At 35.4% G+C, this 144,179-nt stretch overlaps 1 non-coding gene across 1 annotated transcript; it reads right to left on the reverse strand.

The window, feature by feature from the left end:
- Positions 1–2,491: 2,491 nt before the first annotated feature.
- Positions 2,492–2,598, reverse strand: LOC141715450 (small nucleolar RNA R71). The gene has a single exon (XR_012572213.1). It is a non-coding gene; the product is annotated as a small nucleolar RNA R71 (small nucleolar RNA).
- Between the last annotated feature and the right edge of the window lie 141,581 nt (positions 2,599–144,179).

Raw genomic sequence — 144,179 nt, forward strand, 5'->3', positions numbered from 1 at the left:
GGATAGGGTACATGTTATCACAAGAGTTTATAACTGGTGCAGTATATGAAGTAAAATAAAATAGGTGCCATAATATAAATGACAATGCTGGAAAAGAAAAGGTACTGATATATATATCAAAGTTTAGTAGTACAAGCGTGAAAACGCTTCAGCAAAAGCAAAAAGGGTACAACAAGCCTACACACTAATCAGCAAGTCTCGTCTATATATACAAGCCAAAAGTCTGCTGATACACACTACACACTAATGTACATATAACAGTTGTCACAGCCTCTCTATCATCTAGCTCTATGGAAACTTCTGTCCACCAAGCCTCGTAAGATCCTTTAACACCTCTCTGGCCCAGGCCATAAGAGCACCTGGGCCTGCATACTCACAAGTAGCTCCATGCTGTCTGATAAGTGGAATTTTATACCACTTAGAACATCTTAAAATGGCTTAAATTAGTGCCTTGAAATCAAGTATTTTGTGTATTTGATGCGTTTTCCTAGTGTTTATGCATTTCAGGGTATTAGTTGCATTTCGGATGAGTAATCATCAAGAATAAGCCTTGACATGTGTTCACCATTGAGAGAGGAAAGGAAGGGGCAGATTACGGTGAAGAAACGAAGCAAACTCAGGATTTTTCCAGTAGGGTCCTGAGCGCCCGCTCAGCAATGTTGAGCGGCCGCGCAGGAAGCTGAGTGCTGAGCGACCGCGCAGGGTCGGGAAAAAAGATAATTTATTTTAGGACTTCTACTTCTGTTTGGCTTCCACTTCTATGTAATCTGAGTTTTATGGACTATTATATAAGTAGATTTGGAGACGTTTTCAAGAGAGAGGATCGTGGTATTAAGCAAGGAGCGAAGGAGATAAGAAAGAAGACCGTTTTAGCACACAGCAGCGAAGAGAAGCATATTTTCTTGTGATTCTTGTTTCGTTGTAACGTTGGATGCTAGTTTTCTTACTTTGAACCTATTTACTCTTGTGACGTAATCTGATTTAATATAATTAGTTTAGTTATTATTTTCTTGTGTTTGTTTATCATGATTTCATATGAACCCATGATGACGATGAGTGCTATTATGGGCTAATCGTGATCATGGGGTCGCAACGGATTTACTATGGAATTCTTTAGTTAATTGTTTAATACTTTAGTGTGTGATGATTGTATGATATCTAGTATTGGTTGTGCGTATTCGTCTTATGTGCGTCACGAACATATATGATAGGGTGTTAATCTCTTGTGAAGCGACGGTGGATATTGAGATTTAGAACTTGCCATGCTAGCATAGGTTCATGTATGATGTGCATGATTAGTGGGTAACTCTAACAGTTTTATTCGCCCTATGTAATCAAAAGGAATAACTTGTGCTTAAATCGTTGTGTTGTTAATTTCTGTAGACATATAGGAACTCAGCATAATTGATGACTATTCAACTTCTATCTTAATGTTGGATGTTTGGTAAAATGGTATTAGTACAATGAAAGTTGGCTTTTATCAGTTTCGTGTTATTCGATTAATATCATCATTGTCACATGCTAAATGTAATAACAATAACTATTGAAGGAAGTAGTAATGAAGTTGTGATCTCATGAGTGTTGTAATATTGTTAATTTGAATTGTTAATTAAGTGATTAATTAAGTAATTAATTGTAGTTAATATTTAGTCAACAATTCTAAGTGTTAGTGTCTTAACATTGGGAAGTAATCATACATTGGTGCGTGAGTTTAACTAAACAATAATTAGTCTGAGTCTCTATGGGAACGAACTAGAAAGTATTCTATATTACTTGCGAACGCGTATACTTGCGTGAATATTAACGCGTGTTTTCGCCCTAACAAGTTTTTGGCGCCGCTTCCGGGGAACTCGGCGTATTTGTTTAGTTTATGTACTTACCATCATTGGTCATTAGGACTCAGTGATTAGGACGTAGTAGTTACTTATTGTTTTCGGTTGTGTTTCAGGTACTTTAGCGAGCGTTTATGCAAACTCGTTCTCGTACTCGCAAGAGGACTTTAGATACAGCTGAGGAGACAGATGAAGTTCTTGATATTCTGGAGAAGATAGATTTTGAAGATTCGGATTCAGGAACTGAGCAGAAAGAACCAGTAAACATGGGTGATCATATTGTTCAGGCTGATCCAGCTCTTATGTACTTTTCTCGGCCGAAAATTGATGACATTCAGTCAAGCATTCTTCATCCAGCTATTCAAGCTAATACCTTTGAAATCAAGCCGGGCACTATTCAGATGGTGCAGAATTCTGTTTCTTTTGGAGGGGCTGCGACTGAAGACCTCAACATGCACATAAGGAATTTTGTCGAGATCTGCAGCACTTTTAAGTATAATGGCGTAACTGATGAGGCTATCAAGCTGAGGCTTTTCCCATTCTCACTGAGGGACAAAGCTAAGGACTGGTTACATTCTGAACCAGCTGGGTCCATCACTACTTGGCAAGATCTTGCGCAAAAGTTTCTGGTGAAGTTTTATCCGATGGCAAAGACTGCTGCTATGAGGAGTGCTCTTACTCAGTTTGCGCAGCAACCTACAGAATCTATGTGTGAAGCGTGGGAACGCTACAAGGAAATGTTGAGGAAGTGTCCACATCATGGAATGCCCGATTGGATGTGATCACTGGTTTCTATAATGGTTTGGGGGCCCAATCTCGGCCCATGCTCGATGCAGCAGCTGGAGGCGCCTTATGGGCTAAAAACTATACTGAGGCTTATAATCTTATCGAGACTATGGATGCAAATGAGCATCAAAACCCAACTCAGAGGATGATACCTGGGAAGGTAGCAGGTATTCTGGAAGTCGATGCAGCCACCGTTATTGCAACGCAGCTCCAAGCGCTGTCAATGAAGGTTGATTCTCTGGCTACATATGGAGTTAATCAAATAGATATGATTTGTGAGCTTTGTGCAGGTTCTCATGCTACGGATCAGTGCTCTCTTGTCAACGAATCTATTCAGTATGTGAATAATTATCAGCGACAACAGCAGCCTGTGCCAGCTACTTATCATCCTAATAACATAAATCATCCAAATATCAGCTGGGGTAATAATCAGAATGCTATTCAGCCATCATATCAGCAAGGTGTGAGTAAACAGTTTAATCCACTTGGATTCCAGCAACCACAGCAGTATGCTCAAAGGCAATCATATCCTCAACAGGGAAGTGCAGCTACACCTACTAGTGCTGATTTTGAGGAACTTAAGCTGTTATGCAAAAGTCAGGCGGTTTCTATCAAGACCTTGGAAAACCAAATAGGTCAAATAGCCAATGCAGTGCTCAATCGTCAACCTAGCACTCTTCCCAGTGACACTGAAGTACCAGGCAGGAAGGAAGCTAAAGAGCAAGTCAAGGCTATTACCTTAAGGTCTGGGAAAGTGGCTGATGCTGAAAAGCCAAAAGAAGGAGAAGCTGAAATTAGAGATGAAGAAGCTAAGCAAAAGGAGAAAGCGGCGGAACCAAGGAAGACTACTGTTGAACACACTCTGCCTGAGGGTAATACAGGGGAGAAACAGCTCTATCCTCCACCACCTTTTCCTAAGAGATTGCAGCAACAAAAGCTGGATAGACAGTTCGGTAAGTTTCTGAAGGTGTTCAAGAAACTTCACATCAATATACCTTTCGCTGAGGCTCTGGAGCAAATGCCTAGTTATGCGAAGTTTATGAAGAATATTCTTTCAAGGAAGGTGAAACTGGATGACCTTGAGACTGTTGCTCTCACGGAAGAATGCAGCGCTGTTCTGCAGCAAAAGTTGCCTCCAAAGCTGAAAGATCCAGGTAGCTTCACCATTCCTTGCACCATTGGCAAGTTGACTTTTGACAAGTGCCTTTGTGATTTGGGAGCAAGCATCAATCTGATGTCGTTGTCGATCTTTAAAAAGTTGGATTTGCCTGATCCAAAACCCACATACATGTCTCTACAATTGGCTGATCCTTCTATTACTTACCCAAGGGGCATAGTGGAGGATGTGCTAGTCAAGGTGGATAAGTTCTTCTTTCCTGCAAATTTTGTTATTCTGGATTTTGAGGAAGATAAGAAGATTCCCATAATCTTGGGAAGACCTTTCTTGGCTACTGGCCGTACCTTGATAGGTGTGCAGAAAGGTGAACTTACTATGCGGGTACAAGATCAGGATGTGAGCTTCAACGTATTCAAGATAATGAAATTCCCTACAGAAGATGAGGAGTGCTTAAAAGTGGATGTGATTGATTCTGCGGTTACTTCGGAACTCAATCGCATGCTAATGTCTGATGCATTGGAAAAGGCCTTAGTGGGGGATTTTGACAGTGATGATGAAGATGGCAATGAGCAATTACAATATCTGAATGCTTCTCCCTGGAAGCGAAAGCTGGACATGCCGTTTGAATCTCTTGGTACTTCTGACCTCAAGAATGCTGAAGGAAAGCTCAAACCATCAATAGAGGAAGCACCTACCTTGGAGCTCAAGCCATTACCTAAACACTTGAGGTATGCTTTTTTAGGTGATGCATCTACTTTACCTGTTATTATTGCATCTGACCTTTCAGGTAATGAGGAAGACAAGCTCTTAAGGATTTTGAGAGAATTCAAATCGGCTATTGGATGGACTATAGCAGACATCAAGGGGATCAGCCCTTCATATTATATGCATAAAATTCTGCTAGAGGAAGGTAGTAAGCCGACTATTGAACAACAGCGCAGACTTAATCCTATCATGAAGGAGGTGGTGAAGAAAGAAATTCTGAAATGGCTAGATGCAGGCATTATTTATCCTATTTCTGACAGTTCGTGGGTGAGCCCCGTACAATGTGTACCTAAGAAAGGAGGTATCACTGTGGTAGCAAATGAGAAGAATGAGCTCATCCCCACTCGAACAGTTACAGGATGGAGAGTATGCATGGATTATCGAAAGTTGAACAAAGCCACGAGGAAGGATCACTTCCCTCTTCCATTCATTGATCAGATGCTTGACAGGTTGGCTGGTCATGAGTATTATTGTTTTCTGGATGGCTATTCAGGGTATAATCAGATTTGTATTGCACCAGAGGATCAGGAAAAGACTACCTTCACTTGTCCATTTGGCACATTTGCTTTTCGCAGAGTTTTGTTTGGGTTATGTGGCGCCCCGACCACTTTTCAGAGATGTATGATGGCTATATTCTCTGACATGATTGGAAATAATGTCGAGGTGTTCATGGACGACTTCTCCGTCTATGGACATTCGTTTGATGAATGTTTGAATAATCTTCGCGCCGTACTCAAAAGGTGCGTGGAAACTAATTTGGTGCTCAATTGGGAGAAATGTCATTTTATGGTGCGTGAAGGCATTATTCTTGGGCATAAGGTCTCTAGCAAGTGTCTGGAGGTGGACAAGGCCAAGGTGGGAGTCATTGAAAATCTTCCACCACCTATTTCTGTGAAAGGAATCCGTAGTTTTCTTGGTCATGCGGGTTTTTATCGGCGATTCATCAAGGACTTTTCGAAGATATCTAAGTCGTTGTGCAATTTGCTTGAGAAAGATGTGCCTTTCAAATTTGATGATGAATGTTTGGCGGCATTCGAGACTCTCAAGAAGAGTTTGATCACTGCACCAGTTATTACAGCACCAGATTGGACAGAGCCATTTGAGATGATGTGTGATGCGAGTGATTATACGATAGGTGCAGTTCTGGGACAGCGCAAGAATAATCTCTTTCATGTGGTCTACTATGCGAGTAAGACCTTAAATGGGGCCCAAATGAACTTCACCACTACGAAGAAGGAGCTCTTGGCTATAGTCTTTGGTTTCGAGAAATTTCGATCTTATCTGCTTGGGACTAAAGTAACAATATTCACTGATCATGCGGCCATTCGCTATTTGGTTTCCAAGAAGTATTCGAAGCCGAGACTCATTCGTTGGGTGCTCTTAGTTCAGGAATTTGAGTTAGAGATCAAGGATCGAAAAGGTACTGAGAATCAAGTAGCTGACCATCTCTCTAGGTTGGAGAATCCCGAGTCTACTTCACAAGATAGGACATTAATCAATGAATCTTTTCCGGATGAGCATTTGTTCGCAGTTCAGGAGGAAGAGCCATGGTTTGCAGATATTGTAAACTATCTTGTTAGCAATATAATGCCTCCTAATTTGACCTCCGCTCAAAAGAAGAAGTTTTTGCATGATGTGAAGTGGTATATATGGGATGAACCATATTTGTTTAGACAGGGAGCTGACCAGATCATCAGGAGATGTATCCCGTTCTGTGAGACGGAGGGGATATTACGAGACTGCCACTCCACAGTTTATGGTGGACACTATGGTGGTGAGAAGACGGCAGCTCGTATTCTGCAAGCAGGCTTTTTCTGGCCTACTTTCTTTAAGGATGCTCATCAGTTTATTTTAAGGTGTGATCGGTGCCAAAGAGTGGGAAATTTGACGAGAAAGGATGAGATGCCATTAAATATGATGCTTGAAGTCGAGGTCTTTGATGTTTGGGGAATCGATTTCATGGGGCCTTTTGTCTCATCCTGCAATAATCAGTACATCTTGCTGGCAGTCGATTATGTCTCAAAATGGGTAGAAGTCAAAGCTTTACCGACAAATGTTGCAAAGGCAGTGCTGAATTTTCTTCGTAAGCAGATTTTCACAAGGTTTGGAACAGCTCGTGTAATCATAAGTGATGAAGGGTCGCAATTCTGCAACCGTAAGTTCACTTCTATGATGCAGCGTTATAATGTGAATCATCGAGTTTCTACTGCCTATCATCCGCAAATAAATGGTCAAGCGGAAGTGTCTAACAGAGAGATCAAGCGCATTCTAGAGAAGGTTGTTTGTCCGTCAAGGAAGGATTGGTCTTTAAAGCTCGATGAAGCTGTTTGGGCTTACAGAACAACATATAAAACTCCACTTGGTATATCCCCGTTTCAGTTGGTGTACGGTAAGGGATGTCATTTACCTGCAGAGCTTGAGCATAAGGCCTACTGGGCAGTTGAAAAAGTTGAACCTGGATTTAGATGCAACTGGTAAGAAAAGAATGCTTCAGCTTAATGAACTTGATGAATTCCGACTTCAAGCGTACGAGAATAACAAAATGTACAAGGAAAAGGTGAAGAGGTGGCACGATAGGAAGCTACATCCTAAGTCATTCGTGTCGGGGCAACAAGTTCTCTTATTCAACTCTCGTCTCCGAGTTTTTCTTGGGAAGTTGAAATCAAGGTGGTCTGGACCTTTTATTGTCAAAACTGTGTTTCCACATGGAGCGGTGGAAATTTTTGAGAATGATCTGGACCAGGCATTCAAGGTTAATGGTCAGCGCTTGAAGCACTACTATGGGGACATGGCAAACCGAGAAGTGGTTAGTGCCATTTTATTCACTACTTGAGAAAGGTACGCAACGTCAAGCTAATGACGAAAAAGAAGCGCTGCGTGGGAGGCAACCCATGATTTGTTGTTACAGGAACCCTTAGAAGTTAATAACCTATCCAAAAACACAAAAAAAATCAGAAAAATGGGACTGAAAAAAAATTCCAGTGACCCCCTGAGCGCCCGCTCAGCTCTGCTGAGCGACCGTTCAGCAAGCTGAGCGCCCGCTCAGCTTTGCTGAGCGACCGCTCAGGGGTCGGCTGCCAGAATTTTTTTTACAGTTCATAAAAATACAAAAAAAAAAAAATTCAGAAAATTAAAAATACCCAACACAGCCCATAAACCCACAAACTTTTTTCCTATTACTCCATGATTTTTATCCCTCAACCCCACTCCTAATCTAATTTAACCTAATCCACACCCTATATATACATACACCTATCCTACATATCTCCCACAAACTTTCTACACTTAAACTCTCTCCCAAACACAAAATCTCAGTTCTTAAACACTTTTATTGAAGATTCAATGGCACCCAAGAGAGCACGAACTATTGATAGTAGCAGCATAGTCCCTACTGCTGATTCATCGAGGATGAGTACACTAGGCTTTTGGGGAAACCGATTCTGAAGGAGAGAGGGTTTTTACCATCGGGGAGGGATGGTGAGTTGCTACCCATGATTGCAGAGAAGGGGTGGATAGTTTTTTGTGAGTCGCCCGAAGCAGTGCCGATGAGCGTGGTTCACGAGTTCTATGCGAATGTGAAGGCCGAAAAGAATGGGTTTTCTGTGGTCCGAGGGATGACGGTTGATTATCACCCAGCGGCGATTCGCCGTGTGATTGGGCATCGAGAGAGGAAGCCCGAGGAGGAGAACTGGAATGAGAAGACTGCTGAGGATTTTGACTTGGATTTGATTTGTGCTACTCTCTGTAGGCCGGGCACAGTTTGGACCTTCAAGACCGGCACTAATGAGTATCGTCACTTCCCGGAGATCGCTATGAACAGGTATGCCCGTGTATGGAATGCATTTATTTGTGCTAATATTTTGCCTTCTTCGCATGCACACGAGGTCACAGTTGAGAGAGCACAGTTGTTGTGGGGAATTCTTAATGAGGAGTACTATATGGACCTTGGTGAGTTTATCTACCAAGGAATTCTGAAGTTTTTGAGGGGAGCTGAGCATATGAACATTCCTTATGCATCCACGGTTACGAAGCTTTGCCAAGCAGTGGGAGTGAACTGACCGGCTCATGAGCAGTTGCAATTGCCGGCCGCTCCGATTAATTCTGGGACTCTGAATGGGATGCAGGAGTGGACCGATGGTGAGCCCGAGGAGCATGGGCTGGGTTATCGTCTTCCAGGAGGGCGTCCAGCACGAGGTGCTACTATGGCTAGGCTTAGGCGTGATGAGGCTGGTTCTTCGAGAGCTCAGGAGGCTGCTGGGATGGCTGATACCCAGTATAGGAGGCTTTCACGGCGGATGGATGCCATGTACGAGACGCAGAGCAGGTTTGCTCAGGAGCTCACCCTTGCATTAGGGACTGCTTTTCGGGGCCTTGGAGCTGATATCCAGTGGCCAGTTTTTGGTGAGGACTCTGCATACCCGCCGCCTGATACTCCACCCACTGAGGGTGATGATGATGATGACTCCGAGTAGGTATACCCTGAGTTCCTTTCTACTACCTTCACTGGGGACAGTGAAGATTTTAAGTTTGGGGTGGTAGTTAAGGAATATTTTGTGTGTGTCATATAGCTGCATATTCATGATAGTTTAGTTCATATAGTTGCATAATTTTTGCCATATAGTTTTTTTGTTTTACAGCTTTATTTGTTTATCATGTCATGTAGCTCATGCATATACCATGATCCCTTTTGCGATGATTTATCGACTGAATTGTGATATTGATGCGAGTGTAGTGATAGCATTAAAGTGATATTGAGTCGTGTAGGTTGATATGCATGCCAGAAGCAATTGTAGTTTCACCAAGTCTCAGAGAATGCTTAAGGGCTAGATTGTTGTTATGATCTGATTATTTTCGAGGTTAATCTATTTATTATGCTTAGAATTCGATAATAGGTTCTTAGTGATAAAGGCATGAAAAAGAAAAAAAATGGAGTAAAAATGGAATTTGTTGCTAGTTGTGGCTAGCCGTCAAATGGCTAGTAGCCGGCTCGCATGTTATGCGAGTAGTCTAGGGTTGAGCAAGATGGAGTGAAACGCACTTGCTCAGAAATTTAAAAAAAAAAGAAGAAAAGAAAAAAAAATTCAGGTGTTTATGCATAATTGATCACGAGTGGGCTCTTTGGTATTCGAGTTATTAAGTTCTTAGGGGACTTTGTGCCTAGTGACCTAAGGCTTTTAGAGTCTGGGATCCGCTAACCTAACGCTCGTTACATGGATACCATTGTATAAGTCTTTTATGGACCTCACTCATTGCACGGTCAAATAAGCATTGTTGTCGTAAATAAAAAGCATGATTCCGTAATAAGCTCCAAAATTCTTGTAGTGTTATATGTCACTTTGTGCCTAGCATTTTTATTCTTTGTATAATCATGTGATTGCCTTGATCATAATTGAGTCATAATAATTGGTCTAGTTCCGAAGCATATCTGTTAAGCATCTGCACACACCACGTTTCTGGCTGTATGTTCGTTTGTATGAGTTTATTGATCTTTAGTCGCCTAACTGCATTTGTTGAGATGTTGCAATTTGGTTGGTTTGTTCGTAGTAAGGGGGATCGCTGCATTTTCATATATATTGCATTCATGCATGTTTTTATTTTTTTTTGAGTCTGTTATCATCCTACCGAGTGTGTTATCATCCTTTACTTTGGCATTATCAATTCTTTGCTCATCTTGCCATCTTTGAAAACATTTAAGACCTATCTGAGTCTTTTTGAATCTTTTGTTACAACCAATTTTCTCTTGAAGACCTTCTTAAGTATCTTGAATGCTTGACAGTCTTTTCCTTGCTCATAATCAGAGCTTCTTTGATCTTGTTGCAAAAGAGCATGCTTGTCATCACATAGTTTTTCCCTCTTTTTGGGAAGCATATCGGTGCATACAGGGGGATCTTCCTTGAATTGATCTTCATCCATCTGTATTTTCACAATCAACATCCTTAGATCTTCATCATCTAATTGCTTACCCAAACAGACTTTTATACGAGAAAAATGAAGATTCTTCTTGATTTTTTCCAATCTTCAAGTCACGAGACTGAATAGTCTTGGGTTTATCACCAATTGATTTATCTTAGGAGTGACATCTTTAAGGATGGTGTTCACTTTCTTCGCCAGTGCTCAGACCCAAGCTTTTCCTGAAGTGCTTTAAAGAGTTTTCTATCCGATGAAGCTTCTCCAATAAACCACAGTTGTTGAAGCATAATGGTGGATGTTCATCCTCATATTGCTTAAAGCATATGTCATCCTGCCGTTTGAGGCGTTCAACATCATATCCTTTGAATCGATCGTTAGTCTGCCGTTCAAGGCGTTCTTCATCATATCGCTTAAAGCGATCGTAAGTTTGTCATTCAATGCGTTCTTCATCATGTCGCTTAAAGAAATCATTATTTTTCCATTCAAAGCGTTCTTCATCCTGTCGTGTAAAGTGATCATTAGTTTTCCATTCAAGGAATTCTTCATCATGTCGCTTAAAGCGATCATTAGTCTGCCGTTCAAGGGATTCTTCATCATGTCGCTTAAAGCGATCATTAATTTTCTGTTCAAGGTGTTCTTTATCATGTCGCTTAAAACAATCGTTGCCATGTTTTTTGAAGAATTCATCTTCATGTTGGTTGAAGCGTCCATCTCCATGTTGCTTGAAGCGTCCATGTTTATGTTGCTTGAAGCGTCCATCTTCATGTTGCTTGAAGCATCCATGTTCATGTTGCTTGAAGCGTCCTTCTCCATGTTGCTTGAAGCGTCCATCTTCATGCTACATGAAACATTAATCTCCATGCTGCTCTTGCATGTAGCATCCATCTTCATATTTCTTGAAGCATCCATATCCCGAGTTGTCGCCATTGTTGCGAGAATTTCCACCATTGTTAGACATCTTTTCCTTCTAAGATTTAATTTGATTTAGGCTCCTCCATCTAGCGCCAATTTGTTAAAGAAGGAATTTGGTTAACAAAGAATTGAGGTTCGCGGCCAGAATCAAGATCTGCAGCGGTGGTCGGTGATCAGGGAAATCACCAGAGTGTGTTAATTTGTGCTTAAGAAACAGTTGAGATTACTAGGGTTTATGTCTACCTTCCCAGAGCTCTCAAACACGTGCCCTCACAATGTGCCTACGTACCTTCTTTTATAGAGGATCAAGCCGGACGTAGTTCTTGGGGAACAAGAAACCTAGATGGACTTGGTTTCTCATTCTGTGGCCCAATAGGAGTTGTCAAACCAACTTCTTATTATAACTTGATTATTGATTTACTTTAGGAGTGACCGACGATGCAGCCTAGTCATAAAAGACCAAGGCTTGGTTACGACTTCCGAACTTCGCGGACAAGGAAACTCCCCGGCCGAAGGATATCACCATCCGCTACCGCTACTTTCGTCGATCATAACCGCAGGTATATCCATGACTTACCGCAAATTCCAAAGCGCATCCTTTCCCCCAATGAGGATAACCCACTGTACTACAAGGGGCCTATTTGGCATCCTCTGATTAAGCTACTTATTAACTTATAAGCCCGTAAGTACTTATCGACGACTGTTTGTTGACCTAACTTATAAGTCAAATTTACAACTTATAAGCTGATAAGTTGAATGTTAGCAGTGACGTACTTTTTCTCAACTTATTTTCATTTTAAGCTTTTTTTTATTAACTTTAGCTTTAAAAATATATGTTTGTAAATATTATTCAAATTTAAAAATCATGAATTAATATAATTATATTTAAAATTTATTTATTTTAATTCATTTAAGTAAAAAAAATCTGACTTTTAAGTAAAATTATCCAAACACTTACCTAACTTATAAGTATTCATCTACTTATAACTTATAAATTACTTATTCATTTTAAGTCATAAGTTACTTATTTTAAGATTTCCCAAACGGGCACAAGATAAGTGATCCCAAGAATAGAAGTGCAAAGTGCAGATAACCCCAAAGTCTCCCGTCGAGGATATCCCGCTGAATACGGAGACAGGGCTCCCAAAGCACACCCTAGATATTTACGACTGTTCCCCTACGAGTATAACTCGTAAAACTTCTGAACAACGCCTTTGACATGTTTTTCAAGATGAATGGCTCTTAGAGGACCCATTTTCTTCACGGGGGCGTCTTATGAAGGATTGGAGTCCCGCGGAGTCCTTCCCCATGCCTAGGGCGCACCCTAAGCATGGAGAAGTCCTACGGGGGCTCCTCTTCCTATCTTATATGATTAGTATGCTTTGTTCACTTCCTAGTTCAGTTGTGAGAGCAACCTCCTTGCTAATTCTTCCTTTTCATCTCACTTGTATTACGGAGCTGCCACCCGGTGCGGCCATATAGCATGGGGCGCCCCTATGATGGTGCGGAGACATTTCCCCGGAGCCTGGGTAATTCTTCATTTCTTAACCGTTTCACTCTTTTTCCCTTGACTTAAGGCCATCCTTCGTAGAATCCTCATCAATAATTGTTCTTCATCATCGTCTTCTACTATAGAGATCGTCGTGATATCGTCGTCGTAGCGGTCGTCGCACACTTCCCCACTATGGTTATTTTAATCTTCCATCATAATGGTCATCGTAAACCTTCATACACAACTTCACCAATCGTCATAATAACTTCTTATTGTCAATTGTCGTCGTAAGAGACTCCCATATAGGGAGAGACCTATAAGGGGCGCCCTAGGCTCCAGAGACGATTTCTCTGGAGCTCGTCCGTCTTCTACCTCGGTGGTGATCCGACCCATATCCTTAAAGATACGGTAAAATACCTACTACGATTTTATGATATAACATTATCCAAAATTGAAAAGGTTAAATTTTAAAGCATGTATGTAAATTGTTTCTGACGGGTTGAAAATCAGTTTATATAAATTTTAGTTTTATTTAAACATCTATTGTACTTCTAACACAAGATATTAGAACATCTATTCTACTTCAAATAAAAGTTTTATAGAAATCCTATTCTGCATCAAATAAAATATTTATTTCTCTATAAACTCAAACACACTATATATATATATATATATGTATTTAGTATTAAAAACTCTAAAATTTTGGCAAAATTAGAAAAATAAAATGCAACAAACTGACTGAACAAAACTTTATTGCACATATGCACGATCGTGACAATTGATTCTCACGTGGTTATCACTTGTAAAGTGGGAAAAAATGCGGGTTAGTACTCTAATTATTCAATAAATACAAGAAACGTAATTTCAAATCAATATTTGAAATAATTGTTAGCAAATAGTGACAGAAATAATATTATAAAGAATCCATTATTGTACGGAACAAACAAAAGTTTATACATAAGATGAGGATCATATGAAGTTTAACATTGGGGATAATTTACGTGCACACTTTTTACAACTATTTAGCTTAAATCCTAATAAATCCTAAACAAATGATGAACTCCCGGTACAAATTGACAATAATTCAGAACATGACACAACATGGAAAACCGTGACTCATATTTCGTTCATATATATAGGCAGACAATGTTATGTTCCTTTGTAAATTCAAATGCTTCTTCTTCGTAAATTTGTATGCATAAGATTAATTTCATTTCTTACACATTTAAACTCTTTATAAATTTCAACTTCTTTTTTTTATAAATTTGAATACCACTTCCATATCTCTTTTAAATTAGAACTCTTTGTAAATTCGAACTCCACTTCCATATAAACGCAAACACAAATGATTTTTTTCTTGTATTTAAAACTCTAAAAAAATTAGAAAAATAGTGAGACGACATTGGAGCGCCACTTCACCATATTTTTCTCCATCTCCCACTCATCAGTTTGCATAGCATATTTGCTATATTTTGACGACAAATCAGTATTTAAACTTACCTGAATCACTAAGCTGAAATTAGTACTATTCCAGGAACCAGTACATATTAGTGATTCTCGTAGGCATAATAAGTGATTTATCGCCGAAATATATCAAATATAATATCCATACTGATTGTTGGAGGATGTAGAAAAATATAGTGAAGTTAGATTTTAAAAGAAGTTCACGAATTGACGGGAAAAAATTAATTAAAAATGGAGGGAATTATGTGGAGTTGTGTGTGGGAGGGTTTATTTAAATTATCTGTGGTACAGTTTGTAATTTGTATTTTAATTTAGTTTATATTGGAGTAAAACTCTCTATATATTATCAGGATCTTTAAATTCAAATATAAAAGAATATACTGCCCAAATTTTTAAGTTTGAATCCCGTCAACAAAAAAAATTTCTATTTTTTATTTATATATTTATATAAGTTTCCAAATTCGAATCCCGTCACCGATAAAAAATTATGTTATTATTCATATTTTTGAAGATATAAATATGTTTACAAGTTCGAATACAACTGACAACATGTATTTATATTATTACTTTCAAAAATACAAATAAGCGTACGGATCTCCTGATGGTAAAATAGCAGGGCTCATTGAAAGTTGATGAAGTCACTAGTAAATTCCCGCCGCTTAAATTTGCTAGAGTTCAAATAGAACTTGCTTATGCAGCTCGAAGACCATCATCATGTTTGGGTTCCTACTATTAATAGTCGTGGTATCGGAGATATATTGCATGTTAACATTAAATACTCTCAATTACCTTACTTTTGCTGCCTATGTAAAGCCTTTGGACACTGATAATCCGGAAAGAGAATTACCTAGGGCTAAACGATCAAGACCTCAACCAAAGAAGAAAAATAGTGGTTTTTATATGTCACGAACTAATGAGGCAAGCAATGAACAAGTGCAGGTCCTGGTCAAGATAATGTGCAGCAAAATTAACATGAAGATTACCTTGGTAATAGAGACCGTTCATCATATGTGGTTGGGAAATTTGTAAGTTATGATGTGGTCATGGACGATGATCATGTTGTTGAACAAGCTCGTAGACACTTGGAAGTAGATTATGGTTTGGGACTATGACATTGTAGGTGGCACTAACATAATACAAGTCATAGTGCTCATAAAAAAACACCAACTGCGGCATTGCCGGAGGTAGCCCCCGAGATGGATACAGAGCAAAACATTGTATACTACACAAATGAAATTACTGAAGAACAACCCTCAGTTACTCCCCAGTTGGACAAGGGCATATTTGAGATGCACACGGAAAATTCTTTTAGTACTTTGGCTATTATGGAAGAAAAATATGAGCCTTTATATCGGGTAGGAAAAGAAAGCATAATGCGAATACCTTTGCTCAGATTGGAAATTCACCAAAATGATTAACAAAAGCAAAGAATTTACATATTTCGAGGGTTTCACTAAAGTTTCCAGCAAAAAAAGTGCCTGGTTGGCAGGTTTACCTCCAACCATTCCTAAAACAATTTAAATGAATATTGCATGTTGAAATATGAGAGGCCTTAATAAAAGCCCTCATCAGAAGAAAGTATTAAAAATTAGTATGTCCAATAAAATTACTTCATTACCCTATTATAGTAACAAAGAAAATAATGAAAATTTGGTATTGGATTTACAATTTTGAGCATCATTATAATGGTAGGATTTTTTTTGGGATGAGACCCCTCCATTTGGCATGTTTCTATTCTCTGTAAATCACTACAAAAAAATAAGGTTAAATACAACTGATTTAAATTCGACCGGTGTTAAATTCGACCGCAAGCAGTCGAATCCTTTAGACACGGCTAAATTCGACCGGCCTCGGTCGAATTTAAATGGTCGTATTTAAATGGTCGTATTTACAACTAATTTTACCCGAAAATGGTCGAAATTAAAACAGTTGAAATTAAAACGGTCGAATTTAGCCCCTAAATTCAACCAAAAAAAAATTCGGTCGAATTTAGCCCCAATAAAAATTGGAGGGAAAATTCCCGCAAAGTAATTTATTTGGGGCTCCTAAATTCAACCGATTTCGGTCAAATTTTTTACTTAAAATTGGCGGGAAATTTTAAAATTTTTTAAAATAAAAGTGAGAGAAAGTTCCCGCCTTTTTCGAAGTTATATTTCAATGGAATTTGGTTGTATTTAGAATTTTTCAGAATTTTAATTTTTAATAAAAAAATTATTTAAATGTTAGTGAATATTTTGAAATTATGAATATGGGAGAAAATAAAAGTTATCCAAATAAAAAAATTTAGTTCTTGAAAAACTAAATTATGCTCATTAAGAATTTTCAAATTTCTTTATTTGTTAAAAAAATAAAATTGATGTTAGTTAGTTGCACTAGTCAAACTAATTCTTGACTTTTTAAATGGCAAACCAAATAAAATTATTTTGATCTGAAATTTTGGTTATATCACTAATATATATATATATTTATTGACATCCATACTGTTGGATCGCTAAAAATATTTTAAAAAAAATCGAAACACCAATTCACGACTAAACACTACGTAGTTGTACAAGTCAAACTGATGTTTGACTTTTAAAATGACAAACTAAATAAAATTATTTTGACCTGAAATATTGGTTATATCAATAATATATTTATTTATTGACATCCTCACGATTATTTTGACCTGAAATATTGGTTACATCTCCACACCCATTCACCTCCTCACGATTTCCATTTTTCTCCCATCCAAGATACGTCGGTGACAGGCTCCCCAAAATCTCAAGATACGCCACCAAACTCATCCTCTCTTCATCTTCACTCCCTTTAAGCCCAACCCAAAAAACACATTTAAAATCTTTTGAATCTAGTGCGGGTCTTAGTCGAAAAGCGTTTCGACTCGGTAAGTTCATTCAAGATGTCAACTCACTGCGTAACTCGGTAATTGACTCAGCCCAGACTTGATTTTGACAGTTCTTGTTTATGGAGGAGAAGGGGTTTATTATTTTATTGTACAGTATATTTGGTTAGTTAAATCAGGCCTATTTGATGGTAAATATTTGATCTTTATGCAAAAGATTAGTGCTTGGTTTGAGTTTCTTGGGTGTTTTGAGAGTGTTCGGTTGAAAATTAGGGAGCTGAAGAGGATTAATGTGGTTTCGAGTATTCGGGTTTCGGAAGTGAGGGGGATTAGGTGTGAGTAGGATAGGATGAGGTTGAGGAAGGTGAGGGAGAAGAAGATGTTGAACTGTTGTTCAAGATATGGCTGATGGGTTAATGGCATTGGGTTATATGAGGGATGAGAACAAAAACCCTGAACAAGCGTTGAAATTGTTTACAGACAAGAAATGGGTTGGCATCTCGCCTAATTCAGTAAATCTAGCCTCTGTGATTTCAGCTTGTAGACAAGCAGACAATTCTAAGTTTGGCAGGTTGGTGCATGGGTTTGGACTCAAGCTTTGTTTGGAAGATGTAAATGTGTCAATTGCTCTTGTGCGCATGTATGCAAAATGCGATATGGTGGAAGATGCTAATAATTCTATATTTGTGGCTTATTTGAAATAAGTTCTGACTTGAATTGTGTTATCGGAATATGCTCGGAATCTTGGCAAACTCACCGGATTTTGGAAATTTTCCAATTTCCGGTGAGATTTTTTTAAAAACTTGTTTTAATTAATTCAACCGAAGCTAGTTAAATTTAGAATCCTTATTTTTGACTGGATTAGGTCGAATTTAAGTTTTGGGCGGTTCTTTCAAAATTTTTCGGAAAATTCAAATTTTCGAGCGGGATTTTTAAATTTTAAGCGAAAATTTTAATTTGACCGTTTTAGGTCGAATTTGGGCGGTTGAATTTAAGCGGTTGTATTCATCCGGTCGTAATTAGCCGGTCGAATTTAGTTAAATACGAATGAACTCCTAAATTCGACTCCCTTTATTACAACCGATTCAAAATCGGTCGAATTTAGTTAAATTCGACCGTGCGCAGTCAAATTAAGCTAAATTCGGCCGATTTTTTTCGGTCGAATTTAGCCTTTTTTCTTGTAGTGAATCAGCTCAGCATGTTACTTGTCACATTACGTTTATAGAAAAGTAGTTGCATTTTTTGCCTATTTTGTTTATGCATATAACCAGCCCCATCAACGCTTATCTCTTTGGTCCGATCTTGAGCATCTTAGCACGATTGACAATCAGTGGCGGAGCCAGGGAAAAAAATAAGGCAGGGCCAAAATAAACTATAATTTTTTTCCAAACTACAAGTAGAAAAGTGTGAAAAAATATCATAAAGAACATAATTCATTACAATTACCTGTTTACAGTGATACTCTGCGAGATTTCATACTCTGCAATATTTGAAGTACATCTTCAGTTTTCATGCTTAAGATAATGTCTCTCTCAATATATACTACCAAAAGATCATTTAACCACTCATCCCCAATCCTATTACGAAGCCGAGTCTTGAACAATATTCATAGCAGAAAATGCTCTTTCTGCTCCATTTGTTGCAACCAGTAAAAACATAGCTAATTTGATAAGTAAATAAACCAAAGGATGAATCAAATGTTTTCTCGTCTCAACCAATTTTCTACCATGTTCATAATTCCATCAAGATCCAAAAATCTTTCATCATGTGTGATATCTTGAAAGTAGGTAGGAAGTGCCCATTCAAGTTCCATTTAATAACACCCAATTAACCAACTGACTACAATTTACTATTATTTGCTAATATGAATTAAAAGTAAATAATTTCCTAATTAAACATCATAATTCACAAATCAAAACAATTTAAATAAAAAATAAATAACTTTTTAAAATCTATTTACAAATTCACAAATATATGCTAATTTGAAATTACCTAAAAGTTTGAATGGCTCTCCGGAAATGGCTCTGTGGAACTGGAAAAAGGTTGAAGCCTGAAGGAGAAGAGGTGTGTGCCTGTGTCAATGGCTCCTCTTTGCGTGCCTGTGTCTATCACCACTCCGTTGCTCACTCACTGTCCCTCAGTCTCTCTTCACATAGTTAGGTTTTGTTTTTTCTTTTGATATTTTCTACTGATGCCTGTGAGTTGTACCAGGTTTGTGTGCAAACTTAAGTAAAAACAAAAGGATGGTTGTGCTGTGAGAGTGGGCATGTAAGTGATGGGTTGGGCTTGCATAATGATTTTTTTTGGACTTAATTCCAGGGAGGGCCTGGACCTATTCTGGACTTTAGCTCCCTTCTCCACTTTTGACAACGGACCTTGGTGTGTTATGGGTGATTTTAATTGCATGATTGATCCTATAGAGGTGTTGGGTGGTGGAGAATATTAGACCCATGCTATGGAGTTATTCAAGAACTGTATTCACAATGCTGGATTGGAGAACATCATACTTGTTGGCCCGTTGTTCACGTGGAATTATTAGAGACCTGAGAGTCTTATCCAGAAGCGTTTAGATTCGATTCGCGGTAATAACGATTGGTTTACTGTGTTTTCTCAAAGCACCGCTCTAGTAAAATCTCGAGGATTAATGGACCACTCTACATTAATTCTTTATATTCCAATGGAACATAAAAAATTTATTAAACCTTTTCATTACTATAATTATATGATTTAGGTTGATGGCTTTCTTCAATGTATCAAAGAGGCTTGGCGGAAAGAGACCTGGTATGGGGATCCTATGGGGATTCTTTGTCGTAAGCTTAAATTAGTGAAGGCTTAACTAGTGGTTCTCAACAAAAAATATGGTAATATGTACTCGAATGTGATTAATGCTTGTACTAACCTTAGTTTGATTCAAGAACAACTTGCTTTATCTTCTGACCTTTATCTTCTTAATCAATAAACAGTTGCTTCTCGACAACTCGATAAAGCTTTAGTGGAGAAGGAAAAGTTTCTTGTGCAAAAATCTAAGGTCAAGTGGTTATCTCTTGGGGACTATAACGATAACTTTTTCTTTAATCAAGTTCGAGATAATTGGAACCACAATAAAATTTTGGCTTTAGAGAATAGTGATGGTGATATGGTGTTTGGGCATAACAAAGTTGCTCAGGTTACATTTGACTATTTTACCAATTTCTTGGGCACCTCGGCCCCTTATAGTCCATGTGATTTTTCAAACTTGGAATATGGTTAGGTCACTGAAGCTCTGGCCTCTTCCTTGGTCAATCCTGTGACTCAATCTTTGATTCTGCATACGCTAAAAAACTTAAAAGAAACAAGGCTCTGAGGCCTGATGGGTTTACAGTTGAAAACTATCTTGTAACTTGGGATATTGTGGGTGAGCTTTTATGTCAAGCTATATTGTCTTTCTTTGAGAACTCGTGTATGCATCGAGGGGTTAATACTATTGAGATTTTTTTTAATCTAAACATATTTGTTTTGTTTTGTTTTTAGTTTATTTCAGAATAATCAACGTGTGTATGTAAACGTTGATAATAGGAAGTAGTCAGCTAGTTGTTGCATGTGTTTAGGAGTGTAGGTGAATAAGCTGGAGATAAACTAGGACCTGTTTCCCTAGTTTTTAGCCCGTTAGTTGTTTTTTTCTTTGCATATATCCCCTTCTGTAAGTCTTTTCTAAGTAATGCAACAACAGACATTCCATATCAGCAGATCTAATTTATTATATTTCTTTCACTACCCTGATTTATTTTCATCATCTGGTATCAGAGCTACAAATCACCAAACTTTTGTTTCTAGTTAACATACGATGGATAAAAACAAGACGAAAGAAGGGTCCATAGGCCTGAGTATTCCAATGCTCACGAAATCGAACTATACCACCTGGGCTATTAAGATGAGAGTGCTGATGCAGGCACAAGCAGTGTGGGAAGCAGTAGAGAAGGATCCGAAAATGGTAGCCGAGGAGAAAAATGACAAACATGCATTGGCCATGATTTATCAAGGCATTCCAGATGACATACTACTGGGCTATTAAGATGAGAGTGCTGATGCAGGCACAAGCAGTGTGGGAAGCAGTAGAGAAGGATCCGAAAATGGTAGCCGAGGAGAAAAATGACAAACGTGCATTGGCCATGATTTATCAAGGCATTCCAGATGACATACTATTGGCAGTGGCGGAGAATAAAACGTCGAAGGAGGTTTGGAAATCAATCGAGACGATGTGCTTGGGTGCAAATAGGGTGAAAAATGCAAAGGCTCAGACTTTAAAAGCGGAGTTCGAGTCACTGAAGATGAAAGACACAGAACCGTTAGATGACTTCTGCATGAGACTGAATGGTTTGGTTACAAACATCAGGACGCTAGGTGAAGCAATTGGAGAGGAATACGTTGTGAAAAAATTACTGAAGGCTGTTTCAACCAAGTTTTTACAAATAGCTTCTGCCATTGAGCAATTTGGAAACTTGGATACTATGTCTGTTGAGGAAGTGATTGGATCTCTTCGGGCTCATGAAGAGAGATTAAAAGGGCCTGAAGAAGGAAGCGAGGGACATCAACTGTTACTAACAGAAGAGGAATGGCAAAAGAGAGAAAATGGTGAAGGAAAACTCCTCCTCACTCGAGAGGAATGGCTGAAGAAGTCAGGAAAAAATGCAGCATTCGGTGGAAGAGACTACCGAGTGAAAGAAAACCGGATTATTTGTGACAGGAGTCAAGTAAAATGCTTCAACTGTGGGGGTTATGGACATTTTACAGCTGAGTGTCGCAAGGGAGGTCGAAATAAACAAAAGGCGGAAGCAAATTTGGCACAGCTGTTAGACAATGAACCTGCAATGTTGATGGCACTTTGTGAGAATAACACGACAGACATGGTGGCTTTCACTGAGGATAGAGAAACGAAGAATGAAAGGGAGATCGAAGAATACACCTGGTACCTTGATAATGGTGCCAGCAACCACATGACTGGACAGTGTGACAAGTTCGAAAAATTGGACAGGAGTACAAAGGGAGAGGTAAAATTCGGAGATGGCTCACTGGTGAAAATTCAGGGAAAAGGATCCATCAGAATTGCGTGTAAAAACGGTGACACGAGAGTGTTGGATGGCGTGTATTTCATTCCGAATTTGCGAAGCAATATCATTAGCTTGGGATTATTATCGGAAGAGGGCAATAGAGTAGTACTGGACGGTGAGTACCTTTGGGAATATGAGAGCTGTGGTCAACTACTTATGCAGGTCAAGAGATCTGGAAACAGACTTTACAAAATCTACATCGAAGAGAAGCCACAAACATGCTTGTTAATAAGGATCGAAGAAGAAGCTTGGCTTTGGCATCAACACCTTGGTCATGTAAACTTTAAGGCCTTACAACTGATGGGAAAAAACAAATGGTACATGGTCTTCCTTCTATTAATCAACCTGGTGAAATATGCAGCGGATGCCTCATGACAAAAAAAACTCGTAAGCCATTCCCACCTCAAACTTTTTTTTTCTGCTAAAACAAAATTAGAGTTGATACATTTGGACCTTTGTGGGCCTCTATCGCCTCCAACGCCAGCGGAAAATCGTTATTTTATATTGTTAGTTGACGATTATTCACGTATGATGTGGGTTTATATGTTTAAAAATAAAAATGAGGCACTAACGTATTTCAAAAGATTTAAACTACTTGTTGAGAATGGTAAAAAACAGGGCATTCAGGTGCTACGAACAGACCGTGGAGGTGAATTTTCCTCCAAGGAGTTTCAAAATTTTTGTGATGAGCATGGTATATTGAGGCATTTTACAGCGCCCTACACACCTCAACAAAACGGTGTTGTAGAGTAATCGTACAGTGGTTTCCATGGCAAGGAGCATGTTAAGTGAAAGGAAAATGCCAGCAAAATATTGGGGAGAAGCAGTGCGTAATGCGGTCTATGTGCTTAACAAATTGCCAACACGTCCGATGTCTGAAATCACACCCTTTGAGGCCTGGTTTGAAAGGAAACCGAGTGTGGCATATCTTAAAGTTTTTGGTTATGTCGCTTATATGAAAATACCTACTGTATATACAAAAAAGATGGATGAACGAAGCGAGAAAGTGGTTCACATTGGTCGAGAATTGGGAATAAAAGCTTATAGATTATTCAACCCAGACTCTGGTGCAGTGCACATCAGTCGGGATGTTACTTTTGTTGAACAACGATGTTGGGATTGGGAAACAGATGGCAGTGTCACAACAAATGCAGCAACACAGTTACACATCGATGGGTTTATGCCTGAAGAAGCAGATGACAATGACCAAAGTCACGAAGCAGACACGCCCCATACTCCTGTGAATTCGACTGTCTCAAACAATAGGAGTGATAATACAGACACCAGCAACAATAGCGAGTCCAGTGAACAACCGAGACGTTTTCGTTCACTTGACTCTATATATGCAGAGTCAACGGTGGTGGAACTTGAGGAAGAGCTGTACTTAATGGGAATCGATGAACCAGTTTGTTTTGAACAAGCAATCACAGATGATGTGTGAAAAGATGCGATGGAAAAAGCGATACACTCTATCGAAAAAAATAACACCTGGAAGTTCACCACACTACCAAAGGGCCATAAAGCGATTAATTTAAAATGGGTTTTCAAGGTGAAAAAGGATCAGAATGGAGAGGTCACTAAACACAAAGCTCGTCTTTTAGCAAAGGGATACGTGCAACGTCATGGGGTGGATTTTGATGAGGTTTGTGCACCTGTGACAAGGCTCGAAACAGTCTGTTTACTCTTGGCTTTGGCAGCAAAAAATCAATGGGAGGTCCATCACCTCGATGTGAAATCCACATTCCTCAATGGTATCTTACTTGAGGAAGTGTACGTGCAACAACCCAAAGGGTTTGTGAAGAAAGGACAAGAAGATAAAGTCTACAAACTCCTTAAAGCTCTTTACGGTCTTCGCCAAGCCCCTCGGGCTTGGTATTCTCATCTCAATCAGTACCTCTTGCAGCTAGGTTTCGTTAAATGTCCATACGAACACACTGTGTATGTCAAAAGATATGGTGCAGACTCTCTCATCATTGGTGTTTACGTTGACTACTTAATAATTACAAGTACAAGTCCATCACACATTGTCAAATTCAAGGGGGATATGAATAGAGAATTTGACATGTCTGATCTTGGGAAATTGTCCTACTACTTGGGACTAGAAGTTATTCAGGGGAATGATTTTATTGAAGTTAAGCAGTCCAACTATGCCAGGAAAGTACTCAAAAAAGCATGCCTTGGAGAGTGTAATGCTGTCAAATTTCCTATGGATCACAATCTGAAATTTCATGCGGACAAAACCGGCAAAGCTGTGAATTCGACTCAATATAAAAGCATAGTTGGTGGCCTTCGTTATCTTGTGCATACACGCCCAGATATTGCCTTTGCAGTGGGTATCGTTAGTCGATACATGGAGAGACCAGCTGAACTTCATATGAATGCTGTAAAGCGAATATGTTGTTACATTAAGGGTACAATTAACTACAGTTTAATGTACACAAAAGGCCAGGGAAATTATTTATTAACTGCGTTCTCAGACAGTAATATGGCAGGGAGCTTGGATGACAGGAAAAGCACGGGTGGAATGGTCTTCTATCTCGACGAAAACTTGGTCACCTGGGTTTCACAGAAACAGCGGTGCGTTGCTTTATCTTCTTGCAAGGCGGAGTTTATGGCTGCTACAGTGACATCATGTTAAGCTATCTGGCTTCAACGAGTTTTGAGTTGCATCACTGATATGAAACTTGGTCCAGTCACATTGTATATTGACAGTCGTTCTGCTGTTGATCTTGCTCGTAACCCCGTTTTCCATAGGAGGAGTAAGCATATCAACTTGAAGTACCACTTCATTCGTGATTGTGTGGAGAAAGGTCTGATCATCATAAAGCATACCGGTACTAATGATCAACGCGCTGATATCCTAACTAAAGCCATGGCAGTTGCAAAGTTCGAGAAGATGAGAGGGCTGCTCGGAGTTAAAAAGCTTAGTGATGTTTAGATTAAGGGGGAGTATGTTGGGATTATTTTTAATCTAAACATATTTGTTTTGTTTTGTTTTTAGTTTATTTCAGAATAATCAACGTGTGTATGTAAACGTTGATAATAGGAAGTAGTCAACTAGTTGTTGCATGTGTTTGGGAGTGTAGGTGAATAAGCTGGAGATAAACTAGGACCTATTTCCCTAGTTTTTAGCCCGTTAGTTGTTTTCTTCTTTGCATATATCCCCTTCTGTAAGTCTTTTCTAAGTAATGCAACAGCAGACATTCCATAGCCGCAGATCTAATTTATTATGTTTCTTTCACTACCCTGATTTATTTTCACCAAATACTATGTGCATTACTCTTATACCAAAAGTCCAAACTTTAATGACTGTGAAAGACTTTAGACATATATCCCTTTGTTCTATTGCCTACAAATGCATTGCTAAGATTTGTTCTTGTCGGTTGAAATCTATAATACCTTATGTTGTCAAACCCTTCATAATCTGAAATTATCTTCGGGAGACAAATTGAAGACAACATCCTTATGGCCCAAGAATTATTCTGACTCTTTACATTGGGACTTTATGATAGCTACTCTCTTTGCTATGAATTTCCCTACTCATTTTATAAATTGCATTTGGTCTTGTATCTCTTCTCTTCGATATTCGGTTAAAATGAATGGTTATATTCTTGGCTTCTTTAAAGGTGCTTGTGGTCTTCATCAAGGAGACCCTATATCTCCTTACTTGTTTGCCATTGCAATGAATATTTTATCTTATACACTGGATCACACACCTATAGACTTCAAATTTCACAAGAAATGTAAAGATCTCAAACTCAATCACTTTCTCTTTGTCGATGATGTACCTTTGTTTGCTGGAGCCTTTAGAGAATCTATTGTGTACATAATTAACACTGTTACTTAATTTTTAGAAATGAGTGGTTTGTCCCCCAACATTTAAAAAGTTCAGTCTTCTTCTAAAATGCTCTTATTAACTTCATGACGGGGTTTCATAGTATTTATGGTGTTCCTCATCGTAAAATCCTGGTTAGATTTTTGGGTGTGTCCTTGATATCTTCTAAGTGAAACTGTAATGATTGCGCTCTTCTTGTTGCTTGAATCACCAGTAGAATTTTTATCTGGACCAACCATTTATCAGCTCTTTCTGGTAGAGCCCAACTTATAAGGGCAGTATTCTTCTCGATTCAAGCCTTTTGGATTAATCATTTTATGTGTCCTAATTGAGTGCATAAACATGTCCAGTCTATTTTTACTTGTTTTTTTATGAAAAGGTGACATTAAGAAGAAAATGGTGCAAAAATTAGTTGGGATAGAATTTTTCTTCCACGTTGTGAAGGTTTAGGTTTAAACAATTCCCTTGAATGGAACCGAGTGCAGATTAAGCTTCATCTTTACATTATTGTACATAAATCACCTTCTTTTTTTGTTTTATTGGATCAATACCATTGTTCTCAAACATCAACATGTTAGGCCTTAATGTATATTGTACAGGATGGTGAATGCAGTATTTAACAATTAAATAGAATTTTGAACTCAAATGCAAAGAACAGTTTATATATATTGATATTAAAAACTGTTACAAAAACTCTCTCAAACGATGAACATATATCCTTGAGAGATGCTAGGTTATACGAATGATATATCAATAATCAATACCTATAGTATCAACATAATCGGTGCTTATATACTACACAGTTATATAATCAATCTAAGATATATCAAATAAGGAAATATAATGCATATATTTTTAGTTGATTGCTACAAATACTAAAGTCCTACACCGACATATCTCTGTAAATATTATTCTTCCGTGACAGTATCAATCATCTCTTGATTTCCATCTTGACAAATACTGATATGAATATGCTGATGACAAATGCTGATCATCAAATATTCATGATGACATCTTTTATCAAACTCTGATATCATTCGGTCACAGGCTCTGATGGAAAACTCTGATAACTAAACACTGATATCATCAATTATATCTAACAATCTCCCCCAACTTGTACATTATGTATATATGTATAAGTTCCTAATTGATGCTGTAAAAAATTATCTAAATGCAGAAATATTAAAAGAATACAAACATACAGTCAGTGCATTAGACTTTATCTTCAATCTTGAGTTCTTGAGTATAATGTAGCTTCAGAAAGAATTGTCTGAGCCAGTTCTCTTCAGCTACACTTAAGTACATTTCTATTATCTGCTTGATATCCTTCAGTTCTTGAGTGGACTCATCATTTTGGAATATAGCCGCTCTGAGATCATGAAGTTTAGATCTTCTTAGAGATATATCATCTAGTTCAATAAATCCAATCTTCTTACCATTGGGATTGAAAGTAAGAACTTTCACTCCAAGAGATTCAGTTATTTAGACTCTTCTTTTAGGCATATTAGCAGTTGAACCATCTTCAGTATTGTACTTTGGAAAATACTTGGATTTGATTAGCATTCCTATCTGCTTTCTGTATACTAAGTTCTTCAAGAATTCAGATCATCTAGTAGAGGTGAAGTTCTTTACTTTAAGAAAATAAATAACATACTTTATTCTTGCCATGGTTTCTCTTATATCTGCTCTTAAGAAATTCTCAACCTTTTTCCCATCTCAATAAAATAGATCATATTTTCTTTTGGCTTGTTTGTGTCAAACATATCAAGCACAATTTGAACATATATGATCTTCTTTAGATCTTCAAGCTTCACATTTTCTCCAATTTCTATTAGATTTTTATTTTCTCTGAGAATAAGAGTATCACCTTGATATGTATCAGCATTAGGAAGACCATACCGCCAATTCTTCCAACAATTCTAGCTTGAATATTTCCACTGAATATGTTATTGATTATTTATGAGGAATCTTCTTTGGTGTTGGTGTCTTACTGCTCCATAAGAGCTTCTTCTTATCAACTAGTGAAAGACTTGAAGTATCAGGATTTGATGAAGCTTTAGATAGATCTTTATCAGAGTTTGAATCTTTATCAGGAATTATTTTGTCAGCTTTTATTCCTCGAACAACAATTTCTTCAACATGAGTGATATCAATGGTTGAGACTGGTTGAATTTTAGTATTTATTTTGTCATCTTGAGCAAAGTCAGTGGTTGAAGTAATTTAAACTTTTCAGCCCAATCAGATCCATCAATGATTTTCCTTCTTTTATGAACCTGATTGGTTGCTTCTTCAAAAACTATGTCTTTATCAGCTTCATCATGAGATTGATTTATTGTATAGGCGGGATCTATCGGTGTTTGAGATTTTATAATTGCTAATTTTTCTCCAAATTTTTATTTCCCCTTATACCTCTTTTTAGCATTTAAAATAGCATGGGACCTAGTATTAGGTTTTTCAGCATTTACAGTTGAGCTAACATCCTTGATGATTATTCCCTTTTCCTTTGGTCTTTGACTTCTCTGTCTTCTAGGTATATCTTCATTTTGAGGAACAACATCAGTATTTACTGACTGATTTTAACAATGGAAATTCTTCCTCCATCTATCTAACTTGCTCAAGATCAACTCCGGGATTTTCTCTTTCAAATATTCTTCTACTCAATTTAGAATCAAAAGCTTGTATTTTCGGATCCTTGTGGTACATAGTTGTGTTCCTTCCCCTCATTTTCAGAGTTTGCATATATTGACTTGCTTCTGCACCAGCTTCCACTACCCTTTCAGCTTGATCATCATCAGCACATGTGACTATCAACATTTCCCTTTCAATAGTTGTCACAATTGTAGTAGTCAATTCTTTTGAATGCACAGTCTTAGAAACTTGCTATTTTTCCCCATTTTTACCAGATCTGCCACCTTTTCCTCTTCTTTAGATAGTGGACTTAGAAATACCGCTAGAGCCAATAATATCTCCACTCTTATTGATTCTAGGTGGTTTTTGTCCCTTATTCCCTCCACCTGGAGCCTCATCATCATCATCAAAAATTGTTACTTAAGGTGAACATTTAAATTTAATGGCCTTACCTTCTCTCCCTTTTTGACATCGTCATCAACAAAGAAAGATACAAGAAGATCAAGGTTGTTTGAAGACATCAAATTTCTGTTCTACCTTGTCTTGATGCTTCTCAATTTGATCTTATCTTGGAATACTAGGCTTCAGTTGCTTCTGTTCTATTAAATAGATAGCATCCTTCTATTTGGAATTCCATTCTTCTTCTTTACATTCCTTAGAGACTTGAATAACTCTTTAATTCAGTCTCTTCTTTTTCTCCTTTTCAGGTTTATCCTCTGAAACAAAAAATCCATCCATGTCCTCATTAGAATGCAAATCTACATTTATCATTAATGCATCAATTTCATCTTCAGACTCATCAAAATAAATTGAAGCTCCACCACTAGTAATTGGTTATTTTAACTTATGCGCTACTTCTTCTTTGGCATCAGAGTTTAATAAATGTTCATCAAGTGGTGCGGTATGAGAACCAATAACTTCGGAAACTTGAATATTAGTAGGAGGAACATATGGAGCACTATCTATGATGTGAAGCTCAATTCCATTAGGAATTGTAAGCATAGGGATGTGAGCATCAATATCTATCTATAAGACCTATGTTCTAGTAGAATGAGCAGGATACTCATGTTTTGGTTTAAACAATGGAATATCAACTTGTGGAGTGGACTTTTCTGATGCTTCATCTCCAGCAAGAACAGGGATTGTAGGAATGACTTAAGTGAAAATGGGAGTGGACTGTAAAGTACCAGTAGGTATACCTATAGGGAAAATATCAGCTTGAGCACTTAAGGAATGAAGGTTTAACTGAGGGACTACAGGATGTTCATCAACAACTATTTCTTTGATACTCTGAGCACCAGCAAGAAAAGAAAAGGAATTACTTAGATCTCTATATTCTTTTGAAGTAGTCTTACTACTTCTCATATCACACGTCTCATGACTTTTAAGAGTCAGAGTTTGCTCACAATGATTAACTAAATCATGTCCCTCAGCTATATCTCCTTTTCCCAGGTCAGGATCATGCCTCTTTATATTTCTATTTTTATCTAGATCCTTTCTCTCAATCTCACTAGAAAAGCTCAAATAATCATGTCTAACGGAAATAAGAGGTGGCTGAGAACATATAAATCTGGTCATATGAATAGGGGTACCCTAAAGAGAAGGACTATTCATGATCTTACCATCAGTATAAGAGTGAAAAGTAAATGCTCACAAAATAGTATCAGTATTTAAATTAAATATTGATAAAAAAGAGTCAATGTTTTACCTTGTGCACTAGAAATGTCATCTTCTTGTAAATGGAGTGCATTCAAAGAAGTGATGGAGACAGCTTCAGTATTTGCAACTCTAGAATGCACTCTTCCTTTCATGTCCAGTGTTAAGACTGTTGTATCGGAATATGAGCCTATATTACCATTTTGAGGTAATGGTTCTTGTGTGGCTGGAGGTGTTGGAGTTGCTGAATCCCTTTGAGATTCAGGTTCTTCTTTACTCTCCTCCTCTTGATCTGAATCATCTTCCTGAGCTTGGATGAGATGAACACTAGCTGAAATTTTATTATAGTAAGATTCAATGCTTTAACAGAAGCTTTTGACTTTTGACACTTCATTAGTCAACTTTGCATTTTTAGCTTCAGCTATTTCATAGATTCTTTGAGTGATGAGTGGATCAGGATTTAGGATGTCATTTACACCAATTTGAGGTGTAGGTTCTTATGGGACTAAGCCTATAGTAGTTGCTTCACCATGAGGAGATAAAGGTTCTTGTTTGCTAAGCTCTTCCTCTACAAACACTCTGAAGGCCAGGTCTCTCTCTACATCAGTTTCTTGAGCATGCCTTTGCTGAATATCAACCATAATCTTTTGCACTTGCTCCGAAGTAGCAAATATTTTTCTCACTTTTGTTCAAACTTTACTAGTGAGTCAAAGATTGAAACTTGAGTAGTTGTAGCATGTCCATACTTATGACTCCTTGAGCTTGTTTAAGTTGATGCAACTGTACTTTCCTCGGCAATTTCTTGCTTTAGTTTCAAATCCTGATTGGCAAAGTAAGTCTTGACCAACTTTCTTTTCTTTGTCCCAGGGCTTGCAGCATCAGCATTAGCATCATTAGTATTTGATGTGCCCTGTTCAGTTGATAAAACAACCGGTGCTTGAGTAGAATTAGCTTTCAATTTCTAAAATTTTGATGATAAGAGAGCATTATCCTCACCATCTGATTCTGACTCAGCAACAACCAGCCTTTTCTTTTGAGATTATGAAGGTTGTTTAAAAGTTTGAGAAGCTGTTATTTTGCTTCCATCATGTCCTTCAGTATCTGTTGGTGGTTTCCGAGAGACCCTAAATCCTTATGCCCGAGAGACATCAGACTTTACTAGTCTGTTTCTTCTTACAGCAAGTTCCTGTTGGGAGACACCTGAGGTGAACTGTGTTTGTGATTGTGTTTGGGTTGTAGAGATATGGTTAGCCACAGGAGGTTCCCATCAGTAATTTCCTGTAGCTTAGTTCTTTACACATTATGTTGTGCATAAGTCTCATGAAGCCTTGTAATTTGCAAGTTCCTGGTAGAAATCAGAAGTTTAAGAGCATGAAGACTATTCTTCTCTTTATCCTTAGAGATCAAGTCATAAAACTTTCTTTTTGTTATTTTAATCACTGATATGATTTGGTTATAAATAATATCACTATTTGGACAACAGTGATTAAAAATAAGCTGATAAAATCTAACATAATAGACAGTGTTTGGATCAGTTCTTAATCTATCTCTTATAAAGCACATTATTACTCTACAAATCATAATTATGATAGTGAATAGTAAAGAGTACCCAAATTGTTGTGACATCACAGGCAAGGAATCAAAATTGGTACTTTTGTTGTTGAATGCCTTTATGATGGAATCAAAGAAGAAATTCCATTCTCTTCGAAGACCATGCATTTTCAATTGTCCCGAGTTCTTCATTTCATTGTCAAACCCAATTTAGGTAAGAAAAATTCTCATTTCTCCATCAGCAACTGGAGTTGAAAAAAAAGTATGCGAAGGGATGTGGAGAATGTCTTGATAATCTGAGGAGTAACTACCTTAGCTTCTCCTCTGTACTGAAATATGATGGTTAGAGTGCCACTATTAGGAACACCATCATCAAAATTCTTGTTCTCCAGAAATCAAGAACATTATTACCAGAAATCACTATAGGATTAGTAAGTGCATATCCCACCTCACTTGAAGCCAATAAATCCTGAAAAATGTAAAAATCAAGATTAATTCTAGTCTTGTCAAGAAAAGCAACATAGTTGTAAAAGCCTTGGTTGCAACTGGAGAAGTCATTAGAGCTATTTTTCAAAAAAGCTCAAAATACTGATTAGGGTTTTGGAGTTTAACAGAGAATATAGACAATAAAAGAGAAGTGGTAGAGTTTAAAAGAGATAAAATGAAATGGACGGTCGAAGTTCGGTTTACTACGAAGTTTTACTATTCATACCGCTTTTACTAAAACGTTGATTTCTCTCAAACCGTTAACTCAATCGACGCACCATTTTCACGTGCACGATCTAGACAAAATGTAGAACATATTTTTAAAAATTGTTTTCTGGAAAGAGGGTTAAAAATCCTGAAGCATCAGTTTCTAACAGTGAGTTGTGTTTGGTGTTCTCACTTCGCATGACCTCGGCTCCGACATTTTTATAAAATTAAAAAATCAATATTTTCACTTGATTTATGGAAGTTTGTATACTCCATTCTTTACTTTCTGTAAAATTTTCATGGTGTTATAATAATTTTAAGTCGATCGTTTATACTTTCAAATATTGTAATAAATAGTAGTTTTTGCGCGTAAATCGTTTTCACTAAAGCAGACCTAACTTTTGAACCATAAATCGAAATCAAGTGATTCAAGCGCCTAAACGATCCTTTCAACAATATCTATAATTATCAAGTCTTTTTTCAAGAAAACACTGTTTATAAATTCTATAAATTTCATAGAAAAGTTAGTGACGTGATTCGGGCATTATAATGGCGTTACGTTAACAATCCGTGTTTCGTTTTAACTCTAAATTATTAATCATCAACCAACAACAATCAATACAACATATTAAATAACTAATCAACTCAATAATATCAATTTTTTGAGGTCACAACATCAATCTTAACATCCAATAAGCTGATACTCTTAAAATCAACAAATCAACCATCCAAACTATACTTATATCCAAGATCCATACTTTTCTTTAAATTTAAACTTAACCAAAGTGTGAAAGAAGGTTTATAACTTTACTGGTTGCTTGGGAGGTTTTTTTCTTGATGGATGTTGCTTGGTGTGTTCTTGATGTGCTTAAGAAGCCTAAATTTTTCCAAGAAATCAACGAAATACATTGAAATTACTATTTGCTACTATTCATCATCATTTTCACCAGTTTATTTACCCACAAAAACCTCAATCAAAGGATATGAAATATATGTATTACCTTATTTTGATAATGAGGAAGCTTGGGAATTAATTTGAGAAATTAACCATGGCTTCAAGTTGAAGATTTGAATTTAGTTTCTTTGTTTATGGTGAAGGCCAAATGGAAGCTTAGGAAATGGGGGAGAGAATGCTTCTTGTATTTTACTAGGTTGCTTGAAGTGTTGGTGATGTTTTGGTCTTTTGATATGCATAAAATCTCTGTATATATCTTTTATCAACCAATGTGTATTGATTTTTCAAGGCTACAAGCCAGCCAAGTACATGCACCACTATTCATCTCACAATTCATCACATCATCTTACTATTTCACTTACTATTTAGTTAACATTCCCTAATTGCATCTTATGCTAATTGATTTTCATGGCTTGTATGGGAAGTTGCATGGGTTTGGTACATTTATTTATTCGCTTACGTATTCACTTGGTTGCTTCCTCGTAATTGTGATAATTTCTCGTAAGCGATTCATGGGGCAATCCCTTCTTATAAATCCTTTATATTTTGTAACCTTGTACTTGGCTTTATTCGTAGGATTCTAAATCCTTGATTGTAATGTGATTCTCGTATTCCTTGATAGTTATTAAAATAATTTTATTTTACAAAATTGGTTTTCTTCGAAAACTAACAACTTTTACATACACTCATTTGGTACATATCGACTCAGAAACTTAATTTACCATTGATAATATAGTGTAGGCTAAAAAGGTTTTCTTTGATCATCAGGAACACTATTCATTCATCCTTATTCCAAGTACCAAAAATTCGGGTTATTACAGTGTTCCTCCTTAAAGGGATTCCAGTCCCGGAATCAATTTGAAAACAGGTGGGGATACTTTTATCCCATGACAACCTCGAGTCCTTATGCTGACTTTGCAGTATTTGATATCTTCACCAAATTTTCACTCGTCCATCAAATGGGTTTCGGAGTACTCGTTCTTGTGGATCCATTATCTCTACATGTTGTTCCACATATGCTATGTCTGGCTGTAAGTTTATTTTCTCATTTTCAATCATATTACTAGCGTTGACGGTTAAATTTCCTATTAGGATTATGTTGTAGGCTTGATGATATTTCACCAAAATACCTTAGTAGATTTAATTAAGTGTGTTTGTAACTTTCAACGGATAATCTGACTTTGTCATCCGTTGAAAGAGTAACTTATGTTTAAATAAGTTTTTGTAGCACATTCTGAATACTGTAATATCTTAGAGAATTAGATGTTGTAGGATATTCTAAGTCATGTTGACTAGTAGAATGATATGCAAAATAGGTAGGCTAATTATAAATATTAGATGCCTTGTAATTTTGTATAAATGAAATTGTGTCAACTGCTATGAAAATACTTTCAACGGATGATTCTACAAGGCCTCGACGGATGACTTAAGATACTCTCAATGGATGATCTAATAGAGACTCTACGGATAATCTTCAAAGTCTTGACGGATAACAAATTCAAATAGCAGTTGATAGTGACTTGACAGTCACATGAGTTGATTGTATACAAAAGGAATGTGGAAGCCTATTTGCAGGTTCATGGGAACAAAGAATCATTTCCATGCTTTCTTGAAGACATACAAAGATGCTGGATAGAGAGATGAAGAAATATGTGATTAGACTTAGACATTTTGTTTTATATGTTTGTCTTTTTTATATGTAACTTGGTGATATATAAACCAAGAGTAGCAAGTAGATTAATTATCGATTGAACTGAGAAATAGAAAAAGCTACATCTGTTAGAAATTTCTCATTTCTTTGTAATTTTACTTATAAGCAGCTGTGTGCATTCTTGCATCATAAAGTTCTCAATCAATATATATCTCTGATGGAAAAGATCAACTCATCAGAAAGTTTTTAAATCTTTGTGTCTAATTAATTTGTGTCTTGAATACATATATATTTCATTTCCGCACACTTGCATATTGAAACACAAATATATTTTGGTAAAGAGTTTTCTTAATCCAAAAGAAACCAAGAATTACATCCAACCGCCTTTTATAATTCTATTGTTAGATTTTTTGGGAATAAAAAATGGTATCAGTGCAAGCTCTTGACACACTAAGAGTTTATAGATCAAAATAACTAACAATATGAGCAGGAAGGATGTTGGAGTGAAGATCCCTTTTCTGGATAAAGATAACTATCACCATTGGAAGGTGAAAATGCACATGCATCTTCTCTCTCAAGATGAAAGGTATGTTGATTGCATTGAGAAAGGTCCTCATATTACTCGAAGAGCTGCTAAAGATGTTGAAGGAGCTGTAGGAAATTAGCAAAGCATTCTAAAGCCACAATCCATTTTTGGTCATATGAAGATATTGAGCAAGTGCACAAAGATAAAAAGGCTATGAACATTCTGTTCAATGGTCTTGATGGAGATATGTTTGACAATGTCATCAACTATAAATCTGCTAAGGACATTTGGGATACAATTCAAATCATATGTGATGAAACTGAACAAGTGAGAGAAAAATAAGATGCAACTTCTAATCCAGTAGTATGAGCACATTCATTGTAAAGACGATGAATCTTTAAGTGACATTTTTAGTAGGTTTCAAAAACAACTAGATGCACTGAAGCTGTATGGAAGAATCTACCATACAAAAGATTCAAACCTGAAATTCCTTAGATCTCTACCAAAACACTGGAAGTATATGACTGTCTCTCTTATAAACTCTCAAAATTATAAGGAGTTTACTTTGGAGAGACTGTATGGAATTCTAAAAACTTATGATCTTGAGTTGGAATAATATGAGCAGATAGAGAAAGGAAGGAAGAAGGGATGATCTATTGCATTGTTAGCTGAGCAAGAGAGAGTGAAAGATATGAAGGTTAAAGTTGTGGACTCTCACCAAACTCAAGGATTTGTGAAGGAAAAGGAAAAGTGCTAATGGATGAGCATGAAGATCATCTTAGTTAAGATAAAATGGAGGACATAGATGAACATCTAGTGTAACGCCCCCAAATCCGGGGTCAAGAATCTGGTTCGTCACGCAATCCTCCACTCATCTGTAACCTATATTGATTCAATAATCCAACATACCCCAATCTCACGAACACACACACACAAGTTATAGCCTTAGAAACGATGTACAAAATGTAATCTTCTTTTATTACACTTAAATGTACTTTATAGGATCTGAAACAATTATTCGTAACATGAAGTTACAATAATTACTAATAACATCTTATACCTATCTGGATACTCTGGTCCACCTGAGACAAAGCTATAAGGGCTTCTCCCCACGATTTCAAATGACTAAGTCCCATGCCAACATACTGGTAATCTATTGTGTTGTGACATTTAAAAGAAAGCAAGAGTGAGCAATAATGCTCAGCCATAATAATAAACAGTATGAAAAGACTGTTGAAAGAAATTATATTACTCTGTACAAGGATACGTATTTATTCAAAGTAGTTTTCTTGGTGATACACACCTCTTTTCAAAACAATTCTTTGATTGAATTATTAGTCTACAAATACCTTAATGGTAAGCCCAACACCTAGGCTTGGGTTACAGTATTACATCTCAATTCCAATTGGAAGAATATAGGACACTCACTGGAGCCGCCGCATACGATGATCAGTCATAGTACGGGAAATAGTAACTGTTAGGTCCCAATATGTTTGTAGAAGGGGGGTTGAATACAAACTATACCGTTTAATCGAATAAAATGTGGAATAAAAAAAGTGAAACAAAATTCAAGTTAAATAAAACTATTATTAAACTTGAAAGGTGTTACAACAACGGTATCGTTTACAAGGGATTAATCTCAAATAAATTATTCCAAATCTAGAATAAATTCGACATGAACTTTTTCTATTTTTGAAATAAAAAGATCAAATGCTAAAAGCAATTTGAGATTAAGTTCTATGGATTTTGATCCGCTAGATAGTTACACAAGAACAAGAGAAGGATTTCTAGTGGTTTAGATTTAACAATAAATCCTAGAAATTAATGTCTTGAGAAATTGAAATAAGTTCTCTGTTTTTTGTTCTGTGTTCTTCAGTTGGTTGAGATATTCAATTGTCTTCTGTTGAAAATCAGCTTCTGTACTTAAGTAATCAAACAACCACTTGATTTGTTGGCTAGACAATCCTTTTGAACTAGCAAGACAATCGGTGAGACTATTGATTGAACTGGCAAGACTATCGGCAAGACAATCCTTTAAGCTGGAAAGACTATCGGCAAGACAATCTAAAAAGACTTGGAAAGACTTTCGGTATGACAATCCAATTGTCATACCAGTTCAAATATTTGTCTTGCTGAGTTAATTTTGAATATTAATTCAAAATCATTTCTGAAAAATGGATAATATAAAATCAGAATTAATTAACCAATTAATTCAATTAATCAATAAATTAATCTTTGCAGATATAATTTATTTTCTTAATTAAATTATATGACTTAATTAATTAATAGAGAATTAATACTATTCTTGAACAACAACCACTCTTCTGACAATCTTCTAAAAATCATGAATCCATTTCACCACTTCAATGTTGACACTCGATGTACTGTCTGGTTCATGAATGACTAACTTCTGTGATGTTTCTTCATGTCTTGATTTTCTTCAGATTAAATCCCTGTAATTAATTGATACCCTGACGAGATCTCTGTCACTTGATTAAATCCACAATCTTGATTTATATCACTGAGGCTTGATCAATTTCTTGAGCTTCTTCCAGTGAATTAAGTCCTCAAGTCTGTAGATGAACAATGTTACTTAATCCTTTGACATATATTACTTAGTGAGATCTCTTTGACGATAGAACCACTATTTACTTGTTACATCCTTATTTGAGTTGAATTAAATCCTCAAATAAACAAATAGGCTATGACATATGCCTTTCAATCTCCCCCTATTTGTTTGTTAGACAATAACAACAAATACCTAGAGGATAACTCAACTAACAAATAAGAAAAAGATATAAACAGTAATGCAAAGTAAATAGCAGAAAAATTCTGGATTATATTTAACATTTTCCAGATTCCAAAAGAAATTTACAAGTGAATACAAGATAGATGTTCCTCTAGACTGAACATATGACTACATTTGTATATCTTGATTCATAAAGCTCTAAGCATATTACATTAAGTTTTGAGCTAATTGAATTCAGTTGTCTTCCCTTCCGAATTCACCTTCTTCCAAATCTTGAAGCAACTCCTTGTCAAAGACACGATCCTTTTATGAAGTGAAGCTGGCTGGTCTGACTGGTTGAACTCCAACTGACTTCAGCTTATTCTTAAACTGATTATACCTTTTAATGTTCTTTTCACAATAAGCTTGAATCAGATCAGCAGCTTTAGTTTTCAACTCAGATGAGTATCCAGCAGTTCTTAAGTGATGTTCCATCCAGACAAGATACTTAGCAGAGTAGTCTTTAAGGGATTGTGAATTGAGCTGGCAGATTTGAAGACAGTCTGACTTAATAAATCTTACTTGAAAAGGCAAGTTGACCACTTGAGGACTAGCCCTATTAGCAAACTCGTTTAGCCTTTCACGAAGGACTTCATTCAATTCTGAGCTTCTTTTTACTTTATTGAGAAGAACCCAAATCTCTGATAAAGAATGATTCTCAAACAGATGAAGTGATACCTTGAAAGATACTTCACTCTGACAATATAAAAATATGCTCATTTCATTTAGAGATCTGTCAAAAGCAAATGTGATCCTTGAGACTTCAGTCTTGATAGCACTCATGTACACGTCATTGTTTAGATTAGAAATTTCCAGCCTGTCAAGAAGATGAAGAAACTCCCTGTCATTGTTTGTACTCAGTTGAGGTATATCAATAACTCTTCTTACTTCATCCCATTTTTCACCAATCTTCAGTTTGACATCTCTTCTTCTTTCTTTAGCTTTAATGTTATGAAGACGTTACTTTTCAAGAGTTTCTGTTCGGTGGATGTCATTCCTCATGTCAATGATCTGAGATATCTTTTTAAGTTCAGATTCTTTTCTCTTCAACTCTGACTGCTGCTGCTGAAATTCCTTCTCAAAAATAGGATCCACTTGAGCTTCCTCCTCCCATTCTTCAAAATTACTTTCCTCCTCAGCTTCAAAGAAACCATATTTATCTTCCAAGACTGGTTCAGTGGGAATGTCAAAAATATCAAAGTCATCTTGTTCTCCACTATAGTAGACATCATCAGCTTTCCTTGTGTCTCCAGCAGAAGAATCTTTTTCTTTACCCTTTCCACTTCTCCCTTGCTTCCCCCCCTTAGTTGAGGAATCCTCTACAGATTTTCCTTTAGACCCTCCCTGACCTCCATTACCTCCAAGCCTGAGCCTCCACCAGACGGCCCTTCAAAGAAAGTCCTTTGTTCTTCATTAGGGCAGTAAGAATTTTTGATCATGAAATACAAGTGCTTCATCCCTTCATTGAGATATTCCATGCCCTTTTCTATCTTCACAAATCTGGAAGAGTCCAGTGAATGATTCATTTCAACTAGGTCTTCAAGAGAATTCATTCTAGTATGGAGAGAGCAGAAGTTTGCAATATCGTCGGCTGATAAAGTTGGAGATTCCTGAATGGAATTAAGCTTTGGTGTCACAGTGGTCTTGAAAGCTGAGATATCATTTCTAATGAATGCCAGCTGATTGTTGACAGAGGTGGAAGAAGAAGACCGTTCAACTACTTGTGCTTTGAATGTTTGAGCCTCAGCCTTATTTTTTGCAATTTGTTCTTTCAGAGCAGCAATTTGAGCTAACAAATTTTCAGTGTTTGTGTCTGTGTGTGCGCTCACCTAAATATCTCTCGTGTTTGGTTCACTCAACGCACGTGCTTGTGTATCTCTCAATATAATTGCTCGTGAGGAGCCATCCTGTTGCTGATCTTCTATACCTGCAATTGAAATCACCCTAGCCTCTTCAAGAGAGGTCAGTGGTGGTGCAATGGGAATTCGCGAGTCCCGATCCTCAATCAAATCTATCTTTTCATGTAAAATAGATGTCTGAATTGCTTCAGGGATAGATTGACCGAGTTGCCCTCCACTTTCTCCAGCTAAATCTACGAGTGGAGAATCCCGTGAGGGAGCCAGAGGTGTTGGATCTAGGAGGGGAGAAAATGACTCTATTAAAGGTGGCTGAGAGTCAGATTTTCCCTCTGAAGCATGTGACTACTCTTCTGCCGTAACTATGGCAAGCACTGTAACCGACTCAATGTGCACTCCTCTCTTTGTGTCATGAGTATCATCTATTGGTCTGTATGATTCCATTGTGAGTAATGGAATTGTGCTTGACTCTGTACAAGATATCATGGCCCTATGGCGAATTTCAATAGATTCATCATGTTGAGAGAATGTCTCTAGTAACTGTTCATTGGCCATATCAAAGTCCATGTCCTGTTGGGAGGACAAGGATGGGTTTTCAGATGCCTCAGTAAATGTTCTTCTTTTCTTGGGAGGAGGCAGAGCTGAGGGTTCATTCACATTCAGAAACACACTACTTCCTACTAACCTTCTCGGTAACATTTTAGACAGTGGGGGAGAGTTCGAGACAGGTTGTGACTCTGTGTTTGGCTCTATGACCTGGGATTGAAGCTGCGGTTCTACAACTTCATGGTCAGCCCTATCAACCACTGGGGGTCTTTCAACAGAAGTAGGAATGGTGTGAGAGTGAGGAATTATTACCTGCAGTGGAAGAGCATCTGATGTTTGAGCCTGGGTGGCTTGAACCACTGGAGGTTGAGCTTGCTGTTCATGACCGGGAAGATTGAAAATTGGTAAAGGAATGAAGGTAGCCATGAAAGCATATACAAGTACTGGAACTTGCATGAATTTGAAGGAAGTGTCTTGGCGTGTGTAGATCTTTTTGCTTACGGGAGGGGGTTCAGCTACTGATGAGTTAGCAAAAAGAGCCTTATGCTCAGGTGTGAGAAGATGTTCTGCTATAAGCATGAGAAAGCGAGCGTAATAGCAAGAAACCCTACGATTTGTGGAATGATCACGCTTAGCTGAAATGAGACGTCTCAGAAGAATGGGTAAAAGTAATTTGCCAACATTGATCCTTTGATTGAAAACAACCGCAAGACCAATATACTGCAGAGTAGAAGTGATGTTGTGAAAATTTGATTTAGTGCAGTTGGAAAACACTTTGCAAAGTGTATCAAAGAAAATGTCCCATTCAGAAACCAAATTGGATTTAAACAGCTTGGTTAAATTAATCACCCCCTGATAGTGAATGGCATGGAAAAAGTTTGAAATCTCATTTTCAGAGGGTAAATTACAGAAATTGTCCGTTGGAAAATTTAACGCTCGATTGAGGACTGTTTCATCAACTACATACTGTGTGTTTGCCACGGTGAATGAAAAATATTTAGAATCATCGGCCACATTAGAGGTTGTGCAAATCAGTCTAAGCAGATCGACATTTAATAGCACATTTGATTTAATAGCAGAGCTAACAATCGAATGGTCATTTAAAAATCTAATCCATGGCTTAAATTTTTCCACATCACACTTTTCTGGATTAAAATAACCAATATGATTATGCGAGACAATTTGGAAATTGAGAGCCATTAAAAATATAATAAAAAACACACTTTCAGAATTTTAAGAATAATATTAAGAAAATTCGAATAATAAAAAAAATTAATAATTCGAATTAAATCAATTATATCCGAAAAATTTAGAAAGAAATGTGTCTCGTTAATGTTCTTAACTCACAATATTAGATCTGCAAACTCACAAGACACAAAACCAAATTGAAATACCCAAAAACAAACAAAAACTGATTTAAGAAGGAGAAAAAAAACACGAACTGAAATAAAAAAAAATTTGGCAGCACTCCTGTATGTATATACGTGTGTATATATTTCAGAAGTGAAGTTTGGATTACTGAGTAAAAACTCGAGCAGGAAGATAGAACAATGGCGGTTTTGAAAGGAAAAACGAGGAGTCTGTTGAATGAATTGAAAACTGATGTAAATGAATACATACAACGGGTAAGTATAAGTACCACAACTGGTATGACAATCCGGGATTGTCATACCGATTGTCATACCAGTATAAAATAATATGAATTTAAACAGAATATACTAGAAATACAATCGATAGTCATACTGATTGTCATTCTAGTACAAAAATAAAAAGAAATATATATATAATATAAGTTTTATAACTGGCAAGACTATTGATAGTCATACCGATTGTCTTGCCAGTATAAAATTAAATTGAAAATAAAATTAAACACATATACACATATACACTGGAATGACTTTCTGCAAGACAATTTCAATTATCTTGTCGATTGTCATTGCAGTAATAAACCAAATATAAACAGAATTTATACTTACACAAAATATTTACAAAATTAAAATACTTAGAAATAATTATATTTTATTCCAAAAACAGATTTCTGTTGAATTTTAGCAAATAAAATTCATAGAAAAATTATTTTAGAGAAAATAAATTATTCTGAGATATTAAAATTAACAATTAGAATAAATAAAGAACATAAGATAATAACAATTACATAGAATTAAGCAAGAAATATGGTAAATATGATAAAATAAATTAGCAAATGAATTTTTCATTCATGAAAAATTCATTTGTAAATTCATTCAAGAACAGATCTCAGATATTAACTAGTTTAATCACTAAATCTATTCAACATACCCAATTTATCAACTAATCTAGTAAATGTGGATTCATCAAGTGGTTTAGTGAAAATATCTGCTATTTGTTCTTCTGTCGGAACAAAAAATAGTTCAACAGTACCATTCATGACGTGCTCTCTAATAAAATGATACCTGATGTCAATGTGCTTGGTCCTTGTATGCTGCATAGGGTTGTTGGTGATGGCTATTGCACTTTTATTGTCACATAGAATGGCAATTTTGTTTAATACAGAGCCATAGTCCCGTAGCTGATTCCTAATCCACAAGATCTGAGCACAGCAGCTTCCAACAGCAATATATTCAGCCTCGGCCGTTGAATTGGAAACTGTTTGCTGTTTCTTGCTGTACCATGAGACTAATCTGCTACCTAGGAATTGACAACTCCCTGAGGTGCTTTTCCTATCAACAACACTTCCTGCGTAATCTGAATCTGTATATCCAACAAGATTAAAACCAGATTCTTTAGGGTACCAAGTACCTAGATTTGGTGTTCCCTTAAGATATCTCAAGATTCGTTTAACAGCAACGAGATGAATATCTCTAGGATCCGCTTGGAACCTTGCACATAAGCATTTAGCATACATAATATATGGTCTACTTGCAGTAAGTTAGAGTAACGAGCCAATCATATCTCTGTAGCTTGTGACATCTACCTTAATGGAGTTTTCACATGGTCCAAGCTTGACAGCTGTAGTTGACGGAGTCCTTGCTGATGCAGAATCCTCTAGATTGTACTTTTTGAGGAGTTCCTTGAGATACTTGGATTGACAAATAAAAGTTCCATCTAACCTTTGATTTACTTGTAATCCAAGAAAGAACTTCAGCTCTCCCATCATGCTCATTTCAAATTTGTTATGCATTAACTTAGCAAATCTCTTACAGAGATTATCATTAGTAGACCCAAATATTATATCATCCACATAGACTTGGACTAATATAGTATCATTCTTACACTTTTTAGAAAAGAGAGTTTTGTCTATGACACCTCTAATAAATCTATTTTCAATAAAAAATTCAGAGAGAGTGTCATACCATTTTCTCGGAGACTGTTTGAGACCATAAATAACCTTGGAAAGAAAGTAGAAAAAATCCAAATGATCTGGATCTTCAAAACCAGGAGGTTGCTCTACATACACCTCTTCATCCAGCTTTCCATTCAAAAAGGCACTCTTGACATCCATTTGATAAACTCTAAAGTTTGAGAATACTTTGAATGCTAGAAATATCCTGATGGCCTCTAGTCTAGCCACTGGAGCATAGGTTTCATCATAATCAATGTCTTCAGCTTGAGAATACCCTTTAGCTACCAGTCTTGCTTTGTTTCTTGTAACCACACCATCTTCATCTAGTTTATTTCTGAATACCCACCGAGTACCAACAACTTTCTTGTGTGTAGGTCTAGGTACCAGTTTCCAGACTTGTTGATGTTCAAACTGATTGAGTTCATCTTGCATAGCAATCACCCAATCTGGATCCGTCAGTGCTTCTTCAATCTTCTTAGGTTCCATCTCAGAAAGAAATCTTGAGAACAGACATTCATTTTGAGTAGCACGTCTAGTTCTGACTCCAACATCTGGATCACCAATAATCAATTCAAAAGGATGAGCTTTATTCCAGACAGTCTGTCTTGGAATATTTGATCTTGATGATTTTCCTTGAAATTCATTGGGATGTTGTGTCCTACTAGTTGATCCTTCAGCATCTCCCCCTGAGTTGTTGTCAGGTTCACTTGATGATTCTTCGTCAGTAGAAGTGGTATCTCCATTGTTGCCAATATTTCCATCACCATTACCTTGAGTATCATCATGATTAACATGTTCTTCACCAGCAACAACCTCAGGTTCTTGATCATGTTCTGATTCTGAATCTGACATATCATCAAACTTCAGTTTCTCAAAAGGATCTTCATTTTGGATACTAGGGAGTTTAGTGTCATCAAATGTAATATTGACACTTTCAGTTACTTTGTGTTGATCAATGATATACACCCTGTATGATCTTCTTCCATATCCAACAAAAATACCCTCATATGCCTTTGCCTCGAATTTACCACGACGATCATCTCCATCCTTGAGCACGAAGCATTTTACTGAGGGGTTCTAGGAGCTGAAAGTTGTCTGGTAATCCCTTTGTCTGTACAAAATCCATTGAGAAGTGAATTCTTGAATTCTGTTCCATTATCTGACCTTATTACTCTAACAGGGACATTAGAATCTAACTCGATCAACTTGATATGATCAATCACAACTTGTGGTGTTTCATCCTTAGAGTGAAGGAATAAAACCCACGTATACTTGGAATAGTCATCAACTATCACAAGACAGTAACACTTCTTTGACATCGAAAGAACATTAACTGGTCCAAACAAATCCATGTGCAATAATTGAAGAACACCATATATGGAGGATGTGTCAGTGCCTTTGTGACTTGCTTTCTTTGACTTTCCTTTCTGGCAAGCCTCACACAGTCCTTCTGGGGAGAATTCCAGCTGAGGCAGACCTCTGACCAGTTCTCTCTTGACAAGAGAATTCATTGATTTGAAATTGAGATGGGAAAGTCTCTTGTGCTATAACCAACTCTCATTTGAAGATGCCTTTGCATAGAAACAATTGACTTCAGGATTGCTTCCAGAGTTCATGTCAGCTACGAACAGATTTCCTTTCCGGATTCCCATCAAGGAGGGTTTTTCACTTTTCTTGTGCAGAATCTGACACTTCAGCTTGTCGAATAAAACATTATAGCCGTTGTCACAGAACTGACTAATACTAAGCAAATTATGTTCAAGTCCTTGCACAACATACACATTTTCAATGATAACATTACCAGCTTGCAAACAGCCATATCCCTCAGTTAGACCTTTGTTGTTATCTCCAAAGGTAACCACTGGGCCAGCTTTCTCAACCACATTTGATAGAAGGGCTCTATCTCCGGTCATATGTCTTGACGATCCGCTGTCAAGAATCCACACTACCGGTTCCACCTGTTTAATGCCCTGCAATACAAATGGATTAGACCTTCTTCGGAACCCAAACTTGGTTGGGTCCGACATACTTGTAGAATTGGCCTTTATCAGGAAAAACAACATTCTTAACTTTTATGTTCTCAACTTTCTCAACGACTGGACATTTGACCTTGTAAACAGCCTTGACAAATTTTTGTTTAGGCTTAGGCACAAATGTCTCCTTTCTAGCTTTAGGAGGACTAGCAGTCTTAGACCTATTATGCTTCTTATTATTCACATGCTGACGATGAGTAGTCTTATTACTAGAAACGTGCTTACCATTAAAATAAGCAACCATCAAATTAAAAGCACAAGACATGCAATTAGGAACACCACATAATTTATGAGAGGAATTAGCAACAGGCAATTTATGCATGGTAGGCATGGCATTTTTGTTATCCAACTCAGGTGTGTTTGAGTTAGTCTTAGTTGCTTTCACAACTTTGATTGGAACTTTCGACACACTTGACTTAGAAATAACCTTCTCATTATCAAGATCTTCAACACGTATTTCTTCTTGAATAATAAAGGAGGTCTCATCAAATGGTTCAGCAGTTAATTTTTTATAGAGGGGTTTATCAACACCTTTAAGAACATGTGGTACTTCCCTACCTTTAGCACAAACATGAGGAGGGGAGTTTATGCCTAATTCTCCAATAGCAACATTATAATCATAACCTACTCCAGATGTTCGATTAATAGCTTGCTTATTGTAGAACTCTTTAGCCTTAGAGCAAGAATTAAAGTAAGCTTTGACCTTAGTCTCAAGACCGGTGATCTCGTCTTTGAGAATAGTTTCGAGTTATCTATAACAGTCAACTCTAATTTTTAGAAAAGATACTTGTTCTTTTAATTTATCTTGATTAATGTGCATTTCTCAAGGTCTTTGATTTGTTGAGTTAACATTTCATTATCACGACGAGCACAATCTAAGGAGCCTCCTAGATGATAAACTAATTCAGCATCAGTAAATTTTACCTCTTTTCTTGATGATGAGGTGTTTGCATCACTAGCCATAAGAGCAAGATTCCCAACTTCTTCATCTTCACTGTCAGTATCATTCCAGCTTCTTCCCTTTGCCACGTAAGACCTTTCAGATTTACTCTTCTGATTAGAATCATAAGAGTTCTTTCTAACTTGTTTTGGCTTCCTGTATTCTCTGGCAAAGTGTCCCAACTCATTGCAGTTAAAGCATCGAATGGTGCTTCGATCAACCATCCCTGTTTTGTATCCACCACTGCTGGTGTTAGAGGATGAAGATCCACCTTTCTGGAATCTGTTGTAGTTAGACTTGTACTTGAACTTGGGATTCCTCTTGAATCTGATATTGGAGAATCTCTTGACAATCAGTGTCATTGTTTGATCTTCCAATTGCTCCAGTTCTTCCAAGGAGTAAATGTAACACCCCCAAATCCGGGGTCGGGGATCCGGGTTGTCACGAGTTCCATTTCCCTTAATAACACCCAATCTTAATAAATAATCAACTATTCTGTACTGTGACCCCACCATAAACACACACACCACAAGTTAGAATCTCAGAGATGAATATCAAAAAAATAATCACAAGTCATTTTATTCCACAATTATATGCCAATACACCTTAAAAGGGTTTCTGAATAAATTTACATTTCTTTGCCATTATTACAATTGATAAATATACATAAATCTGGTACATCAAAAGTTGAAAGCCTAGCCTATTGGTAGTTCCTACCTCAGCTACAGCGATATCAATGCCCATAGGAAACTGCGGAACGTTTCCTATCCACTCGCGAATTTGGAAGCTTGGTCCTGTTCATCTTGTCTATCTGATGTTGTGTGATGAAAGAAGAAAGCAAGGGTGAGCAACAAGCCCACCAAAATAATATGTATAATGATTTACAATATATGAGCATTCTCATAGTACTCATGAAAATCTTGGTCAAGAAGAAATGAACCAAATTGATATCTTAACGCGACCAAGTCGTAAAATATTCAGTATATATATACATATATACTTTTCACAATCTTTGAAATCCTCTGACATGTATAATATACACAAAGTTCCAGTTTATAACTGTATAAAAATATCGTTGCAAGGTGATCTCATATATCTAACCTTGTCTCAACGTTTTTCTGAAAATCTTTGTCATTCATAAGTCAACCATTAACTAGATATAAGTCTAAAAGATGAAGTTACAAGATACTCCAATATGCTTATATCTTTTCTGAATACTACTTGAACTACCACCGTTCAAGTTATAATGAGCTTTCAACAGTTCATCACATAGATGAGACTACAAGACAAGATTTGAATAGATTAAATCTTTGAAGTATTATTGAAGGAAATGAAGTTATGATATACTTCATTAAGTTATGATATATATATATATATATCCACATATACATCTTCTTTATACATTTCCTGAAAACCTCTGTCATGTAAAGTATGAACAGAGTTTGTAACATCCAATAAATTTTTTGGAAGGAAAAAGAATTGTGGCATAAACCCGATATCTTGCTGATCAGGCAAAGATACCAATAAGTAAACTTTTCTACTAGTAGATGGATGAATTCCCCACTGGTCATCACCCTGGTCGCAATAGGACCTTATGCTGGACTGCCACTCAGCCACTTACGCATTTGATGGACTCCCACTGAGCCACTTACACTATCATGGACGCCCACTGAACCCATGTTGCTTATGCCGACTCGATAGATGGACTTACTTCCCGAACGTTGGGTAAGTAATCAATTAATTTATCAAAACAGCAACCTCGTTGCGAATGTAAAATACACCACTGAGCCGGATCCCCCAGGTTTTGAGCGAATATTTAAATCCCCTTTGAAAGGAAGATCTTAAATGTAAAAATGAGTTTTGGGATCCGCTCTAACTTTTAAAAATCATTTTGAAGACTCGAAAACACTTTAAAGAGTGTTTGGAATACTGCTGATTTAATAAAGTAAATCAGTCCTGATATATTAGAAAATATCTGAATATTATTATTTAAATAATATTCCCATAATGATAATCCTAATAAAAATAATTGAAGTAGAAGTTGTAAAACTTATACTTGAAACGAGTATTAAATAACCAAAGATATACTTATTCGAAAGTACTATCTTTATTTGAATAATCAAAAATAAGTTTGATTATCGACACCTTATTCTTTAATAAAATAAAGAATATATCTCAGCAAATAATCGGAGTCATAGATCCTCAAATGAATATTCAAAATAATATTCAATAAATAAAATCAAAGGAGTCATAAGTCCTCGGATGAATATTCAAGTAATATTCATTAAATAATATAAAGGAGTCATAAGTCCTCGAATGAATATTCAAGTAATATTCATTAAATAACATAAAGTTATCGAATAAACCTTATTCGATTAATAGTTTTTAAAAACCATATCAATATATATATATAAATATATATATATATATATATAATATACTCGGGAACATCGACTCCCGGTTTTAGAAAAGGGTTCACCTTTGGGTCCCCTATACTCAGGATATACGCAACTACTGCTTATCTCTAGCATAGGTATTATGCAACTAATAAGCATTTTAACCAACAGATATATAATTCAAGAATATGAAACAGGCATGCATATATACCATATCACATGCTACAATATATCGCAAGATCATGCATATACACATATACATCACAACAACATTTATACGAGTAGAAAACTTGCCTGAGCGACTGGGGGTTACAAATGGCTCGGGACGAGTCTGGTAACCTATAAACAACATGTGAGTTGGAATTAAACCAAAGTCACTTGTAAATCTATACTTTAACCAAATTAGACTCTAACGCTCGCTTTGCGCTTACTGATTCTCTTAAGTCACTCGAGTATCCTCGGCTCCACCATTTTTAATAATTTAACAATTACGAGTTTTAAGGCGATTCTTTTGCGACTGTCTTACCAACTGCCTAACACACTCTACATAAATGTTTCATACTCCAATTAGTCCTTTAAGGTCTTTAACCAAGGTTTCAAAGTAAGGCGAGGGGTAATGGTTCGTTCGCGAAATGTCGTTACTTAAAACGGCCGTTTCTCCTAAACCGTACATCGGAATCAAACGAACCACATATCAAAACGAAGCTCGTAACATGAACTATCTAAACATGGCAATGGTAAAAACCTAGCAGGGAGTTCTCGGGTCCTAATGTTATGAACAACAGCAGTCTAAAGTAAATCGGACATTACGACGGCTATGTTTACGCGATTTCCCAATTTTATACCATTCCAATTCAACCACCAATCAATCCCAATTCATTCATACAACCAACATCCATCCACACTACATCATAACAGCCCCAATCAACTCAATATTAACAATTATACTTATTCTTAAACTTGAATTTAAACTATACTTAAGTCCTTTAACCAAACCATAAGATTTCAACATTCAATTCACCACCATTCCAACCCAAACTCTAAACCAACAAGCATTAAGCTACTCTATTACCATAACAACCAAAATCATCCTAATATACAAAGTAAATCTAGGGTTTGGAGATGATATACCTTCCTTGAAGTGATGGGAGTAGCTAGGAAGCCTTAAGAAGCCTTAGGATGTCTTAGGGATGCTTGGATCTTAAAGGAAAAACAAGAAAAATCAAGTTAAAAATCTTGAAATCACTATTCATTATCTTCTTCATTGATTTCTTGGAGAAGATTGTGAATGATTTGGAGGCTTAAACTCATAGGATAGCCATAACTATGCATAAGGAGTACTAGAGAATTATCTTACCAATTTAGGAAGCTTGGAACTTGAATTTTGAAAATTCTTCTCTTTGAAATGGGAAAAAGCCGAGAGCAATGTGGGAGAAATGAAATGATTTTGTGTTTTTGATTTGCTTAGCTTAGCTTGGTTGTTTTTGTTTTGTTTTTGGTTAATTACCTTTCTAACCTTGAACTTTGTGTGGTTTTAAATCAACCACATCTCCTTCCCCTTATGTCATGCTTATGTCATGCTTATGATGTCATCATCCCTTACTTGACCTCTTCTTATTGGTTGGATGACCTCATCATCTCTAACCTCCTTGATTAACTCCCTAATTGTTTGCCTAATGACCGCTGATCTGTTATACAGTTCGCTTAACTTTCGTTCTCGTTTCTCGTTTGAGGGATCATACCCGGGATCTTATTACTTGGGTTTCCTTAACCTTTCTCAATACATTATATTCCTTTTATGATCCTCTCTTATAATCCTTTAATTTAAATCCTTTTTATCATGTTACCTTATACTCAATTCTTTCCGTATCTAGTGGATTTCCGGGAAAAATCAAAGTGTTCGGAATTGGATTCTGACGATCTTTACATACACTTATATACCATATAGAGTACTAATAAAATCTCAGAATATCCATAAAAGAAACCCTACATAGTGTGGCATGAACAGTTTTCTTATTCAGCAAATCAGCAAAAACACTATTCATAAGGGTTACAAAAAGTTCAAAATTTTGAGGTTATTACAGTCTCCCCTCCTTAAAAGGATTTCGTCCCGGAATCAGATAAAATGAATAGGGATGTTTTCTTAGCATTGCACTTTCTAACTCTCAAGTCAATTTTCCCACATTGTGGTTCTACCATCAAACTCTGACTAGTTTGATAACCCTTCTCCCAAGCACTTGTTCCTTTTCAATCTATAACCTTTCCCGGTTGCTCCATATGCTTACGTCTGGTTGCATGTCTATGCGCTCATATGCCCCTTATTTGTCTGGCATCCGAATTATACTTCCTTAACATTAGTACGTGGAACACGTTATGATTTTGCTACAGATTCGGGGGTAGGGCTAGCTCATATGCTAGCTTCCCAATACGTCTTAATATATCCAAGGGTCCAACAAATTGTAGACTTAGCTTTCCTTTCTTTCCGAACCTCATCAATCCTTTCCAAGGGATACCTATATCATTACTAGGTCCCCTATTTCATACTCTTTGTCCTTTCGAGTCAAATCAGCATACCTCTTATGTCCATCTTGGGCTACTACCAGCCGTCCTCTGATTAGATCTATTACATCCTTGGTCCTTTGGACTACTGCGGGACCGAGCATCTTGCGCTCTACAACTTCATCCTAACATAAGGGAGATCGACATTGTCTTCCCTCAAGGATCTCGTAAGGCGACATCTCGATAATGACATATGATCTATTATCGTAAGAAAACTCAATCTGTGTTAAGTGATCATTCCAATTTCTTTCAAGTCTATTGCACAGACTCTCATTATAGCTTTTAGCATTATAGCTCTTGCTTCTCAATACCCACTCTCTTCCCGTTCATAATCGCTACTACCTTCCGTTCCTAATATTATATTGGTTATACTTTTGCTCGTTAGCGTTCTATTACCTTTTAATAACCACGTCAACCTTAGTATCACGAATGTGTTTCCATTCCGAATACTACCACAACTTTATTACTCCTTTTTTTTCAGTTGTTTCTATTTCCCAAAGTTTGATCAATCATATAAAAGTAAAGGAATTTGTTGAGAGATCACTATGATCATGAACACTTGTTATATCGCATAGTTAGTACAGAAGGTGGCCAACCTTTAGTACTTGACAAGCAATTAAACAATAGATGGTATCCTACTAGGCTTCTATCACACAGATAGATAGTCATTCGGCAATACCTCCCCTTCTGGAAGGGTTGTTCTTCTCAGCTTACATGAAATGAAAAGAAGATAAAAGAACGAATTGAAGAGAATTGTATATATGAAAAAAAAAATATACTGCCACAAAATATTTGGCTTGGAACCTACCTCTGACTATAGAGGTTTGTCATAGGAGAATAAAACATATGTATATTTATATCAACATCAAGTATTATAGCATCGTATTTCACATGCCTAAATATTTTCGCTATTCCGTCCATCATTCTATGGACCCATGCTCTTCTTCGAGCTTATACACAATCACCTTTGAAACTCCCTCGATATCGAAAATCGAATCTGGGATCTCATTCTAGAAATCATCGTTACTAGAATTCTATGATTGCACCGCAACCTTCCTCATATAGTAATACGACTCTCTTTTCATAAAAGGGAATAAATATTCAATAGGTAGATACTCTACTTAATTACTCTATCAATGATAACTTATACACTACCAGGACCCGATTAGTGGTACTCAATCTCAACATCCATTCCAATACAACTCTCACGATTGTAATCAACTCATTACTCGCAGAATCATTGCTGCATTACTATAGTCCACCACTGACCTATGTCGTCATTCACTTTCCATGAAATCTTAATATCTAACCATACGGAGTCCATACAGGTCGTATAGAATACTTCTAAGGAGTTAACATAACCACCAATCATAATTCATGAAGAACACTCCAAACTCTGACGTACTTTCATGACATGAAGCAGATAAAATTGCAGAAGAGTTTCAATCAAAGCAACGATAGCAGGTTAATACCATTCTTAATCATATGCCTTCAATAGAAGACTTAACTCAAAGGCTCGTCTAGTCCCTTTTGAGACATGGTCCTGGCTTATCTCAAGATAGTACCTTCTGAGATAGATAGCCCGCTCATGGCGATTACACGAAATAAACCTTTACCAACTACTATTACGGTTGGGTATTGCACAGTCATCAGAAGGAATGTCAATCTTCCAAACCATAATACAACCTTCACAGCTTTAACCATCATCAATGTATTCCTTTGGCACAAGCGCCTATAATTATCCTCTTACCTTTAAGGTGTCGGCCACCTCTTTGGCCTTTCCTGATAGAAAATTTTCCTTACAGTCAATGTCCTTTTAACCACCTTTAAACTAAATTCTCTACCTCATTTCAATCACTGCTTATATGAAGATGTTTTCCTTAAAATCTGATGAGAGAAAAAAAATATCACCATTTTTCCATAAGTTATTGCCTCAGTCTTTAGAGGTTAATCACTGTCACGGCTGACTCTCAATCATACTTAGAACATCTTTTAACTTAGGTCCTAATTGCCCTGAACAATTTCGACCTTTACTGGTTCGATCCATACTTTCTCGTGGTTTAACACGTGCCCTACTTGGCATCATTATAATTACGTCATATTTCCTTTATCAACATTTCTATTCTTGAGAATTTTGAATATTACCTTTCTCCTTGTAAAACTTCTAAGTTTATCCTTAAATCGTTCCTCCTGTATTCCCTAGATACAAGGCATATCAAAATACCATTTACTAATACTAGAACCATTCTCTATGTAATTCTGAAAAATTTCTTTACTGATCTTTAAAGGTTGTTGTTACCTTGATCCTTTCCAATTCATACTGTCAAAACTCATGCTGTCCCTATTAAGGGTGAAATGCCAACCTTTATGCATTCCCCTAGGATTCATTTTTAAGTTACCGATGTTCTATCCTTAATTCCACCTTTAAAAAGGTACATGCATCCTTCCATGGATAAATCAAGCCATATATCCCTGATAAGGGTGTCTTATTTAATCATTCCCAACTCGATAGTATATGCCTAATTTCCACAATAACATCTGTATTCAAAATGAGGTCAATCAATATGGCCTCCAAAAGATAACAACGGTTATCCGCTTTTCTTGCCTAATTTGGTAACGATAACAAGGATGTTCTGGAAGATATTGGTCATGTTCAACGTGAACCTCTTCTTAATAATTCCTTATTTACTTTTGTTGTTTATTTCAACAGTCATCTCAATGTTGGGATATCTCTCATTCCTAGTGTCTCCCTTCCTGGGTATCAAGCCACCGGTCTTACACTTCACATTCTTGAAGGTCACTTCCTTCATCCAATTTTCCTAATTTCTTACTTCCTTGTCTCATCAGTCTATCTGCGTCTCATTATTTATCCTTCGAACTATCTCAGGGTTTCCTCGAATCCTCCCAACTTACAGGGGATAAAATATATGTATCTCTTATACCTTCAATCATCAGTTTTAACTCATGGTGAATCACCCTCATCCTGACGAATGCATACTTTTCTATTTCTATTGCTACGAGTCTTTAGGGTTTCCTCATACCCAACTCCCTTATCATTCCTCAAAATCTATTGCCTTTATATTCCTTTCCACTTCAATTCCTTTTTATTTTCCTTTCTCTTTTCATTATTTCATGAACCAACACAACATAAGCATTGATTTCAACCATCCCGTCATTCTGGAGTTGTGTCCTCAGAACGAATCTTGATAACTTTTACATCTTAGATTCATAATTCATCATACTCGTCTGCCTTTGTTTTGGCTCTAAAGCTTTTACACTATCTCCATAACCTTGGGAAGTACTTTCCTGAAAACAATTGACTGAACTTAAATCAGTTTATTATAATCTCTTGCTCCGTGCCTTCCTCGGCCTTTCACCAGCGGGTGGCCTCTCTCTTAGGAGGGTAAGTGACAAAATAGTCTTTTGTGATTCGTCAATCATTTAGAATCTAAAATGATTCCTATATTTCCTTTAGGCAGGCTCTTGCCTCGACTGGGTTTGCTTGTTCCTTGGAACTCTGAGAGCTTAGCGACTTAAAGGTCCTGAAAGAATTTCCCACCGCACTGTCCCCTCAGGGTGGAGGTTAGGGATAATAGTCTAAGTTCTCTTTAGACAGGTCCATGAATTGTCCGTATAGGAGTACTGTCCTGGTTCTCCCTGTCTTGCTCGACTTCTGTTTCCTCAGTATGAAATGTTTCATCCTTCTCCCATACTTGGGGTTATCTTATACGTTAAAATCCTCATTTTCCACTCCATTATGTTATGGGCTCCTTCTATCTTGATGGCGACCTCCCTGACTATCACGTTCAGGGTTTGCTCTAAATCTTATTCCTCAAACTAGCTTTCATCTAAGATTTCATCTTTAGGTTCTTGAACATTTGGAACCCAAATTCTGTAGGAATACCTCATTATTCCCTTATCATTTTTCTCGGTATTAATCTTTTATCTAATTGTTGGCTCTCTGCCTTCATTCATCACCTTTTCTTGGCACAATATGATCTTTTCCAATAATTCGGGTTGTATTGCAATCTCAAACAACTTTTCGGTTCCATTTTCTCAAAATCTCTTATTAACTCTCCCAAAGACATTTTCATTTTGAGTCTCTCTTTTATACTAAGGGCGTTAGCCACCACATTGGCTTTCCCTGAATGATAAAGAATCTCCCAATCATAATTCTTGATTAGCTCTAACCACCTCATTTGGCGCATGTTGAGCTCTTTCTGCGTGAAAATGTACTAGAGCACTTATGGCTTAGGTAAATCTCGCACTTCTCTCCATACACGTAGTGCCTCCAATCTTTAGGGCAAAACTATTGCCACGAGCCCAAGCTCATGGGTGGGGATATTGAATTTTATATTCCCTTAATTATCTTGATGCGTACGCGATTACCTTGCTGTGCTATATAAGAAGCACCCTAATTCCTTATGCGAAGCGTCACTACACATCACAAAATCTCCTTTTCCATCCGGCAACGCCATCATAGGGGCCGTCACCAAATTTTGCTTCAGTTCTTGAAAGTTGTTCTCGTATTTCTCTGTCCATTCAAACTTCTCAGTCTTACGAGTAAGCCACGTTAAAGGGGCTACTATCTTTACAAACTTGAACGAACCTCCGGCAGTGACCGGCCAATCCTACCTCTGGTAGTCGCCCTAACCATGGTTATCAATTCCTCAGTGATCATTTCTTAAGTCTTGTTAGGATCCTCCACGAGATCCTTCTCAACAATAATCCCTTCTGGGACAACATCCTCAACCGCTACATCCTCAATATGAATATCATCCGGTCCCTCATTAGGGTGTTCCATTGGATCCACAATCTGATCCCCAAATCAGTAATAAAACATCATCGCGTTGTTGCTCCTCAACCTCAGGGTTCGGAGTCCCGCTACTATATACGATAATGAACTACGCTTCTATCACGATATTTATAAGGGTTCCCATAAGGGTTTTAACTATCAATACTACGTTAGGTAGCCCGACTATGAACTTGGCAAGAGTCTTATTATCTTAGTGAACTTATTATCTTAACGTCACATCATCTCTGAGGTTTATAACGCTTAGCTCTGATACCATTTCTATAACACCCCCAAATCCGGGGTCGGGGATCCGGGTTGTCACGAGTTCCATTTCCCTTAATAACACCCAATCTTAATAAATAATCAACTATTCTGTACTGTGACCCCACCATAAACACACACACCACAAGTTATAGTCTCAGAGATGAATATCAAAAAAATAATCACAAGTCGTTTTATTCCACAATTATATGCCAATACACCTTAAAAGGGTTTCTGAATAAATTTACATTTCTTTGCCATTATTACAATTGATAAATATACATAAATCTGGTACATCAAAAGTTGAAAGCCTAGCCTATTGGTAGTTCCTACCTCAGCTACAACGACATCAACGCCTATAGGAAACTGCGGAATGTTTCCTATCCGCTCGCGAATTTGGCAGCTTGGTCATGTTCATCTTGTCTATCTGATGTTGTGTGATGAAAGAAGAAAGCAAGGGTGAGCAAAAAGCCCCCCAAAATAATATGTATAATGATTTACAATATATGAGCATTCTCATAGTACTCATGAAAATCTTGGTCAAGAAGAAATGAACCAAGTTGATATCTTAACGCGACCAAGTCGCAAAATATTTAGTATATATATACATATATACTTTTCACAATCTTTGAAATCCTCTGACATGTATAATATACACAAAGTTCCAGTTTATAACTGTATAAAAATATCGTTGCAAGGTGATCTCATATATCTAACCTTGTCTCAATATTTTTTTGAAAATCTTTGTCATTTATAAGACAACCATTAACTAGATATAAATCTAAACGATGAAGTTACAAGATACTCCAATATGCTTATATTTTTTCTGAATACTACTTGAACTACCACCGTTCAAGTTATAATGAGCTTTCAACAGTTCATCACATAGATGAGACTACAAGACAAGATTTGAATAGATTAAATCTTTGAAGTATTATTGAAGGAAATGAAGTTATGATATACTTCATTAAGTTCTGATATATATATATCCACATATACATCTTCTTTATACATTTCCTGAAAACCTCTGTCATGTAAAGTATGAACAGAGTTTGTAACATCCAATAAATTTTTTGGAAGGAAAAAGAATTGTGGCATAAACCCGATATCTTGCTGATCAGACAAAGATACCAATAAGTAACCTTTTCTACTAGTAGATGGACGAATTCCCCACTGGTCATCACCCTAGTCGCAATAGGACCTTATGCTAGACTGCCACTCAGCCACTTACGCATTTGATGGACTCCCACTGAGCCACTTACACTATCATGGACGCCCACTGAGCCCATGTTGCTTATGCCGACTCGATAGATGGACTTACTTCCCGAACGTTGGGTAAGTAATCAATTAATTTATCAAAACAACAACCTCGTTGCGAATGTAAAATACACCACTGAGCCGGATCCCTCAGGTTTTGAGCGAATATTTAAATCCCCTTTGAAAGGAAGATCTTAAATGTAAAAATGAGTTTTGGGATCCGCTCTAACTTTTAAAAATCATTTTGAAGACTCGAAAACACTTTAAAGAGTGTTTGGAATACTACTGATTTAATAAAGTAAATCAGTCCCGATATATTAGAAAATATCAGAATATTATTATTTAAATAATATTCCCATAATGATAATCCTTATAAAAATAATTAAAGTAGAAGTTGTAAAACTTATACTTAAAACGAGTATTAAATAACCAAAGCTATACTTATTCGAAAGTACTATCTTTATTTGAATAATCAAAAATAAGTTTGATTATCGACACCTTATTCTTTAATAAAATACAGAATATATCTCACCAAATAATCGGAGTCATAGATCCTCAAATGAATATTCAAAATAATATTCAATAAATAAAATAAAAGGAGTCATAAGTCCTCGGATGAATATTCAAGTAATATTCATTAAATAATATAAAGGAGTCATAAGTCCTCGAATGAATATTCAAGTAATATTCATTAAATAACATAAAGTTATCGAATAAACCTTATTCGATTAATAGTTTTTAAAAACCATATCAATATATATAATATATATATATATATAATATACTCGGGAACATCGACTCCCGATTTTAAAAAAGGGTTCACCTTTGGGTCCCCTATACTCAGGGTATACGCAACTACTGCTTATCTCTAGCATAGGTATTATGCAACTAATAAGCATTTTAACCAACAGATATATAATTCAAGAATATGAAACATGCATACATATATACCATATCACATGCTACAATATATCGCAAGATCATGCATATACACATATACATCACAACAACAGTTATACGGGTAGAAAACTTGCCTGAGCGACTGGGGGTTACAAATGGCTCGGGACGAGTCTGGTAACCTATAAACAACATGTGAGTTGGAATTAAACCAAAGTCACTTGTAAATCTATACTTTAACCAAATTAGACTCTAACGCTCGCTTTGCGCTTACTGATTCTCTTAAGTCACTCGAGTACCCTCGGTTCCACCATTTTTAATAATTTAACCATTACGAGTTTTAAGGAGATTCTTTCGCGAGTGTCTTACCAACTGCCTAACATACTCTACATAAATGTTTCATACTCCAATTAGTCCTTTAAGTTCTTTAACCAAGGTTTCAAAGTAAGGCGAGGGGTAATGGTTCATTCGCGAAACGTCGTTACTTAAAACGGCCGTTTCTCCTAAACCGTACATCGGAATCAAACGAACCACATATCAAAACGAAGCTCGTAACATGAACTATCTAAACATGGCAATGGTAAAAACCTAACAGGGAGTTCTCGGGTCCTAATGTTATGAACAAAAGCAGTCTAAAGTAAATCGGACATTACGACGGCTATGTTTACGCGATTTCCCAATTTTATACCATTCCAATTCAACCACCAATCAATCCCATTTCATTTATACAACCAACATCCATCCACACTACATCATAACAGCCCCAATCAACTCAATATTAACAATTATACTTATTCTTAAACTTGAATTTAAACTATACTTAAGTCCTTTAACCAAACCATAAGATTTCAACATTCAATTCACCACCATTCCAACCCAAACTCTAAACCAACAAGCATTAAGCTACTCTATTACCATAACAACCAAAATCATCCTAATATACAAAGTAAAGCTAGGGTTTGGAGATGATATACCTTCCTTGAAGTGATGTGAGTAGCTAGGAAGCCTTAAGAAGCCTTGGGATGTCTTAGGGATGCTTGGATCTTAAAGGAAAAACAAGAAAAATCAAGTTAAAAATCTTGAAATCACTATTCATTATCTTCTTCATTGATTTCTTGGAGAAGATTGTGAATGATTTGGAGGCTTAAACTCATAGGATAGCCATAACAATGCATAAGGAGTACTAGAGAATTATCTTACCAATTTAGGAAGCTTGGAACTTGAATTTTGAAAATTCTTCTCTTTGAAATGGGAAAAAGCCAAGAGAAATGTGGGAGAAATGAAATGATTTTGTGTTTTTGATTTGCTTAGCTTAGCTTGGTTGTTTTTGTTTTGTTTTTTGTTAATTACCTTTCTAACCTTGAACTTTGTGTGGTTTTAAATCAACCACATCTCCTTCCCCTTATGTCATGCTTATGTCATGCTTATGATGTCATCATCCCTTACTTGCCCTCTTCTTATTGGTTGGATGACCTCATCATCCCTAACCTCCTTGATTAAATCCCTAATTGTTTGCCTAATGATCGCTGATCTGTTATACGGTTCGCTTAACATTCGTTCTCGTTTCTCGTTTAAGGGATCATACCCGGGATCTTATTACTTGGGTTTCCTTAACCTTTCTCAATACATTATATTCCATTTATGATCCTCTCTTATAATCCTTTAATTTAAATCCTTTTTATCCTGTTACCTTATACTCAATTCTTTCCGTATCTAGTGGATTTCCGGGAAAAATCAAAGTGTTCAGAATTGGATTCTGACGATCTTTACATACACTTATATACCATATAGAGTACTAATAAAATCTCAGAATATCCATAAAAGAAACCCTACATAGTGTGGCATGAACAGTTTACTTATTCAGCAAATCAGCAAAAACATTATTCATAAGGGTTACAAAAAGTTCAAAATTTTGAGGTTATTACAGTAAAAATCATCTCCTGATTGATTTGTAGTAGGAGGATCAAATTCTGCTACTATCACATTTTCTTCAGCCTTGGAAGACTGTACCATTCTCTCTGACTGTTGAGATTATTGTTGTTGTTGAGATTGTTGTTGTTGTTGTGGTTGTTGTTGTTGTTCTTCAGCTACTAGAGCAGTAGACGTGCTGACCACTATTCCTTTCCCGTAGACTTCCTTCTGCTGAATCTGCTCCAACTCATAGGTTTTTAGCACACCATAGAGCCTTTCCAAAGAAATCTCATTCAGATCTCTCACTTCTCTTATGGCAGTGATTCTATGTTCAAGATGAGTTGGCAGTGTTAAAAGGAACTTTTTGTTGACCTCCCTGATTGAATAATATTTTCCATTTATGTTCAGGTTGTTGATCAATGCATTGTACCTCTCAAACACTTTAGTGATTCCTTCTCCTGGATTGGATTTAAAATGTTCATACTCAGAGGTTAGGATCTCTAACTTGTTCTCCTGAACTTCCTCTGTGCCTTCATTAATCACCTCAATAGTTTCCCAGATGTGTTTGGAAATTTTACTGTTCATCACATGTCTATTCATCAAGGGATCAAGGGAATCAACTAAAATTAATTGAAGGCTGGCATCCAAGGAGGCTTCTTCTTTTTCAGCAGGAGAAAAATCCTCAGGATCTTTTACATAGGTTCTAGCTTTGGTAATTACAACATCATCTTCTATAACCACTGGTTCAATAACCATCGGAATTTTTGGACCCTTCTTTAACACGTCCAGATATTTGGGATTTGCAACTTGTAAAAACAAGAGCATCTTCTTCTTCCACATGATATAATTTTCTTTATCGAACAGTGGAATTTTAATGGTTCCAACTTTTTGGGTAGTCATCATAAATTTTTGAGTAAATAAAAATTTAAGGAGTGGAAGAATCACAAAAGTCTAGGAACTTGATTTGTTCGTTAATCAGAAGGCTCTGTTACCAATTGTTAGGTCCCAATATGTTTGTAGAAGGGGGGTTGAATACAAACTATACCGTTTAATCGAATAAAATACGGAATAAAAAAAGTGAAACAAAATTCAAGTTAAACAAAACTATTATTAAACTTGAAAGGTGTTACAACAACGGTATCGTTTACAAGGGATTAATCTCAAATAAATTATTCCAAATCTAGAATAAATTCGACATGAACGTTTTCTATTTTTGAAATAAAAAGATCAAATGCTAAAAGCAATTTGAGATTAAGTTCTAGGGATTTTGATCCGCTAGATAGTTACACAAGAACAAGAGAAGGATTTCTAGTGAATAGATTTAACAATAAATACTAGAAATTAATGTCCTGAGAAATTGCAATAAGTTCTCTGTTTTTTGTTCTGTGTTCTTCAGTTGGTTGAGATATTCAATTGTATTCTGTTGAAAATCAGCTTCTGTACTTAAGTAATCAAACAACCACTTGATTTGTTGGCAAGACAATCCTTTTGAACTAGCAAGACAATCGGTGAGACTATTGATTGAACTGGCAAGACTATCGGCAAGACAATCCTTTAAGCTGGAAAGACTATCGGCAAGACAATCTAAAAAGACTTGGAAAGACTTTCGGTATGACAATCCAATTGTCATACCAGTTCAAATATTTGTCTTGCTGAGTTAATTTTGAATATTAATTCAAAATTATTTCTGAAAAATGCATAATATTAATTCAGAATTAATTAACCAATTTATTCAATTAATCAATAAATTAATCTTTGCAGATATAATTTATTTTCTAAATTAAATTATAAGACTTAATTAATTAATAGAGAATTAATATTATTCTTGAACAACAACTAATCTTCTGACAATCTTCTGAAAATCATGAATCCATTTCACCACTTCAATGCTGACACTCGATGTACTGTCTGGTTCATGAATGACTAACTTCTGTGATGTTTCTTCATGTCTTGATTTCATTCAGATTAAATCCCTGTAATTAATTGATACCCTGACGAGATCTCTGTCACTTGATTAAATTCATAATCTTGATTTATACCACTGAGGCTTGATCAATTTCTTGAGCTTCTTCCAGTGAATTAAGTCCTCAAGTCTGTAGATGAACAATGTTACTTAATCCTTTGACATATGTTACTTAGTGAGATCTCTTTGACGATAGAACCACTATTTACTTGTTACATCCTTATTTGAGTTGAGTTAAATCCTCGAATAAACAAATAGGCTATGACATATGCCTTTCAATCTCCCCCTATTTATTTGTTAGACAATAACAATAAATACCTAGAGGATAACTCAACTAACAAATAAGAAAAAGATATAAACAGTTATGCAAAGTAAATAGAAGAAAAGTTCTGGATTATATTTAACATTTTCCAGATTCCAAAAGAAATTTACAAGTGAATACAAGATAGATGTTCCTCTAGACTGAACATATGACTACATTTGTCTATCTTGATTCATAAAGCTCTAAGCATATTACATTAAGTTTTGAGCTAATTGAATTCAGTTGTCTTCCCTTCCGAATTCACCTTCTTCCAAATCTTGAAGCAACTCCTTGTCAAAGACACGATCCTTTTCCGAAGTGAAGCTGGCTGGTCTGACTGGTTGAACTCCAACTGACTTCAGCTTCTTCTTAAACTGATTATACCTTTTAATGTTCTTTTCACAATAAGCTTGAATCAGATCAGCAGCTTTAGTTTTCAACTCAGATGAGTATCCTGCAGTTCTTAAGTGATGTTCCATCCAGACAAGATACTTAGCAGAGTAGTCTTTAAGGGATTGTGAATCGAGCTGGCAGATTTGAAGACAGTCCGACTTAAAGTCTCCCTAGTGCACGTAGTACCAGAGTCTACCCCTCCCTTATCCTTTAAAAGAATTCTATCATATATCGAGAACTCGAACCATATCGAAGTTCCCCCAAGAGTTTTGCTTGTTGATAGAAACAACTTTTCTTATTAGCGTATATATATATGTATACGTACTTCCGAAATTTTCGGAGGAACTACTAAGGATGTGAGTTGACAGTTTTTAACTAGAATAATTAAATAATGGGGAGTTTATTTTGAAACTATATTCAAAATATTTAAAATAGGTCGAGATAATATTTATCGACGATCCGGAATTATTCGAATGATTTTCTCAAATTCAGAAAGTATTTTAAATCAGGTTCTATGATTTTTAAATCATACTAAATCATTTAATAAATAATTAATAATTAAATAATAATCATTAAATAATTAAACCTCGAATAATTATACTTTAAAAGAATATTTGAAAAAATATTCCTCAACTAATTTATGTTTAAGAAATTTAAAGTAAACTTTAATAATTGGTCGAGTTTGAAATGAATAATCGTTGGAGAATACTTCTCCTATATTAAATTAATAACCGAAATAATATTCGTTGGTCAAGTAAAATATAGTTGAGGGAATACGATCTTTGGAAATCGTTTTAATAAAGTTCGAGGTATTTAATATTTCGCAAGTGGACATCGATTCCCTTGGAATAAAATAAGTACGGACTTTTAATGGTCCAAAACATCTCCAAGATGATTCTCCAGTTTATACTTTATAAAACCTGACCGACTCTCGGTCTTATAACTTATATATAACGCTCTACTATAGCATTTGTATTCTTAAATAAAACACCTCCGGAATACTTCCGGGTTTTCATAAAATTATACTGACCTATCCTCGGTCTAAAATATACTCCTCATATATACAACGCTACTCTCTAGCGTTATCGATTGAAATTCGGTAATATTCATATACCAAATCATTATCATATCGTATGATATTATATAACATAATTCGTAAAACATCGTAAATATAGCATCACGTATATATCAACATTATTTGAAAACAAACACAGCACAACAGTTTCAAAAAGGTAGGGTTTGAAAACTTGCCTGGAGTCCAAGATACGTTTTACGACTTCCTCACGTTCCGGGATTTCTATTCAACAAATATCATAATCTTAATCAGCATTCCTACTTTCATCATCAACTTATAATTTTAATAAGTACTATACATCATAATTTTCAATATTCGACGGCCTCGAAATAAGTATCAATCCTTGGTCAAAACGGACTGTCAAAGTGGTATTCTAGAGTTGACTTTACTGAATGTTACTATTACGCGACTCGTATTCTATCATTTTTAATAAATTGTAAAATTAATATTTTAATACGAAACTATCTCAAGGAGCTTCTTAAGTACATTTAATATTTATTTTAAAAGTTTCATTTTGATAAAATGAATTAATTAGGTGAAAAGCATTTCAAAAGTTCGGTCAACTACGGAGTTTTACTATTCAAACCGCTTTCACTAAAACGTTGATATCTCTCAAAATGTTAACTCAATTGACGCACCGTTTTCACGTGCACGATCTAGAAAAAATTTAAAACACATAATTTGAAAATATTTTTCTGGTAACAGGGGTGAAAATCCCGAAGTGGTAGTTTCCTAACAGGGGGTTGTTATTGACATTCATACTCTGCGCGACCTCGGCTCCGAAATTTTTATAAATTTTAAAATCAACATTTGTAGTTGAAATTTTTGTGGAAGCTAATAAACTCTATTTATTACTCTCTGTAAAAATTTAATGATTTTTAAATATTTTTAAGTCGATCATTTATATTTACAAAGTTCGTAATTTGTAGCAGTTTTGTTGCGTAATTCCCTTTTACTAAAATGGTCGTAACTTTTGATCCGTAAATCGGAATCAAGCGATTAAAGCGCCTAAAAGATCCTTATAATATTTTCTATCATAATCAAGTGTTACTTTTTAAATCATCCTTTGAAAATTTCATCAACGATTAATCTTGCATATATAATGCATTATGTAAAAAAAATTGATTAGAAGTGGAACTAGAAAAATAATAATAGTCCATATCAAGCAATATTATCAACCGGCTAAGAAAATTGTCAGCTCAATCGGTTTGGCCAATAACAACTAGCTAGAACGATTAGCTAAACTTTCATCGTATTAATTAAAATTTTGACTAGTTAGGACATTAACTAGTCGTTCATGAGAACATATAAAACTAAGCATATTTCAGTTTGTTCAAAAAAGAAAATATCAATATTATAACCACTAAAGAATTTGTGGCTACCTGGATGACGATTTCAAAATAAAGAGTTTTCCAATTTGGGCCGAGAAATAAAATTATAACTCTGAATCGAGTGGTCTTGGCATCAGAACAATTGATAGCCTCTTATCAAATATTTCTTGCCCATAAAATGGTACACTCAGAGGTGTCCTCGTTCACATACTTTATCAGATTCTCAAATAGGATTGAATTCGGAATACCAATATCAAATTGATATCCTTACTATGATTTCAAAGTTCAATATACAATTTCATCCCGATTAGAAGAAAACCGAGGAATCTATGGATATTAGATCATCCATGTTTTTAATAATTTGTTAAATATTTAAAATCTCGACTGAGAAGAGTAAGTATGAAAGAAGAATCAAATGAAGATATTCATTATGAATACTCGTCAATGAATTGAGGAGAAAAAAATTCCTTGGATAATTGAAATAAAGTATAAATAGCTCTGAGCCAAACAAAAAGATCATAATCTATGAATGAATGTTCATTGATCAACTAAAAGAATTGAACAAGTCCTGATGCGGAGAAAGATTATTCAAGATGGTCACATCAGAAGTTCAAAGTAGGGAACGAAAAGGATTTCCTGATATGACTTATCAAGGCAATACGAATGATCAACAGTTTGGAGGGAGTAGTGTGACGGTGAGTGGATGCCAAAATAATTCACTGATTATCCTAACCCTCGTCATCATTCGTCTGAGGATGATCCCATCTCTTCATTTTTACAATTCCATGTTTCTACTAGTGTCTCCCTCAATCATCATTTTAAAGTCACTTACTAACTTGACTTTCGCAAGTATATTTGTCATTCCGGTGTTTTACCTGGAGGACCTAACTCATAATTATTCCAAAAGCATCTACTAAGCTGATAGGGGCCTGCTACATGCATCCGTTACTAACTACAAGTGGCCAGTTCTCCCCGGGAACAGATCAAAGAGATCTCTTAGGGATCTCAATGTAGTTCATAAGTTCGGTGGCATGTGTGTGTATAATTGAACATACGTTATCGAATATATTAGAGGTCTATGAGTTTATATACATAGTCTCTGACATCATATCTACCGAAGAATTCCGCTCTAGACTCACTGGTCTATCCTTTTAAAGGTTCTAAGATCGAACCATCGCTCGTTGTAATCTTACGCCATTTAATTGTAGACATTCCATTGATTCTCGATGCCCTTGATTTTTGAGCTAAGCCATCATAACCTTACATGTTAAGCGCACTAATAATATCATGTAATGTACTCATCTTACGATAATATTAGTATATTACATTCAAATCTTTCTTAATAGAAATAAAAATCCTCAAGGGTATATCGGACACTATCTCTGCCCAATTCGTTACTAATACAATATTTACATCCTCATTGGTAAAATGACACCTTCGACTAGTTTGGGTCAATAACCTCAACTGTATATTAATATTTAGAATTTATGGTTCTCACATGTGATGCCCCTTCGTGGGCAACCTATAAAGAACTACGAGTAACAAGGCTCGTGTTGTCCAAATGAACATTTGGTGTTTATAGTACCGTCTTTACCCTAAATGCCCTGGAGACTCAGCTCCGAGTTCGACATCTACATACTTTCCAAATCATATATGAGTCTAATTTTTCTTCTCATCATTCTGATAATCTCCAATGGTCCTATTAGTCATGCTTTAATACCTCAAATATACACTTATCCTAACCTACATATTAGGGCTACATCCGATAGTCCAATGATGAACTCTATATGAGCTCTTACGAAAGCTCACATCTAGACAGACTCCTAACACTCTCATCTCTGAGTACTATAACTTATTGCTCTGATACCATTTCTGTAACGCCCTCAAATCCGGGGTCAGGAATCTGGGTCGTCACACCATCTTTCACTCATGTGTAACCTGTATTGATTTAATAATCCAACAGACCCCAATCTCACGCACACACACACAAGTTATAGCCTTAGAAATGATGTACAAAATGTAATCTTCTTTTGTTACACTCAAATGTACTTTACAGTATCTTAAACAATTATTCATAACCTCTACATGAAGTTACAATAATTACTACTAACATCTTATACCTATCTAGATACTCTGGCCTACCTGAGACAAAGCTATAAGGGATTCTCCCCATGATTTCAAGTGACTAAGTCCCATGCCGACATACTGGTAATCTGTTGTGTTGTGACATTTAAAAGAAAACAAGAGTGAGCAATAATGCTCAGCCAAAATAATCAACAATATGAAAACACTGTTAAAGAAAATTATTATATTACTCCGTACAAGGATACGTATTTATTCAAAGTAGTTTTCTTGGTGATACACACCTCTTTTCAAAACAATTCTTTGATTGACTTATTAGCCTGCAATTACCTTAATGGTAAACCAAACACCTAGGCTTGGGTTACGGTATTGCATCTCAATTCCAATTGGAAAAATATAGGACATTCATTGGAGCCGCCGCATACGATGCTCAGTCGTAATACGGGAAACGGTAACCTTTTCTACTAGTAGAAGGACGACACATTCGTATCCCGGTTATCACCCTTGCCGCATTCGGGCTATGTGTCCCATTTTGGGTATACACATACTTCACAAGTTCCTGAGTACACATAGTACCTTCGCCTGCGGTACCTTTGGTAGTCTCCCTAGTACACGTAGTGCCAGAGTCTATCCCTCCCTTGTCCTTTAAAAGAATTCTATCATATCTCGAGAACTCGAACCATATCGAAGTTCCCCAGGCGTTTTGCTTGTTGATAGAAACATCTTTTCTTATTAGCGTAGATATATATATATATATGTATACGTACTTCCAAAATTTTCGGAGGAAGTACTAAAGATGTGAGTTGACCGTTGTCAACAGATAATTAAATAAGGGGGAGTTTCTTTTGAAACTATATTCAAAATATTTAAAATAGGTCGAGATAATATTCTTTGACGATCTGGAATTATTCGAATGATTTTCTGAAATTCAGAAAGTATTTTAAATCAGGTTTTATGATTTTTAAATCATACTAAATCATTTAATAAATAATTAATAATTAAATAATAATTATTTAATAATTAAACCTCGAATAATTATACTTTAAAATAATATTTGAAATAATATTCCTCAACTAATTTATGTTTAAGAAATTTAAAGTAACCTTTAATAATTGGTCGAGTTTGAAATGAATAATCGTTGGAGAATACTTCTCCTATATTAAATTAATAACCGAAATAATCTTCGTTGTTCAAGTAAAATATAGTTGAGGGAATACGATCTTTGGAAATCGTTTTAATAAATGTTCGAGGTATTTAATGTTTCCCAAGTGGACATCGAGTCCCTTGGAATAAAATAAGTACAGACTTTTAATGGTCCAAACATCTCCGAGATGATTCCCGAGTTTATACTTTATAAAAATTGACCGACTCTCGGTCTTATAACTTATATATCACGCTCTACTATAACGTTTGTATTCTTAAAAAAACACCTCTGGAATACTTCCGGGTTTTCATAAAATTATACTGACCGATCCTCGGTCTAAAATATACTCCTCATATATAGAACGCTACTCTCTAGCGTTATCGATTGAAATTCGGTAATATTCATATACCAAAATCATTATCATATCGTATGATATTATATAACATAATTCGTAAAACATCGTATATATAGCATCATGTATATATCGATATTATTTGAAAACAAACACAACACAACAGTTTCAAAAAGGTAGGGTTTGAAAACCTGTCTGGAGTCCAAGATACGTTTTGCGACTTCCTCTCGTTCCGTGTTTTATATTCAACAAATATCATAATCTTAATCAGCATTCCTACTCTCATCACCAACTTTTAATTCTAATAAGTACTATACATCATAATTTTCAATATTCGACTACCTCGAAATAAGTATCAATCCTTGGTCGAAATGGACGGTCAAAGTGGTCTTCTAGAGTTGACTTTACCGAATGTTACTATTACGCTACTCGCATTCTATCAATTTTAGTAAATTGTAAAATTAATATTTTAATACGAAACCACCTCGAGGAGCTTCTTAATTACTTTTAATATTTATCCTAAAAGTTTCATTTTTGATAAAATGAATTTAATTAGGTAAAAAGCATTTCAAAAGTTCGGTCAACTACGAAGTTTTGCTATTCAAACCGCTTTCACTAAAATGTTGATATCTCTCAAAAAGTTAACTCAATTAATGCACCGTTTTCGTGTGCGCGATCTAGAAAAAATTTAAAACACATCATTTGAAAATAGTTTTCTGGTAACAGAGGAGAAAATCCCGAAGTGGCAGTTTCCTAATAGGGGTTATTTTTGACGTTCATACTTCGCGCGACCTCAGCTCCGCATTCTTATAAATTTTAAAAATCAACATTTGTACTTAAATTTTTTATGGAAGCTAATAAACTCTATTTCTTACTTTCTTTAAAAAGTTCATGATTTTAAATATTTTTAAGCCGATCATTTATATTTACAAAGTGCGTAATTTGTAGCAGTTTTATCGCATAATTCCCTTTTACTAAAATGGTCATAACTTTTGATCCGTAAATCGGAATCAAGCGATTCAAGCGCCTAAACGATCCTTATAATATTTTATATCATAATCAATTGTTAGTTTTTAAGAATTATATATTTGGGAATTTCTGCAGAAACTTAAGTTGAGTTTGGTTCGTTTTAACGAGGTTACGATTATAATTCGAGTTTCGTTTACGTCTTAATCATTATACCACCATCAACAATCATCAAATAATCATCCCAACACTAAATAATCTGAAGAATTTCATGTTCTTGACGCAAAAATCATCAACTTTAAAAGTTATTAACTAAACATCAAGATTATATCAAATCAATCATCAAAACCATACTTATATCCAAGATCCTTACTTTTCTTGAAACTTAAAACTTAAACAAAGTTTGGATGAATGTTTATACCTTCCTTGAAGCTTTTTAATACTTAATAAAGTCCTAAGATCCTTGATGAAGCCTTGGTCTAGCTTTAGGAGCCTTAAACTTTCATGAAAAATCAAGAAAACAAGTTAGTGATTTTCGGAGTTACTATTCACCCTCAATTTCAAACATTTTTATAAAATGGAGAACTTCATGGATGGACATGAAATTTGGTGTGTGACTTAACCATGATATGAAAGAGGTTTGGTAAAAATTTGGTGATTTTTGAATGAGTAGATCATTAGATATGAAGTTTTCTTTCCATGGTGTTCTTGAAAATCAGCATTGAGTTTTTTGAGAGAGAGAGATTTTGTGAGCTTCTTGCTTGCTTCTTGAATAAGACTTGTTTTATATGTTTGTATATCTTTTAGTATATAACCTGATCTAGTATTATGTTGGCATATCTTGGATAAATCTTACTAGCTTTCCTAGGTTACAAGCTAATCTAGTTGGTTTTAGCCTTTAACTTCACTATTCCTTAGCTTTAGGTGATCATGCCTATATAGCTTAGATTACTATTTAATAAAGTAACCATTGTTAATTTTCTACCATGGTTAGTTAACGTGATACGTTTATTTATTCGTTTACACGTTTGTTCGGTCGCTTAATCGTTTTCGTAATGATTTCTCGTAAACGGTTCGCGGCATAAATCCTTACGTATTTATTCTTTATATTTTAAAGTATCGTTCTTGGATATAAATCCATAGGGTTTTAAATTTGTAATTACATTGTGATTCCCATAATCCTCGATGGTTCATAAATACGATTATTTTTCAAAATTCGTTTTCTTCGAAAACTAATAGCGTTTACATACACTCATTTGGTACGTATAATCATGTTATCAACTCCGAAACTCAATTTCTCATGCACAACATAGTGTGGGCTAAAACGTTTTCCCCATCTGCCAGGGTTACTATTCATTAAACATTTTTAAAAAGTCTCAAAAATTCGAGTTATTACAGTCTTCCCCTCTAACAAGGATTCCGTCCCGGAATCAATTAGAAAATAGGTGGGGATATCTATTCCTCATTGCGTCTTCTATTTCCCAAGTTGACTCTTCAACATTTTGATTTTTTCCACAAGATTCTAACCCGCTTCACAGTCTTGTTCCTCAACACTTGTTCTTTTTGGTCCATTACTCTTACCGGTTGCTCAACGTAGGTCAGGTCTCGTTGTAAATCTGCATGCTCGTACTCTATCACATGTCGCACATTGGCATGGTATTTCCTTAGCATTGACACGTGGGACATGTTGTGCACTTATTGCAGATTAGGAGGCAAGGTGAGCTCGTAAGCTAGAGGTTCTATTCTCCTCAAAATTTTAAAGGGTCCTATGAATCTGGGACTCAACTTCCCTTTCTTTCCAAACCTCATTACTCCCTTCTATGGAGATACCTTTAACAAAAATGAATCCCCTACTTCGTATTCTCTATCCTTTCGAATCTCATCACTCCCTCCCCGGGAGGCACTTTCAACAATACTTGGTCTGTTACTTCGTACTTCATGTCTCTATAGTTTTGGTCAGCATATCTCTATTATTTATCCTGGGCTGCCACTAGCCGGGTTCTGATAAGTTCTAGGAATTTTTTTGGTCTGTTGAGTCAACCATGGTCAAAGTATCCTCCGCTTACCAACTTATTTCCAACATAATGAAGAACGATTTTTTCTTCCGTACAAAACTTTGTAGCCATTCCAATGCCCGCATGATAACTCGTTATTGTCGGTAATTCGATTAACGTCAACTGGTCACTTCATCTTTCTTAATATCTATAATATGGACTATTAGTGCATCTCCTAGCATTTAGAATCATCCTTCAACTTATCATTTTCCCCCTCCATCACTCTTACAATTGTTAGAGTTTCGTTTCTTAACATTTGCCCATTTTGGCGCATCATCTCTGTCGATTATTTTATGTAAGAAGTTCTTGTCGCATTTCTACACGCTCGTCTCCTGTTACACGCTTAGCGTTAGATTTAACATTTCTTCCTGTAGTAATGTAAGGCACATCATCATCATGTTGCCACCTTGAAGGAAGCACCATTTCATAAGCAATTGATTGACACATTTTAGGATTGTGGAATGTTCAGCTTCCGTCATCGGTCGGACTTCTTTAATCATTCTCCGTATAATATCTATAGTACTACGATACCTTCTGGGTCATACTTGTTATTCTCGCTAGCATCTTAGACGTATTCACGGTTATTGGTACCTGCTACCAGTGGCCTTTATAGGGCGTGTACGATCTTTCTTGCCTTTACTCAGCTCTAACCATAACATTCTTCATTCTTCCACATTGTCCTTCGTGAGGGATATCGGCGTCTATTTTCCGTATGCTCGCGTGGTAAGTATATCTATACGAATTTTCTATCAATGATAGGCGATTCTCCTAACCGTCCCGAATAAAAGGTAAGCCGCTAGACGTATCTTCAATGGTCAGGATAGTCCTCTCTTTCTACTTGTCGATTTGAGAACTCTAAGTCGTGCCTCTGTCCGTTCTTTTTCATAAAATATCTTGGGAAATAGTCCCGTTGTGAAATTAAATCTTGGGTCCTTGCACGGCGCAATTATCACGGGGTCTCTTTGTTACCCATTAGCTCTTATGTGTTCATAACGATTTTGTAGGGTGGAGATCTATCATTGCATAATAAAATAAGTGGTCTTATTTAATCTATCACTCAAAATCCTCAAATAGCACGACATCTAACTTTGTTCTTGATAATCCTCCTTCAAAATTTATTATAATAAACTCTTACTCCCATTTGGGTCATTTACAAGCCGCAATCGCCATAATTTTAATCCTCGCCTTTCCTTTTCACTTTCAACCATGTCGAGTACTAACTTGCCTAATCAATGACATCCCTTTCATATTCCATCATGACTAATATCCTTTTAAGTTTTTTTTAGGCATCTTTAAGTCTTCCTGTTAAGTACTAAAGTGTTCTCTTCATGCGATCTTTCTCATCAGTTGTCCTGAAATTTATTAATCTCAATCTATCTTTTACTACTTAAAGTGTCGGCCACCATATTGGCCTTTCCTTGATGATAATAGATTTCTCAATCACAACTCTTGATTAATTTGACTATAGCCTCTACCTCGTGTTCAATGTAAGTAATAAAAAAAATTCCAAAATTTTCTCATAATTTAAACTTTTTGTCCGTTTTAGTGCAAACCTTATCGTGATTATTCTAGATTATTATTTGAATACCTTATGTCACGGTACTTAAGTCACATAGACATATCATTATACTTCACACAAAATCATATTCCTCGAATTCATACATGCTCGGTCTTTCCCGAATTCATTAGTACTTATCTCGATAGTGTTTCACAGAAGCGCACCTCACTAATCATGTTGGAATCTTTATTATCGTTCTTCTATAATCATGTTAATGATCCTTAGGATGATAACCAAATATGGTATGCATGCACCCATGTCCGCACCTCCCTCATTTCCCAATATGCTCACAATGTCTATGAATGTTATGCCTACACAAAATTTGAATGCACATTTTGCTAATATGCCATTTGCACAAAATCCTTACTATGCTGCATTCAATATGCGTCAAATACCATTTTGCATGCCATACTGGAATAACATGTTTGCATATAATATGCCATTTCATGTTAACCAACCCGTGCATGATAATTCTGTAATTATGAATGATTTTAAAAGCCCGACTCCAATGAGCAAGGTTAAATCTAAATCACGTAAGTCAAGTGAGAAAAAGCCCAAGAAACCTAAAAATAAGGCTAACAAGGCATAATCCAAGGAAACTTGTGTACCAAAATCAAGTTGCTTTGATTTTGATATGTGCAGGGAAGTGGAAAGAGTCTTTGGTATCTAGATAGTGGATGTGCAAGGAACATGACTGGAGACTCTACCCTTCTCACTAGTTCAAGGAGAGAGTTGGCCCAAGTATTACTTTTGGAGATGATAGCAAAGGGTATACTGTGGGATATGGCTTGATTTCTAAAGAGAATATCATCATTGAAGAAGTTGCTCTAGTGGATGGACTTAAACACAACCTTCTGAGTGTCAGCCAGGTATGTGACAAGGGCAACTCTGTAACCTTCAATTCTGAAGCATGTGTTGTTACAAACAATAAGAACAACAAAGTGGTTCTCAGAGGAGTGAGAAAAGGAAATGTGTATCTAGCTGACTTTAACTCATCCAACGTATATTCTATTACTTGTCTTTTCAGCAAAGCAAATCAAGATGAAAGTTGGCTATGGCACAAGAAGCTGTCTCATTTGAACTTCAAGACTATGAATGAATTAGTCAGGAAAGACCTAGTAAGAGGCATTCCTCAAGTTGAGTTCTCAAAAGATGGATTGTGTGATGCCTGTCAAAAGGGAAAACAAATCAATGCATCATTCAAAAAGAAGCTTGAATCTACAATGGAAGAATCACAACAACTATTGCACATGGACTTATTTGGACCAGTCAATGTGTTGTCAATCTCAAAGAAAAGATATTGCCTAGTGATTGTGGATGATTTCTCAAAGTTCACTTGGACATATTTCCTCAAATCTAAAGATGAAGCTAGTGAAATCATTATCAATCACATAAGGAAAGTCAACAATCATCCTGATCGAAAAGTTAGAAGAATCAGGAGTGACAATAGAACCGAGTTCAAGAATTATGCAATGAGGTTGTTTTGTGAAGAAAATGGAATCATGCATGAGTTTTCAACAGATGGACTCCACAAAAAATGGAATGGTGGAAAGAAAGAGTAGATCTTTTATTGAAGCTGCAAGGACAATGCTAGAAATAACAAAGTTACCCACTTATTTTTGGGCAGAAGTTGTAAATACTGCATGTTACACTTAGAATATTTCTTTGGTCAATCAAGCAAAATGCATGAATATTTATCAATTGTCCAAGAACAGGAAGCCAACACTTAACTCTCTTCATGTCTTCGGATGCAAATGCCACATTATAAGGAATCAAACTTAGCAACATGGAATGTTTGATGCCAAAGCTGATGAAGGTATATTTATTGGATATGCTGTGGGAAAAGCATATAGGGTCTACAATCTTAGAACCAACATTGTTATAAAATCTGTACATGTTATGTTTGATGATAAGAATATTGAAGGACTGCAAGATGAAGTTTTTCATGAAAGCCTCAAATTTGACAATGTTGAGATGAACTGTGATGATGAAAGTGATCAAGAAATAATTTATTAGGAAAATGCAGAAAAATCAGTAACAAATGAAGCATAAGGTGCATCATCCATTGACAGACTAACTGCATCATCCATCGAGAGGCAAAATTCAACATCCGTTGAGCCATCAATAGGAGTTGAAAGTCATTTTACATCACATACAGAAAGGAGCCCTACCTCAAGTCAAAGATCCAGAAACTCAGGGGGAGTTTCTTCTAATCAAAACTCAGTCACACATCAAGACAACTTCGTGGCCTCTTCATCTAGAGCTAATCTACCACAACAAAGGAAATGGACTGGAGATCACCCATTTGAACTAATTATTGGTGATGCATCTTCAAGAGGGCAAACAAGGAAAGCAACTCAAGATAAATGTCTATATAGCAGCTTTCTATCACAGGAAGAGCCAAAGAAGGTAGAAGAAGCTTTGTTGGATCCTGATTGAGTTCTAGCTATGCAAGAAGAGCTAAACCACTTTGAAAGGAATGGAGTATGGAAGCTGGTACCCAAACCAAAAGGCAAGAATTCTATTGACACCAAATAGGTATTCAAAAACAAGATGGATGCGAATGGAATAGTCATAAGGAATAAAGTCAGATTGGTTGCTAAAGGCTACTGTCAACAGGAATGGATGGATTTTGATGAAACTTTTTCTCCTGTTGCAAGACTCGAAGCTATCAGAATTTTTCTAGCATATGCAGCCCATTCCAATTTCAAAGTCTATCAAATGGATGTAAAGAGTGCCTTTATAAATGGAGATTTGGAGGGGAAAGTCTATGTCAGTCAGCCTCCTGGTTTTGAAGATCTCAATTTTCCAGAATCTATCTACTATCTTTTGAAAGCACTCTATGGTTTGAAGCAAGCACTTAGATCCTGGTATGACACTCTGTCAAAATTCTTCTAGAAAATCATTTCACTAGAGGTACTGTTGACAAAACTTTTTTATTTAAAAATGTTAATTGCTCCAGTATACCTGTTCAAATTTATGTAGATGATATTATATTTAGCTCCATAGATGAAAAACTTTATAAAAAGTTTGTCAAACTAATGAAAAGTAAATATGAAATGAGCATGATGGGAGAACTAACTTACTTTCTTGGTCTTCAAGTTAACGAAGTTAGTGATGGAATATTCATTAGTCAAACCAAATACATTCATGATCTTTTAAAGAAGTTAATGGATTGCACATCTACAAAAACTCCCATAGCCACTACCACTAAACTTGAAATAACAAAACTGAAAAGTCTGTAGATATTTCAAATTATAGAGGCATGGTAGGTTCTCTTTTATATTTAATAGCCAGTAGGCTAGATATAATGTTTGCTACTTGTCTTTGTGCTAGATTTCAAGCTGATCCTAGAGAATCTCATTTAGTAGCTATTAAGAGAATTTTCAGATATCTCAAATGAACACAAAAACTTGGCATTTTATATCCTAGAGATTCTGATTTTGATCTAATTGGTTATTCAGATGCATATTATGCAGGTTGTAGAATAAATAGAAAAAGTATAACAGGAACTTGTCAGTTTCTAGAAAACAAGCTAGTGTCCTGGTTTAGTAAGAAACAAAACTCAGTTTCTACTTCCACATTCAAGGATAAAAATCAGCTATTGGATTATAGTTTACATGTGGACAAGATTCCAATTTTCTGTGATAACACAGGTGCCATGTCCATTACTGAAAGTCCTTTACAATATTCAAGGACAAAGCACATTGACATCAAGTACCATTTCATTCAAGAACATGTCATGAATGGTAGTGTGGAACTTCATTTTGTTCCAAGTGAATAACAACTCGCAGACATCTTTACCAAGCCACTTGATGAGTCAACTTTCACTAGGTTGGTAAGTGAGTTAGGTATGCTTAATTATTCCAAAGTTATTTTGATGTCTAAGCAACTTGTAATGCATCCATAAATAAATTTGATGTTTCCTAAAGATATGAAATTTTGGCTAAGTCAAAATTTATATCTCGACGGGTGTTCATTATCCTTTGAAAATGAAAATATGTTGAATTTCATTATCTGTTGAAAATTAAATATTTTTCTTGGTATATCTCAATGGATAACTGTTTAATCTATATCCGTTGAATTGCTTTAATCATAGCCGTTAATTCTATACTTATCCGTCGAATTTACTTACAGTGTGTATGTATATGTCGATGGATAATCTTTAGAATTTCTACAATTTATTTCATTTTTGGACGGCTAGTTTTGGCAATTTTCATTGGGTACTTTATTGTACTTTTAAAATTTTCTTTTATTAACTTATAAGAAAGTGTAAAATCCCCTTTCAATTTTTCATTTTATTTTTATCTTTCTCTTATTCATCAAAACAATTTTTACTCTTTTCATCCCCAAAAACCCTCATCTCTGTAACTGCTTTTAATCACAAAAATAGCACTTGTAGTCAAGATTATGTCTCAGTCTGGATTTTTCTATGATAAGAACAACTTCGTGGAACTGGTGGACAAGAATATTGCTGCTTCTGAGGACTATCACAAGATGATGGACTTCATTCGCAACTGCAAACTAATTCATGCTATGCTTGAGTCTCCAATAATCTACTGGGAAGCTGTGGAGCAGATCTGGACTACGGTTGTTTACAACTCTAAGGATAAAACAATTTCCTTCTCTCTCAAAGGAACAATCTGTTAGTGTTTGTGTCCTAGAGACAACACTATTATGTTTATATTATGAAACATTTGGATTATTAATTATGATTTTATGGATTATTCTTTAGTAATTTAGTTATCTTTATTTTCTGTGATAATATGTTAGATTAATAAATGTCCTTGGAATATGATATGTAAATCTATATCTCTAAGTACGTGACTTAGAAATGAGATTATAAGAATAGTATTAATATTCCTAAAGATCCCTAGTCAAGTATTATTATTCAGGGATGATAATAAATGCGTTGAGACTAGTGTGTTTGTTGACTGATGATCACATCTCATTGATCATAGGTATGGTGATACTAAAGTCAAAACACAGGCACATGTATTATACACATTGTGCTGGATTGACCCGTTGTGAGATACTACATGTTTAATGTGTCATAAGTTAATCTCACAGTGATAATGATGTATTGATCCTTAGTCCTGAAATCATTATATTTATATATAAGAATTAATATACTTTGATACTATTAAAAGTTATCCTTGACCGGGTAATCATAAAAGTAGACATTGGGTATATTATGAATCGTATGAGAAATATGAATGATCTAGATAGGATTTAGCCCTCCTATTTTAAATAAGTGAAATTATTGGCCTCTTGATTTAGTAAGACTATAAAATGCATGGTCGTGCTCAAATACTGATTTGTTTAATAGTTTACTCATTGATCAAGGAAAGTAAGATTAAACGTTTGCAGAGGATGGCACAATGCATGCCTCGAGTTTGATCTATAATATAAGGCTAAAGGGATTATATTACATTGTACATTATTCACGAAAGGTTTAATTGAATCACCAGTTATTATTATTTCTTGGGAGCAATGATGTATTACTAGATGTCCACTCATTCTTTATAATTTTATTATTGGAAAATAAAAAAATTATTGCCAACGTAATAATAACCTAAAGGGTCACACACAAAGAACGTTTAAACGGAGTATTATTTAAATTATGAATTTAAATATTTTATTATTATTTATTCAAATTTAATTATTAAATTAATTAAGTGAGACTTGATTAATTGTAAATATATTAGAATTCAAATTTAATAATAATATAAACCCAAAACAGAATGGGCCTTTTTAGAAGCCCACTAGGTTTAGGGTTAGGCCCTAATCCTCTCTCCCCTATATATACATTAAGATGTATAATTTTAGGGTTAGAAGTTGCACCACGTTTTTTGTTAGGTCTCACACATTGTAGAAGGGGGTTGAATACAGTGTTTATCACAATCCAATCGAATGTAAGAACACAGAAAACATATTTTATTTAACACAATAAACTTTGTTACAATATGAAACTGTCCTCTCTCAGTGATGAACAATTTATCACGAGAGCTGTTAGGGTTATAATGAATAATAACTTCGATTATGATAACACATATAGTGTAAACCCTATGTCTGTGTTTATATACTACACAGTTACAAGATAAATTCTAATTAATATGGAATATAATTCTCCTTCCTAAAATATATCAACTAGTTATCTTTTCTTCCAAGTATTCTATTCTTCATAGAATTCCTTCTTCATGCATATCTCTTCTTGCGTTTGTCTTGATCTTCTTTCCTTTCAATCAGCCGCCTTCCTTATCTGAAAGTCTCCTTAAGTCCTGATATTATCTCCTGATAACTTAAGTTCTGACAACTTAAGTTCTGATATCTTAAGTTCTGACTTCAGTATAAGTACGGATTTCCAGTTAAGTACTGATTTGTCCTATTAAGTAAGATCTGAAAACTAAACACAAATCATATTAGTCATGACATTATCAAATATATCTAACAATCTCCCCCAACTTGTAAATTAGCATAATATACAAGTTTAACAGATATTTGATGATATCAAAAACATTAAGTACAAATGCATAAAAATTTGACTAGATAACTACAACTTACAGTCCTTGTAGCTTTACCATCCTCAAGGTCTGATAACAGCTTCAGTCTATATACACATCAGAATTTAAGCAGTTGTAGATCTTTGACTTGGCTTCAATTACTGATCTCTTTGATATCAGGAGTTGTTCTGAGATAGTTCTTTAACAAACATCTCTCAGCATATTCAAGTTCATTAACCATCCTCCTTTTAGCATTTTTCAATTCAACTGTATCTTCACCAATTTGAAAGATAACAGCCCTGAGATCATTTATTCTAGCTTTCCTTATATCCTGATCTAGTCTGATAAAATATGCCTTGTCAGACTCAAGATTGAATTCCACAGCCTTATAACCCAGAAAAGTAGTTATAATCTTAGCAGAGTTAGGCTTCATCTCGACAATATCACCTTTGTGATCTCTGTACTTGGGATAGTATGTGCTGTCAGACTTTATGGAGTAAAGCTTCTTCTGTCTTTGAATTTGAGTCTTCAAATAATTTGCAACACTATCTGTTAATCTGTTCTTCACTTGAAGTAAGAATAGAACATGTTCCAATTCCTCAAAATACTTCAGTGGTATAGCATTCTGCCTAATATGGTATACCCTTCCATCTGTCATAAAATATAACAAGATGTGTTCTTTCAAAAATGTATGGTAAACCATTTGTACAGATTCAAGCTGATTCAATCTTTCAGGAGTTGCTCCAACACCTGGTTCACTTAAAGAAGTTGGATCATTGGTTGTGTTCTGTATTCTTCTTTCATCAGCACTACCCGATCCAGATTTATCTTTGGCTTCTTTTCCCTGTAACAACTCTTGCTTCAAAACCACTTGTTGCAGTCTTCAAAGAATGAGTCTGTTTAGCTTTGGTGAATCCTGGTAGGAGTAACTTTGAAGGTTTAACATGAGCAATATCAGAGGTTTCCTTTTCCTTATCTTCTGATATCAAGCCAACTTGAGCTATGTCAGAGGTTGCTTGCTTCACTGTCATATCAGAACTTACTATATCTTGACTCTGAACAACATGAGCCATGTTAGAGGTTGTTTGAGAAATCTTCCTTTTTATCAGATTAAGACTAGCATCTCCATCAGATATTTCTTCATCCATGAATGGCACATAAACCTTTACAGGTTCATCAACTTTTTCTTTGCCCTTGGACCTTGGATCTATCTCCACTTGTGATTTGGCTTTAGTTGCCTCAGGATTTATCCTCTCTTTTATCACAATGCCTTTAGCCTTAGGAAGTTTCTTTTCAACAACAGAAGCTTTAGATTTGGAGTTGACTTTTTCTAACTTAAGTCTAGCTTCTTCTTCCTTTAGACTCTCAAAGTCCATTCCTGGATTTTCTTTCAAAAATAACTGTCTTGAAATTTCCTCATCAAGTTCCAGATGTTCATCAGAACTTGTCCTTTTACCAGTATCAGAACTTATTCTTCTCCCAGTATTAGAAATTGTTCTTTGACTTGTAGTTCCAGCTTTGCTTGATGAAAAACCTTTACCTTGACCATGACCTCCACCCATTCCAGAGTTTCCCTGGTCATCTTTTTCATCATCCTTTCCTTTCAGTGTCTTAACAGTTTTGCATTTGGACTTAATTACTTTCTCCCCCTTTTTGGCATTAGCAGGTAAAAGAAGAGAGACAAGCAATTCCACTGAGGATTGGATCTCATTGAGTTGATTTTGATGAGAAGCTTGATTCTTCAAAATTTTATCAATCTGAGCCTGTTGCTTCTCCTAAGTTTTCTCAATGTACTCAATTCTGTCAAAGGTAGGTTTGAAAAACCTTTTCTTGTCCAGCTTTACAAAGCATATCTTACTGATTTATGGATTCTTGAATCCTGTCTACCTTGGCCTGAGTTACAGATTGTTGACCTTGAAGGTGCCTTGTACTTAGTGCAATAACTCTGAGTTGTGTCTTGAAATCATCATTAACTAGCATCTCATCAGCTTTGGTCAAGTACGCAGCAAGTATGGTTGAAGAAGGAACAAAATCAACTTTGTTCCATTTCTTAGTCCACTCCCTTCCTCTAGGAGTTTCACTCCAAGGTACTGGTGCATCTTCTCTAACAAACTTCTTGATTAATTCAGCTTTGTTTGGAGCTTGTTGAGGTGCATGTCCTGATGGACCAGCTGCATGTCCTGATGGACCAGATGCATCAGCATCTATATTGATAGCAGCTTCACCAGTAAGTTCAGCATTAGCAGCATCAGAACTTATAGAATCAGCATCATCAGCATCCTCTGATAAAAGAATAGTATGAGAGGCTATTGAGGCTTCAACATCATCCTCTAAGTGCTGATCTCCAACTAAGTTCTGATCAACAGCAAAACCTTGATGCCCACCTAAATCTGATTTTCATCATCCAGATTCAGAATTGGTGTAGTAGGAATATCTTCATTAAAATCAGCATCTAGAGTTGGTGTTGTTGGTGGAGTGATTTGAGTTGGTGGAGCTTCTAAGTACAAAACCTCAGGCACAGTCAAGTTATGAATATCAATCTCAGCACTTGTACCTGGGTCATCAGTATGTACTTGTTCAATTATAGGTGACACAGGAGGAGTAGGCACTCTGGCTTGAGCAGTTTCTGGTTTTGCTGAAGGAAGTGATTCAATAACAATTGGTTCTGTTGGGATCAGAGATTCCCGACCCCATTCCTTAGCTGCTTCCTCATCTTCTGATTCTGACTCAACTGTGTCCCTGTGAGCTCTTTGCTTTTTCATTTTCTTCAAGGGTGGAGACACTGTAGGAGCTTTATCATCAGGATTTAGCTTTCTAAGCCTTTTGAGAGGCCTAGAACTCCCAGTTACAGTATCTTTCTGAGAAGAGATCTTCTCAGCTTTTACTACAACAGGTTCAGACATGGGAACCTGTTCCTCATTGTCTGACTTATCTCTCAGAACAAGTTTCCTTCTCTTCTGTTGAGTCTGAGGTACTGTCTTAGTCCTCTTGGGTTTAGAAGATGAAGGCTTCACAGGATGTGCTGAAGGTTGAGATTGAAATGACTGTGATGGTTTGAAATATGTCCTAATTGAGGGTTGAGTAGGTTGAGGTTGAGAAGTTTGAGGTATTTGTGTAGATGTGGTATGTTCTGATGGATGTTGTGGTGGCTGGGATGTGGGTTGAACATCAGGGTAAACAGATGTGTAGGTTTGAGGATCAGCATTTACCAGTATCTGTTTCACTAACTGAGGTATTTGTAAGGGTCTAACCACTTGTTTCTTAATGTCAGCATTTAACAAATCATTAAAAGCCCTTTTTGAAAGCTTAAAGGGTGGATTTAAATCAGTGGTAGGTTGGGGTTCATTAGCACAACAAAAAGTATATATAAGCTGACAGAATCTAGCAAAGTATACTACATTTCTATCCTCTGTCATCCTATCCCCTATGAAACCTAGCACAACACTTGCAAAATCAAAGTGAGTTTGATGAATAAGAGCATACCCGATTTGCTGACTCATGATTGGAATAGCATCAAAGTTGGAGCATTTATTGGCAAATGCCTTAGTGATACAATCAAAGAAAAAGCTCCATTCTTTCCTGATATTTGCTCTTTTCAGTTGTCCAAGCTTTCCCAAACTTTTCTCATAACCCAAACTGGCCATAAGCTGTTGTAGAACAGGGTCCTCCACTATTGAGAATGTACAGCCTTCTGGTAAGTGGAGAGCTTTGCCAACTTCCCCAGGAGTAACTACATGTTCATTTACTTCAAATACGATGCTTGGAGTACCAGTAGCACCACCATCATCAAAAATCCCAGTCCGCCAAAACGTCAGTACTTGTTGGCTTGAAATGGTTTAAGGTTGGGTCAAAGCATACCCAATCTCACTATTTGCTAAGAAATCTTGCACAAATTGCAAATCTGATGGAGCTTCAGCCTTGTTCAAGATTACAGCATAGTTATTTGGTACAAACTTGGCTCCATCAGCAATTAAATCCTTGGGCGCCATCAGAAATAAGTAAGAAACTTGTTTGCCTAAAAGGTGTTTGTTGAAATGTCTGTATAGTGAACCGTCAGAAAATGTGAGAAAATAAGAAAAGAGAGAGAGTGAAATAGAATAAACATATGAATAAAAGATTTGAAAATCTTTTATCTCTTTTACTTAGACACCCCACGTTACAGCAGTTAATGAGGAGTGGAACAGACCTTTACACCTGTCAAACATGCAGCAGTTAAGGCAAAAGTTAATGGGCACGGTAAATAAGCAATTATGACTTTGCACGTTCGGTTTTAAAAAAAAACTGTTCCCACTAAACAAATGCTTATTACTGCATTATCTCATATAAACCAATATTCCAAAAAAAAATGTGACCGTTGAGATAATGACCAAAAATAAACCAAGTAAATAAATACTGCCACGTCAGCATCAGAACTTGATTATTATCAGAATTTAAAAGTCATCAGGATATGGCTTCTTAACTCGAAAAGTGAATGTTTATTCCTGTAATTCTTCACACAAATACTGATATGGGTACATCAAAAATTAATCATCAGAACTTCCATCAGAACTTGTCCTCAGAATTTATGCAACTAACACTTAAACAGTTCATCCAAAATAACAGTTATCACCACTAGTAATTTTCATCATTCATATTGAGTGTATATGTGTGCATTAAGCTAAATATCAGACAAAGAGTAAAGTCTGATTTACTGCAGTACATCTTAGAAATAAGGCATTACTAAGAACTTTGCTTAAAATCTGTCATTATTTTGAAGTCTACTATAGAATGAGTTCATGCATGAGTCCACCTCAACTGTTTTATGCTCATTTTATGCATCTTTTGAAATTCCTTTTTACAGTGGCTTCTCAGTGTAATGGAGTCACAACTACTTATCAGAATTTATGCTATTATCAGAGTATTTCTCCAGTAATCAAAGAATGTGAAAAGTCACCAAGAAAACTTTATTTTGCTTTTCTAATGCATATTACTTAATACCAGCAATGCACTTGGGTCTTCCCTTCCACATTTTTACTCTAGATCTCAAAGGAGTACCTGATTTTTATTTCTTTTCTTTTCTATTGATAAGTGAGGCTTATCAGCACTTAGTACATCCATCTGATTTACTAACATCAGAACTTAACAGATAAAAGCACTATTCTAGTTTTTGACTTAGTAATAAGATAGACAAAGTAAACTTCAACTAATCTCAATATCAGAATTTGCTTGTGTTAATAGATTTCCACATAAACAATTACTTCAGACATGGGATCTTTAGTATATTAAAGACTACTAGTTCATCATCTAGCACAATTATCCTCATTGGATTGAATAGTCATAGAAACATTCATATCACTATCAGAGTTTAGAAATACACATCAGACAACAATCAGCATTTAAGAAAATTTTCAATTTAGGCACATAATTCACAGAGATAGTAATATCTATAAATACTGATCATAAAGTCTGATGTATCAGAACATAAGCTAAGCAGATTTAGAAAAGGAACCTGAAACCATTCCAAGTTCATTTACCAATCTTGTAAAGGTTGCTTCACATAGTGGTTTTGTGAAGATATCTGCTAGTTGTTGATCTGTTGGAACAAAATACAATTCCACTGTACCTTCATCCACATGTTCCCTTATGAAGTGGTACCTAATGCTGATATGCTTTGTCATTGAGTGTTGAACTGGATTACCTGTCATAGCAATAGCACTTTGATTATCACAGTAAATAGGGATTTTAGAATATATTAACCCATAATCCAGTAACTGATTCTTCATCCAAAGAATCTGTGCACAACAGCTTCCTGTAGCAATATACTCTGCTTCTGCAGTTGATGTAAAAATTGACTTCTGTTTCTTGCTAAACCAAGAAACTAATCTGCCTCCAAGAAATTGGCAGCTTCCACTTGTGCTTTTCCTGTCAATTTTGCATCCTGCAAAATCTGCATCTGAGTAACCTATTAGCTTAAAGTCTGATTCTCTAGGATACCACAATCCCAGATCAGCTATACCCTTAAGGTATTTGAAAATTCTTTTCACAGCTGTTAAGTGAGGTTCTCTTGGATCTGCTTGAAATCTTACACAAAGACAGGTAGCATACATGATATCAGGTCTACTTGCAGTTAGATAGAGTAGTGAGCCAATCATACCTCTGTAATCAATAATATCTACTGATGTACCAGTATCCTTATCCAATTTTGTTGCAGTGGCCATAGGAGTGGATGCACTTGAACAATCTTGCATTCCAAATTTTTTCAATAAATTTCTGGTGTACTTAGATTGACAAATAAAAGTTCCTTCTTCATTCCGCTTGACTTGAAGGCCCAGAAAATAGCTAAGTTCTCCCATCATACTCATTTGATATCTTGATTGCATTAGCTTGGAAAACCTTTTACAAAGTCTGTCATTTGTAGAACCAAAAATGATATTTTCAACATATATCTGCACCAAAAGTAAGTCATTTCCATGGTTGAGATAAAACAGTGTTTTGTCAATAGTCCCTCTGTTAAATCCACTTTCCAGAAGAAACTGAGCTAATGTCTCATACCTTGCTCTTGGAGCTTGCTTAAGGCCATAAAGTGCTTTGTCAAGTATGTAGACATGATTAGGAAATTTTGAATCTACAAAACCTGGAGGTTGTTCAACATATACTTCTTCTTCCAATTCTCCATTAAGAAAAGCACTTTTTACATCCATTTGAAAGACTGTTAACTTTTTGTGAGCAGCATAAGCAAAAAATATCCTTATGGCTTCCAATCTAGCAATTGGTGCAAATGTTTCATTATAATCAATTCCTTTCTATTGAGAATATCCTTTTGCAATCAGCCTTGCTTTATTCCTTATAATTATGCCATCACTATCAGTTTTGTTTCTGAACACCCACTTTGTACCAACTACAGATCTGTTCTTTGGTCTTGGCACTAGAGTCCAGACTTTATTTCTTTTCAAATTCATTTAACTCTTCCTGCATTGCTTGCACCCAATCAGCATCTTGAAGAGCTTCTTCCACTTTCTTTGGTTCAGTATGAGAAAGAAAAGAGTGATAGAGACATTCATTTGATGTAGCTGTTCTAGTTCTGACACCTGCATCAGGATTTCCAATAATTAAGTCAGGTGTATGTGCTTTAGTCCACTTCCTTGCAGATGGAAGGTTTTCTCTAGAACTGGATTCTCCCACATGATCCATGCTGTCTTCATTAACCTTTTCTGATGCTCCCCCTGAAATTATGCTCTCTGAGTTGGATCCTTCAAAATTGGAGTTCCCAGAATTATCAGAACTTGGCCCATCAGAACTTGATGAATCAGAACTTGAAGAGCCAGTTGTAGGTTCTGATTCTTCTTGAGATGTGGTTGTATCTTCAGTATACTCCCCCTGCACAGGTGCATCTTTCTTTGGCATAGTCACCACAGTTTCAATAACATCAGAGTTTAATCCATCAGAGTTTGCAGTATCAGGATTTAGACTACCAGGATTAAGACTGTCAGAATTTACAGTATCAGAATTTAAAACTTCATTCTCAAATCTTAGCTGATCATGATCATCGAAATCTTCAAGTTCTGTAATCTTCTTATCATCAAAAGAGACATTGATAGATTCCATGACAACCCTTGTTCTTAAATTGTAGACTCTGAAGGCTTTTATGGAAAGTGGATATCTAACAAAAATTCCTTCATCAGCTTTTAGATCAAATTTGGATAGCTGTTCAGGATGAGTCTTAAGAACAAAACACTTGCATCCAAATACATGAAAATACTTCAGATTTGGCTTCTTTTTCTTCACCATCTCATATGGTGTCTTTCCATGCTTGTTAATGAGTGTTGCATTTTGAGTAAAATAAGTAGCCTGCACAGCTTCAGCCCAAAAATAGGTTGGTAAGTTTGCCTCATCAAGCATAGTTCGTGCAGATTCAATGAGAGTTATATTCTTTCTTTCAACCACTCCATTTTGCTGTGGAGTTTCAGGAGCAGAGAATTCCTGCTTGATTCCTTGGTCTTTACAGAACTCTTCCATAATCAAATTCTTGAACTCAGTGCCATTATCACTTCTTATGATTTTCAAAGAGTCTTTAATTACTTTATCCAATTGTTTGACATGATCAATCAAGATAGATGCAGTTTCACTTTTTGTGTACAAGAAATACACCCATGTGTATCTGGTGAACTCATCCACTATGACCATAGCATATTTCTTCTTTGCAATAGACATGACATTCACTGGACCAAATAGATCAACATGTAGTAGGTGATAAGGCTCAAGAATTGAAGATTCAGTCTTGCTCTTGAATGAAGATTTTCTTTATTTTACCTTTTGACAGGAATCACAAAGGCCATCAGGAGCAAATACTGATTTTGGCAAACCTCTCACAAGATCTTTCTTGACTAGTTCATTTATATTGTTGAAATTTAAATGAGAGAGTTTCTTGTGCCAATTCCAGCTTTCTTCAATTGATGCTCTACTTAACAGACAAATTGCAGAACCATCAGTACTTGTTGAAAGCTTGGCTTCATAACTATTACCATGCCTGTATCCTTTCAGAAAAATTTTGCCTGTAGATTTGCTTACAACTTCACAATGTTATTCAAAGAAATCCACATGATAACCTCTGTCACAGATTTGACTAACACTCAGCAAATTGTGTTTAAGTCCTGAGACTAGAGCTACTTTTTCAATGATGACATTCCCCAGATTGATATTGCCATATCCCAAAGTTTTCCCCATGTTGTCATCTCCATTAGAAACACTTGGGCCAGCTTTCTCCACAAAGTCTGATAGCAGGGCTTTATTTCCAGTCATATGTCCTGAACATCCACTGTCCAGAACTAGGATGTTTTTCCTGTTGCCCTGCAATCACAAAGACCACTAATGATTAGTTTTAAGGACTCAGACTTGCTTGGATCCTTTGGTCTTATTAAGTTTGTTAACATTTGCAGCGGATTTAGCATCAGAATTTATGTTAACATTTTTCTTATTAGCATTTACACTATCAGACTTTGCATCAGAACTTACACTAGAAGGAATAATGCTAACTTTCTTTAAAGAAGGTTTTATTTGATAATAATCATAGTACAAACTATGATATTCCTTACAAGTATAATTGGAATGCCATAAACTACCACAACGAAAACAAGGATTTTGTGGCCTATATCTAACAGACTGACTCTTAACTCCTGACTTTGAAGGTAAGGAGTTTATGTTCTTATTTTTCCTGCAAAAAGAAGTCAGATGGTTAGAATTTCCACAGTTGTAACATTTCTTTCTAGGAGCATTAGGAACAGGCTTATAATCATTACTTTAATTCACACCTTCCTTTCCATTCCTATTTTTCCTAGGGAGCTTTACCTTGTTTACATTATTAACATCTTTCAGCTTATGCTTAAGCTGCTTCTTTGTCATTAATCCTATGTTAACTTCAGTTGGCTTATCCTGTTTTGGTTTATCAGAAGTTAATATCTCTTTAACTTCTGATTTATCAATATCAGACTTTACAGCTACAAACTTAACATGATTTAGGATTTACCTTTGGTTTTTGTTTAACAACTATAGGCTCAATTTCTACAGTTCCCTTATCATTCTTATCATCCCCATAACCTAAGCATTCTTTCCAGTTTCCACTACTTAACAAATTCTGAGTTGTTCTGCCAGAGTTAGTCCAAGTCCTGATAATCTCTATTTCCTTTTCTAACTCAGTTTTTAGAGATTCATTTATTTTAAGTACTTCATCTCTAACATAAAAGGCATCATCTCTATCTTTCTGAGTTTGATGGAACATGACTAACTCTTTTTCTAAATAATCATTCCTCTTTTTACAAGCAATATTTTCAGAAGTTAATCTTTCACATGTTAAAGTTTGATCTCTATAACTAATGAACATGGTTTTAAGATATCTTCTCAACTCAGTATTATCATCAGTATGAAAGGCAAAAGTAGTTTGAGGTACCTTTAACTCAGCATTATGAGAACTGCTATCAGCATTTGCCATCAAGGCATAGTTCGCCTCACTTTCAGAATCTGAAGTGTATGTACAGCTTTTCTTCTTTGTGATAAGATTCTTGCCTTTGTCACTCTTCACTTTCTTGCAATCAGGAGATATGTGGCCTTTCTCACCACAGTTGTAGCACTTGACATTTGAGTAATCTCCTCTGTCAGACTTTCCTCCTTTGCCTTCAGATTTTCTGAAACCCTTCTTATCAGAACTTGCACATTTCCTGGAAAATTTCTTTCCCTCTCTGAATTTCCTGTATGCAATCCTTATGATTCCTTTCACCATAAGAGCACCCAGCTTCATCATCTCTTCATCAACATCCATCTCAGGTAAGCTTTCAGTTTCTGAGTCATCATCACTATCAAAACTTGATGACTCAGTAACAGACTTTGTGATGAGAGCTTTTCCTTTGCCTTTTCTTGAGGCAGCTGCTTTGGGGGATTCCTCCTCAGCCTTTAGAGCAACTGTCCTTGACTTTCTTCCATTCCTCTTGCTTTTTTGTTCCATCTCAAGTTCATGAGTCTTGAGCATCCCATAAATTTCATCAAGAGTTGTTTCTTCAAGATTATAGTTGTCTCTTATAGTGGTGGCCTTCAAATCCCAACTTTCAGGAAGAGCTAACATGAATTTAAGATTTGAATCTTCAAGATCATATTCCTTGTCAACTAGTGACAAATCATTCAAGAGTTTGACAAATCTGTCATATAAACCAGTCAATGACTCATCAGGTTTTGAGTCAAAGTGCTCATACTCTTGAGTGAGTATAGTCTTCCTGTTCTTCTTAATTGAATCAGTTCCCTGGCATCTTGTCTCCAAGGCATCCCATATCTCCTTTACAGTCTTGTAGTTAATTACCCTATTTGACATAACATTATCAATGGCACTATGCAGCAAATGCTATACCTTAGCATCCTTAGCAATCGATGAGATATCTTCAGCAGTGTAATCACTCTTCTCCTTTGGAACAGACTTTGTTGGTTCACCTGCAACTACAATACAGAGTTTGGTTGGCTCGTGTGGTCCTTCATTGATTCTGTCAAGGTATTCTGGATCTGTAGCTTCCAGAAACATAGACATCATCACCTTCCATATGGGATATTCAGCTGGTTTCAGTATGGGAACTATAATAGTCTCATATCGACTATGGATTTGAGTCTTTGGAGGTTCTTCAGTTTTGGTGGGCTTGGTTAGAGTTTGTTCTTCTTCAGACATGATTGTTTTTGTGTTAACAGATCTGCTCTGATACCACTTGTTAGGTCTCACACACTGTAGAAAGGGGTTGAATACAGTGTTTATCAAAATCAAATCGAATGTAAGAACACATAAAATAGATTTTATTTAACACAATAAAATCTGTTACAATATGAAAATGTCCTCTCTCAGTGATGAACAATTTATCACGAGAGCTGCTAGGGTTACAATGAATAATAACTTCGATTATGATAACACATATAGTGTAAACCCTATGTCTGTGTTTATATACTACACATTTACAAGATAAATTCTAATTGATATGGAATATAATTCTGCTTCCTAAAATATATCAACTTGTTATCTTTTCTTCCAAATATTCTATTCTTCATACAATTCCTTCTTCATGCATATCTCTTCTTGCGTTTGTCTTGATCTTCTTTCCTTTCAATCAGCCGCCTTCCTTATCTGAAAGTCTCCTTAAGTCCTGATATTATCTCCTGATAAATATCTCCTGATAACTTAAGTTCTCAGGACTTAAGGAGACTTTCAGATAAGGAAGGCGGCTGATTGAAAGGAAAGAGGATCAAGACAAACGCAAGAAGAAATATGCATGAAGAAGGAATTCTATGAAGAATAGAATACTTAGAAGAAAAGATAACTGATTGATATATTTTAGGAAGCAGAATTATATTCAATATCAATTAGAAGATTATCTTGTAACTGCGTAGTATATAAACACAGACATAGGGTTTACACTATATATGTTAGCATTATCGAAATTATTATTCATTGTAACCTTAGCAGCTCTCGTGATAATTTGCTCATCACTGAGAGAGGACAGTTCCATATTTTAACAGATTTTATTGTGTTAAATAAAATCTGTGTTCTGTTACATGTGTTCTTTATTTCTATTTGATTGTAGTAAACACTGTATTCAACCCCCTTCTACAGTGTGTGTGACCTAACAAGTGGTATCAGAGCAGATCTGTTAACACACAAACAGTTTAAGATCCAAAAACAATCATGTTTGAAGAAGAACAAACTCCAACCAAGCCCACCAAAACTGAAGAACCTCCAAAGACTCAAATCCATAATCGATATGAGACTATTAGAGTTCCCAAACTGAAACCATCTGAATATCCCATATGGAAGGTGAGGATGTTTATGTTTCTGGAAGCTACAGATCCAGAATATCTTGACAGAATCAATGAAGGACCACGCAAGCCAACCAAGCTCTTTGTTGTAGTTGCAGATCAGCCAGCACAGACAGTACCAAAGGAGAAAAATGAATATACAGCTGAAGATATGTCATCTATTGCTAAGGATGCAAAGGTACGACATTTGCTGCATAATGCCATTGAAAATGTCATGTCAAACAGGGTAATCAACTGCAAGACTGCAAAGGAGATATGGGATGCATTGGAATTAAGATGTCAGGGAACTCATTCAATTAAGAAGAACATGATGACTATACTCACTCAAGAGTATGAGCACTTTGACTCAAAACCTTGATGAGTCATTAACTGGATTATACGACAGATTTGTCAAACTCTTGAATGATCTGTCACTAGTGGACAAGGAATATGAACTTAAAGATTCAAATATTAAATTCCTGTTAGCTCTTCCTAAAAGTTGGGATTTGAAGGCCACCACTATAAGAGACAAATATGTTTTTGATGAAACAACTCTTGATGAAATTTATGGGATGCTCAAGACTCATGAACTTGAGATGAAACAAAGAAGCAAGAGGAATAGAAGGAAGGAAGTCAAGGACAGTTGCTTTTAAGGCTGAGGAGGATGTCCCCAAAGTAGATGTCTCAAGAAAAGGCAAGGGAAAAGCTGAGTTAGAAAAGGAAAGAGAGATTATCAGGACTTGGACTAACTCTGGCAGAACAACTCAGAATTTGTTGAGTAGTGGAAATTGGAAAGAGGGCTTAGGTTATGGAGATGATAAGAATGATAAGGGAACTGTAGAAATTGAGCCTATAGTTGTTAAACAAAAGCCCAAGGTAAATCCTGTTAAGTTTGTAGCTGTAAAGTCTGATATTGATAAATCAGAAGTTAAAGAGAAATAAACTTCTCACAAACCAAAACAGGATAAGCCAACTGAAGTTAACATAGGCTTAATGACTAAGAAGCAGCTTAAGCATAAGCTGAAAGAGGTTAAAAATGTAAACAAGGTAAAGCCACCTAGGAAAAATAGGAATGGAAAGGAAGTTGTGAACAAAAGTAAAAATTATAAGCATGTTCCTAATTCTCCTAGAAAAACATGTCATAATTGTGGAAATTCTAGCCATCTGGCTTCTTTTTGCAGGAAGAATAAGAACATAAACTCCTTACCTTCAAAATCAGGAGTTAAGAGTCAGTCTGTTAATTATAAGCCACAAAATCCTTATTTTCATTGTGGTAGTTTATGGCATCCATTTATACTTGTAAGGAATATCATAGTTTATACTATGATTATTATCAAATAAAACCTTCTGTAAAGAAAGTTAGCAATATTCCTTCTAGTGTAAGTTCTGATGCAAAGTCTGATATTGCAAATTCTGATAAGAAAACTGTTAACGTAGTTTTGGGTCCTTAAAACTAATCATTAGTGGTCTTTGTGATTGCAGGGCAACAGGAAAAACAACCTAGTTCTGGACAGTGGATGTTCAGGACATATGACTGGAAATAAAGCCCTGCTATCAGACTTTATGGAGAAAGCTGGCCCAGGTGTTTCTTATGGAGATGGCAACATGGGAAAAACTCTGGGATATGGCAATATCAATCTTGGGAATGTCATCACTGAAAAAGTAGCTCTAGTCTCAGGACTTAAACACAATTTGCTGAGTGTTAGTCAAATCTGTGACAGAGGTTATCATGTGGATTTCTTTGAAGAACACTGTGAAGTTGTAAGCAAATCTACAGGAAAAGTTGTTCTAAAAGGATACAGGCATGGTAATATTTATGAAGCCAAGCTTTCAACAAGTACTGATGGTTCTGCAATCTGTCTGTTGAGTAGAGCATCAATTGAAGAAAGCTGGAATTTGCACAAGAAACTCTCTAATTCAAATTTTAACAATATAAATGAACTAGTCAAGAAAGATCTTGTGAGAGGACTGCCAAAATCAGTATTTGCTCCTGATGGCCTTTGTGATTCATGTCAGAAGGCAAAACAAAGAAAATCTTCATTCAAGAGCAAGACTACATCTATCTTGATTGATCATGTCAAGCAACTGGATAAATTGCTCAAAGATTCTGTGAAGATCATAAGAAATGATAATGGCACTGAGTTCAAGAATTTGATCATGGAATAGTTCTGCAAAGACCATGGAATAAAGCAGGAATTTTCTGCTCCTGGAACTCCACAGCAAAATGGAGTCGTTGAAAGAAAGAATAGAACTCTTATTGAAGCTGCACGAACTATGCTTGATGAAGCAAAGTTGCCATTGTACTTTTGGGCTGAAGCTATGCAGACTTCTTGTTTTACTCAGAATGCTACACTCATTAACAAGCATGGAAAGGCACCATATGAGATGGTGAAGAAAAAGAAGCCAAATATGAAGTATTTTCATATATTTAGATGCAAGTGTTTTGTTCTTAAGACTCATCCCGAACAACTATCCAAATTTGATCTAAAAGCTGATGAAGGAATTTTTGTTGGATATCCACTTTCCACAAAAGCCTTCAGAGTCTATAATTTAAGAACAAGGGTTGTCATGGAATCTATCAATGTCTCTTTTGATGATAAGAAGATTACTGGACTTGAAGATTTCAATGATCATGATCAGCTGAAATTCGAAAATAAAGTTTTAAATTCTGATTCTATAAATCCTGACAGTCTAAATCCTGTCTAAATCCTGATACTGCAAATTTTGATGGATTAAACTCTGATCTTATTGAAACTGTGGTGACTACGCCAAAGGAAAATGAACCTGCGCAGAGGGAGCATATTGAAGATCCAACCACATCTCAAGAAGCATCAGAACCTACAACAGGCTCTTCAAGTTCTGATGGGCCAAGTTCTGATAATTCTGGAAACTCAGATTCTGATATTTCTGGAAACATAAATACTGAAGGATCCAACTCAGAGAGCATAATTTCAGGGGGAGCATTAGAAAATGTTGATGGAGACAGCATGGATCATGGGGGAGCATCCAGTTCTAGAGATAACCTTCCATCATCAAGGAAGTGGACTAAAGCACATACACCTGACTTAATTATTGGAAATCCTGATGCAGGTGTCAAAACTAGAACAGCTAGATCAAATGAATGTCTCTATCATTCTTTTCTTTCTCAGACTGAACCAAAGAAAGTGGAAGAATATCTTCAAGATGCTGATTGGGTGCAAGCAATGCAAGAAGAGTTAAATGAATTTGAAAGAAATAAAGTCTGGACCCTATTGCCAAGACCAAATAACAGATCTGTTGTTGGTAGAAAGTGGGTGTTCAGAAACAAAACTGACAGTGATGGCATAATTACAAGGAATAAAGCAAGGCTGGTTGCAAAAGGATACTCTCAACATGAGGGAATTGATTATGATGAAATATTTGCACCAGTTGCTAGATTGGAAGCTGCCAATTTCTTGGAGGCAGATTGGTTTCTTGGTTTAGCAAGAAACAGAAGTCAATTTCCACATCAACTGCAGAAGCAGAATACATTGCTGCAGGAAGCTGTTGTGCACAGATTCTTTGGATGAAGAATCAGTTACTGGATTATGGGTTAGATATTTCTAAAATCCCTATTTACTGTGATAATCAAAGTGCTATTGCTATGACAGGTAATCCAGTTCAACACTCAATAACAAAGCACATCAGTATTAGGTACCACTTCATAAGGGAACATGTGGATGAAGGTACAGTGGAATTGTATTTTGTTCCAACAGATCAACAACTAGCAGATATCTTCACAAAACCACTATGTGAAGCTACTTTTACAAGATTGGTAAATGAACTTGGAATGGTTTCAGGTTCTTTCTCTAAATCTGCCTATCTTTGTATATTCTGTGCTCAAATTGAAATTTGCTTAAGTGCTGATTGTTGTCTGATGTGAAATTCTAAACTCTGATAGTGATATGAATGTTTCTGTGACTATTCAATCCAATGAGGATAACTGTGCTAGATGCTGACCTAGTAGTCTTTAATATACTAAAGATCCCATGTATGAAGTAATTGTTTATGTGGAAATCTTTTAACACAAGCAAATTCTGATATTGAGCTTAGTTAAGTTTACTTTGTGTATCTTGTTACTAAGTCAAAAACTAAAATGGTGCTTCTTATCTGTTAAGTTCTGATGTTAGTAAATCTGATGGATGTACTAAGTACTGATAAGCCTCACTTATCAAAAGAAAAAAAAAGAAATAAATATCAGGTACTCCTTTGAGATCTAGAGTAAAAATGTGGAAGGGAAGACCCAAGTGCATTGCTGGTATTAAGTAACATGCATTAGAAAAGCAAAAAAAAATTCTTGGTGACTTTTCACACTCAATGATTACTGGAGAAATACTCTGATAACAGCATAAATTCTAATAAGCAGTCGTGACTCACTTACACTGAGAAGCCACTGTAAAATGGAATTATAAAAGATGCATAAAATGAGTACAAAACAGTTGAGCTGAACTCATGCATGAACTCATTCTATAGTAGACTTCAGAATAATGACAGATTTTGAGCAAAGTTCTTAGGTATGCCTTATTTCTAAGATGTACTGAAGTGAATCAGACTTTTCTCTTTGTCTGATATTTAGCTTATTGCACACACATACACTCCATATGAATGATGAAAATTACTGTAGTGATAAATGTTGTTTTAGATGAACAGTTTAAGTGTGAGTTGTATAAATTCTGAGGACAAGTTCTGATGGAAGTTCTGATGATTAAGTTCTGTTGAACCCATATTAGTATTTGTGTGAAGAATTACAGGAATAAACATTCACTTTTCGAGTTAAGAAGCCATATTTTGATGACTTTTAAATTCTGATAATAATCAAGTTCTGATGCTGATGTGGCAGTATTTATTTATTTGGTTTATTTTTGGTCATTACTTGAACGATCATATTTTTACAGAATATTGGTTTATATGAGATAAAACAGTCATAATCATTATGGGTTAGTGGATAACGTGCATGTCCTGAAAAACTGCATGTGCACGGTAATTATTGCTTATTTTACGTGCCCATTAACTCCTGCTCTAACCGTTTATTGACTGTTCACATGGTGCCAGGTGTAAAGTGTATCACATGCTTCAAAAATACAACTGTTGAGTGGAGAGAGTGTATATATGAGAGATAAAAGATTTTTTAATCTTTTACTTATATTTTTATTCTAAATCTCTTTTACTTTCTCTCTCTCTCTCTCTCTCTCTCTCTTATTTTCTGAAGTTGTTTTTCTCTCAGGACTTTTCACAAACACTTTGCAAACTTTCTCTTACTCACTTAATTTCTTACAGAGATGGCACCAAAAGACGTAATTTTCAATGGGGCTAAGTTTGTTCCTAATAACTTCTCCGCTATTCTTAACAAGTCAGAAGCCCCATCAGAACTTCACTTCATTCAGGACTTTCTTACTAGTTCTGATATTGGGTACGCTCTGACCGAACCGAATGAAGTCTTGATACTCATGTGGTGGAATTCTGGAGAAGCGGAGTATATGATGATGGTGGTGCTCAAGGGTCCCCAAGTATTATTTTTTCATCAGGGGATGATGAGCATGTCGTGACATTGGCCACGGTTCGACAAGCACTGCAGCTGCCTGAGAACTTTATTTATTCTACTGTTGAGGAGCCAGTTCTTCAAAACATGATGGCCAGTCTGGGGTATAAGAGGACATTAGAAAAGCTGGGTCAGTTGAAGAGATCTTACATAAGGAGGGAATGGAGTTTCTTCTTTGACTGCATAACCAAGGCTTTTGCAAACAAATGTTCGAATTTTGATGCAATCCCCATATTCAGCCAACAAATCGGGTATGCTCTCATTAACCAAACTGATTTTGATTATGCAAGTGATGTTTTAGGTTTCATTGGGGATAGAATGAGAGAAGAAAGAAATACTGTTTATTTTGCTAGATTCTGTCAGCTTATTTATAGTTTTTGTTGTGATGATAAGCCCCAATCAGCTAGTGAATTAATTTCATCATTCAGACTAGCTAAAAGAGCTTTTAATGTCTTATTATCTACTGATAATAAGAAGGCTGTGTTAAGACCCCTCTAAGTTCCTTTATCTGTCAAACAAGCCTTAATAACCTATGATCCAATTAAATACACTGAACTATATCCTGATGTCCAACCATCAGAACCTCAACCATCAGCACCTACCACCTCTACACAAACACCTCAAACTTTTCAACCTCAACCCTCAGCACCTACGGTGAAGCCTTCATCTTCCAAAACCAAGAGGACTAAGATAGTACCTCAGTCTCAACAGAAGAGAAGGAGAATTATTCTGAGAGATGAATCAGATACTGAGGAACAGGTTCAAACATCAGAACCTGTTGTTGTAGAAGCTGAGAAGATCTCTTCTCAGAAAGATACTGTAACTGGGAGTTCTAGGCCTCTCAAAAGGCTTAGAAAGTTAAATCCTGATGATAAAGCTCCTACAGTGTCTCTAGCCTTGCAGAAAATGAAAAAGCAAAGAGCTCACAGGGATACAGTTGAGTCAGATTCAGAAGAAGAGGAAGCAGCTAAGGAAGGGGGTCAGGAATCTCTGATCCTAATAGAACCAATTGTTATTGAATCACTTCCTTCTGCACAACCAGAAACTGCTCAAGACAAAGTGCCTACATCTCCTGTGTCACCTATAATTGAACAAGTACATACTGAAGACCCAGGTACAAGTGCTGAAATTGATATTCATAACTTGATTGTGCCTGAGGTTCTATACTTGGAAGCTCCAAGCAACTCAATTCACTTCACCAACAATACCAATTTTGGATGTTGATCAGAACTTGGTTGCAGATCAAAACTTAGAGGATGATGTTGAAGTCTCTATAGCCTCACATACTGCTATTCTATCAGAGGATGCTGATACTGCTGGATTTATAAGTTCTGATGCTGATAATGCTAAAACTACTGGGGAAGCTGCTGCTAATTTAGATGCTGATGCAGCTGGTCCATCAGGACATGCACCTCAACAAACAGTTAATAAAGCTGACTAAGGAGTGGACTAAGGAATGGAATACAGTTAGTTTTGTTCCTTCTGAAGAGATTCTTGCTGAGCATCTGGTAAAAGCTGATGAAATGCTGATAAATGATGATTTCAAGGCACAACTGAGAGTTACTGCATTGAGTATTAGGCACCTTGAAGGTCAACACTCAACAACTCATGCCAAGGTGAATATGAAACTTGAAAAGAACAGATTTTTCAAGCCTGCCTTTGATAGAATTGCCTACATTGAGAAAACTCAGGAGAAGTAACAAACTCAGATTGATGAAATTCTAAAGAATCAAGCTTCTCAGTAAACTAAACTCAATGAGATCCAATCCTCAGTGGAATTGCTTGTCTCTCTTCTTTTACCTGCTGATGCGAAAAAGGGGGAGAAAGTGATTAAGTCCAAATACAAATCTATTCAGACACTAAAGGGAAAGGATGATGGAAATGATGACCAGGGAAACTCTGATAAGGGTAGAGGTCAAGGTCAAGGCAAAGGATTTTCATCAAGTAAAGCTAAAATTACAAGTCAAGGAATAAGTTCTGATACTGGGAGAAGAATAAGTTCTGATACTGGTAAAAGGATAAGTTCTGGTGAACATTTGGAACTTGATAAAGAAATTTCAAAGAAGTTATTTCTTAAAGAAAATCCAGGAATGGACTTTGAGAGTCTAAAGGAAGAAGAAGCTAGACTCAAAGCAGAAGGAGTCAAGACAAAATCTAAAGCTTCTGTTGTTGAAAAGAAATTTCCAAAGCCTAAGGGTATTGTGATAAAGGAAAGAACAAATTCTGAGGCAACCAAAGCCAAATCACAAATGGAAATTGATCCAAGGTCCAAGGGCAAAGAAAAAGTTGATGAACCTGTAAAGGTTTATATGCCAGTCATAGATGAAGAAATAACTGAAGAAGATGCTAATCTTACTCTAATTTCAAAGAAGATTTCTCAAACAACCTCTGACATGGTTCAAGTTGTTCAGAGTCAAGATGTAGTAAGTTCTGATATGACAATGAAGCAAGCAACCTCTGACTTAGCTCAAGTTGGCTTGATATCAGAAGATAAGGAAAAGGAAACCTCTGACATTGCTCATGTTAAACCTACAAAGATACTCCTATCAGGATTCACCAAATCTAAATAGACTCAACCTTTGAAGACTGCAATAAGTGGTTTTAAAGCAAGAGTTGTTACAAGAATAGAATACTTGGAAGAAAAGATAACTGATTGATATATTTTAGGAAGCCTAATTATATTCAATATTAATTAGAAGATTATCTTGTAACTGTGTAGTATATAAACACAGACATAGGGTTTACACTATATGTGTTATCATTATCAAAATTATTATTCATTGTAACCCTAGCAGCTCTCGTGATAATTTGTTCATCACTGAGAGAGGACAGTTCTATATTGTAACAGAGTTTATTGTGTTAAATAAAATCTGTGTTATGTTACGTGTGTTCTTTAATTCGATTTGATTGTAGTAAACACTGTATTCAACCCCCTTCTACAGTGTGTGTGACCTAACATCCCAGACTATAAAAGCCTTAGGTTACTAGGCACAAAGTCCCCTAGAACTTAATAACTCGAGTATTAAAGAGCTCACTCTTGATCAATTATGCATAAACACATACTTTATTTTTCTTTTTTTCTCTTTTTTTTCTTTTCTTTTTTTTTCAACAATTTCTGAATGAGTGTGTTTCGCTCCATCTCATTCAACCCTAGACTACTCATAAAACTATGATCCGACTACTAGCCATTTGACGCCTATCCTTATTCACAACTAGCAACGAAATTCAAGTTTTTTATCCAGAAAAAAAAAATCAGTGTTTTTACGTCATTATGAGAATATCACAAATTCTAAATATAATCAAGTGATTAAATATCAACAACAAACAAGTATGATCGTGATCTAGATCAAAAGAAACCCTATAAGACTTTGTGAAAATATTTGTTTCTGGCAGGGAAATCAATTCATTAGGACTTAAACATCCCTCTATTCGTCATCACTATACTCACATCAACATCAACCAATCAATCAGAAATAGCTCAACCTAAGGGATCATATTATATGCATGCAAATGCAACTACATGGACTCACATAATAACAAGAACAAAAATGCTAACAAATATGTCCTAAATGAAAAATCATGTAAAAATATGAATGAACAACTAAACATGCAATATGAATCTATATGAACTATATGGACACAACACACACTACTAATCCTTACATTATCACCCCCAAACTTAAAATTTTCAATGTTCACATTGAAGGTAATAATAAGGATTCCAGGCATACCTGGTTGTCAGGAAGATCACCCTCCTCGGGTGGAGGATCAGGTGGCCAATCAATCTCGACACCAGTGTCTCGAGAAATAGTACCGAGAGCGTGTGTCAAATCTGTAGAAAAATGACAGTGAATGTCGTGCATGCCCTCCATACACCTAGTCGAATGCCTATACTGTGCATAACACAAATCCTATCAACTGTCTGTTGTGCATGAGAAAACCCTCTGTAGGCACTGGAGGATCCGTTCAGCCATCCTCTACATCATTAAAAATACCCAACCCCTTATCATGGGGTACACCTAAGAATATATAACTCAAGTGATCTGGTAGTGGGTTGAGCTTAAGTGTGGGAGCATCTTCAATCGATGGTTCGAGATGCTCTTGAGAAATTTCCAGCTCTGCTAACCCAAGAGAATCGAATGGCATATCCAACTTCCTCTTCTATGGAGGTGCATTCAAAACCTACAGTTGCTTTGCTCCTTCTTCATCATTAATAACTGATTCCCCTATTAAGGATTTCTCTAAGGTATCTGACTTTGGCAATTGCTCAAGTTCCGAATTCACTATAGAATAGACCATCTCTACTTTAAAGCATTCCTCTTTAGCTGTGGGTAACTTTATTGCCTCTAACACATTAAAAGTAACCTTCTGATCATGAACCTTCATCGTAAGCTCTCCTTTTTGCACATCGATCATAGTTCGGCCTGTAGCCAAGAATGGTCTTCCTAAGATGATGGGAATCTTATCTTCCTCAGAAAGGATGGGAACAGTCTCAGTTTCACCGCATCTTCAGACACACCATTGAACTTGAAGGTGTCGCAGATCTCTATGAAATCTCTAATATGCGTATTGGGATCTTCCGTTGGAGAACCCCCAAACTGGACTGAATTGTATACCATATGAATTATGCCAGGATTGATCTCAAAGGTATTAGCTGTGATAGTTGGCCTGGCAATGCTAGATTGAATGTCATTGATCTTGGGTTGAGAAAAATCCATCAAGGCTTTCGTTAGTGCTGTTGGATCTCCCATTAGTACTTGAAACACAAACAAATAAACCGTGAAAGTAAAAGAATCCGAGTCAGTAAAATTTAAAGACCACTGATGACAAGCACATAAACTAAAAATTAACATCGAGTCCCCAGTAGCGGCGCCAAAAACTTGTTAGGAGGAAACCACGCGCTAAAATTCACGAGAGTATACGCGTTCGTAAGTAGTATAAAATATATATTAGATTCGTTCCCACAGAGACTGGTTTAGGTTAAGTTCAATTATGCACTTATGCAACAATGGTATGGTTATCATTCAATCTAAGACAAATAACAAATTAGGTTTTGATTAAACTAAGAGATTATACTAAATAACATTAACTAAGAGAATTGAGGTTGAATTACTTATATGAGACAAACATGGGATTCTAACTTCATTACTACTTCATTCAAAGTCATTGTTCTTAACCTTAGCATGCAATGGTGATGACAACTAATCAGATAACACGAAACTAGTAAACGCCAACTTCCGTTGTACGAATACCCTACTACCAGACATCCACAAAAGAGATAGAAGCTGAATAGACACCAATTATGTTGAGACCTTATATGTCTACAGAATTTGACAACATAAAGGTTTAATGAATAAGTTATCTATCATGATTACATAGGAAAGTAAGATGGTTAAAATTACCTACGAATCATGCATAACAAATACATAAACCTATGCTAGCATGGCAAGTTCTAAACCTCTATATTCACTTTCGCTTCAATAGAGATTAACACGCTATCTTATATCTTAGCTACACACATAAGACAAATAAGCACAACAAATACTAGGATATCAATCAATCACCACACAGCAAGATATTGAAACAAATTAACTATAAAATTCCATAAGTAAACCCGTTAGAACCCCACAATAACGATTAGTTCATAACCGAACTCATCATCTGTAATAACCCCAAAAATTTTGAACTTTTTGTAACCCTTATGAATAGTGATTTTGCTGATTATGCTGAATAAGAAAACTTTTCATGCCACACTTTGTAGGGGTTCTTTTATTGTTATTTTGAGATCTTATTAGTACACTATATGATATATAAGTGTATGTAAAGATCGTCAGAATCCAAATTCGAACACTTTGATTTTTCCCGAAAATCCACCAGATACCGAAAGAATTGAGTATAAGGTAACAGGATAAAAAGGATTTAAATTCAAGGATTATAAGAGAGGATCATAAAAGGAATATAATGTATTGAGAAAGGTTAAGGAAACCCAAGTAATAAGATCCCGGGTATGATCCCTCAAACGATAAACGAAAACGAAAACGAAAGTTAAGCGAACCGTATAGCAGATCAGCGGTCATTAGCCAAGTAATTAGGAGCTAATCAAAGAGGTTAGTGATGATGATGTCATCAAACCAATAAGAAGAGGACAAGCATGGGAAGATGACATAAAAATGATGACCTAAGCATGACCAAAAAGGAAGGAAGTGTGGTTGATTTCAAGCCACACAAAAATCATCATGGTTAAAAGGTAATTAATTAAAACAAAAGGCAAAAACAACCAACAAACAAATCATAACACCAAAAACACAAAGTTGACTTCCCATTTTCAAGCAAAAGCTCTCTGCCCCTTTCATTTTGCAAGAAAAGAAAAACCCAAATCCAAGTTCCAAGCTTTGTTAATTAGTGAGGTAATTATCTAAGGTTCCTTGTACATAGATATAGATGTCCCATAAGTTTAAGCTTCAAATTCCTTCACAATCTCTTCCTAAAATTCATGGAAGAAGAGGGTGAATAGTGTTTTTCAAGAACTTGAAATTTTGATCTTGTGTTTTTGTTTAGATAAAGCTTTAGTAAGGATTTTCCAAGGTTGTTCCAAGTTCATTAGTTACTCCTACTCATAAGGAAGGTATAATCTCTTAACCTAGCTTTGTTATTGAATGTTAAGAGCTTATTATGAGTAGTATAGTTCATGATAGGCTTGGTTATTGTGTATTTAGAGATTAATTGGTTTTGTGATGTTTTGGAGTTGTAAATCTTGATGATTAGTTAATGAACTTAAGTAAGCTCTTAGTTCATGATTGAGAAGTAGTATAAATTAGAAATATTGAGTTTTTGGGGCTGTTGTAGTATTGTATGGATGGAGTTTGGTTGTATGGTTGAATTGTTGTTGAATTGTGGTTGATTTGGAGTAGGATAAAATTTGGTAATCGCGTAAACACAGTCGTCGTAATGCCCGATTTACTTTAGACTGCTTTTGTTCTTAACATCAGGACCCGTGAACTCACTGTTAGGTTTCGACCATTGCCATTATTAGATAGTTCATGTTACGAGCTTCGTTTTGATATGTGGTTCGTTTGAATCCGATGTACGGTTTAGGAGAAACGACCGTTTTAAGTAACGGCGTTTCACGAACGAACCATTACCCCTCGCCTTACTTTGAAACATTGGTTAAGGACCTTAAATGACTAATTGGAGTATGAAAACATTTATGTAAAGTGTATTAGGCAGTTGGTAAGGTACTCGCGAAAGAATCGCCTTAAAATTCTTAATGGTTAAATTATTAAAAAATGGTGGAGCCGAGGGTACTCGAGCGACTTAAGTGAATCATTAAGCGCAAAAGCGAACGTTAGGGTTCAATTGGTTAAAGTCTAGTTTCTTAAGCGACCGGGGTTTAATTCCGACTTATGTTGTTGTTCATAGGTTATCGGACCCACTTTAAGCTTAAGTCTATCCGGGAGCACCCAGGCTAGTTTTCTACCAGTTATACTGTTGTTGTGATGTAAATATATGTATATGCATTATCTTGTGATAAGTGCATGATTGTTATTAGCAAATATTGCGATATATTGGAGCATGTGATATGGTATATATGCATGTCTGTTTGATAATCTTGATATCTAATTGTTGATTCAATTGCTTATAAGTTGCATAATACCTATGCTAGAGATAAGCAGTAGTTGCGTATACCCTTAGTATAGGGGACCCAAAGGTGAACATTTTCTAAACCGGGAGTCGATGTTCCCGGGTATATTATATATATATATATATTTATTTATATTTATATATAGAGAGAGATATAGTTTTCAAAACTATTAATCGAATAAGGTTTATTCGATAACTTTATTTTTATTAATGAATATTACTTGGAATATTCATTCGAGAACTTATGACTCTATTTATTCTATTTAATGAATATTACTTCGCATATTCATTCGAGGATTTATGACTCTGTTTATTCTATTTAATCAATATTACTTTGAATATTCATTCGAGAACTTATGACTCTTTTTATTCTATTTAATGAATATTTATTTAATGAATATTATTTTGAATATTCATCTGAGGACTTATGACACCGATTATTTACTAAATAATATTCTTTATTTTATTAAAGAATAATGTTTCGATAATCAAACTTATTTTCGATTATTCAAATAAAGATAGTACTTTCGTATAAGTATATCTTTGGTTATTTAATATTCATTTCAAGTATGAGTTTTAAAACTTCTACTTCAAATTATTTATATAGAGACTATCCTTATGGGAATATTATTAAATGATAATATTCAGATATTTTCTAATATATCGGGACTGATTTATTTCATTAAATCATCATTACTGCAAACATTCTTAAAAATGTTTTCGAATCTTCAAAATGATTTTTTAAAGATTAGAGCGGATCCCAAAACTCATTTTTATATTTAAGATCTTCCTTTCGAAGGGGATTTAAATACTCGCTCAAAACCTGGGGGGATCCGGCTCAGTGGTGTATTTTACATTCTCAACGAGGTTGCTGTTTTGAGAAAATATCTTGATTACTTGCCCATCGTTCGGGAAGTAAGTTCATCTATTTGACTCGGCATAAGCAACATGGGCTCAATGGGCGTCTATAACAGTGTAAGTGGCTCAGTGGGAGTCCATCAAATGCGTAAGTGGCTGAGTGGCAGTCCAGCATAAGGTCCTATTGCGGCCAGGGTGATGACCAGTGGGGAATTCGTCCATCTACTAGTAGAAAAGGTTACTTATTGGTATCTTTGCCTGATCAGCAAGATATCAAGTTTATGCCAAGGTTTTCTCCTTTCCAAATTCATTGGATATTGCAACTCTGTTTATAATTTTCATAACAGAGGTTTTCAAGGAGTGTATGAAATGTATATATATATAGGTGTATATATATATATCGGGACTTAATGAAGTATCTCATAACTTCATTATTTATAATGATATTTCAAGGATTGAATCTATTCAAATCTTATCTTGTAGTCTCATCTATGTGATGAACTTTTGAAACGGATTATACCTTGAACGGTGGTAGTTTAAGTAGTATTCAGAAAAGATATAAGTATATTGGAGTATCTTGTAACTTCATCTTTTAAACTTATATCTAGTAAATGATTATCTTGTGCATGTCAAAGATTTTCAGAAAAATGTTGAGACAAGGTTAGATATATGAGATCACCTTGCAATGATATTTTTTATACAGTTATAAACTGGAACTCTGTGTATATTATACATGTCAAAGGATTTCAAAGATTGTGAAAAGTATATATGTATATATATACTGAATATTTTGCGACTTGGTCGCGTTAAGATATCAGCTTGGTTCATTTCTTCTTGACCAAGACTTTCATGAGTACTATGAGAATGCTCATATATTGTTAATTATTATACATATTATTTTGGTGGGCTTGTTGCTCACCCTTGCTTTCTTCTTTCATCACACAACAACAGATAGAAAAGATGAACTGGACCAAGCTTCCAATTCGCAAGCGGTTAGGAAACGTTCCGCAGTTTTCTGGAAGCGTTGATGCCACTGTAGCTGAGGTAGAAATTACCAATAGGCTAGGCTTTCAACTTCTGATGTACCAGACTTATGTATCTATATGAATTGTAATAATGACAAAGAATATGTAAATTATTCAGAAAACCTTTTGAGGTGTAATGGCTTATAATTATGGAATAAAATGACTTGTGTTATTTTTGGATATTCATCTCTGAGACTATAACTTGTGGTGTGTGTGTTTATTTTGGGGTCACAGTACGGAGTAGTTGATTGTTTATTAAGATTGGGTGTTATTAAGGGAAATGGAACTCGTGACAACCCGGATCCCCGACCCCGGATTTGGGGGTGTTACATAAATGGTATCAGAGCTAAGCGTTATAAACCTCAGAGATGATGTGACGTTAAGATAATAAGTTCACTAAGAAAATAAGAACTCTTGCCAAGTTTATAGTCGGGCTACCTAACGTAGTACTGACAGTTAAAACCCTTACGGGAACCCTTATAAATATTATGATAGTAACATAGTTCGTTCTCGTATAGGGCAGCGGGGCACCGAACCCTGAGGTTCAGGAACATCAGCATGAGGATGTTTTATTACATATTGGAGATCAAATTGTGAATCCAATAGAGTACCCTAACGAGGGACCGGATGAGATTCATATTGAGAATGTTGTGGTTGAGGATGTTATCCCTAGAAGGGATTGTTGTTGAGGAGGATCTCGTGGAGGACCCTGACGAGAATGAAGAGAGGACCGCTGAGGAATTGATGATCGTAGTCAGGGCGACTACCAGAGTTAGAATGGCCGCGAGGGTGACACTAGAGGATGGAGAGTTACCAAGGGCACAAAGGATAATGAGGGAAGAAGGAGTGGGGCCTTCCACGACACCAATTATACCAGTGTCAGACCCTCTTCTAGAGGTTTCTGTAGACATCCATAAGGTTCCACCAATTCCTGTTCCCTCCCCTGTACAGAGCCCAGCACCTACTGAGGAAATGCCACCTTTATCTCCTGCACCCTTGTCACCTGATACCGTGCTTGGTTATCCATTTGGATCTCCTGGGTCTGCACCACCTGCACCCCATGGACTGCTAGATGCTACCACTCAGGCTTCTCTTATCGCCGATTATTATATAACTTTGGGTGGCCTGTCTGAGGTCCGTAATATTAGGAGTGATCTGTTGGATCGACTTACTGCACCAAGGATTGAGGGCGGGGTACTTCCGGCAGGATTAGCTTATAGCATGGAAAGGATTGAGGCTACCACCCGAATTACAGCTAGAGGCCATCTTGAGGGTCAGGTTGATCCAGCTCTACTTGCGACTATCTTAGACCTCATCACCTCTGTGATGGAGCAGGTTAGGGATGTCGTGCGTGCCCGCATTTCTTGATCCATGGTAGTGTGTAGAGCCAGAGCGATCAGATAAGAGTTTCATGTAGCACCGCTTTTGGAGGATTAGCCTAAGTTATGAATGATTAGTTTTAATGACTAAATGATTATCTATGGTAGTACTTTTGGGATAGAAGCAATCAGATCAAATGATGTAATTCTCTTTAATGTGTTCTGTTGTTGTACCCTCGAACAAATGGTTATGTATATATTCGTTAATTTCAGTTCAGATCAGTTTGTTTGTGATAAGTTCATATTGTTAATTGCACTATTAACACTTAAGAGAGTCTCATGAAGTTTATAGAATTTAAGAATTCATAATTTGCAATCATGCAAGGACTGAATGAGGGAACGACTTAAGCAAAGTAAGTAAGACAAATATCCAGAGATTCTCAAAATTTTTCCAAGCATTATGCCCCCACGAGGAATAAGATTAGGGGCAAACCTTGAATGTGATAATCAGGGAGGTCGCAATTAAGATATAAGGAACCCAGAACATAATGAAGTGGAAAACAAGGATTTTAACGTATAAGATAACTCCAAGTATGGGAGAAGGATGAAACATTTCATACTAAGGAAATAGAAAGTCGAGTAAGGAAAGGAGACCCGAGACGGTACTCCTATACGGCAATTCATGGACCTGTCTAAAAAGAACTTAGACTATTATCCCCAACCACCACCCTGAGGAGACAGTGCGGTAGGGAAATTCTTTCAGGACCTTTAAGTCGCTAAGCTCTCAGAATTCCAAGGAACAAGCAAACCCAGTAGAGGCGAGAGCCTGGCTAAAGGAAATATGGGAATCATTTGAGATTCTAAATAATTGATGAAGCACAAAAGATTGTTTTGTCACTTACCCTCCTAAGAAAGAGGCCACCCGCTGGTGAAAAACCAAGAAAGGCACGGAGCCAGAGGTTAGAATAAACTGAGTAAAGTTCAGTCAATTGTTTTCGGGAAAGTACTTCCCAAGGTTATAGAGATAGTGTAAAAGCTTTAGAGCCAGAACAAAGGCAGACGAGTATGATGAATTAAGAATCTAAGTTGTAAAAGTTATCAAGATTCGTTCTGAGGACACGAATCCAGAATGTCGGGATGTTTGAAATCAATGTTTATGTTGTGTTGGTTCATGAAATAATGATAAGAGAAAGGAAAATAAAAAGAAACTGAAGTGGAAAGGAATATAAAGGCAATAGAGTTTGAGGAATGATAAGGGAGTTGGGTATGAGGAAACCCTAAAGACTCGTAGCAATAGAAATAGAAAAGTATGTAATCATCAGGATGAGGGTGATTCACCATGAGTTAAAATTGATGGTTGAAGGCATAAGAGATACATATATTTTATCCCGTGTAAGTTGGGAGGATTCGAGGAAACCTTGAGATAGTTCGAAGGATAAACAATGAGACGCGGATAGACTGAGGAGACAAGAAAGTAAGAAATTAGGAAAATTGGATGAAGGAAGTGACCTTCAAGAATGTGAAGTGTAAGACCGGTGGCTTGATGCCCAAAAAGGGAGACACCAAGTATAGAAGATATCTCAACATTGAGATGACTGTTGAGATAAACAACAAAAGTAAATGAGGATTTAGTAAAAAGAAGTTCACGTTGAACATGACCAATATCTTCCAGTACATCCCTGTTATCATTACCAAATCAGGCAAAAAAAAAGTGGATAACCGTTGTTATCTTTTGGAGGCCATATGGATTGACCTCAGTTTGAATAAGTAGGCTATTGTGAAATTAAGTATAGACTATCAAAGTGAGAATGATTGAATAAGGTAATCTATCAAGTATATATGACTTGATTTATCCTTGGAAGAGTGTAAGTATCTTTTAAAGGTGGAATTAAGGATAAAACCCCGATAACTTGAAATGAATCCTAGGGGAATGCATAAAGGTTGGCATTTCACCCTTAATAGGGACAGCATGAGTTTTGACAGTATGAATTGGAAGGGATTAAGGTAACAACAACCTTTAAGGATCAGTGGAGAAATTTTTCAGAAGTATATAGACAATGATTCTGGTATTAGTAAATGGTATCTTGATATGCCCTGTGCCTAGGGTGTACCTGATGAAGGATTTAAGGATAACCTTAGAGGTTTTACAAGGAGAAAGGTAGTATTCAAAGTTCTCAAGAATAGAAATTTTGATGAAGGAAATATGGCGTAATTATAATAATGCCAGGTGGGCACGGGTTAAACCATAAGAAGTATAGAATGAACCAATGAAGGTAAGAATTATTAAAGCAAGAAGGGCCCAAGATAAAAGACATCCTAAGTATGATCGAGAGTCAGCCATGATAATGTTTACATTTAAAGACTAAGGCAGTGACTTATAGAAAAAATGGTAATTTTTTTTTTACTTATTTTATCACAAGGACTTAAGAAAAGCATTTTCACATAAGCAGTGATTTGAAATGAGGTAGAAAATTTAGTTGGAGATCGTTCAAAAGACATTGATTATAAGGAACTATTACTATCAGGAAAGGCCAATGAGGTGGCCAACACTTTAAATGTAAGAGGATAATTATAGGCGCTCATGCCAGAGGAATACAGTGATGATGGTTGAAGCTGTGAATGTTGTATTATGGTTTGGAAGATTGACATTCCTTCTGATGACTGTGCAATACCCAACCATAATAGTAGTTTGGTAAAGATTTAATTCATGTAATCTCCGTGAGCGAGCTATCTATCTTAGAAGGTCCTATCTTGAGAATAATCCAGGGCCATGTTTCAAAAGGACTAAACGAACCTTTAAGTTAAGTCTTCTATCGAAGGCATATGATTAAGAATGGTATTAACCTGCTATCGTTGCTTTTATTGAAACTCTTCTTCAATTTTATCTACTTCATGTCACGAATGTACGTCAGGATCTGGAGTGTTCTTCATGAATCATGGAATGGCGATTATGTTTCCTCTCTAGAAGATTTCGGTACGGCATGAATGGACTCCGTATGATTAAATATTAAGATTCAAGGAAACGAATGACTATAGTAGGTCCGTGGTGGACTATAGTAATGCATCAACGATTCTTTGAATAATGAGCTGATTACAACCGTCAGAGTTGTAGTGTAATGGATGTTGAGATTGGGTACCACTAATCGGGTTGTGGTGATGTATAAGTTATCACTGATAGACTAATTAAGTCAATTATCTACCTATTGAATACTTATTCCCTCTTATCAATAGAGAGTCGTATTACTATACGAGGAAGGTTGCGGTGCAAGCATAGAATTCTAGTAACGATGATGTCTAGAATGAGATCCCAGATTCGATTTTCGATGTCGAGGGAGTTTCAAAGGTGATTGTTTATAAGCTCAAGCAAGAGCATGGGTCCATAGGACGATGGACGGAATAGTAAATATCCAGGCACATGAATTGCGATGTTATAATACTTGATGTTGATATATATACACATATGTTTTGTTCTCCTATGACAAACCTCTATAGTTCAGAGGTAGATTCCAAGCCAGATATTTGTGGTAGTACTTTTTCATATACAATTCTCTTCAATTCGTTCTTTTCTCTCCTTTTCATTTTGTATAAGCTGAGAAGAACAACCCTTCCAGAAGGGGAGGTATTGCCGAATGACTATCTATCTATGTGATAGAAGCCTAGTAGGATACCATCTATTGTTTAATTGCTTGTCAAGTACTAAAGGCTGGCCACCTTCTGTACTAACTATGCGATGTAACAAGTGTTCATGATCATAGTGATCTCTCAATAAAATCTTTTACTTCTATACGATGAGTCAAACTTTCGAAGATAGAAGTATTTAGAAAAAGGAATAGTATGAGTATGGTGGTATTCGGAATGGAAACACATTCGTGATACTAAGGTTGACACGTTTATTAAAAGGTTATAGAACGCTAACGAGAAAAAGTATAACCAGTATAATATTAGGAACAGAAGATAGTAACGATTACAAACTGGAAAAGAATGGGTATTGAGAAGCAAAAAGCTATAATGATAGAAGCTATGATGAGAGTCTGTGCCATAGACTTGAAAGAATTTGGAATGGTCACTAAACACGGATTGAGTTTTCTCACGATAATAGATCTTATGACAGTATCGAGATGTCGCCTTATGAGATCCTTGAGGGAAGACAATAGTCGATCTCCCTTATGTTAGGATGAAGTTGTAGAGCGCTGAGATGCTCAGACCCGCAGTAGTCCAAAGGACCAAGGATATAATAGATCTAATCAGAGAACGGCTGGTAGTAGCCCAAGATGGACATAAGAAGTATATTAATTTGACACGAAAGGACAAAGAATAGGAAGTAGGGGACCTAGTGCTATTATAGGTATTCCCTTGGAAAGGATAGATGTGGTTCAGAAAGAAAGGAAAGCTAAGCCCACGAATTGTTGGACCCTTTGAGATACTAAGACGGATTGGGAAGTTAGCTTACGAGCTAGCCTTACCCCCGAACCTATAACAAGTTCATAATGTGTTCCGTGCGTCAATGCTAAGGAAGTATCATCGGGATACCAGATACATAGTGGAGTACGAGCAGGTGGATATGCAACCAGATCTGACTTACGTGGATAAACCAGTAAAGATTATGGATAAGAAGGAGCAGGTGCTTCGGAACAAAGTGATTAAGCTAGTCAGAGTGCTATGGCAGAATCATAATGTGGAAGAATCAACTTGGGAAATAGAAAGCGTAATGCTAGAAAAGTACCCCCATTTGTTTTCTATCTGATTCCGGGACGGAATCCTTTTAAGGAGGGGAGACTGTAATAACCCCAAAAATTTTGAACTTTTTGTAACCCTTATGGATAGTGATTTTGCTGATTATGCTGAATAAGAAAACTTTTCATGCCATACTTTGTAGGGGTTCTTTTATTGTTATTTTGAGATCTTATTAGTACTCTATATGATATATAAGTGTATGTAAAGATCGTCAGAATCCAAATTCGAACACTTTGATTTTTCCCGAAAATCCACCAGATACCGAAAGAATTGAGTATAAGGTAACAGGATAAAAAGGATTTAAATTCAAGGATTATAAGAGAGGATCATAAAAGGAATATAATGTATTGAGAAAGGTTAAGGAAACCCAAGTAATAAGATCCTGGATATGATCCCTCAAACGATAAACGAAAACGAAAGTTAAGCGAACCGTATAACAGATCAGCGGTCATTAGCCAAGTAATTAGGAGCTAATCAAAGAGGTTAGTGATGATGATGTCATCAAACCAATAAGAAGAGGACAAGCATGGGAAGATGACATAAGAATGATGACCTAAGCATGACCAAAAAGGAAGGAAGTGTGGTTGATTTCAAGCCACACAAAAATCACCATGGTTAAAAGGTAATTAATTAAAACAAAAGGCAAAAACAACCAACAAACAAATCATAACACCAAAAACACAAAGTTGACTTCCCATTTTCAAGTAAAAGCTCTCTGCCCCTTTCATTTTGCAAGGAAGGAAAAACCCAAATCCAAGTTCCAAGCTTTGTTAATTAGTGAGGTAATTATCTAAGGTTCCTTGTACATAGATATAGATGTCCTATAAGTTTAAGCTTCAAATTCCTTCACAATCTCTTCCTAAAATTCATGCAAGAAGAGGGTGAATAGTGTTTTTCAAGAACTTGAAATTTTGATCTTGTGTTTTTGTTTAGATAAAGCTTTAGTAAGGATTTTCCAAGGTTGTTCCAAGCTCATTAGTTACTCCTACTCACAAGGAAGGTATAATCTCTTAACCTAGCTTTGTTATTGAATGTTAAGAGCTTATTATGAGTAGTATAGTTCATGATAGGCTTGGTTATTGTGTATTTAGAGATTGATTGGTTTTGTGATATTTTGGAGTTGTAAATCTTGATGATTAGTTAATGAACTTAAGTAAGCTCTTAGTTGATGATTGAGCAGTAGTATAAATTGGAAATATTGAGTTGTTGGGGCTGTTGTAGTATTGTATGGATGGAGTTTGGTTGTATGGTTGAATTATGGTTGAATTGTGGTTGATTTGGAGTAGGATAAAATTTGGTAATCGCGTAAACGCAGACGTCGTAATGCCCGATCTACTTTAGACTGCTTTTGTTCTTAACATCAGGACCCGTGAACTCACTGTTAGGTTTTGACCATTGCCATGATTAGATAGTTCATGTTACGAGCTTCGTTTTGATATGTGGTTCGTTTGAATCCGATGTACGGTTTAGGAGAAACGACTGTTTTAAGTAACGGCGTTTCGTGAAAGAACCATTACCCCTCGCCTTACTTTGAAACATTGGTTAAGGACCTTAAATGACTAATTGGAGTATGAAACATTTATGTAAAGTGGATTAGGCAGTTGGTAAGGTACTCGCGAAATAAATCGCCTTAAAATTCTTAATGGTTAAATTATTAAAAAATGGTGGAGCTGAGGGTACTCGAGTGACTTAAGTGAATCATTAAGCGCAAAAGCGAACGTTAGGGTTCAATTGGTTAAAGTCTAGTTTCTTAAGCGACCGGGGTTTAATTCCGACTTCTGTTGTTATTCATAGGTTATCAGACCCGCTCTAAGCTTAAGTCTATCCGGGAGCACCCAGGCAAGTTTTCTACCCGTTATACTGTTGTTGTGATGTAAATATATGTATATGCATTATCTTGTGATAAGTGCATGATTGTTATTAGCAAATCTTGCGATATATTGGAGCATGTGATATGGTATATATGCATGTCTATTTCATAATCTTGATATCTAATTGTTGATTCAATTGCTTATAAGTTGCATAATACCTATGTTAGAGATAACCAGTAGTTGTGTATACCCTTAGTATAGGGGACCCAAAGGTGAACATTTTCTAAACAGGGAGTCGATGTTCCCGAGTATATTATATATATATATTTATATATATATAGAGAGATATAGTTTTCAAAACTATTAATCGAATAAGGTTTATTCGATAACTTTAATTTTATTAATGAATATTATTTGGAATATTCATTCGAGGACTTATGACTCTATTTATTCTATTTAATGAATATTACTTCGAATATTCATTCGAGGATTTATGACTCTGTTTATTCTATTTAATGAATATTACTTTGAATATTCATTCGAGAACTTATGACTCTGTTTATTCTATTTAATGAATATTTATTTAATGAATATTATTTTGAATATTCATTCGAGGACTTATGACTCTGATTATTTACTAAATAATATTCTTTATTTTATTAAAGAATAATGTTTCGATAATCAAACTTATTTTCGATTATTCAAATAAAGATAGTACTTTCGTATAAGTATATCTTTGGTTATTTAATATTCATTTCAAGTATGAGTTTTAAAACTTCTACTTCAAATTATTTATATAGAGACTATCCTTATGGGAATATTATTAAATAATAATATTCAGATATTTTCTAATATATCGGGACTGATTTATTTCATTAAATCAGCATTACTCCAAACATTCTTAAAAATGTTTTCGAATCTTCAAAATGATTTTTAAAAGATTAGAGCGGATCCCAAAACTCATTTTTATATTTAAGATCTTCCTTTCGAAGGGGATTTAAATACTCGCTCAAAACCTGGGGGGATCCGGCTCAGTGGTGTATTTTACATTCGCAACGAGGTTGCTGTTTTGAGAAAACATCTTGATTACTTGCCCATCATTCGGGAAGTAAGTTCATCTATTTGAGTCGGCATAAGCAACATGGGCTCAGTGGGCGCCATGAAAGTGTAAGTGGCTCAGTGGGAGTCCATCAAATGCGTAAGTGGCTGAGTGGCAGTCCAACATAAGGTCCTATTGCGGCCAGGGTGATGACCAGTGGGGAATTCGTCCATCTACTAGTAGAAAAGGTTACTTATTGGTATCTTTTCGTGATCAGCAAGATATCAAGTTTATGCCAAGGTTTTCTCCTTTCCAAATTCATTGGATATTGCAACTCTGTTTATAATTTTCATAACAGAGGTTTTCAAGGAGTGTATGAAATATATATATATAGGTGTATATATATATATATCGGGACTTAATGAAGTATCTCGTAACTTCATTATTTATAATGATATTTCAAGGATTGAATCTATTCAAATCTTATCTTGTAGTCTCATCTATGTGATGAACTTTTGAAACAGATTGTACCTTGAACGGTGGTAGTTTAGGTAGTATTCGGAAAAGATATAAGTATATTGGAGTATCTTGTAACTTCATCTTTTAAACTTATATCTAGTAAATGATTATCTTGTGCATGTCAAAGATTTTCAGAAAAATGTTGAGACAAGGTTAGATATATGAGATCACCTTGCAACGATATTTTTTATACAGTTATAAACTGGAACTCTGTGTATATTATACATGTCAGAGGATTTCAAAGATTGTGAAAAGTATATATGTATATATATATATATACTGAATATTTTGTGACTTGGTCACGTTAAGATATCAGCTTGGTTCATTTTTTTTTGACCAAGACTTTCATGAGTACTATGAGAATGCTCATATATTGTTAATTATTATACATATTATTTTGGTGGGCTTGTTGCTCACCCTTGCTTTCTTCTTTCATCACACAACAATAGATAGAAAAGATGAACAGGACCAAGCTTCCAATTCGCAAGCGGTTAGGAAACTTTCCGTAGTTTTCTGGAAGCGTTGATGCCGCTGTAGCTGAGGTAAAAATTACCAATAGGCTAGGCTTTCAACTTCTGATGTACCAGACTTATGTATCTATATGAATTGTAATAATGGCAAAGAATATGTAAATTATTCAGAAAACCTTTTGAGGTGTAATGGCTTATAATTGTGGAATAAAATGACTTGTGTTATTTTTGGATATTCATCTCTGAGACTATAACTTGTGGTGTGTGTTTATTGTGGGGTCACAGTACGGAGTAGTTGATTGTTTATTAAGATTGGGTGTTATTAAGGGAAATGGAACTCGTGACAACCCGGATCCCCGACCCCGGATTTGGGGGTGTTACATCGTGACCATGGGTTCCAATGAAAGCATGATAATAAACAGTATAAGAGTACTAAGGTTCAAGAACAAATCGAAAACAAACATCCAAGTATCAACTATATTAAAGAAAATAAAAGTCTTCTTCTCCGTAGCCTTCTCGTGCTCTCTAGGTCTTCTTATTGCTCTCCACTCGCTCCTTGTTGTTAAATATGTGTTTTTATTGATATATATAGGCTCCAGGATGACCAGGACCCTTAATATCTTCAATTTCTACTAAATCAGGATTCTGGGGCAAAAATCGGGGCGGGGCGGCCACGCTAATTACGGGTCGGCCGTGCTGTTTTGACAGAAAGTCAGTGCGGGCGCACTGGTTTTGGGGCAGTCGCTCTTGACTTCTTGACTTTTCTGTAGTTTCTTCTTTTGGCCGTATCTTGAGGTCTACTCATCAGAATTAGGTGATTCAACTACCCACGCGAAGCTAACTCGATTATCTACAACTTGAGAATAGCCTTGGCTTCCAATTATTAGCTCTTGTCAGCATATTTCCTTTAAAAGATCCTTTATTTAATTAACTAATGCCTGAAATGCAATAACACAAAAATACATAAAAAATACCAATAACTTGAGTCCAAAACACCAACTTAAGCCTGTAATGAAGCGTTCCAAGTATATAGAAAATCCACTTATCAATCTTCAGAAGGAGGGATGCTGTGGTTCATCAAGATTAGAACATTCACCATGTTCAGAAGGAAAGCTTTATTAAGGTACATGATCCTATTTTCCATAATCATCCGTTCATTATACATAGATCCTGAGGTAGGATTTCAAAATTTTAGATTTTCTGCTGCGTTTATATGCTCGAATTCCTAACACAATCTTCATAGTGAAGTGCCTGTTAACTATCTGCCAATCATGAACGCACCTCAGGTAAGTGAGGTAACTGTTTCTGTCACAACTCCTTCCCAACCCCCAGTTTCTTTTCATTCAACTGTGGTTATGGCATCTGTGACTGTGACCAAACAGATGCCTACCCAAGCCAAGAAACCTAAAATTTCAAAATCCCAATCAAAGTAAATACACTCTAGTTTCTCTCAAAAGAAACTAATTTTAAATACTACCACAACACATGAGGGGAGTGTGAAGGGTAGTGAGAAAGGTGACGGACATGGTGAACATCAAAGAAGCCCTAAGAATAAAGTGATAGAGGTTAGTGAATCCCAGCCTAGCCACACCACAATCTCCCAACAGGCTATGGTGATTCATAAGGAAAGTAGCACATTGCTAGTTGCATCCTCCCAAAAGGATGTAACTATTGAAAAGAGCTTATCTCCAAGAGCACAGAACAAAAGGGGTAGGGAAACTACTGGCCAAACTCAAACCTACATTAGAAAGAAGAAATCAAAAACATTGGGGGAGTCACAGGGTGCACAAATAGTGCCAACTACAGTCAAAGACTCAGTTAATGAACCATCTCAAATTCAGGTTGATGTGGCTCCAATAAATATGGAGTCATAGTCTCTCACAATTGAAATACCTAACACACACAATTCTCCCACAAACTCACTGGATATGGATATGATAAACACATCATTTCATGATTCTCCATCTTTGAAACTCATGGAGGAGCCAAAATCTAAAGAAAGTGAGCATCATCTTATTGATGATATGTTGGCTCACTTGCCTTTTTTTTGTGAAACTACTGATAAGTCTGTGCATATAAATCTCAAATTAATCACCACAAACTCAACTGTTGTTTTAACTCCTAAATATTTCATTTCTGCCTCTTCGACGGATATTTATCATCCGTTGATTAGTGATTGTCCTTCGACGGATATGCCTAACAGAAGTCATCCGTTTATACTCATAACTGCTATTTCGATGGATGTCTCTCATTTGTTGGAAGTCTCTACACAGCTTGAAATTTCTAAACTTGTGACTAGTGTAGATGACTTAGCAGTTGTTCAATCACCCTTAGGATTGAAGGAAGGGAGTGACTTGAGTGAGAGGCTGAATTGTGCTCAGGAAAAAAGAGAGGAAAAGAGTAAAATTCATCATGCTTTTTCATCCAACATGGAAAAAGTGAGTCAGAAGAGTCTCACCTTAGATGATGAAGGTGAGGGTGTGAGGGTGGGTAGCCAAGGGGAGCCCTTGATGCAAAATTAGAGAGAAAATGAGAGAAATACAGGTATAAGAGAATGGGAAAATCCCACTGCTAGTGAGTTAATGGATGCCAATGATGCAAATAAAGAGAAACTATTTCAGCAAGAATATCAAGTTGTTCTAGATTCTCTCTCTTTTGATGCTGAGGCATTTACTCACCCTGTTCCAGCATATCAGATTCTAGATGAATAGGGCAATGAGGATGCTGAGAATACTATAAACTTGGTGCACACTACAGATTCTATGCTAAGGGCAAATAATGCAATCAATTCTCTTCCATTTACAGCTGCTGATGATTTTAATTATCCTTCTGGTCCTTCTGGTCCTTCTGGTTTTTTAATTGGGGATGACTTTCTTGGAGAGGATGCTGAAGAAGTAGGCATGAACATAGGGGGAGTTGTAGACACTCCAGCCTGGATGTTCATAAAAGACTACAACTATCATCATTTTAAATCTACCTTGTTCAAGCTCATCCTTGACGTTCAGTCTGCCATTCAAGCCACCAACAATGCCATCACCAAAATTCTTTTACAGGACCATCTTGAGTCTCTTCAATGAATAAATTTCAAGCTCTCAAACAGAATCAAGATGTGGATGAACTCAAAAATTCTATTGAGAAAGTGAAGGGGGATCTCAATAAGAGACGGGATTCCAAACTTCCTGAGTCAACCATGACAGACATACACCAGAAGCTCATGAAGGAATCTGACTTGAATAGAAAGGTTGAGGATTTGAATTCAAGAATGTCAAAAGTGATGAACTTAATTGCTCAAATCCTTACCAATCAACAAACTCAAACTCTTCTACTACAGCAACTGGTGGCAGCTCAAACTTCAACCCCTTCTCTACTTGATGTTAAGAAAAAGGGGAGAAGAATCTAAGTGTACAAGTCAGTACGGTAATTGTTCCAGCCATTATCTTCTCAAAGCCACCAGCATTAGATATTATTGATCTAATCAACATAGCAGCAGCTGAACTCAAACTGAAAGAGCAAATGAAGAAAATTGATGAAAGAATTGAGAAGGAATTTGGTCCAATTATGAAGCAAGACAAATTTGTGAAGCACTCCACTCAATTGAGACCAATTCCAATAGATGAAATGAAGTTGGGAAACATGGAAAGAGGTTAAACCTCATCTAAAATACATCAACATGCCATTGTGAATTTGAAGCCTAAGAAATACTCATCAAAACACTCAAGCAAAAATCCAATGGACCTAGTCTATTCAACTCCTAAACCTGATGAAAAGAAGCTGCTTGGTCACTCTATTGCAAATCACAAAGATCCAAAAGACTCCGTTTTGAAGAAAAGGATAGCAAAGATCTAAAGGCATGGCAAACTGATTTGTGTGATGGATGGACATCCTCAATTTGGAGAATCCAAAAGAGAAGAGAGATTGAGGCTCAAATCTCAGAAAAAGTAGGTTGACTTAAAAGCAAAGAAACAAGCTGAAAAGCCTGCTGGAAAGTCAGAAACTGAGAAGCCTTCTACGACAACTAAAACTGAGAAGCATTAGGAATTAAAGAAGAAATATGTGAAAAGGGTAAAGGAGAGAGCCAAAAGGAAGCTAATATTTGAAGAAGAAAAGGAAGAACCAAAGCCAACTCAGTCTACTACCACAAATCAACCAACCATGCCCATAATGGAGCAAGTTGAAATCAAGGTCCATCCCGGTGTGAACTTTCATGGTGAGCCAATCATTCCCAAGAATGACCAATTGACTGAGAAAGTTTACTTATACCTGAGCTGAACATCCCAATTCCAACCACTTCAAAAAGAAGAAAGAATACAGCAAGAAAGCAATCAATTGTATCCCATTCCAATCCAAACCCTTATCCAAACCCAAGCCAACAGTCAACAAAGGAGATCAACTCTTTATCTTTGACATAAAAGAATTCTCAGACATCAACCTTTATCTGGATGAGCTAGATAAAGTGTGAGTAATTGATGCCTCTTCATAGGATTCTCAATGAAGGCTACACTGTCTTAGTTAAAGTATTCTCTGCAATTAAGAAAAATTTTGGATTCACCAAGGTGGACAAAACAGAGATACTTAACAAAATTCAACAATTACAAAGAAGCTGGAGAGACCCAAGTGCACTACCAATAATCTAAAATATTCCTTACACTGGAAGTAGAGTACACTTGAGGCCATACTGGTTGATGGATTTTAGAGATGAAAGAAATACCAGAAGATTCTTCAGACTAGAAGACCGGCTAAAAATACAAGCAATGAGACTCTCAAGGAAATGCAGGAGATGCTGGATCTCTCTAATGAAGATGAATCTGAGTTCAATAGACAACTCCAACACCATATAGAAGATAACAATGAGAAGCTGGGAAAGAAGACTAGACACTCAAAGAAAAAGAATTAATTTACTCAGTCTAGAGGAGCACCTTGAACAAGGCCTGTGAGACTTCTATGAACTTTCTTTTATCAATTTTTAATAAAATTTGCAGCACTTATCATTTTTATCTATTATTGAATAATCATTTTGTATAAGGTCTTTTGTTATTATCAAGTCCTCCTAAATTTATGCCTACAATTCTAGTAGACATAAATTGGGGGAGATTATTAGTAAAATGTTGTAGGCTTGATGATATTTCACCAAAAGACCTTAGTAGATTTAATTAAGTGTGTTTGTAACTTTCAACGGATAATCTTACTTTGTCATCCGTTGAAAGAGTAGCTTATGTTTAAATAAGTTTTTGTAGTACATTCATGTTCTGTAATGTCTTAGAGAATTGGAGGTTGTAGGATATTCAAGTCATTTTGACTACTAGAATGATATGCAAAATAGGTTCGCTAATTATAAATATTAGAGGCCTTGTAATTTTGCATAAATGAAATTGTGTCAACTGCTATGGAAATACTTTCAACGAATGATTATACAAGGCCTCGACGGATGACTCAAGTTACTCTCAATGGATGATTTAATAGAGACTCAACGGATAATCTTCAAAGTCTCGACGGAAACTAAATTCAAATAGCAGTTGATAGTGACTTGATAGTCACATTGGTTGATTGTATACAAAAGGAATGTGGCAGCCTATTTGTAGGTTCATGAGAACAAAGAAGCATTTTCATTTTTATGCATACTTGAAGAAATACAAAGATGCTAGGATAGAGAGATGAAGAAATATATGATTAGACTTAGACATTTGTTTTATATGTTTGTCTTTTTTATATGTAACTTGGTGATATATAAACCAAGAGTAGCAAGTAGATTAATTATCGATTGAACTGAGAAATAGAAAAAGCTACATATGTTAGGAATTTCTCTATTCTTTGTAACTTTACTTGTAAGCAGGTGTTTGCATTCTTACATCACAGAGTTCTCAATCAATATATATCTCTGGTGGAAAAGATCAATCCACCAGAAAGTTTTTAAATCTTTGTATTTAATTACTTGGTGTCTTGAATACATATATATTTCATTTCCGCACACTTGAATATTCAAACACATATATATTTTGGTAAATTTTTTTCTTAATTTCCAAAAGAAACCAAGAATTACATTCAACCCACATTCTATAATTCTATTGTTAGATTTTTTGGGAGTAACATTTCCTAACATCGATTCACGGTATAAAGTTGTCGATAATTTGGGGGTAGCGCTAATTCGTATACCTCAAATGGTCCAATGAACCCTTAGGCTCAACTTCGCTTTCCTTCCAAGTTTCATTCCCCTTCAGGAAGACATTTTCAGCAATACTAGGTTTCTTACTTTATATTCTTCATCCTCCAAGTTTGGTCCGCATAGTTCTCTTGTTTGTTATGGGCTATCACCAGACGGGTGTGAATAAGGTCTTTTGTTCCCTTGTCCTTTTAAATTAACTCGAGTCCGAGTATTCTTCGCTCACCAACTTCTTCCCAACATAAGGGAGAACAGCAACCTTTGGTATTCCCAAACAATCTAACAAAAAAATTACAGAAGAGGGGTTGAATGTAATTCTTGGTTTCTTTTGAAAATTAAGAAAACTCTTTATCAAAATATATCCGTGTTTGAATATGCAAGTGTGCGGAAATGAAATATATATGTATTCAAGACACAAAGTAATTAAACACATAGAATTAAAAAATTTCTGGTGGATTGATCTTTTCAACCTTAAATATATATTGATTGAGAACTTTGTGATACAAGAATGTACACAGCTGCTTACAAGTAAAGTTACAAAGCAAGAATAGAGAAATTCCTAACAGATGTAGATTTTATATTTCTCAGTTCAATCGATTATTAACTACTTGTTACCCTTGGTTTATATATCACCAAGTTACATATGAAAAAGACAAACATATAAGACAAAATTTCTAAGCCTAATCACATGTTTCTTCATCTCTCTATCTAGCATCTTTGTATTTCTTTAAGTAAGCATGAAATGGAAATACTTCTTTGTTCTCATAAACCTGCAAATAGGCTGCCACATTTCTTTTGTATACAATCCACCTATATGACTGTCAAGTCACTCTCAACTGCTTTTTGAATTTGTTATATGTCGAGACTTTGTAGATTATCTGTTGAGTCTCTATTGGATCATCCGTTGAGAGTATCTTGAGTCATCCGTCGAAACCCTGTAGAATCATCCGTTCGAAAGTATTTCCATAGCAGTTGACACAATTTCATTTATGCAAAACTACAAGGCATCTAATATTTACAATTAGCCAACCTACTTTGCATTGATATAATCTAATTTATAATATACTTTAATTATTTTAGTATAATTTAAATTAAAATATATTTTAAATTAAATAAGGGTAATTACGTAATTTCAGCGAGTACCGACGGACCAACTACCAAATTTTTAATATTTCGTCTATTGTAATATACTAGCTTAAAACCCGTGAGATGCACGGGTTTTTTATAATATTATATAAATTTTTAAAATTTTAAATATCGATATAAATTATAATATAAACTAGGATAAGAGGTTAATTTAAGTATCGATTAGATTAATATAGAGTTTGATATTAATTAAAATTTAAATTTGTTGGAAAAGGTTAACAACAATATGAGTTAAAAGTGTGATGCATAAACTTTATATAATTCTATATATTTTTTATAAAAAATTAACTTGAATTGAATTCTTAAATTCGTTCGTTTAATATCAATTACAATAATATAGATTTCGATATGAATTAGACTTTAAATTTTATAGAGGAAATTGACTTCAATATCATTTAGAATTAGAGTGGACCAACCGGCTGACCAACCAAACGATCAATCAAACGTTTAAGTTTTGTATATTATAATATAGTATAGATAAATAGATCGATAGATAGTATAGGTGATAGTATAAATAATATATAATAAAAAATATTAAGGATAATTTTGTAACTATTAAAATTTTGTAATATTTCATTTATTATATAATAGTATAATAATATAATATAAGTATAGATGGTACATGAGTATAGAATGTAGAATAGGACGTTACTATCACATTAGTTATTGATTTACTTTACCCGATATTATAATTATTGATGTTTAGTTTCTTTTAGTTCGCTCTTCTCTTTGCTTCAATGACGAAGATCAATGTTACGTACATGCGTGAACTGATGAAAAAATAATTATTAATATAAATTAATGAAATATTCTTTAATATTTAAGAATAACTAAGTAATCTCATTAATTAAATATATTTTAATATTTAAGGGTAATTAAGTAATTTCTGTAAGTACCGACCGACGAACTACTGAACTTATATTTAAGGGTAATTAAGTAATTTCAGCAAATATCGACCGACCAACTACCAAATTTTTAATATTTCGTCTAATATAATATAGTATAGATAATATAAATTATATTTTTAATAATTTATATATTATATTAATTTATAAATATAGTATTTTAATTATGTATAGGGAGTCTGAACGTGGAGTGAACGTGGAGAGACTAATCTCCATCCAGTTCCCCTTCTCCAATTTTTTTTTTAAAAAAATCATGCTCCTTGTTCCGCTCCAAACTCGAAAATATGTGCAAATCTCTGCCAGTCGTTGGATCGAATCCGGTGAAATATGACATGGAGATTTACTTTTTTAAAAGATATACATTAGTTGGGTAGCAACCCGTAGAGAGGCTCTCTATACCTTTTATATAGAGAACCGTAGAGAATCTTTGATTTCATGCTAGAATTTCATCAAATTTGTTGTTAATGTAGAATAATAATTATATTTAAATATAATAAAACGTTTTATTTGAAAAAAAAATAATTTTAAATTTGATTCTACTATGAAATGAGTTTGGATAAGTGTGAGTTTAGTGTAATTCTACTACAGAATCACTTTAAACTATTTTATCAAATTTAAATAATTTTTTAAATAAAAAAAGTGTGCAACTTCATTTTTTAATTTGGTAATTAAATTTTATAACTATATATGATGAAAAATTAAATAAATTATGTATTTATATTATTTTAATAAGGGTTCTCTACGGACCTTTATATAAGAGAACCCTCTATGGATTGCTACCCTACATTAGTTAAGGAAAAGATGATTTTCACTTTTAAAAAGAGTAAAAATATTTTTTTTTTCTTTACCATTTTGCATATATTGTGTTTTGAATTCATGAATTTATTCCTTTATATTTGTATATGTGAACGAGGTGTTTAAATTATGATTAATGAGACATGTTAATTAAAATCAAAATATTAATTAAATGTGATAATATTTGGAATAATAATTTTGTTATTCGGGACAGAACTTCATTTTCCCCGGTGTTTTAACTGGCATATAATTTAGCACCAATAAATAGTTTTTCGTGCTAAAATAATAGTATTGCTACCTTGATTCTATATTTTGTTCCAAATTTTATCAATTTTTTGTTCCAAATTTCATCAACTCCCCGGATATCCTATTATTTGAAAACAAAATTAATTTTTTTAGTTAAGTTTTTATTTTTTGATGAGGTGTGATTATGTGAGATAATGTGTGAATTATAGTTTTACCTATCTTATGTTCTATTTTAGCATACCATTAAAATGAAATTTTAAATTTTTGTTCCATAATATATATATAGGATAAGATATAGCACATCGCTCGACTTGATCTTACACTGTCATGAGTGTAATATCATGAGTGTAAGATTCCTATTTTAGTTAATCGTCTCCTTAATCAAAACCAAAGTGTTTTGTTGTCAGCTCCCTTGTAAACTGTTTAATAGCTCGCGTATCATATGTTCCGACATGGCAACCTTAAGTTCTGTAAGCTGCAAGAAACTGATTCATTTCCTATTTGTTGAAAAAATAATCTTAAATTTATTTTAATAGTTTTATTTATTTAATTATTAAATGTTTTAGATATTTAGCAATATATTAAGAAAAATATTATTTTAGAATTGTTTAGTAGTGAGGGTAGTGGAGTAAATTATGAACATGTAATTTACCCATTAATTAGTAGTGGTTAGTTTTGGTAGTAGTTAGTTTTAATATGTTTGTAAAACCTATATAATAGCTAGTTTACCTTGAATTTTAAAAATAATAAGAAAAATAGCAGTACAAGTTCTTTGCAAAATGAGGTGTCTTTTTTTTTCTCTAAGTTTTTTCCAACATGGTATCAGAGCCTCATGATCTAGGGTTTTCTGAGATATTTTAAAATATACACCTATATATATGTTAAATATTTATTTATCATATTTAATGGCATCAAAAAATTTCTCCATTTATATTTAATGAGGTATCAAGAAAAAAGTCAACGAGAGAGAAGTATGGGAAGAAGAAAGAGAAGCAAAAATTAAAGAGAAAATTGAGCAGTGAAAATAATGAGAAAAATATCATGGCACAAGTGGTTGGGAAAGAAATTTTGTTTTAGAAGTTTGGGTGATTATGTGCACCAGGAGAGAAGTGCTCCAGCAAACAAAAATGACGTTGATGAGAAGTGCATCAACAAAAAAATTGTTTTTGATGAGAAGTGCATCAAACTTGATAGTGGTGAGAAGTGTATCACAAAATGAAGAGATGGTGGTGAGAAGTGCATCACAAAATGAAGAGAAGTGCTTCATAAGTTTAAGATTATGGGGGTGAATGCTGGAAAAATAATCTTAAACTTGTTTTAATAGTTTTATTTATTTAATTATTATATATTTTAGATATTTAGCAATAGATTAAGAAAAATATTATTGTTAGAATTGCTTAGTAGTGGGGGTAGTGTAGTTGTGGAGTAAATTATGGACATGTAATTTACCCATTAATTAGTAGTGGTTAGTTTTGGTAGTAGTTAGTTTTAATATGTTTGTAAAGCCTATATAATGGCTAGTTTACCTTGAGTTTTAAAAATAATAAGAAAAATAGCAGTACAAGTTCTCTGCAAAATGAGGTGTCTTCTTTTTTCTGTAAGTTTTTTCCAACACTATTTTGTTACTTGTTTTGATATAAATTTGGAGTTTCATTTATAAATGGGTTGGTCAGTCCGTTCATATTCATTCCACGTTGCGTGCTTCACTAAGCATTTCTCATCAAACTCCTAAATCAATCCCTGCTCAAATAGTTGGGTTCTTCAATCAGTTAGAGGACAAGCTTCGAGGACATATATTTGATCAAATTCTTCCTCTTGAAATTCAGATAGATAAAGAGACCATATGTTGTTATGAGTAGGTGCTCAAGAAGGGTCTACCTGGAGACCTTAGAGATCTAGGAAAAGACTCGCGGTTTCAAGAGTTTAATCAAGCCTTGACTGGTTTGCTAGCTTGTAGGAAGATTCCCTTTATTTTACATCAGGGGTTCTTGTCTCTTCGCCATGATTTTCCAAGCTTAGCTAATAGAACTCTTGAGCTTAACAAGGAAGTAACCCAAACAATGTTGCAGAGGGATACCTGGTCTACAATGAAATAACTGAAAAGTTATCTCAATGAATATCATAATTGTGAGGACCGCTGCTAAAGATGGAGCAAAAAAAAGAATACAATTTGATGGAGATAGGTAGACTTGATGCCAGGAATGAAGCCTTAGAGTTTGAGGACACCAAATTTCTTGCTAAAATAGATGAATTGCAGAAAACTTCTGCCACTCAAAGTCACAAGTTAGCCAACCTATATGTTGATGATGCACTAGATGAATCTACTATCCAACATTCCATGAATGATCTGAGCAAGATGGAGAAAGAGTGGGGAAAACATGTTACAATACTACACTTTCAGTGTATGTTACCCGGACTCTGACTTAAACAATTTGTCCAACATGGAAACATGTCAAAGTGTTAGAGTTGGTAATATTTTGAAAATTTAACATATTTTCGGCCTAAAATAGGTGTGCAAGTGTATATACGCATGTACGAGTATAGGGTGTATGACACTAATACTTAAGAAAAATCCTTAAATGAAGAATCGGGGTAACATAACTTTTAGTACATTTATTATAAGAGTTATTAGAAGAATTTATAGTCTTAAATTTGAGATGCATGAATATGAACCGGTGCATTGGACTTACTTGACCACATCTTCATAAAGACAGAAATTATGAAATAAACTTCCTCATAATAGATGGTGTAAAGTCTCTAAGGGCAATTCCAAGAGTGGCCGAGATTTTGGCCGGACAACTATCTATTCGAACAGTCCGGTCTAAATTTTGGTCCAAATATATATATTAATATTTTATTTTTTCAACTATTAATATATTTTTATTTTAATGTCTTGATACTAATTCACATAACTATTAATTCAATTCAACTCGGAATGAATAAGATCGTATCAATTTCAAACTTAATAAATTTATTAAATTAGAAAAATATTACACTTAAACAAGAAAAATAAAGAAAAATTAATATCATATTTAATTAACTAAAAATAATAATAAATATTAAACTACTCCGAATTAGTATATTATTCCCACAAATGCTCGATTAATACATCTCGAAGAGCAATATGAGCTTTTTTATTTATGATTTTTTGATATCATCCAAAAATTGTTGAAATCGAGTATTTTCATCATTTTCAACCGTCTCAAATTCTGTATCCTGGATTTGGAATTTTGACTGACCCTTAAATTGGAGCACTCAAATCACATTCATCTTCAATTATCATATTATGCATAATAATGCACATCGTCATTATATCTTGTAATAAATTTTTATTCTGAAATCGTGTTGACCCCGCGACAATTGCAAAATAAGATTTTAGTACCACAAATGCACGTTCAACATCTTTTCTGCATCCTTCTTATTTCATTACAAATAAATTTTTTTTGGATCACGCGGCTCATGAATAGTTTGTACCAGTGTCGACCATTTTGCATATATATCATCAGTTAGGTAATATCTGGTGTCATAAACGTTTTCTTATAATGACGTAGTGAGCCAAAAGAGCAATACCTTGAGTAAGATTTGCAAAAAAATGTGATGACTCCAACACGCTAATGTCATTTTTTGATGATGTCTTATCAAAATCGTAGGATGCAAAAATCATATCTTCAACAAAATGCTAATCAAATCTTATAATTTTCCATAAGTGACAAAAGCATAGGGACAGTAAATCTTATCTTCTTCATATAAGATAAATTTTTTTACTTTATCTCATATTCACCATTAGATGGATTTCACTACTATAGGATGACTTACCTTTTTTATATATATCGTTTTGTTACACATTTCATTTCACCATTCCCTTATCTATTTTCATACAATTATAGAAAATGAGTTCAGGAAATCGTAGGGTATCATACACAGTTGAGCAAGATATACACTTAAGCCAAGTTTGTCTTGACATTTATCAAAATTATGGCACCTTCCAAACCCGGAGTCTAGATTTGGGGGTCACTAGCCGATAAACAAAACAAAAATAGGCACATCGGAATAATATAATAAATATGACCCCTTGCATGCAACTAGATTGATCACAGGTTATAGTATGAAACATACACTAATACAAACCAAATGTTATGACAACCCATAAGTCTATTTATGTTTAAAATCTATTCAAATTTTATTATAAACCTCTACACTAGTCAAGCGTCCCAAACAGTCTACCTGGAAACACACCAAACTATCTACAAGCACTCGACTTCTTATCAAATGTGGAACTCAGGCCTGTTCTGGCCTAGCTGAAAGAATCAGAACAATAAACATGTATGAGCGAAAGAAATGCTCAGCAAGCAGTGTATAGCTTATGAATTAAAACAACAATATCAATATATCTGAAGAATAAAATCAAACAACAATACCTGAACAGTATGAGAAACTGATATAAGTTTTGATAATAAACAACACCTTTATATATCTTTTTATTTTGGATCAGAATCCTCGAACAACGGTGTGTTGCCGCCGGTGATCAGCCGCGGAGCAACACTGGTATGCCAAAGCATATCCAACTAAACAAAGGGATACCCAAGGCACATATCGGCCTAGTAAGGTATTATATCTTGTATAATACATAGCTCACACTGGACCACCGCTACGGCCTCTTACACAACCATCCAATCCATAAATATAATTTTTAATCAAAGGAGTCAAATCAAACGACATCATTAACAACATGACTCTCTATTTCTCATGGTCCAGAGGTATCTCAACAACCAATGACGGAATAACTAGTACAATTAGTTATTCGCTAATCTTAATTCAAAGTTTCACTATATAGAGTAATTATAGCAAAATGTAAAAATGTTTAACTATTCTGAACTTAGAATAGGAAAACAATACTTGCATTATAACACAAGGAGGTTCGAGAATATTTGCATGATATAATTAAAAATCTGATATGTAGAATGATAAACTATTCTGAAATTAGAATAGCGTAGAAAACTTGCAGTATATGAGAAAGTTCAGGAATATTTTCGTAATAGGATTCATAATAAATATCATTTGAACGATAAGTGAAGGTAGGGATACTTGCCTGGTACGCTCGATAACTTCTTATTATAACTCTGGCTTATAGCTGCTAGCTACTAACTCCGTCTAACACTGGACTGCACTCCTTGCTACTCGATTCCATAAACAAAAGGACTATCTTAATTGACAAAACCAAACTCAATCGACGTAATAATACGTCTCGACATCTACCCGATCATTTATAACTAATCATGGCATTTTAAAACTATTAACAGATAGCATGCATATCATATAGCACGTAATCATGTTATTTGTATAACACGTAATCACATATTTCATGCAACACATAAATCAGATAGTCAAAAGATATGTCTCAGTACGTTCAGAACTGAAATCAGGTTAATAACAGTATTTATTGATCAGATACCGATTCCATATGATACACAATTCAAATGACATTGCATTACAAAAGAAATTAGGCCTCAAAAGTATTTTTATTAAAAGCATAATGTTTTTATGAGTCTGTACGCGTTTGTTTCGTACTAAACGGACGATCGGTTCATTTATTATGAATAAAATAAGAATAAATTGGGAATAAATCAATTAATAATAATAGTAATTGATTTTTAAATACCAAAATATAATTTCAAAAGTTTCAAAATGATTTTTAGGAATTATCTGAATTAATTATAAATAATTGTATTTTATTTAACTATTTATAAATAAAATTAATTGATTAAATAAATTAACCAATGAATTAAATCTATAAATAATCAATTAAAACAATTATAAATAATTAAAAAAATATGTATTTTTTGAAAATAATAAAAAAATAATTTTTGGAATTTCAAATAATAAGAAAATAATTTTTAGAATTTAAAATAATAAGTAAATGATTTTTAAAATTAAAATATTAACTAAATAATGTTTGGAATTTATAAAAAATAAATTTTAAAAACAGAAATTGAATTTTAAATTAAAATTAAAAGAAAATGTCAGAAACAGAGTTATGCAAACAGGGGAAGGGTTTTCAGATCAAACAGGGGAAACGGGTGGGGAGTTGGGCGGCAGGTTTGCCGGAGGGGACGAACACGTCACCGAAAACTGGTTTTCCAGAATCCGGCCGACGTTCGGCCACACTCCGGTGAGCCCAGGACTCCCAAATCAAGTCATTTCTGGACCAATTTCAACACCAAACAACTCAATCCAAACCCATCAATCTGAATCCGTAAGTAACATCAAGCACTGTAACGCCCCCAAATCCGGGGTCAGGGGATTTGGTCGTCACGATGAAACCTCAATCCAAAATAACCTGTTAAATCAATAAATAAATGTCAGCGGAAGATATTTATCATAAATGACCCCAAACTAATTCAAGATCTTTTAAGGTTACAGTTCTAGAAACAAGATATCCAAATTCCACAAATAAATTTTTCTCACTTTCTTTTAAAACTATTTTCAATAAATTCCAACTCACAATTAAACCCCCTAGTATAACTTCGAAATGAAGTATACTAGGCCCAAATAAAATATACAACTATAATATAATCTAATATAAATAACTTTACACAATAAAACTTACACTAGTCCGCAAACCCTGGACCAACCACCTTTCAAGAGCTTCTTCTTTGCTTCCTCGAATTTCGCAGCTAAGTAGCGCAAGCTAATCCTCACTGGAGGTTAAATTTAAAAACAGGCAAGTATGAGCGGAAGAAATGCTCAGCAAGATCATTATAGCATATATAGGGTCTTTTGATATAACACCGATATCTGCATTAGAGCAGAACATTTAAAATCATAATTGCTGAATTATAAACTCTTTTTGATATTTTCAAGCGAAAGGCTTCAGCAATACTTTGAATCTTGACGAGAATAAAACTCGTAAAACAGTGTTTACGGAAATATCGTAAACCACAATAACATGAAACAATGATTATGGATTGAATCATAAACTTTACTCAAAACTCAACTCTTAATATTAATACTTATTTTGTTGTCATATCAAATTAGATATCAATACGAACTTTGATGCTCACAACACCCATACTGAAGTCAACATCAATCATCTATACTAATACCACCTTTGATATTTAACAACAACGTAAGTATCCACAAAATCAGAAATTGAATCAAAGCCACAGTTCACTTTTAATCCAAAACAGAATCAGTACTTTTAATCCAAAACAGAATCAGTCATAAATCATTTATTCTATGAATATCAAAAATGATATGATAATTTAGATTAGGATCATTCTCCGACGGACGTACTATCACATGCTGATCAGCCCGTGTGATAGCACAAGGTCATGATTCATAGAAACGTGACCCCAAAAACACGAGTACTCAAACAAAAAGGCATAACTAGCCTGTGGCAAAATGGTGTCATAATATTCATATGGCACTTAGAAATAGCCCTCCGCTGGACCGTCCGTCCCGGTCACTTACGCAATTATGATCCAATCTTAAAACCTTTTATTGAAATGGGGTCATGATACTCGACACCCGAAATAATTTTATTCCCCCAATTCTTGGGTAGGAATATTCGCAACCAAATCACTTTTCTCAAAATCCAAAATATTTGTAAATCCGATAATTGGATAAGTAAAATCACTTAGCTACTCTGAATATAGAATAACGGAAGAATACTTGCATAAACAGAATTATTTAATTCAGCGATATGTAAAACATTTATCGATTCTAAACTGAGAATAGGGAAAGCAATACTTGCATCAAAAGATTTAAAATAAATATCACTTGAACAATAAGTGATGATAGGGATACTTGCATACTGTGATTTCGAAATAAACATCACTTGAACAATAAGTGAAATCAGGGGTACTTGCCTTTGGGTTTTTAGCAGTTAGTCACACTCGCAAACACGCATCTATTCTGAAATTCTGTCTTAAAACATCACCGTCCTTCTTTTCAACACTTGACTGATATGCTGCTCCTGCGATTGCTAGAAGCCAGATGCCCAATACCATTCCATCTCATTCTTTATCCAACGTCTTGTCCTGATCAACTCGAATGATCCGCATCTATAATTAAAAGATACAACTTTAATTATCTAAATGATAATTACTTGACGAACGGCGCGTCAAAACCCTATCGTCTACCCATACGATAGCCCACATATAAATATAACAGACAAACACAGGACTCTTAATCCACACACACACATAATTCACATAGCACATAAGCACATAACTCATGTATCACTTAATTCATATCACATATGACTCAGTTTGTCAAAAGGGTCGACTCGATATGTTTAAAACTGAAATCAGGTCAAAAATATGATTTTTCGATCAATAATCGACTCAGAATAACTTGTAAAACAAACGACCTTTCGAAACAAAAAGGATTTGGGTCTCGAAATTATTTTTAATGAAAGCGGAATATTTTTCTGAGTCTGTACGCGTTCGTTTCGTATTAAACGGACGAACGATTGATTTATTATGAATTTTTAAACATTTTTCGGAATAAAAACAATCTCTGAATCATTAATAATTAAATAATAGGGCTCGAACACCCGAAAATAATTTTATAAGAATTATTGAGCCTGGAAAATAATTCAAAATAATATTTTAAAGCTCGAACTATTTTTCGGAAATTTTAAATCAATTTTAAATAAATAAATCTAATTAAATAATCAATTAAAATTAATTAATAACTAATTAAATTAATTAATCAATTAATATTTAAATTAATTGACTAATTAAATAATTAATTATCAACTAAAATTAATTAACTAAATAATTTGGATTTATTTTTGAATTAAAATAAATTTTCAGAATAAAAAATAATGATTTTTAATATAAAAGAAAATAATTTTTAAAACTAAAACTGAATTTTGATTTTTTTATAAAAATAAAACCCACAAACGCATTTCTAATTACAGTCTTCTTCCTCAACGAATCGAAGGGCGGCGGGGAAAGGCCGGTGGCCGGAGTTCGTGAAGAACTCGGCCGGAAACTGGGGAAGTTACCCAGAAACCGGCGAGCTCCTCTCGGATTCCGGTGACCTCAACCTGGGGTCCAAACAGCACGAATCTGACGGGATTTTTACCCCTTCGCGTCCCAAATCACCACAGGAACTTCAAAACAATAACTACTTCGCCGAACGAGTAAAATTTCGTCGATTCCGACGAGTTTACCATAAAATCCGATGACATAATCGAAAAAACACAACTTCGCCGTTTCTACACCAAATTCAATGCTTCACATATGAAATTAAAGCTCTGGAGGTTTATAATCAGTTTATGAAATCAAAATTAATCAAACTCATATCAATAATCAATAAAATCGAAAAATAAAAAATGATAAACTCAAGAACTCGCTGTAACATTCCAGGACTAAAACAAATCAAATAAGTGCATAATTCGATCCTACTAATCATGGCAAAGCTATTAACATCATTAAAAGCATCCAAAACAGTCCAGAAATCAAACCCCCAATTCGAATACAAACCCTAGAAAATTGAACTTAACAATTACCAATTGTTTGGTGATTTTGATGGTGGAATCAGATGGCACAGATCGAGAGCTTCAAAACGGATATTCATACTTGCGATTCGGACCACAGAATCATTCCCAAATCTGCTTTGATCTTCAAGAACAAATCAAAACCCTAACCCTAGTTCTTGAGAGAAAAATCTGATTTTCTGAAAAATAAAAATAAAAACTGATTTTTTTTAATAATAATTATTAATAAATAAAAAAGCTATTTATACTTATAGAATATTGGTACGCATTGGATCATATTGGATCGATAAATTTGTTGCTTAGCCGCTAAGTAACTGCAAAATGATCCGAAAATAGATTACTTAGCCGCTAAGTAACTATAAAAAACGATACAATTAAATACCAGAATTGGATAATTATCAAAACCGAGCTTTTTTATAAAACACTATATACGAAAATAACGTAAAAATATCCCGTCTTTCGAGAATACGGGTTTTTGTCGATTACCGAAATGATTATCGTATCGAAAATATTGCGCCGGGCCACGCACGGGTCAAACCGTAATCCGGATCGAAAAAGTCAAAATACGGAAAATGTCCAGAATTATCAGATTAGGTTAGGAAGGAGTTTTCAGAAGAGTTTCGGGTTGTAAAAACTGTAAAAACAGTTGAAGTCGGACGATTCCCGGCTTTATAAAATAATTTTGGTAATTATTCAGAAAATAATTAATAATTCATAAATCAATATAAAATTATCTAATAGTCCAAAATTACCAGAAAAATATCACAATTATCTATATTTTATTCTGGACATATACCAATTCAAATACTCAAATAATATCACATTTAAACACCCAAGCATCAATTCCACTTATCAGATAATTCACCAAAATTCACATAAAATCACATAAACAATTCCAAATAATTATAAAAATAATATCTGAAAATATGGGATATTACAAGCACCATCCCTCCTGAATCGCATCTCCGTCCAAACTTCGGCTATCCCCGAACCAAAATTCCGGCGAACATCCCGAAAACTCGTTTTCAATCAAATCGAAACCAAAAATTAAGATTCCAGTACGAAAATAAAGCTCAGATCAATTAAAAACTATCCAAATCATCAAAATTATCAAGAACATCATGATTAATCAAAAATTCAAAATTAAAAACTTAAAAAAAACTCGAGTTATATCATCCCGTATTCAAACAATCAACTTTTATATATGAAACGATTCTCCTGAACATGACAAAGCTATCTATATCTTCATATTCAATCAACAATCAACAATAATTTAAATTCGAGATTCAAGAACAAGAACCAAAAATCGATTTTTACACATATTCAACCTCAATTTTTAAGTGTGGTACCAATAGAACGGGCTCATTGAGAGGATTGTTTTGGTATATAGAGCATCAACAGAGGATCCTTGAATCTCCCAAAATTATTGGATTTGTGTTCTTGAAGAAATTTTACCCCCAAATTTGTTCTTGGTTTTTGTTGTTAATGAAACTATAAATGAAATAAAAGAATTAATGGGCTATTTATATTTTTTGAAAAATAAATACCCAAAATCAATTTGATGTTACGACCGGTATTTCTAAACCCTATCTATATATAATTGTGTGTATATAATTAAAATTTAAATAGTGTGGAATTATAAATGTGGATGATCTATATGACTGAGTGCCTATAAACTAAGTGTTTAATGTATTAGTTTATATAAAAAAATTTGAAAAGAAAATCTTATCATTTAGTATTTTTAAATGATAATCAAAAGTACTTCATTTTATATGAAAAATCGATTTTAAAAATCTTTTAACAATAAACTTTCAAATTTTATATCATTAAATTTCTAAAATCATAAGCTATTTTATGATATTAATTTTGTGATTTTTGGAGGTGCATTTATATTTAAACAAATTGTTTTATATAAATTAGTTAATTTTTAAATTGTAAATTACTTAGTTTCCCATGCATGCAAATACCCTCCAATTCAATTTAAAGGGCATAAGAGACAATTCATACCCCACTAACCTTCTTCTATCCACCAAAAGACTAAATTGCCCTTACATGCACTTTTGCTTGGTTATTGGAGAAGGGCACTTTAGTATATTCCAAATTTCACTATTGAATTAGTGCATGATGAACCATAAAGAGAGGATTTAACCCAAAACCACACTCCACTCAAGCTCATCATTTTCACTCTCAAATTTTCTCTCCTTCCCCTCTCTCTTTCTTCATTCGGCCGAAGCCCTTCCCCCATTCCCTTCAAATTTTCTTCATTAAATCCTTGCCATTCTAGTGTAATTCCATTACCCATTCATATAATATACACTTAAAAAGAAGTTCCATGCTCAGGAGATGAAGTTCAATGCTTGCATGTCTTGATTTTATGTGATCTCCAAAGAGAAACTCTTAATTCATGTGGATTAAAGAGTTCTCTATGAGATATACTTTTTATATGCATAAACTAAGTATTTCCATGAATAAACTCTTTTAAAACCTTTGCATGCTACTGATCTTTAAAGTCATATTCTACTTTGCATGTTAGAGATGGGGGACTTTCAGTTGAGGGCATTATTTTCAAGTATAATCATGTTATATATGCTCTTTTTTTCGAAAATGTACATGCATGCTTAGTTTGTGTTAAATTCGACCTTATATGTGCTTAAAACGAATTGTTTCCTTGATATTATACTTGATCTTAGTGTTAAAATGTTGTGTGCATGATCTTTTGAAGTAGTTAAGTATTTTAAGTCGAATTTATTAGCTAATAACCCCCCTTGTTTAGTCGAACTTGATTTAGTGATCATCTTGAGTTGCATGTTAAGTTTTATTTTGCATGTTGGTACTATAGGGCATGGATGATCTCCATTATTAGTTGAGGCCTTAGTTTAGAGTCTTATAGTAGTAAATTTTCCTTGGTTGAGATTTAATTCGTGGTTTTAAAGTGGGAGTTAAGGTGGAAAGGCTAGGATAGAATCCTGAAATTTTTTCCATATTTGCATGTGAGTTTTGTGTTGATTTTGAATGGGCATTTCTTAGGCATTGTTAGGCCCAAGCCATGGGGAGTTAAGACTTGGGGTAGAATTGATTCTAGAAGTCAAAAATTAGAAAAACCCAACCATTTAGTGAGGTGCACACACCAAAATTTAGAATCTGTCCAGCAGGGGACAGTTTTGTTGCAACTTAGAAATGAGGAGTTTTGACCATGTCATAGGTAGGCCCTCACTATGCCTTGGTTAGCCCTAGTTAGAGGGAGTGTCAGAGGAGTTTTTTCAGCCATAGTTCAGAGGAATTGAGTTAGAATCATGTGTCATAAGTTAGTGCAAAATATGACACTTTTCTGTCCAGAAAAGAGGGGAACATTGGACTTTAAGCTTAGGCCCAGGTAGGCCCAAGCTAGGCCCTTGAGCCACACCCAGTTTGAGAGTTGCCTTATGGTCAGAAGAGTCTAGTGTATAAGTTTAAGAGGTAAACATGAAGTGTAAGGGTGTCAATTGTACTCATAAACCCATTGGTGTCACCCTGAAATCACTATAATGAGCAAAATCACTTAACATTTAGTTTTAGGGCACTTATGAGTGAGGCCTAGGTTGACCACCATTGTTGTAAGATATTATGAGGTCCGTAGAGTGTAAGGCTTAAGTCATGGTCCATAAGAACTAGATGGTTTAGAAAAGGCACTTGGAGTTATGAGGACGATATTAAGAGTTTTGGCTAGTTTAGCATAACTAAGTGACTTGAATAAGTGGAGTGAGATCATCCAAGCCTAGTGATGCAATATAGTGTGTATGATATATTATTATGTACTTAAATGTGCTATTTGAACATGAGTGGCTATGTGAACTATTATGCTTATAAGTTAATTATAAGCATTTATGTGTATATAGGCCTAAGTGCCAATGTGCGTAATTTTGGTTTATAATTAGGTTGAGTTAGTGAGTATATATTATAATCAGGATATTATTATTTTATGTAGACTCTCGAGACGAGGGTAAACTTTTCCATAAAGTCAAGTGAAGCTCCAGTTGCTCCCACCTTCCAGTCAAGTCAAACCGTTCTCAAGGCAAGTGTTTCAACCTACCTTTTTCTTTATACTCTAAGATAGTGTTAGCCCATCTTTTATATATGATGCGAGTATTCTATTTCACCTTGATATATATGATCCAAGTTTTTTCAAATCTATCTTTCGTATTATATGCAAATGCCGTGAACCCTCATGTATCTATTGCAGGTAGTTTAACTTTGCTTAGAGATTTTTATGCAAGTAATTCAAAAGTTGTACCATGCTAATATACCAAGTAATTGTGATGTGGAACCCTGTGCAAGTTATACTCAGTAACCTTATCTTGATACCTAAAAGTTAGCTATCCCTTAAAAGTCGTTCATGATTGCTTGATAACCCTATTCTTAATCCTAAAACATGATACCCTGTTATACTTTGAACTGATGCTCATCTTCTTTATATTTCAATACCTATGTCTTATCTGAAATCATTACCTTGAACCTAGTTTGACTTAGTTCCTTCATACTATCCAATAACCCTGCTAAATCTCATTATCAAATTCCTTGTGAATAGAAACCTTGCAATTCCCTTGATAAAGTATAGTCTAGTTGATCATGGCCTTAAAATTTAGTGGACCTATTCCCTGTGCTTCAAATTTGATCTAGAAGCCTTGATAAAGATGCTCACTGTTTAAGAAATTAACTGTCACTTGGCATCAGTTTTTAAAATAAAAAGTTAAAATTTAGATTTCCAATCCCAAAGGGGGACATATATTTTCTTTAGATAGTGGATCTTGACTGAGACGCAAGTCCTTTCCGCTCTTAATTTGTAGGCTTAAAAGTTTCCTAGGGATCCCATTAATGTTCTAGAACCCAGCGAGGTTCGGGATTACTTCGCGGCTGATCACCGACTGTAATCTGTAGCGTCATAAAATGTTTTTTGATAAGGAAATGGTTTTGAATGGTTTATTACAAGAAAAGATGCCATCACCCTGAAATTTTATCTCTTGATACTATATTGTTAAATCTTTCAATTCCATTGTCAATGTTTATTCTTGTTTATGTATATTATAGCGCTTAGTTGAGCATTTGGCTCACTACTTGCTTACCCTTATATTACAGCTAGCAGATATGGTTAGATTCAAGCAGACAGCGCGTAAGACTTGTGATGCCGATTCGTATATTCGAGCTCAGGTAGTTAGTGATTTTCTGTGTGAGGACTCGATATTGAAATCAGGTTGTATTAGCTAATAGTTGTGGGCTTTTCAGTTGTTTTAAAGTGGGAGTTAAGGTGGAAAGGCTAGGATAGACTCCTGAAATTTTTTCCAGAGTTGCATGTGAGTTTTGTGTTGATTTTGAATGGGCATTTCTTAGGCATTGTTAGGCTCAAGCCACGGGTAGTTAAGACTTGGGGTATAATTAAGTCTAGAAATCACAAATTAGATAAACCCAACCATTTAGTGAGGTGCACACACCAAAATTTAGAATCTGTCAGCTGGGGACAGTTTTGTTGCAACTTAGAAATGAGGAGTTTTGACCATGTCATGGGTAGGCCATAACTAGGCCTTGTTAGACCTAGTTAGAGGGAGTGCCAGAGGATTTTTTCCATCCATAGTTCATAGGAATTGAGTTAGAATCATGTGTCATAAGTTAGTGCAAAACAGGACACTTTTCTGTCCAGAAAACAGGGGAACATTGGACTTTAAGCTTAGGCCCAAGCTAGGCCCTTGAGACACACAAAGTTTGAGAGTTTTCTTTTGGTCAGAAGAGTCTAGTGTAGAAGTTTGAGACGTAAACTTGAAGTATAAGGATGTCAATTGTACTCGTAAACCCATTGGTGTCACCCTGAAATCACTATAATGAGCAAAATCACTTAACCTTTAATTTTAGGGCACTTATGACTGAGGCGTAGGTTGACCACCATAGGTGTAAGATAGTATGAGGTCAGTAGAGTGTAAGGCCTAAGTCAGTGTCCATAATACATTGATGGTTTAGAAAAGGTACTTCGAGTTATGAGGATAATATTAAGAGTTTTGGCTAGTTTAGCATAACTAAGTGACTTGAGTAAGTGGAGTGAGATCATCCAAGCCTAGTGATGCAATATAGTGTGTATGGATATATTATTATGTACGTAAATATGATATGTGAACATGAGTGTCTATGTGAACTATTATGCTTATAAGGTAATTATAAGCGTTTATGTGTATATAGGCCTAAGTGCCAATGTGCGTAATTTCGGTTTATAATTAGGTTGAGTTAGTGTGTGTATATTATAATGATGATATTATTATTTTGTGTAGGCTCTCGAGACGAGGGTAAACTTGCCATTAAAGTCGAGTGAAGCTCCAGTTGCTCCCACCTGCCAGTCAAGTCAAGCCTTTCTCAAGGCAAGTGTTTCAACCTACCTTTTTGTTTATACTGCAAGATAGTGTTAGCCCAGCTTTTATATATGATGTGAGTATTCTAATTCCCTTGATATATATGATCCAAGTGGTTTCAGATCTATCTTTTGTATTATATGCAAATTCCATGAACCCTCAAGTATCTATTGCAAGTAGTTTAACTTTGCTTGGACATTTCTATGCAAGTAATTCAAAAGTCGTACCATGCTAATATACCAAGTAATTGTGATGTGGAACCCTGTGCAAGTTATACTCAGTAACCTTATCTTGATACCTAAAAGCCAGCTATCCCTTAAAAGTCGTTCATGATTGCTTGATAACCATATTCTTACTCCTAAAACATGATACCCTGTTATACTTTGAACTGATACTCACTTTCTTTATATTTCAATACCTATGTCTTATCTGGAACGATTACCTTGAACCTAGTTTGACTTAGTTCCTTCATACTATCCGATAACCCTGCTAAATCTCATTGTCAAATTCCTTGTGAATAGAAACCTTGCAATTCCCTTGATAAAGTATAGTCTAGTTGATCATGGCATTGAAATTTAGTGAACCTATTCCATGCGCTTCAAAGTTGATCTATAACCCTTGATAAAGATGCTCACTGTTTAAGAAATTAACTGTCAATTGGCATCAGTTTTAAAATAAAAAGTTAAAATTTAGATTTCCAGTCCCAAAGGGGGACAAATATTTTCTTTAGATAGTGGATCTTGACTGAGACGCAAGTCCTTTCCACTCTTAATTTGTAGGCTTAAAAGTTGCCTAGGGATCC

Source organism: Apium graveolens, chromosome 3 (genome assembly GCF_009905375.1).
Source record: "Apium graveolens cultivar Ventura chromosome 3, ASM990537v1, whole genome shotgun sequence".
NCBI classification, from domain to species: Eukaryota; Viridiplantae; Streptophyta; class Magnoliopsida; order Apiales; family Apiaceae; genus Apium; species Apium graveolens.